The following is a 144,179-nucleotide window of genomic DNA, read 5'->3' as shown; positions in this document are numbered from 1 at the left end:
GGGTGCATATGCACCCAGACAAAGATATTTATGTGGTGGTCTACATCCAGAAAAAAAAAGGGGTGGGGATCCTGCACATGCAGAAAAAATGCTAGGAAGAAAAAAAATATGGTGGTCTACCAGAAGTGTAGGGAACAACATTGGCAGTGGACTGAGAATTTAGCTGGGAGGATTAATGAGCATCTGATGACAGCATGCAGCTAGCAAGTGCTGAAGAACATAGCATCTAGCCTAGCTTCCTCCAGCTGTTTGAGTTCTAACTTGCACAAACTTCAGTCAGCATAGCCAGTGACTAGAGATGATAGGAACTGTAATTTAAAATGTACCTGTGAACACCAGGTGCTGGGACAAATAAAAGGGCGTTTAATTTTCATTGCCATCTCTTAAGTTATTAGAAGCATCTGGCTGGCCTGTCATAGAAATACAGTATAAAGCTCTACTAAAATAATCTGAATTACTCTAGCAGCATCTTTTCTAACACATTTTATTAAAAGGCATAAGCTTTTGTAAGCTTCAGACCGCTTCATTAGATGCATAGAGTGGCATCTGCTAAAGTGAGCTATGGCTCACAAAAGCTTATGCTTTCAAATAAAATTTTAATCAGGAAAGATGCCACCAGACTCCTCCTGATTTTTGGTACCATAGACCAGTGTTTCTCAACCTTGGCAACTTTAAGATGTGTGGTCTATGGTTTCAAACTCCCAGCATGCTGGCTGGGGAATTCTGGGAGTTGAAGTCCACACATCTTAAAGTTGCCAAGGTTGAGAAACACTGCCATAGACTAACACAGCTCCCCTCCTACAAAGCTGAACTAAAGTGTTCTAATGTCCAACAAGGCTCTTTGATAGGCTGACAATATGTCCCATTTTGAACGGGACAGTCCCATTTTTTTAAACATTTCCAGACTGTCCCGTCATTTTAATATAAATGTCAATTTTGTCCCATTTTCTTAAAAACCTTACTTAAACATTTGAAAGTTCCCCTGAACCTGTCAGAATGCAGTCTGACTTTGAGTGGAAGGAGGGGAAGCTCAGCAGAAATGGCGGGAAAAAAGCCGCAGAACTCAACCCAGCGGGAAACCTAAAAAGAAAAAAACAGGATCAGCTGATAGGCAGTGATCAAAGGGTGAGCCCAATTGGCTCCTGCCTTGAAACAGCAGGAAGAAAAGAATGTAAAAGTACAGCCAGAGGAGGAATGGCTTGTCGGGGACAACCATTCACTAGACTCTCTAGCCCAGTCTTGCCTCTCACAAATGAAGGAATCCAAAGATTCCCAGTCTGAAAAAACCAGAGAAGTTCCTGCCTGCCGATCCAGCCCATCGCCCAGCCCTGCCCCGTTTTGCCATCCCAATGTCCCATTTTTAACCCCGTCCTGTTTTGCCATCCCAATGTCCCATTTTTGTCTCAAGGAAATATGGTCAGCCTACTCTTTGAGCATATGTAGTATATTGTAAATGACCTGGAGAACTACAATTTCTATTTTGTGTAGGCAATAAGAGAGGGTAGGTAGGCAAAAATATAGGCTTGTTTATTTGTTTGTTTGTTTGTTTTCCTCTCTGCAATCATCAGACAATCATTTGGGGCGACTAAATGGCTCTTCTCTCTACTAACACATACACAACCATATGTGTTTTGTTATTTCTTTCCATTTTTGCTTGTGGAACAATATATTCTTTTCCAGGCCTACAACTGAAGATTAGATACTCACATCACAACTTTTTGTGGATGGTTTTGTGTTTCATAATTAGCAATTCTTCTAATGCTTATTTTTTCTGTATGCAACTTTACACAGGAATTACTTGCCATAGCTTGAGTCCCCAAGGTTCCTAAAAAAGGACACATGCACACAAAAACATTGTTGAAAATCTTTTGTTGTTGTTAAATTAAAATTTCAGATCTTACACATGTACCACCCAATTCCTGAAGGTCTTTCCACTCTTTAGTTTCTTTTGCAATAAATCACAGTGACTACTTATACGCTAATCACATGGATTGTAGTATCTTTCCTCAAGGTTGCACATCTGCAACACAAATAAGACATTTCCCGGTTTTAAAATGCTCCAATCTACTTCTGAAGTACATACAGTAGCTGACTGGGGAATCATCAGCATATGTGTAGATCACTTAGTGTTAGTTCCTCCCATAGATCCAGTAGTTTTAGTCACAAAGTTCTTTGAAGGAGGTAAATTTTTATTTTCTTGCTCCTTCCTTCCTTCCCATTTTTAAAATCTAGTCACATAGGTACACATCCTACTCCTCCATGTATCAAGGTTACACCTGAAGGACATCTCAAAAATACCCTGGATATATATAACAAATATCCAGAGGGATTAGCTGCCTAGTCTTAAAGCTGTGAAGGCTGCCCTCTCTCCCCAGTAATCAGGGACCGTCTCTCCCCGGTTTCATCTGCCCACCCCACCAGATCCCATGTGTTACAGGTTCTGTTGTCTAGGGAACTACATTTTGCAGGCTGTAGGCAGCGGGCCTTTTCTGCTGTGGCACCCACATTGTGGAATATCCTGCCCCCTGAGGTAAGGTTGGTCTCATCACTTCTGAGCTTCCAAAGGTCCCTCATGACCTGGTTATGCCAGCAGGCCTGGGGACCCCAGGGGATGGGTGAACTAGTGAGGTGGTTCCATTATTATTAATATCGCTTCATCTACTCTTTTTTCATTTGTTTGTTTTTAGCTCTGTTTTATAGTTCTAATGTTTTTCAAGAACTAATAATGATAATGGTTTTAGGTATTTATTTGTTGTTTTAGCTTTGTTGTACACTGCCCAGAGTCATTTGTTTTGTGAGATGGGCAGCTATATAAATTGGATAAATAAATAAATAAATAAATAAATAAAATCATACCTTACCAGCATAGGAACATTTTTTAAAAATATAATACTCATTAACTGCAATTTCCACCACTTAGGTGCTCAGCATCATTTGGCGTCATTTTGCAAACTATTCCTTCCAATTTTCCAACAATGCAGGGCAAATATCTTTAATTTATTTAAAGTATAAACACAGAGAGACCATACCCCACACAGTAAGCAGATCTCCATGCTCATTGGTAAAAATAAATAATATCCAAGGTATTGAACTAGAGCTAGTGAACATAGAATTCTGAAAATAAAATGGAAGCTCTTCCAATTTAGGATATCTTTAAATTTAAAAGATCCATTATAGTTTGCCTAATGAATGCTTCAAAAAATTTAAGTCAGATTTGAAACCTAATAAAAATGGAAATACTTTATCCACAGTCTGTAAATATCTTTGTTACAGGACCAAAACCCTCCTCATATACAGACTAGTATGGATTTTTTAAAAAACACCATGATTCTTTCCCAAATGAATTAGAAAATTTGTACTCACAATATTTCATGCATATGGGGGCTGAATTCCAAGGTGTCTTTATTTAATGGAAGAAGGAAAAGGAAGCTTTGGATATAAAGATGGCAAAGAAATGAAGACCTATTGGTTGCCTGTACAGATTCATTTGGTATCCATTTGTAACCAAGAAATCAAGGACCTGCTTACAGACTGGAGTACCAAATCTTCATGGCTATCTCTATGCATTCAAGGGGTTGTGCGCCCAGTGATCTACCACAGCACACTGCCAGCGTGATTGGCAAGTTGATATTCACAAAAAGCTGCATTTATATCTTTTATACTTTAAAGTGGTTGCACAGCTAATTATCAGAACTATTTGGAGAACTTCCATGAGATCGTGCCATCTTGAGAGACAAAGGCTTCAAAGACACAGTGGAATCAGCTCTTTTATACAATAAAATCATCCATAAATAAAAATTTAATAAATAAATAAATAAATAGTTGACAAATAAATAAATAAATAGTTGGCAAATAAATAAATAAATAAATAAATAAAGTTTTTACATCTTAGACTGACAGAAAATGGACCAGAGATCCAGAGAGAAATTCAGACCCCCTTGAAGCTGATTTTACTCCTGGAAAAGCAAGTGTAATTATTATCCCAGGTAGGAATAGCAATTCAGATGCTACTCTTGAATTGGAAAGGAAAGGAAAAACTCAAAACATACCTCTGACAATATGGACCTTAAAGTTCTCCAGAAAAGAAATGGCCAGAATAACTGCCAAGTAAAGTCTCATGGTTGATCTTTTCCTTAGGTCAGTGGGAAGATGAATCATTGAAGGCTAATTTCAACACACTTATATACTTCTCTGGACACTTCCGGAGCAAGGAGTTGTAATGGTAAGGATGAGAGATGGAAAGTTTAAAAAACCCACCTGTTCATATTTTTAAGTTCAGAGAGAAAAAAAATCCCCCTCTTCTGCTCTAGCCCCCAATTGTGAGCTTTTTCCTGCCACAATGTGGTTACTTCTGTAGAATTTTGCAGTCAGTTTTATTCTAGGTCTAAAAGAAAGTTTTTTTCTGTCCACAGTGGAAACCAGCAGTGTGACTATGGTTTTATCACTAAGCTGTAGATTTACAACACACTACACAAATCAGGAAACTGAACTGTATGATCAGAAAAAGACCTGAGTATAGCAATACAAATTTGCTACCTATTACTAGTATGAAACAAGCTGGGTTTAGAAAAGGCAGAGGAACTAGGGACCAAATTGCCAATATCCGCTGGATAATGGAAAAAGCCAGGGAGTTTCAGAAAAACATCTATTTCTGTTTGATTGACTATTCTAAAGCCTTTGACTGTGTGGACCATAACAAATTGTGGCAAGTTCTTAGTGGTATGGGGATACCAAGTCATCTTGTCTGCCTCCTGAAGAATCTGTATAACGACCAAGTAGCAACAGTAAGAACAGACCACGGAACAACGGACTGGTTTAAGATTGGGAAAGGAGTACGGCAGGGCTGTATACTCTCACCCTACCTATTCAACTTGTATGCAGAACAAATCATGCGACGTGCTGGGCTTGAGGAATCCAAGGCTAAAATTGGATTAAATTGCTAGAAGAAACATTAACTATCTCAGATATGCAGATGATACCATGTTGATGGCTGAAAGCAAAGAGGAACTGAGGAGCCTTATGATGAAGGTGAAAGAAGAAAGTGCAAAAGCTGGCTTGCAGCTAAACCTCAAAAAAACCAAGGTTATGGCAACCAGCTTGATTGATAACTGGCAAATAGAGGGAGAAAATGTAGAAGCAGTGAAAGGCTTTGTATTTCTAGGTGCGAAGATTACTGCAGATGCTGACTGCAGTCAGGAAATCAGAAGACGCTTAATCCTTGGGAGAAGAGCAATGACAAATCTCGATCAAATAGTTAAGAGCAGAGACATCACACTGACAACAAAGGTCCGCATAGTTAAAGCAATGGTGTTCCCCATAGTAACATATGGCTGCAAGAGCTGGACCATAAGGAAGGCTGAGAGAAGGAAGATTGATGCTTTTGAACTGTGGTGTTGGAGGAAAATTCTGAGAGTGCCTTGGACTGCAAGAAGATCAAACCAGTCCAAATACTTTGGCCACATAATGAGAAGACAGGACACCCTGGAGAAGATGCTGATGCTAGGGAGAGTGGAAGGCAAAAGGAAGAGGGGCCGACCAAGGGCAAGGTGGATGGATGATATTCTAGAGGTGACAGACTCGTCCCTGGGGGAGCTGGGGGTGTTGACGATCAATAGGAAGCTCTGGCGTGGGCTGGTCCATGAAGTGACGGAGTTGGATGCGACTAAACGAATAAACAACAAAAACCAGTATGAAATTAAAATATATGTACATGTGTGTATATCTCACTCTCTGTATGGATACATCCATGGCCGCAACTAGGGTCTGTGTCACTCAGGGCAAACATGGATTCCACGCCCATTTTGGCAACCCCCCTAGCACTCATTTTGGTGCCCTCCCAGCGTGGCGCCAGGGGCACATGCCCCGCTTTCCCTCCCCTAGTTGAGGCCCTGGATACATCTTCAACATATATGCTGAGCTGTTGATAAATTAGATATAAATTTCATTTCATCATTACAAATGACTTCCATCATTACATACTGTACCAGCTGATACAGGGAGTAAGGACAGTTTGGTGATTTATGCTTACTCATAAGGCTTAGTAAGTAGCCTAAGGCTATGTCAGTCTAAATAATCTTTCAAGTTTATTTTGTAGATTAAATGACATAACTTCATGGATAGTGCTGTGAGCGTCTTCAAGGAAGGGTGATACAGGCATAATGTATATCATTAAAAGAATATTAATTGTTGGAGTAATTAACCCAGTATTTTACTTTCTGTAGGGTTAGCTAATCTAAAATGCATGGCATGGAGGGGAAAATGTAATGAAAATGACCAACCCTAAAATCCCACCAAAATGGCAGAGGTAGCCTAATTTTTCCTGGACCACAACCCTAACAGGATACCATTTTAAAGTATTGCCCTGGGAGCCATCTCTGCCACCTTCTGTATCATAAGTGTACTGCTAGATCTTCAGCTTGGCTGGGGAAGGGAGAAATAAAAACCTGGGTGTTGGAGGCAACTTCTCTGCAAATTCCTTCAGTCCTTTTGAAAATACATGGATCCTCTGTTGGATCTTGTGGGCTGGGCAGATATAACTGGAGATAGGCAGTGCCACAAATAACCTAGCCTGTGCTATGAAGGCCTTTATAGGTGATAACCAGCCCCTTGAATTGTATCCTGAAGCCTGTAGAAACCCACTGCAGCTTACAAAGTAATAGCATTACATAGGTGTACTGTGGTACACCCATAACTACCAGCACTGCCATATTCTGAACCAACTCTAGCTTCTGGGTGGTCTTCAAGAACAGCCTCAGGTAGACTGTGCTGCAATAGAGCAACTTGGAGGTGACCAAAGCATGAGTGACTGTGAGCAGGGCTTCCCAATCTAGGAGTTGTGCAAAGGCTCTCCTGGTCACAGCTGCCACCTGCTCTTCAAGCAAGAGCCATGAGTCCAAGAGGACCCCCAAATTGGGTACCAGTTCAGTCTGGAGAAGTGCAATTCCATCCAGAACTAAAGATGAAGAATTTCCAAATCTCACCCACATTCACATCATCAGTATGAGTCACTGATCTGTCATTTAATTACAACCTCAGCCGGATATGGGGCTAACAAGATGTGATTCTTCTGGGTAAAGGAGAAGCTGGAGTTGGGGAACAGGCAAAAGGTTCATATTTCCTTCAGTTTGAATACTAGAACTCTAGTTATCCTCATAGTGATGCTTGGCTTTGCTGGATATCTGTATGATGCACCACTGCAAAGTGAGGTGGAAGTTGCTCTCTATTCAAAGAGTTGAATTACCAGCTCCATATGCATACATGGTGCATGTGCAGAAACTACTATTTTTTAGGACAATCATCTGATTGATGCAGATCTCCCCACTTCAACTTGGCACCAAGGGAAAGCGAAGAATCTTCTGAGACCTTCTTCATGTTTAGGCAATGTGACACATCTCTGCGAGCCTCTCCAAAGATATGGCATTTTTGTGATATATCATTTATTTATAGACATGCACCTGTTAAGAATATATGGGGATTCCCATATTAAATATTCAATAAATGATGCTCCTACAGCATATTAGAATTTCTTTAAAAATGTTTTTATTATTTAATATTCAGAGTTTTTTTTTAAAAAAAGCAGCAAAGAAGACAAAAATAGAAACAAACGTGAGGCAAAAAGAAAAAAGTAGAAAAACATGTTATAATACTATACTTACAACAAATAATTCAGTTTTAAATTGAAGCCTCCATCCTACATTTTCTGATCACCAGCCAAATTTCAATTCACATTCAAACCACTTAAGGGATCATGTAGGCAAAGATTACTCAAAAGCTAGAGAGGGAAAAAAAAATTGCCTTTTTAAAACAGGACAGAAGCTGGGAATTGTGGCTGAGGAGGGAAATCAAGTTTTTCCAACTCACCTGCCCCCTCAGAATTAACTGACCAGAATCTCCAGGGATAATTATTCAGAGAGCAACCTGCTTAAGTTGGCAGCTTTGAAAAGATAGGATAAAAAACCCAATGTATTTAGGAATATTGCATAAAATTAATTTTTATTTCAACTCTGTGTGCACTTAAGCCTAATGTTTTGTCTCTGATATTAATTTTCTCTGTATACGCTCATTAATGGTGTAGAGCAAACTGCTCTAAATTAGGAGCAGATCAACATCATTATGTTGCAGTCTGCCCAGAGCATTATATTTTCCTATGGGAAATTATTTTAGATCATGATGTGTGATTTGAACAGATGTATATTTTTATCTGCATTTTCACTGAAAGTTTTTGCATGTGGCTACTCTTTATATTCTCTCTCTCTCTCTCTCTCTGCTCTTCTGAGACTTAAGAGGAGGGGGAAGGCCTGAAAAAATTATTTCATTTATTCTCTTTTTTTTCTTAATTTGCCAGAAAAGCAAGGCAGATATGGAAGCCCTATCTCCCTCACACATCAGGGTCAGGGGAGGTCACCAGGTAAGGTCCAATCCTGGAAGATCGGCAGCAGCAGCAGCAATAAATACCAAGTTGCTCCACAAGGCAGGAGGGGGAGCCAAGTGGTGTAGATCCACATAGAGCACTTCTGTCTAGCTCTGAGACCTCCAACCTTTCAGCCTACAAGCTCAGCCATGCTGCTACAGGAACATGAATCCTTGAGCAGATAGAATCATATGGATTCCATTTTGTTGATAGAGAATAAGCTCAAAAGTAGAGAGGCATCACATTGTGAATCTGCAGTGGTCCAGTATCATAACTGAATAATCTGTTTTGCTCCATGCTCATTGAATGTAGAGTTCTTCACAGTTTTTTTGACATGTTGTCAAAATCTCATTCATCCAATCCAGTAATTCCTATGTCCACTTACTGATATTATATTTCTGAATCAACTATTTTTTTATTTAAGATCACAGTTATATAAGCCTTATTAAAGCAATTTGAAAAACCTAATTCAAAAAAGTATCTTTATAAACCTCCAATAATACGCGAGCCAAATAAAGCAATATATGTCTGATACCATTCATAGGATAAACATCACGAGGTGTTTTTCCAGTTTTCATAGATTTAACTTTCCAAAAGAAGCTTTCAGTGCTTTCAGCCCCTCTGACTCACTGATTCAAGCTGCAACTCAATGAGGCTCTTGTTTACATGGCTGAATTAGCAAGTTCCTTAAGTAATGGGCAAGAATAGCATGTCTTTCAGACAGAAACAATGAATTTAACAATAAAAATCTGACAGAAGATTTGACTGACTTGAAACCACTCAGGTTTTCTTAGCCATAATAACAGAATTACAATTTAGAACAGACTCTGCAAGAGATCATCAACCTTTCCCAAACTGTTGCCCTCCAGATTTGTTAGATTGGCTCTGTTGGCTGAGAATGAGGAATCTCTAACGGTGAGCACAATTCCCTTCTTCCCCTTCTTATGAAACACATATAGAAAAAGAGTGCAGCAGTGTCAGGGATTAGGGGATGGTGACATGAATTGATTTTGTCACCCTGGTAGAAACCTGGATTCAGGAATGTGGTAAATCTCATAGCGGCGATACCACATATCTTCATCAACACCTATGTCCCTTAGTGCTGTTCTTGGGTGCCAGTGGTTTAAGATGTGACATCTTTTGGTAAGATATGTTTAGTGTCATGTATCATTTTTATCCAAGATAAATGCTAGCTTCGCCTTTGCAAGTCAGTAATGGGGGGGGGGAAGTAAACAGGAGAGGAATAGAAAGAAGAAATGAAAAGAACATTATAACAAATTGTGGCAAGTTCTTAGCAGTATGGGGATACCAAGTCATCTTGTATGCCTCCTGAAGAATCTGTATAACGACCAAGTAGCGACAGTAAGAACAGACCACGGAACAACGGACTGGTTTAAGATTGGGAAAGGAGTACGGCAGGGCTGTATACTCTCACCCTACCTATTCAACTTGTATGCAGAACACATCATGCAATGTGCTGGGCTTGAGGAATCCAAGGCTGGGGTTAAAATCGCTGGAGGAAACATTAACAATCTCAGATATGCAGATGATACCACGTTGATGGCTGAAAGCGAAGAGGAACTGAGGAGCCTTATGATGAAGGTGAAAGAAGAAAGTGCAAAAGCTGGCTTGCAGCTAAACCTCAAAAAAACCAAGTTTATGGCAACCAGTTTGATTGATAACTGGCAAATAGAGGGAGAAAATGTAGAAGCAGTGAAAGACTTCGTATTTCTAGGTGCGAAGATTACTGCAGTCGCTGACTGCAGTCAGGAAATCAGAAGACGCTTAATCCTTGGGAGAAGAGCAATGACAAATCTTGATCAAATAGTTAAGAGCAGAGACATCACACTGACAACAAAGGTCCGCATAGTTAAAGCAATGGTGTTCCCCATAGTAACATATGGCTGTGAGAGCTGGACCATAAGGAAGGCTGAGAGAAGGAAGATTGATGCTTTTGAACTGTGGTGTTGGAGGAAAATTCTGAAAGTGCCTTGGACTGCAAGAAGATCAAACCAGTCCATCCTCCAGGAAATAAAGGCAGACTGCTCATTTGAGGGAATGATATTAAAGGCCAAACTGAAATACTTTGGCCACATGATGAGAAGACAGGACAGCCTGGAGAAGATGCTGATGCTAGGGAGAGTGGAAGGCAAAAGGAAGAGGGGCTGACCAAGGGCAAGATGGATGGATGATATTCTAGAGGTGACAGACCCGTCCCTGGGGGAGCTGGGGGTGTCGACAACCAACAGAAAGCTCCAGCGTGGGCTGGTTCATGAAGTCATGAAGAGTCGGAAGCGACTAAATGAATAAACAACAATTGCCCAGCAATTGTGTCCTTAGATAACTTTAATATGAAGTGGAAGTATGTCTTCTAATTATTTCCACTTTCTGTATTACTGAAAGATAAATCTATGTAAGGTCAGCCTAATCTACCTTGAGGTTGAATCCTCAGCTTGGAATTTGGTGTGATCTGCCTTGTGTTGTCTTGGGGTGGTTGTTCTTTCCAGTTCATTCAAATTGTGGACAGCATGAATAAAATAGGGATACAATCTGAACTGTAAGAATCTGATTACCATTAGATGGCGATAGAGAGAAACTGCCAACTCTGCTGACATGTGGAGGTTGTCTGTATTTTTGCAGACCAGATCTGGTAGTCTTACAATTAAAAAGGAGAACTAATGTTTACCATGATAAATACAAACAAATGGCTATTTTTTTATCAGAATGGAATGAAGTTTGCAGGAATGTACACACATTTAACTGGAGAAAGCATGTCAGTTTTGATAGAAATTGACATAGGGGATTGCACAATACACCCTTCACACCTGTTTTTTAAAGTTCCCTTAACACTTTTGTTTTGAAACACAATGTAATGCAAAAATTATTCAGAAAATGTCTTCTGTACCTCCTGCAGGTGTGACCACACTTCCATTCTAATCATTAAAGAAGCCCATGAGCTTGAAAACATGATGACGATGCTTTAAGAAACCACTCATTAATGTAAAAGTAATTTACTTTACCTTTATCATTTACCAAAATGACATTTTGTTGTGGTTGACCAGATCTGCCATCTTGTTACTGGTATGTGCTCTATTTTTTTATTGCATATTTTTTTGTTTTGTCGTTTGATGTTGTGAACTGCCCAGAGTTGTTTGGAGTGCAGTTGCATCTAAGTCAAATAAAATTAAAAATTATAATTCTTAAAGCAGCAGCACTCTTTTCAGGCTCACATGGAAGTCAAAACAAGGTTGGGCTACTAAAATGAGAAGAAAAGGGGTATTGTGCTAATGGATAATGAAACTTGTAATGAAATGGCCCCTATAGTGAGGAATATCTCTGACAAATTTCAAGGAGGTATCTGGATGGGCTTCTGCAATGGAAAGGGAGGTGGCCAGGTATAATATTGTATTTTTGTCAGATCATTATTCCACAGAAGAAAATTAAGTTTTCAATTCAAATCTGGGAATTGAAAAAAGACAAAAGTCTCTTTTTACAACTTCTGAGTCGGAAGCGACTAAACGAATAAACAACAACAAAATCATTTTTATTCAGGATAAATGCTAGCTTCGCCTTTGCAAGTCAGTGATGGGGGGGAAAGTAAACAGGAGAGGAATAGAGAGAAGAAATGAAAAGAACATTATCAGAAGTACACTTTGCAAGGGGTTAGTTCCTTGGGCACTTTTTAGTTCTCTGTATAATCTTCCGTAGTTAAGAAACAACTTAATTTAATTTTCAGTTAAGGTCTTGGAATGCATTTCCTTCGTTTCCAGGCCATAGCAATGTAGCTTTCTTCATTTCTCTTGGCAAAGACTCAAGAACTACACATCTTAGCACCCCTCATGTCCTTTTACTTACCATGCTTGTTTGTTTCATTCATCTCTTGGTGAATTGTTAAAGGCGGTGACCAGGTTTTCTGATTTTTTTTTTTTGTTAGCAGAGAGAAGGAGAGAGGTTAAGCTCACTCCTGAGGACAGAAAAACATTTGCATAAAGCAGGCCCAATACTTGAGAGAGCAGGGAAAATTGACAAAGCAACCCAAGTTTTAGAAATTAATCTGCACTTCCTAGCTAAACTTAATCTGAAATGTGCTTTAAAATGAACTTCAACACATTCTAACCACATTGTACTACGATGCACCTCGCATTTTCCCCACGCTTGAATGTGCTGGGCATTTAACACCCACATCCTGCTTGGCCAGAGATATGTGTATTAAACCAGAGTAAGAAGTTCTTAGCTAGGAGTAAAGTTTAACTTGCTCAGTGTAGCAAACTGCATCTCAGAGAGGAAGATTTTTCTTTCTTTCAGTGGGCTTTTTTTCCCCCTGCACTGTCTGCACAGCAAGGAAAACATGATGTTACTTGTATGGAGAATCATTCACCCTGTGTGGTTAACACACAACTAGGGTCCTCAAACATTCCATTCTGAGAGCTTTCCAGTGACCATTTTGGACTCTTGCCTTTCAATAGCCTTGCCTTGCTCTATCATTTTAGGAACTATATCACTGGTTTTTTTTCCTTAAGCGGAGGAAATTATCTAACAAGAAGACAACTCTGTTTAATTGGACATAGCATGCCAGCAAAACAGCTTTACAGTATCTTTGAAAGAAGTGACTCTTTGACCATGAGGGGGGAAAAATATCCAAAATCCACTAAGGATGTTTTATTAGGCCAACTGGAGTTTTCTAATAGTTGCAAGCTTTCAAATTGATTAGATCCTCTCCTTCAGCAATAGGATTAAAAGCCAGAAAAGGGAGCGGGGAGGCTGATCATAAAGCCAAATGTGAACCACTGTGAATTATTAGCTGGAGTGAGATTCTCCAGATATGCAAAGTGAGGCTTATTAAGTATAAGTGAGGATCTCTCTGGAAAAAGGAATACGTATATTGTAGATTGATTTCATTTTTAATAGTATAAATCCCAGCTGTTAAAATCAAAATTAGTTCCATTTTATGGAAGTTACTTCATCTAAGGCAGTTACTTCATCTAAGGCAGCATGGCTGGCTGGGGAATTCTGGGAGTTGATGTCTACACATCTTAAAGTTGCCAAGTTTGAGAAACATTGATCTAAGGGCTTATCTGCACTGCCAGGTTACTGTCAGAGTAGGCCACCAACCATTTTTAAAGGCAGGAACAGACATCTCCTGTTTTTGCCCCACCCTCACCCCACCACCAGCCACTGCCAATGCAACCTCTAGGTATATTTTCCCACTCTGCTTTTAAAGTAGTATTTTCTGACTTGGCTGGTGGACTTTCATTTGTTCAAGGTTAACCCCAGAAGTTCATTGGTTGACGCACAGGGTTCCAGGAACACCCCCTCATCTAGATCCATGGTCAGCATGCTCCGCTGCCATTTGGTGTCTTGACATTTAACTTGCACTTTGCTGTTTGTGGAATTTTCTTTTTAAGAACTTCAGTGGTGGAGTGCTCAAATGCAGACCTTCACCTATCCATCATTTCAACAATGAATTGGTTCAGCAATATAAAGCCATGTATTAAAGAAGGTGTTACTTCTCCTTCTAGTCTTCCCTGTAGGTAAGATTTTGTGCCTCAAAGAACCTTTATTCCATTCATTTTTTTAATACCCTCAGCAAAATTAAAATTGTTTTACTGCCCACTTTAGTGAAGCAATATTCAGATCCATTTTGTTTTCAGCAGCCAGGAAACTTTTGATACGAGTCTCCTTTTCTCCTCACTCTGCTTCCAGGATTGCTCAAGTGACCCACAATTTTGTGAGATCACCAAGAAGTACTGGTGAAGAGGAAGACTCCTAGAGAAAGACTCTGTACCTTATAGGTAAAGGTAAAGGTAAAGGTTTCCCTTGACGTAAAGTCCAGTCGTGTCCGACTCTAGGGGGCGGTGCTCATCTCCGTTTCAAAGCCTTGGAGCCGGCGTTGTCCATAGGACACTTCCGGGTCATGTGGCCAGCATGACTCACGGAACGCCGTTACCTTCCCGCCGAAGCGGTACCAATTAATCTACTCACATTTGCATGTTTTCGAACTGCTTGGTGTGCAGAAGCTGGGACGAGCAACGGGAGCTCACCCCGCCGCGCGGTTTCGAACCGCCGACCTTCCGATCGACAGCTCAGCGGTTTAACCCGCAGCGCCACCGCGTCCCCTACCTTATACATGCAGATAAATAGAAAGATAGATAATCTCTGTCCATCCAACAAAAATGTAACATACATGGAAATTCTGTCCCACCCCACACTCTAGCCATATTTTGGTTAATTCTAGCATTCACCCTGTTACAAGATCTGGTAGTAGCAGAAAATCCAAACTAGCTCCCATGGGACTACAGTGGAATTTCCTAATTATGAGGATGACTGAGCCATTTTTAGTTTCATACAAGGGTGAAGTGAGTGTTGCTTCCTTGATGATGACCAATAACAAATAAAAATCACAATAAAAGGAACCCCTGCATGGGACTGAAAAACAAGATTAAGATTTATATATAAAACTGCTACAATGGAAGGGATGTGAAAAGTTCAAACACCATTTCTGCTATTGGCAGAGAAACAGAAGTTCAAGGTTTATTGCCAACTCTTTCATCTGCCTTTTATGGGTACGGCCTTGTCTTTAGAAGGTCAGATAAATGAAACAAGCCATAATTATGATGCTACATTTCTCAGATAAGCAATTGAAGTTGTCTGGTTAACAAAACATATCCAGGGAAACCATATGGAACTGACTGAAGAACTGTTGCTGGCAGGTCTTTCTTCCCCTTCCAGTTCCGGATACATATACACCTCCCATTTGTCATATTTCTTTTCAGAAAAAGGAACAATTGTGCAATGTTAAATCTGGTTCAATCCATCTGTGCCAATCTGTGGATATCCTGTGATAAAAAGCCAACTCGTAGAACTGGTAGGATCAGTTTTTCTCTATAGTCAGACTATTGTTTCTGAGATCACATTCGGATACTGGTTTAGTTAGATTTTTCTCTATAGCTGGGCTGTTGCCTCTGAATTCACACTCTGCTTTGTTTACTGCAATTTTAATTAAAACTAATTAAAAGACATTTTAGAGAATTAAAAGACACTCAAATCTGTAGTTTTGTTTTTTGTGTGGGGGGGCCTGGAACATTTTGTATTGCATCATGCTTTGCATAATATTCTTTGGTTTATTACTTTATGACTCTGGAGTGAAAACCTACATAAATCTTCTTCTTTTCTTAGCCATGCCCTCCCTCTAAAACCTTAGTGGCCTATTTAGTGTGCTAAAGAGCTTCGTTTTCCTTTCAAATTTCTCCTCCATGTCACAAAACATGCTCAGGCAAGGGGTAAGGATTAAGTTGTTCAGTAAAAAAAAAAAAGGTCAAAACTCCTACCAGGGGCATACTTGTTCGTGGGTGAGACCAAAGTAGCCATTGGCATACTTTAAGTGTTCAATTGATCAAAAACACAATTTGTTCACCAGAATAAATAAACAGGCAAAATCCATGCATGAAACAGTGAAAGGGGGTAATAAAAACTCAGGATGAAGTATAAATCACATTTTTAAAAAGCACAAACAATGGCAGAAATGCAGAATGTATCAACCAAGACTTTCATACACACACACATGCATCCAAAGGCACTACCACACGCCTGCACATATATTACTCTTATGCAGTATATCCATGTTGTCTTCAGATATTAACAAGTGTAGGCCTGGGCAGAGCTAGATTAGCTGTTAGGTTGAAAATTGGATATTGATCTCCAGAAAGATAAGAGAGCAGCTAGGTTAGGAAATGTACAAACAGGAAAGATTGAATATTGCCAAGCTAGTTATTAATTTCGCATCTACACTCTAAAGCAGAGCCTTAAACTTTAGCTTGTTCAATGCTTTACTCTTGACAGTGGCAAAGGGGAAATTTGGGCGCATCAACATACTTCATTTTGTGTTCTAGGAGAAGGCTCAGTGTGTCATGCATTTCTTCAATGTCCATTCTACATAATATTAGGACCAGTCTCAGAAAAATTAATACTTTGAGATCGTAGAGTTAGAATATGAAGCCAGATTGAATTAATTAGGTAATTATATGCTTCCTTGTACAAATATAGTATCACACATACATCAGATAGATAGATGGATGGATGGATGGATGGATGTAGCACCTTTAAGAAAAGACTTCCTTTTACTATGCCAGTTTGTGCCTATTAATGATTAATTTGTTACAGAGTTCACACCTTGAGGAGAGGCAGTAGCTTCAAGGATATATATTGCTACACTTCCTTATGTCTCAGCTTGTTAGAATTTATATACTACTAAAACTCTCATTGTGTTTATCTGTTTGTCTGTTTGTTCCCTCAAGTTAATCCAAACGGTACATTATACCACAAAAATTTTTGAATCAAGGTACCTAAAATCCACTAACTTAAAGAATGCATGGAAAATCTGGGACCCATTACTCCTATGGAATTGAAATTTCCACAATGTTCAGACCGGTTTTATTTGCAAAGTTGTGACCATTGCAGCGTCCCCATGGTCACATGATCGTGATTTCTGATGCTCCCTCCAGCTTCCCACAAGCAAAGTCAATGGGGAAGCCGGCAGGAAGTTGGAAATTGCTCTCGCTCCCACTCCTTTTCTGCATGCCCATGGTCATTCTGTTTATCTGTTTAGGTAATAAAATACCGACTTATTATTGAAGTTTGTTTGCCACTACAATTATTTTTCTATTTTCTATTTATGATATATACTGTTCTTAGATTATGATGATAGGACCATCCAGCATTGGGGTAAAATAAATATGTTCAGCCTAAAATTTAATGTTCATTCTGGTTGCATCAGACTGCACTACCTTCCTCTCAAAGGATGACCGAATGGGTTACAGGGTTGTCTAGTAACAGTTAAAGCCTTGGCACAACTTATTTATCAAAACTGTGTTGCTTTTCCAGGAATGTATCTGCAATGCTTTCGTACCACGAAGGATGCCCATGTCTCCCTTTGTAGTTTACCTTGTTTTCTTAGTTGTAAAGCAATCTTCTCTACTGGGGTTTCCTATTAACATGCATGCATATTCAAACTGTCTTTGATTAACATTCTATATAAGATCTATATAACCCCATGGCTTTTCCATTTCGCTCATCTGCCACAGACTAATATTACTGTAACCTGATAGCTTTGGAAAATAAAATGATGGTTTGGATCCTCTCCACTTGTTGGCATTTATTGTATGACTTTTCTACCATAGATAGATACTGTAGATAGATGATGATAGGTAGGTAGGTAGGTAGGTAGGTAGATAGATAGATAGATAGATAGGATCCTATTTTACATACTAATCATTCCCAGAAATATTCTTTAATGTTTCATTTTAATGTCATATTTCCTTGTCTGATTATTTATATTAAACAAAGCTACAGTGTAGCTTTTGTTTTCCAAGAACAGACACTACTGAGATTGCATGCAATCTTCTCTGACTACTGGTAACAATATAAAAAAATACAATATCTCATAAAGTTGCCAAAGTATACCTGGGGCTCAGTTATTCCACAGGTCAGCCTTCGCCAAGCTGGTTTCCTCCAGATCAGTTGAGCTTTAACTTCCATAACTCATCACTGAATCTGTAGAAATCCACTTCTCTGTGAGAAAGAGAAAGAGAGACAATGAAGTGCCATCTCTTCTGTTACCACTGTATTTAAATGAAAGGAAGAATGAAAATCAAAGACTACAAAACTTTATTATGGTACAACCAATCAGCAACTTTAAATAAAAGCCAAAAAAACAACAACCAAGGACAGTACTAAAAGAGTAATACATCACATGCAGGCAGATTCATTACTATTAAAAGACTATTACAAAGAGCCTGCTGCTTTGGACTGTGTATAATGTGGCTACAGTTTGAATAATCTCAGAGTAAGGAAACAGAAATCATTTGGGTGACCTTAAAGTTTTGATAAAAAAGGTGAAGTAAGCTTACTCCATATATCCCTATAATACTCACAATAAAGTAAGATATAGCTAGGTGTTTCAGTTGCACTTGACCCACACTGATTTATTTCTTCCTCATATGGAATTAGACTTCCGGTAAGGAGATTGAAGATTAAAGTGGGCCCACTATTTTGGCAATTCTAAAATAATGGGATTGTTAGCAGTTCTATTGCTAAAATTTCATCTGTGATATCTTAGCTCATTAGAAACTAAAACTTAGGTTGCTTTGTTTTTATCTGTAACTCATTATTCCAGAATTTCTCAAATTTGTTTGTATTGCACTGATAACAAGAACTGTGATAAACGTCCATATGATAGCAATTGGTCCACTGAGGCTTTCTTCCAGAACAACTAATATTTATCAAGAATTGTTAAAGGGACCAAGCTCAGTGGGAAAAGTTTAGCTTTAACTAGAAGCTGAAAACTGCCAGCTAAATTTGAGTCTCTATGCTAGGCAGCCCAGATTCCATATGCAAAGCTGCACTCAGCGCGTACTGGGACTGGGACACAGCTTTCGAAAATCTGAACTGACCAGATTCCAACAAAGCATAGTTGGACTCTGGGCCTAATTGAGTCCACAAAATAGTAAAGACAAGGGTGCAAATAATTTGATGGCAGCAGGAACAAGTCCTCTTCCATTTAAGAAGAATCTCAGATTTTTGTAGCAATTTTCTGCATTGACAACACAGTAAATTCAGTCTGAGCTTTACTATAAATGGAAAATTATGCATAGGTACTTTAAACACTTTAACTGTTTGATGCTATTATCCTGAATCTGCCAACTACTTAATCTAGATCTTGCTTTCTGTTTATATACAGTAGGTTGCCCTGCCTGTGTTAATCTAGACCAGTGGTTCCCAACCTTTTTGGCACCAGGGACCAGATTCATGGAAGACAATTTTTCCATGGAGTGGGTGGTGGTGGTGGTGGTGGTGGTGGTGGTGGTGGTTTCGGGATGATTCAAGTGCTTCCTCTTTTTCCTGACCTTTTATTCTTTTTTCTTTGTGCCGTTTGGAGATAGCAGCCAATGAGTTTGCTTTCTCTGACAGGAGGTGGAGTCAGGCGGGTAATGTGAGCGATGGGGAGTGACTGTAAATATTCGGGCTGTAAATTCGCTCGCTTGCCCACCTCTCACCTCCTGCTGTGCAGCCTGGTTCCTACAGGCCATGGACTGGTACCGGTCCACGGCCCAGGGGTCAGGGGTCAGGGACCCCTGGTCTAGACCTCTTGGCAAATACCATTATCTTTGTTTTCTGATAATCAATCTTACAGTGCTTATCAACACAATTTTGGGCAAGGGCCTTCAGTGTTCTTCTAAGACCAGTTTGATATTGAGACAAAACTACTACATCATCAGCCATTTAGAAAGGTTGGCAGCTTCATGTCCCCTATTTTGGGGAAAGATCCAGATTACATATATACATACATACACACAGACACATGTCAATCCAGTTGAAATCAATCCTGAAGTTCTCTTTTCTCCAATAAGTGTGTGTATGACAGATAGAGAGAGGTGTCTGTGGTTACTAGCCCTTCGAGGTAGTCCAGACAAGAAGCACAAACTATACATACTAATACTATCTTTATTGTAAGATTATCTTAACAGAATCCTGCAAGTCTGAAAGTATTTCTCCACTCCTTTACTATTACTCTCCAGAAAACTAGGTAGGATCCCTTCTGAAATGTTTTCCACGCCCCCTCTCCTTCTGTAGGCTGAGATATCTTTTGCATGACAGTTGTCTAGTCTGCAGCTCTTCTTCCTGTCTCCCAAGGTCATTCCCATATACGATTACAGCAATACCATAGGCTGCACTGCTAAAAAGAGCAGGGCTGCAATAATGATATTAATTTAATTAATAAATGTATTGTAATTAATTAATACTCCATCTGAATATTCATACAAAAACTATTTTGTTGCATATGTACACAACTCATACATATCTCCCTCTTTCCTTCCAGTAGAAATGGGGAAGAAAGAAAAGGGTGACAGTTAATAGATGAAGATGCTGTAAGGGTTAGGGTTAGGAATCAGACCATTTTTTTTTAGAAATCAGACTATTTTATTTTTAGGAATCAGACTACTTTTTTAGTGAGGTTAGGTTTAGGGTAGCTGAATGAGGAAAAAAATACAAAAACAGTGGAGAAGCAACATAGCACAGAGCTGAGATAATGTGAAGCTGCTATTTAAGTCTTTTAAAGAAAGCTAGTTTAACAGAGTGCCTAAAGTTCACTGGAAACCACAGTTTCCTTCTATGAACTGTAGCAAGTTTTGTACTCAAGCACTTTCTCTCCTCATTTTTCATCTTTCATGCTCATGTCAAAGAGATCAGAAGCTTTTATTTAACCTAGCCAAGCTAGCAATTTGCCAAGCTAGCATCTATTGCTGTGGCAATAAACCATGAATACAGACAGGTTTTGTATTACCATAGCAATGATTCTACAAATTGCTAGTGAGGACTGTGGTTTAATTAAACTACAGTTAAACTACAAAGCAAGGCCAGAATCTGTTGGTTCAGTCTGGATTATTCTCAAATAATATGAGGAAATCATAATTCCTCAAATAAGGACATCACTAAGAATTATTCAACACCTGATTTTCAAGGAGGAAAGTAATGATTTCCTGCTATTTCTCAGCCAAATCATTGTGTCAAAAGGTGTGTTGAAATCCTTATTACAAATAGTTTGGAAGAATTAGTAAAAGTTTAGGATGTCAGCACTAGACCATTCGAGCATTCACACAATGACAGTCAGGAGCCTGGGATCCTTTAACTGTTTAATGGAACGAAATGACTAGGACAGAGGTAAAGCTGCGAATGGGAATTCCCACTAAAACATACATTTAAAACTACATTCCCTTGTCTGCCTCCTTTCCCACGAAAGTATCTCACCCTCCTTCCCATTCAGGTGGTGTTCCTGGTGTATCTCTAACGACTATCCTTGATGTGAACCATCATAAATCTGTAGCCATAATAATGCAATTCACACTCCAACTTCACACCCCCTCCCATCCAGTGACAGAGAGTCTAATCCCTTGATAAGGAAGTGATGGAAGATGCTCCAATAAGGGGTTCTGTGAACGCTTTGATGGAGGAATCTGACATTGGAAAAATAGATTACAATAACATCAGACCTTTGTAGCACTTGTAATATTTTTATCATGATAGGATTTTACTGGTGAGATGAAGTTATTCATATATCTGCAACTAGAGTTGTGATGACTTCTTTCTTTTTGGACCCAGAATGCTTTCAAAAGGTATTTTACTAGCAGGCATTTAATAGATGAATGATAGGCAACATTTTTAGGCCAAAAGATACATTTAGAATTTTGAGAGCATGTTGTGGGCCAAAATGTTGTCATAAAGAGGGCTTCTGCATTCATTAAATGCTTGCCCTCCTGTTTGTAGTGCTCAAAAAATGTCAGTTCACCAGATGGAAAACTACAGTAGTAATAATGTTCTCTGTCACATTTTCTAAGCTTTCTCCCAGGATACTGTCAACCATCTTAAGCTTGCATTTACTTTTTTTCTGTGAACATACTTTCAAAGAAAGCATTGGGCTGCAATAACCCATCTCTTTACTTTTTCGTTAGAGGTCTCAGATGCATTTTTGTAAGTAAATATGATGCCTGGTATTGGTGCATTTAATTTACTGTGTGGGGCAATTAGGTTAGGTGTCCAAGGCACCATGTAGCCTATATCTGCCAAAGATGAAATTTTCCTCTAAACTAAGAACCATGGTTGGAAAAAGGGACTATTAGCTACATCATATAGCTGCTAAACATGTAGATGGCAATAAGATCAAACTGGTAGCTTTAATTATGGGACAAAAACACTTGCACTGGATATTCCAGATACAGCAACCTCCATTCCACCATTACAATTTCTTCTTAATAGAAATACTTGTGCTTAATATTGGGAGATGCATGTCAATATAAATTGCCTCATTGCACTTTCTCAACATCTGGTTACTAGGGACAACATATGTAGTCAAAGATGGTGTAGGATTCCTTTCTTTGACAGCTTGACATTGCTTCTTTGACATTACCTAATGTGCCTCTCATTGGCTTGACTAATATTCTCAGGGGTGTCATCACTCTCAGTTCCCATGATTTTCCTCCATCTGTCCTCTGGTAATGAAATAGATACTATGCCAGATTTCATGTGATCTAGCAGATTCCATGATCTTTCATTCACTGTAATCACATTAGTAGGCCACCGATACAGAACAACACTGGACAGCATAGAGATTAAAATAATAATGTCAAACAATAATCAAAACCATTAAAATGAAAAGATGCCAAACAGACAACAAGCACAATAACTAAGAGCTAGTTTGGTCTAGTGATGGATTAGTGATGACTGAAACCAGGATATTGTGAGTTTTGGTTTTCCCTGAGACATGAAAGCCAGTTGGGTGACTTTAAGCAAGTCACACTCAGCCCAGTCTACCTCACAGTATAGTTGTGTGGGGAAAATAGGAAAGGGAGCATTATGTATGCTGCCTTGATTATTATAAAATAAAAATGAGGTATAAATCTAGGAAATAAATAAATACCAACAAAACAATGACAGAAAGACCTCATACTATTCCTTAGCTCAATGCCTGGGGAAAGTTCATCTAAAAGAGAGCAGGAGGGATGTGATTCCAAAGGGCAAGCATCTTCCTGGTACCCATCAGATACTATTGCTTGATAGATGGATCTGAAGCATGTCAACTCTACTAGATCTTACAACATGTGCATGATAGGAGAAAGATGGTCCCCCACATAACCAGGCCAGGAAGGGCTTTCTATGTGACAACCAGTACCTTGAATTGCACCTAGAAGCCTACTTGTAACCAGTGCAATTCATGTAACAGAGGTGTTACATAGACATACTGTGGCATGCCCATAACTTTTTGCATGGATAAGAACCAATCTCCATAAATCCAGCTTTGTTATTGTTATTTCTGTCTGCATTGATTTTCTATGGTAGAAATGTACTCCCACATTTAACAGGGAAAGAGGAATTAGATATTGACAGCTATTGTCACGGTGGCACAAAAATGGGAGACATCTCAAGTGTTGGATTTATTGCCTTTAGGTCATCGCCTCTATTAGGAAATGTCTTATTAGATCAAAAGAATTGATCAGTGGAAGCAGAAGCCTTGCAACTCACATCAACAGTGCCCTAGGATTGCTGAAAACTGGAAAGCAAATAGAAACTTGATTTTTAAAGTTATACCACACCTGAACACATTTTTAGGCTCCTGGGAAATCTAAACGCTTATGTTTGTTTATCATTGGCCAGACACAGCAGAGGAAGAAAACATCTTTAGGTTTCTGAAAGTAGTTGCTATGAATCTGCTACTATGTTCTGTCTATATGCTTGTTTCCTGGACATCTTTACACTTAATCAAGTAATAAAATGCATTACAGGTCTCTAGTAAGTGTACTTGAAATGGAGTAAGACAAGCTATAGAGGCCATACCCCCTGTAAATTTGTCATAGAGACATGAAGGAAGCTCGAAGACCCAAAGAAACCTTTTTTTTTTTAGTGAGGAGATAAGTAGAACTTGAGAGCAGGAGTTAACTTAGTTTCTCACAGGAGATAGATAAGGGAGGCTGCTGAGCTGGCAAAGGAAGGCAGAGCCTTAAAAAACAGATTCCATGCATATATTACAGACACAGCAAGGACTGTTCAGTAAAGGTCAGAATATACCATGGTTGATGTACTTACAAATTGCTGGAATGATAAAATCTCCTCTTAAGAATGAGGAGGGCTGCTTAGAAAAATGACAGAATTTGAAACACTTATATAAAATCAACACAGCAGAGGAAGAGACACCATCTCTTAGGGCAATATGTAAATTCCTACTCAGATATGACAAGGAGACAGAACAAATTAAAAATTGTATGATAAAATGAATGCAAAACTTTAAAGAAACAGTCACAACACAACAGTGGGAAGAACTATGGACCAAATCTATAAAATTCACTTCAAGTTATAATCTAACAGAAAATTGGTATAAAATGTTTTACAAATGGTACACAACTCCGCCAATAATTTCCAAGATAGATAACTCGTACAGTAACAAATGTTGGAAATGCCATGAAATGGAAGGAACATTTTACCACCTCTGGTGGACATGTACAAAAATGTAAAAGTATTGGAAAGATATACATAGCCCTATCCAGAGAATTTTAGAAATTCAATTTGAAATGAAATCACATTTTTTTACTAGGTATAATTCCAGAATATATTACTATAACAAGAAACATCATAACTTACTGAGATACATGCTCTTGGCTGTGAGAATAATCTTTGCCCAATATTGGAGGAAAGATACAATGCCGATGATATCTGATTGGGAACTTAAACTTGGAGAACACACAGCAATGGCAAAACTATCAGCATATAACAGAAGTTTAACCAAATTCAAGTAAGAATGGTTTCCATATAGACAATGCATCATGCAGCAAGGTAAATACAAACATCGTATGGTTTCTAAGAGGATCTAAATGTTTATAAATACTGCAAATTGGTCGAATATAAAGAAGGGAGAAGTTAGAACTCAAATATTTATGTACTTTTCCAAGCAGCTTCTTTTCTTTTTCTTACTTTCTTTTTGTTTTTTTATTATTATAAACAACAATAAATAACGACACAGTGAAAACCTTCGTATTAATAATTAAGCTCAAAGCAAAACCTTTTTTATATTCTAAAACAATTTAATGCATTTTGCAATTGTCTGTTGATGGCATACTTAGCTTTAATTGTACAATTCAAGCAACCTTGTTTATTAACGTTTTAGAAATTATATTTAACATTGATATAAATTTTTTCTCCTTTAAAGGTTTAGCTTATATAAATCATTATAACATTAACAATTTCGAGTTTATCTTGCACAAATACCACATACTCAGCTAATATCTGTATTTTATAATGTGTTACTTGCATCTTATAATGCAGTAAAACAATTACTTAAAAAAAACAAGAGGAGTTCTGGTGAGAAATTTGATGGAGAAGGTATGATGGCTGGCAGTCTAAGATGTATCTAGACAGTGCTGGCTATTGGAAATTTGCTTTATGTGTTCATTTATTTATGGGATTTATAAACACAGAACAATATAGCCAATACACATAAAAGACTACACAAACATAGCATGAAACAACGCATAACGGAGGCCAAGCCACAACATTCCCTAATTCCAGAACTATTTACCCAAAAGACTTGTCCTACATTCCAGCCCAATGTGAGTGGAAAAAAACAGGTTTCTAAGACCTTATGGAGGGCTGGAACCATCTGAATCTCAGGGGGATACTATTCCAAAGGGCAGGGACAATGACAGAGAAGGCACATCTCCTGGGTCTCCTTAAACGCCATTGCCTCATAGAGGGAAATATGCCCACTCTATCAGATCTTGTGGGATGAACAGAAACAATTGATGATAGATCGTCCTTCATATAACTTCATGTGCCATGAATTGCTCTGTAGGTGATAACCAGCCTATAGAAATCCACTGCAAAGTAGTAGTATTACATGAGTGTATCTTGGTGCAACTATATAACTACTTGCATTGCTACATTCTGGATCCATTGTAATTTCTGGATGGTCTTCAAGGGGAATTCTATGTAAAATGTGTTCCAAGGTGAGAGATGACCAAGGCATGTAAGACAGTGAGCAGGGCCTTGCAATCCAAGAAAGGGACATAATTGACGTATAAGATATACCAGTTCTGTCCAGGGAAGTGCAACCTTATCCAGAACTAAAGACAGAGAGTCTCCAGATATGCAAGGCCCTAAAACCCACAGCCACTCTGCCTTGCTTGCATTGAGTCAAAGCCTCGTTTAGTAAAAGCAATGTTGGATGATGATCCTGAATTGGTCTGAGAAATTTTGATCACAGCAGGAGTGTTAGTTCAAGAGGACCCTGAAGACTCTTGGAATGTAGCAGGGCACAATACAGAGAAGTACACAAAAGAAATGTGGGGACCAGTATGGGATGGAATCTACTTGGCACAGGAGAGGCAGAAGACAAGATGGGAGAAACCAAATTCTACCAGTCAGAAATTGAACCAAGACCAGCCTGAGAAAGGGAGAATAGCGGTCAACGTTTTTAGCTCTTTTCATAACTCTAAACAGAGAGAGTCCTTAGAAATAGAGCAGTGGAGCATATCCATGCATATTAAACCAATGTGACAAGAATGCATATTAATTCTATTACAGAACATTGAGGTTGCATAATGTTCAGTAGACTGAAAAAGTTTCATTTACATTGTATTTTAAATCTAAAGCTATGGCTTCTTCCTTCCTTTCAAGTTAACTACAGAATCAGGCAGGAGAATGGGAGAGCCTAAGTTTAGCTTAGCTTAGCTTAGCTTAGCCATCGGTAAATAACTTTTATAAGGGATGTTGCTTAAACCAGAAGTAGATGCTATTTGTCTGAATAATAAAGAAAAAATTCTCAAGAAGTGTTTTATGCTGTGTTTTTCATCAAATCCTAAGAAATCAGACACACACACACCAAAAACACCTGTGACACTGTTCTTTAAAATCTGACTTCATACTTTACACTGTTCAAGAAGAACTAGCTTGAAGCATTGTTTCGAAAGATAATGAGAGTTCCATTTCATGATTGTAAATGTTCTCCACAAGTACAAATAATAGGACTGTTTGCGTTTTGAACATGATTCAAAAGTGCTTTGGATCTTGCACAAGCAGAACATCCTTCTGTTTATTAAAGTGGTGAAGGTGGAGGGTATGGCCAAGCTTTGGCCCTGCTTTGACTTCTAAGCCATTTGCAGCACTTTTTGAAGCAGCAGGCCAGACTGTGACTCACACCCTTATCATTGCAAGATTCCACTACTATAATGTGCTCCCTTTGAAAATGAAATTGAAATTGGTGCAGAATGAGGCAATGGGCATGCTGGCAGGTGAGAGCTACTTCAGCAGCATAACACCTATCCTTTGGGGGCTGCATTCATTACCACTAAGCGTCTATGTGCAATTCAGAGGATTGGTGTTAACCTATAATGTCTTAAGTGCATTTGGATGGATGGGTGGATGGATGGATATTTTAAAATGATATAATTTTCAATTTCATCATTATGATTCTATTTATAAAGAATAAATTAAATTCCCCTAATCAAAGAAATTCATATTGTTCAGTCTGCTTCTTCGTTACAAAGCTTATTTGAAGACTAGGACTTGACAAATTTCATTAAGATTGAAATATTCCAGCTCTGGGAGATATTAATTAACAAAACACTAACATCTTTAACCTTTAACTGCCTTCCAAGAACCTGCTTCACCACAGTAATAACGTCTAACCAACCCCATTATATTCCAGATAAGAAAACTGCATCTATTCAGTGTTTTTTATTGTAATGACTAAACTGTTGATGAAATACAAAAGTCCCTAGGGTTGTACAAGAACATAAAAAGTATAATAATTCATTTTTAAAAATATACCATTTAAAGAATAATCCATACCAACATCATCTATTTATTCCAAAAGTTAAATCAGACCTTAAGTAGATCAACTAAAACAATCATCTACTTTAAATGATTAAATGTTATAAAGCAGATGCAGGGGAATCTTCTGGTTTTGTAATGATTTCCAAATCATGGTTAATCTGTGTCAGCATTTATGAGTATAGAATCAAGTGCTAGTATTCTGGAGCAATTAGCAAATAACACAAAGGTGTTTGTAATATTGGTTGAGTTTCAGAGCCTTTGGGCGTGCCAATTACCTAATCAAAAGGTATATTCATCCCTTCTTACTCTGGTATTAATCAATGGTCAATAGTAGATCAATTCAGATGCCTGTTATTGGAAATGTCTTTTGTTTCACGCTAAACATAATGGCATTCTAGGAATTTTAGGCCAGCTATTGAGCTCCAGGTAATCTACCAAAGAAACGATCTGGTATATGGATATCTGCTCGGTTCACTTGACAGTTAGTCTAGTGATTGCATAAAAAGTATTTTATTGCTTGTCTCAAAATACCTGTTCAGGTGATCATCCTATTGCAAATGTGACCTCCATTTATCAGTCATCTGTAGTTTTTAATGAATACATTATTACAGTGCCAGTCCTGGCATTCACATTAAGTTAACTTGTTCTTTCTGGTTCTGAACTCTTTCTCAGTAGCTGCCATAAACACTTGCTCCTATAGGTTGTTGGTAACCCTCATATTCTTTCATTTAAAAGTGTGGTTTGTTTCAAAAACTGTTGCACACATCAACTATGCCAAGCTAGAGGACCATACTCTCAAAAAAGCTGAAGGCCCGAAAGCTGTGATGCATCCTCTAAGCCCCTTCAAAAGTGATCACTAAATTCTAATTGTTCATCTAACAAAAGAGAATTATGATTTGAAAGGGGAGTGATCCTATTAATTGTACGTAATGTGTTGTTTTTTAGTTTCAATCAATTTTAACTGCGTCACATTTGAAGTTTATCTTGGTGGCGCTTTCTCATGGCTCTTGCCCTTCTTTTGAAGAATGGTTCCCATGGCATCATTCAGAAACATCCAGGTGCCTGGATTCAACTCCTGCAAATAATAGTCTAGCAAAGCAAACCATGAAACCAATTAAACAGGGCTGTTCTTCTGAAAATCAAAAAGCAGGACTTTCTGATTTAAACAGGACTTAGTTGCAATTTCCTGAACTAAAGGATAATATATTTATTACATTAATAAATCAGGAACATTGTAATTATAGAGGACAATTATACAGTGATTTGGAACATCTATCTATCTGTGCAGTACACAACAGAAAGAGAAAGGATATAATTAAACATAAAACAAATTGTGGAATTTTGAAAGCAAAGCTATGGATTATATTTTCTGAAGGTTGTAGATTCTCTTTCATTCATTTATTTATGCTACTGCAATTACATGGAAACATTTTAAAGAGAGATGCATGTACTAACATTTATGTCCTACTTTTCTGAAATAAAATTTAAACAATGAAGGCAGTGTCCTTGGCATGTTTCTGCAACAATTCTAGAGGTCTGCCCATGAATCATAGCTTTTAATCACTTTTGCCCAAAAGTGGGATGGGAATGAAATATAGTTATAATAACTATTTTTGAAAACATGTTTAAACAATACCATTATTATAATCACAGGGAGATTTATATAAATATTCTTCTAAGCTGCATACTGAGTCAGTAGCAACATTTTTGTCAGATAGCTACACTATTAAATATGTAACAGGATTTACAATCTTGATGAAAATTATTCACTCTCTGCACATGAACTGGCTCTCTATCAATGTAATGGAAAGCCTGAGCAGTATCACTCTGTGTGGTCAAGGTTTAACACTGTACTTGAAAACTGAACTGTCCATATGTATGTCCCAAAGTTGCTGGCAGTCAGGTGGCATATGAATGTAAGTAACAATAAGAAAATAAATAAGAAAAAAGTCTGGATAGTGGACATTGCAGTACCTGGAGACAGCAGAATAGAAGAGGAAGAACTGGAGAAAATCCCAATATAAAGACCTGCAAATAGAAGTAGAACAATTGTGGCAAAAGAAAGCAAATATAGTACCAATAGCAGTAGGTGCCTTGAGTGCAATTCCAAAACATCTGGAGCACCACTTGAAAACTATCAGCATTGACAAAATCACCACCAGTCAGTTGCAAAAGGCAGCTTTACTTGGAACAGCTTACATCCTGCGTCAATACCTGTAATATTATTAAACAACATCTTTCTATCCCAGGTCCTTGGGAAGGACTTGATAAGTGGACAAAAATGCCAAATCCAGTCTAAACATCTGGCTGACTGTGCAACCAACCATTATTATTATTATTATTATTATTATTATTATTATTTGCCTTCTTTTGTTCCTTGTTTTTTACTTTTTTGTATCTTTTTTTCTTTAGTAATGTACATTAAAGCAAAAATTAAAAAATAGATCTGGAACAGTGTGGGAAAAGTAGGAAGAAATTTTTAAAAACATAAGGATGAATAAATCTCTCATTCACATTCTTATTTTTCCAACTTCATTCCATTCCATTGCACAACTGTTTTCTGTAATTCTGGGTTTTAAAAAAAATCCACTAAAAATGTGTTCATATTCTCCTAATTTATACCAGTTTGGATGCCTTTTCCCTTCATATTAAAATGTTTATGTGCTGTTCCTAATATACATAATTTTCAAGGCATTAGAAAAATATGGGGAAAATGTGTCTGCTAGAAAAAGTATATGTAAATTGCATGCAACTAGCATTTTATTAGCAGAATTGTAATGCTGACTTCAGTTTTGTCTAATATATGTATTTTGAATATGAATTATGGATGGATTTTTCAATTTGTCAATGATTCATAAGAGTATAGCTGCTGCCACATAACTGTTTCCATATGTTGGTTTAGGAGTGCTTGAGGAGATAAATTCATCTTCAGGGATGAACACCACAATTTCTCTCCCATCCTTAGAAAACTGTCAAGTAAAAGAGAAGCTAGATTTTATAAAGCAGATTCAGAAGAGTTCAAGAAGTCAAAGCATACTCCTAAGCTAAGGAAGATTGATTGATCGATTGAACTTATATTGCCGCCTATCTCATATAATGATCCTAGGCAGCTCACAACAATCAGTAAAAATAAGTATAAAAACAAAACAAGTCTTCCCTCCAGGCACCAGACCAAGCAGATGGTCAGCCTCCTGACTCAGCCCCCTTCCTAGCCAAACACTCTGAGGAAGATCCAAGTCTTCACGGCTTTCCATGAAGGGTGGGGACCCTTCAAATCTCATATGGGAGGCTCTTTCAAAGGCTGGAGCAGCTACAGAGAAGGAGCACCTCTGAGGTCCCATCAGATGACAGCATTTAAGGGAAGGGACCTGGAGCCTGCCCATCCTATCTGACCTAGTGGGACAGACAGATATGCTTGGGGGGAGGCAGCCCTGCAAATAATTTGGCCCTATGCCATATAGGGCTTTAAAGGTGATAACCAACACCTTGAATTCTACCCAGAAAGCAACTGGGAGCCATTGCGGCTCATGCAGCAGTAGTGTAACTTGGATGAACCATGGGGCATGTGGAATTGCATGTGCTGCTGCATTCTGGACCAGTTGCAGCTTCAGGGTAGCTCCATGTAGAGTGCATTGCAGTAATCCAATTGAGAGGCAACTAAAGCTTGAGTGACCATTCGCGAGGCCTCCTGTTCCAGGAATGGGCGCAATTGACACCCAAAATGAATTTGTGCAAAAGCTTACCTAGTCACAGCTGCCACCTGCTCTTCCAGCTGGAATCACAAGTCAAGAAGGACCCCCAAATTGCACACCAAATCTTTCTGGGGGAGTGTTACCCTGTCCAGAGTCAGAGATGTGAACTCTCCTGACTCTGGGGCGCCAAAGACCCACAACCACTCCATCTTGCTAGGTTGAGTAAGCCAGTTTCTCCCCATCCAGGCCTTTAGCCAGCACCTGAACAGCATCACTTACCTGGCATAGAGTAGAGATGTACAGTTGGGTATCATCAGCAATCTGATGATACTGAACCCCATCCTGCCAAATAATCTCACCTAGTGGTTTCATATGGATGTTAAATAAGAGGGGACATCTGTCAGGTTTTGAAACTATCATCAGCTTACCATAGTTGCTCTTCCTCAGCAGCAAAGCAGTAAAAGAAAAATAAATATTCTCTTAATTTATTAATTGATAATGTACTTGTAAACTGTCTCCCATGTAACCTGCATCTGCATAATCAATTTGTCTTTCTCTCCTTCCCTGCCACCCACTTCATCCCAACTGAAATCCGACATCAGTCAAGTACTCTGTGCATCTGATGAAATGAGTTGCAGCTCTCAGAAGCTTACGCTTTTTAATAAAAGTTGTTAGTCGTAAAGGGTGCTATCAGATGCCTTCTGATTTTTTGCTACCATAGAATACTGTAACATGGCTCTCTTCCTACAATGTGAACTCTACTTGATCAGTATCTATCAAGGGCTAGTGGGTAACTGTGGATAACTAGTGTTGCTTGCCTCACAACCCTTTCACCATTCTTTTGGAGGTAGAGGGGAATCTCTTCAGTAATGCTTCTGAAGAGGTTGGGACTTAAAATGGCATTAATTGGAATGAATAGATTTTGCTTTGGGGACTATGCCGGCTTGGAAAGACAGAAAAGTAGAGCTTTTGCTATGTAGACTTGGAAACAGAAAAATGACATCAGTGACCTTTATTTCTGAGTAGATAATCTCAGGAGCATGATTAAAGCTGAGTTACTGAAGCTGGCCAGCAAGATGCAGCATTCGGATCCTCAACTGAGTCTGATAAACTTATGTAAAAACCACACACCCGCATTTGGCCAGGATCTCTATCTTGGAGGAAAGGTAAATATAATCTCTCTTTCTCTTTCTCCCCAAATGTTGGTTCAGTATAGTAATCACCTTTCAAGAAATCCCTGATACATTTTGCTTCTTTTTCTCAAGAAAATTGATCCAGCAGTTATTTCAGCAGGAGTTATTTGCTCCTCCTAACAAATTTGCAGAGGAGTTGGGTTTCAGAGTAAGACATGCCTCATTAACTTTGTTCCTTTCTTCTCATTAGATTAAACGTGTTCCTTTCTTGAGCTGTTAGGGTCACAAGGCCAGACATGATCTGTATAGATTTCAGCATTTACCAGCTGGCATTTATACAATCACCTCAGCCTACAGTGTACAGCCAAGAACTAGCATGGGCTGAATACTACTGGCTGAGGTGACTTAGCAAAATGTACAGTACTTTATTTGTAAAAAAAATGTTAGGGTGTAGCAGTTGAAGTCCAATCCATCTGGAGGACACAAGATCAGAAAAGTCTGTTTTAGGAACAAAGTTTGGGTGGTGGAATTGACAATGCATTTCTTGAAGCCTTATCAATATCACAAGATAACCATCTTTGAAACAATGTAGCACTCAATCATCTTGTGAAAGCTGTTTATGGGCACACCTAAATGACTGCATTAAAGTGCAGTATATCAGTCCTTGAAGTGCCAGGAAAGGATGCTGGCATATCATTTACTATCTGATGGCTGGGCCCTTCAGGAATAAGGCCACTGAGAGTGCTGCCTGTACAAATTAAGGGAAGCAATTGGTGTGTTCCCCTGCCTTTGTTTCCCTCTCAATGAAATCATCTACAAGTTGGAAAAATAACAAATAATTACTTTACTTAGTGTGTGGAGAAGCAGGATCCAGGATAGTGTAGATGGGTGCTTTGAATAGTGAGCTTAGCCATCTATCAGATTGCAAAACTAACCAGTGCTGTAAGTCTAGGAATGCTAAACATTTTCCAAGGCCTTGTGGAATGGATAGCTAAGATTGATTCCTGGTTTTGTGGAATCACAAGCATAAAAGCTCATAATGTAGAATCCATGTTAAACATGTTGTATAATGCTGTGTTTGTCTATACACTTGTCCTCCAAATGTTTTAATTCATTTTTATGCTTTTTGTAAATATTATTGTCAGGCTACAATTGCCAATTTCATGCTTTCTGTCCTTGGCTCATAATAACCTTGAAAAACAGTGATTGGCTGAAGGTCAGATAATGATTGGTTTAATTCTGTATGCTATAGGATAAGCAGTAAACGATGGCCTTATTAAGAAACAGACACAAAACCTGAGGTTCACAAAGACAACAACATATCAATATAATGTAATCTCATGATGGGTCCCAACCATGAAAAAATCAATGTATTCTCAGTATTACAGATACTTCAAACAACATTGGTTTAAAAAATCAAGTTTTCATAGTTTATACATTGAATTCCTTGTCCTGTCAGTGAAGAAATATCTCTGTGAGCTTGATATTTGAAAATGCCCTTTGCCAACTGTGACCTTTCAGTTTTTCCCTTAGCAGGAGCTGTTATCCAAACACCAGGGGGAGCTCATATCAACTTGCTTATCAGACTGAAAAGCATAAAATAATTAAGTAGGAAACAATGCTTCTGAATGTGCTCATATTAAATTTAGAAATAAACCTTTCCAGCTCAGAACAATAAATTGCCAAGTGATGAACAGAGAAAGGATAAAAATAAAGTTCAATCAATACAAAGCAATCAAATGCAATTAATAGCAGCTGTGTAAGTGTTTTAGTAAGAAGAAACCTGCTATTACCAGACAGCATCTTATTTGGTCCTATAAGGCCAGAGTTTAGAGAAAAGTGGCACTTTTCTCTCAACCCAGCTTCATAAATCACCTAGACTCCATTTTGGTATTTTGTTTGCTTGAGGAGGTCTCTGATTCATACTGGAAGTGTATGCTTAAAGCAACATTTTAGACATTAGCTAAGTCATGAGGTTGGATATTGTTGCGGAATTCTCACTACAGTATATTAAATGTGCATATAACAGTAAGTCCCAGACTTAACTGAGGAAAGGAGAACAGGTCTGTGTCAGGACAACCTGGGTATGATAGGTACCCAAAGGAGAAGTGGAGTAGCTCCACAGTTTATTCAAGATCCTTAGAAGGTCTTTTTTTTCAATCAGCAGTACAGGGAGGGAGGGAGGGAGGATCCAAAGAAAGTGTGAGATGTATATCATTTATCCCCATGTTCATCTTTGCAGGAAAAAAATATTCCAAAAGATTGTTCCCCATTTGGTATTCCAGTTTAAAGCTTCTTGCTTGCTTTACTTTTTGTACAGTGGTATTTGTACTGCTTTGGTGAAAGATCTATTAATCTGAAAACAAGTGCTTGCTTGCTCAGAATCTTGACAATACTTGCTTACCTACCAAGGTTTCTCTTACTGGAATATCAATGTGTGGCTCAAAGAGACTGTAACTTCACCTTCTTGCTATTTGCATACAGGATCTTAAAACTAATTTTAAATGAAACAATTAGGTGTTTTGGTCTCATAAAATTCTTCTATGCCTCACTGTTGCCCCAGAATGGCCCCCCCACATCTAGTTTTCAGAAAGGTGGTAAAGACTTGATTATTCCATCAACCTGGCTTGTGGTGACCATCTCTCCAGACTAAAAATCAATTTATTGTACACCTCAGGTTAAGCCAAGGAAAGGACAACTTAAAGGCCAAGGCTACATGCTCCCTGGAGCTCCATCCAGTCACAGTTGCTGAAAACTAACAGAATAATTACCTTCCATTTTGAGGTAGGAAGCACATGAAAAATGTAGAGTAATCTTTCAACCATGGCACTTGAACTTCAGCTTCTAGAATCCTTAGCATTGGCCATGCTGGCTTGTGAATTTTGGAAACTGAAGTCCACACATTATAAGGATGCCCAGATTGGGAAACACTGTTGTAGATGAATCCTAAAATAAGTTTAACATGACCCCCTTCCCCCCAAAATTAGGAGAACATCTAAAATTCCTGAATGAATTATGAGGTTTGTTTAGTTTTGACTTAGCAACTTATGTGAACATAGCCCAACAAAGACATACTGATTGGGCTCATGCTGGGTTAACCATGCTGACCATGCTTTGATTGAAAAATGACCACTGACTAGATTCAATTTATAAACCATAAATTGTAATTTACAAACACAATTGCTTGATTCATATAATACAATAAACTAAGGTCAAGCAAACTACATTATGTCTTAGTGGAATGAATGAAACCAGCTGTCCTGGTTTTGCATAATGGATGAACCTAGTCTAGTTTAGATATCACACTAAGCTGTGGTTTGCTTAATCATGATTTATTGAATAAAGCTATGCAATATGTGATGTAATGTAATATATAGTATGATGTAGCACAATATGTGTGTCTGCTGCTATGTAATAGCTGAGACAGGGTATAATCATGAATCTTTTCATCACAAACACATGCCATATATTCTCAACAGACAGATGAATTTTCCCTGTCTGAAGTTGGTTGTTGTGGTGGTTGTTTTTAGTGATAGATAATTGGTGTAGGACTGTTATGGCATATATTGCTGACATTGGATAGCATCCTTGACTTAGCAAGCTCATTCAAGGAAATGGCAAAAGGAAAAAAGTCAGGATTATTTGGTTTAATACTGACAGGTTTCTTGGCCACAGAAATGGTATCTTAGCTCCACTGGCAATTCTTTGTTTCACTCAACTTAAATATCTGGCATAAAACCACAGAGGAGTGGTTTTCTTCAGTAAGTTTTGTACTGAAACAAATTCAATACAAAATGTGATGGCTTGATTTTCATTGCAATCTGCAAGAAAGGAAATTGTGGTAATGCAACAGCATTAGTACAATGGTGCCAGCCAAGAACTCAAGAGAGATACCTATCAAATGAATAAGAAAGCAACTAATATTTTGCCAGTGCTTTTCCTGGCAGAACTCTGCCTCTAACAACTGTATGCTAGGAAGGCATTCCATGTCTTTTAAAAACATTAGGATGAAATGTTATGGAGAACTTTCACAGGCTACATTTTAACTGTCATAGCATAGCACACGAGCCCTAACAGAAGCAACATATAGGCCATCCTATTGCCCAGCAATTGTGTCCTTAGATAACTTTACTATGAAGTGGAAGTATGTCTTCTAATTATTTCCACTTTCTGTATTACTGAAAGATAAATCTATGTAAGGTCAGCCTAATCTACCTTGAGGTTGAATCCTCAGCTTGGAATTTGGTGTGATCTGCCTTGTGTTGTCTTGGGGTGGTTGTTCTTTCCAGTTCATTCAAATTGTGGACAGCATGAATAAAATAGGGATACAATCTGAACTGTAAGAATCTGATTACCATTAGATGGCGATAGAAAGAAACTGCCAACTCTGCTGACATGTGGAGGTTGTCTGTATTTTTGCAGACCAGATCTGGTAGTCTTACAATTAAAAAGGAGAACTAATGTTTACCATGATAAATACAAACAAATGGCTATTTTTTTATCAGAATGGAATGAAGTTTGCAGGAATGTACACACATTTGACTGGAGAAAGCATGTCAGTTTTGATAGAAATTGACATAGGGGATTGCACAATACACCCTTCACACCTGTTTTTTAAAGTTCCCTTAACACTTTTGTTTTGAAACACAATGTAATGCAAAAATTATTCAGAAAATGTCTTCTGTACCTCCTGCAGGTGTGACCACACTTCCATTCTAATCATTAAAGAAGCCCATGAGCTTGAAAACATGATGACGATGCTTTAAGAAACCACTCATTAATGTAAAAGTAATTTACTTTACCTTTATCATTTACCAAAATGACATTTTGTTGTGGTTGACCAGATCTGCCATCTTGTTACTGGTATGTGCTCTATTTTTTTATTGCATATTTTTTTGTTTTGTCGTTTGATGTTGTGAACTGCCCAGAGTTGTTTGGAGTGCAGTTGCATCTAAGTCAAATAAAATTAAAAATTATAATTCTTAAAGCAGCAGCACTCTTTTCAGGCTCACATGGAAGTCAAAACAAGGTTGGGCTACTAAAATGAGAAGAAAAGGGGTATTGTGCTAATGGATAATGAAACTTGTAATGAAATGGCCCCTATAGTGAGGAATATCTCTGACAAATTTCAAGGAGGTATCTGGATGGGCTTCTGCAATGGAAAGGGAGGTGGCCAGGTATAATATTGTATTTTTGTCAGATCATTATTCCACAGAAGAAAATTAAGTTTTCAATTCAAATCTGGGAATTGAAAAAAGACAAAAGTCTCTTTTTACAACTTCTGAGGATGTTGGGTGGGAAATTCTTACATGTTCTAAGGAAGGATAACAAGTGAATAGATAAATGCCTTCAAGTTCTTTCCATCATCATCACTGCTGTGAAGCTGTGATTGGAGTAGCAAGGGATAAATCTGATTATTGCAATGGTCACTCTAATTTGAAGTCAAAGTAGCTGTAGATTTGGAGGTTACACTTTGTTGGGCACAATCCTATTTATGAGCATTACTCATAAAGTTAATGTGAACTTATGGTTATATAATTGGACTTAATTTTGGGCCCTCATATCCCAAGGTCCTATCCAAGGTCCTTAGCTCAGACTCCTGTTTTGAAAGCAGCACTGCTTCACAGTCTGTTTTCTAGCAGAGTAGTTATAATTCAGGATAATAAAAATTATAGAAAGAGCAAAGTTTAGGTCACAGATATGAGATTTTTTGCAGAGGGGTAGGGAGAATCAATTTGAGTAGAACCAAAGGACAATAAATCAAGCATTAAGATGACTGGTTTGTAATCTCAAAGAAATGTCAGATAACTACTGTTCTAATGTTCTAATGTTTCAACCTCATTTACTTAGAATCTGTTTAATAACAATTATGATAAAACATACTTGAGGGTTAAAACCGTGGTCAAAGATACTTCAACACTTACAAATTATAGATGCTCTCATTGATTAAAACTATTCTGACTAAGAGGTGGGTACACTGTAGCCCAAATCATAAGGAAAGCACCTAACTTGAAGAAGGTTATCTTAAATAAGACAGCAAAAGGAAAATAAATCAGGTTTTATAATACGTGATACTGATACAGCATCTGAGATGCTATAAAAATAATTCCTTGTATTCATCAAGTGTTGCTTCTGAGAAACAGAGATAAGCGAGGAGGCTATTCTTGACTTAGTTCTGAGCAGAACATAGTTGTTATAGCAGGAAGTACATTTGGTTAAGCTGCAAATTTCAACAAAAACAAATAAACCAACCATCATAGTACCAATAACTTTAAGAACCTTATAAGAACAGAAAATATGCAAATATCCAGTAGACAAGGTATTTGGATAACCCTGATCCAGTTTCCTGAAACAATTTTATAGCACTCAATGAAAATGTTGAACAGCACAGACAGGTTCAAGGTGATTCAAAATAATAAATTACCAAGAAGGCCTTATTTGTTCTGTTGTTTGGTTATTTTGTGGGAGGGGGTGGAGGAATGCTACATCAGATGTGTTGATTTAGTGCGTTCATTTAAACTCAATTGCTGATGATGCTGAACTCATGATGTTCCCCAGCTTGTCTTGTTCAGCTGACAAGGACTATACTGGGGCGAAATTGAGATCTATAATCTTCAACAGCCAAAGTGTGCAACTGGTGCACTTTTTTCGGTTGGCCATTTTTCTTGGAAACTTTTCTCAAACTGGAGAAAGCCCAGTGTTATTAACATTTTTATTCTCTGTTTGGAAAGGCTTCAGTGGACACCTTGTTGGCAGTAAATCAACAAATTTTAGTTGTAGCATCCACAATATTGGAGGCTTTTTTCTTCTACAAAGTGCTTGCAGTCAGGGTGAATCAAATGAAATGTTATGATGCTGCCATTGATACTGATCAAGGGTTTAGCAGTCATATTCTTTTAGGACCACTTGGCACAAGACAAATGTCCTGCCTTGATTTAAAAATGGCATTAAATCCCAAGCTTAGGTTGTTATTTTGTATGTGGTAGACTATAGGAAGAATCCTTGCACAACAAATGGTTCATGCATTGGGAATAGAATCTTATCTGAAAATGAAAAAAGCATGCAGAACCATTCTCTTTTTCCAGGTATCATTAGAAACGGTTTTGCCATTATTAATTGCAGTTGTAGCCCTCCCTGACCTGGGTATGGCCATGCAGTCTGGGAATTCTGGGAACTGTAATTACAATCTAACTGGTGGGTACCTAATTGAGAAGCACTATGCAATGATGTCAGAAAGGAACTGCAGAACCACATTTGCTTAATGCAAGTAGATGTGATTGACTAAATAGGGCACAGAGGCCTGGTAGGTTCATCTCTGTCCTTGTTTTTCTCTGCTGTTGTCATATATTTTCCTGCTGTAATCTGTGGCTGATTAACTAAAAAAAACCTACTGCTTCAGCATATGGGTTTATTTATTATTATTATTATTTATTTATTTAAATAATTTATATGGCCGCCCATCTCACAACAGTGACTCTGGGCTGCGTACAAAAATTAAAACCCAACAATTAAAACAAAGGGGTAACTGTCACTTTCCAATTATCGGAGCACAAGTGGGAGCCATAAGTCCAGGATGATTCCCAAGTTGTATATCAATCCTGACTGGGGAAGGGTATCTCCAGGAAGAATTAGAGATAGAAAATCTCCCAGACCAGGGGGCCTTAAAACACACAGCCACTCAGTCTTACCAGGGCTGAGCCAAAGCCTGTTCTCTCCCATCCCCCACACAGCCTCCAGACACCAGGGAAGGACTTGGCAGCATCACTTTATTGGCACAGGCTTGAGATGTAAACTGGATATCATCGGCATATTGATGATACTGCACCTCCTGCTGTTGATTACATCATCCCACAAAGGAGGGGCCTCAGGCTCGACCTCTCTCCCCAACCCCCCAACCAACACCAACTGGAACCAGCCTTGAAGAAAGGAAGGGAACCACTGTAATTCAGTACCTCCCATTTCCAATCCCTTAAGCTAAACCAGAAGGATACCATGATTGATGGTATCAAAGCCACTGAGAGATCAAGGAGGGCCAGGATGGATGAATTATCTTCATTCCAAGCCTGCACTTTCATATATTTAGAGTAGCACTCGTGTTGTATACAACATAATTCAGGAATTAAAAAGATTCCATCATTCTAGAAGCCCTTCCAAAAATATGGTAGTTTCACAGGGCCAATCATCTTTGGGCTGCCTTCTCTACTGTTCTTTGTTACTTCTCTTCCTGCAAATCTCTTTGGGACTGATGCACTTGAGCCTCCTTGAGGTGAATAGCAGTAATCAAGAAGTAGCTATTGCCCGGTGTGCAATTTAACCACCAATAGCACAGAAATGAAGCTGGGCAAGCATCAAATTGTGGAAAAGTTCTTCAAAAGACTCACTCTAAATTTGCTTTGTGTGGTATCACCCCATTAATTACAGCCGCTTGAAATGCTGAGTAATTTTTCATCTTTTCATTTATCTGAACCATGCATGTTTTCCCTTGTTTCATCTTTCCTCTCAAATGGGTCTTTAGGAAAAACCTACATCTGAGCCTCCATCATACTTCTTTTGCACAATGTGACTGCAAAGGCTGCAGCTTGAGGACAACTTCAACATTTAGATATATAGAGATTTCACATACCTCTAACTATCTCTAATAAGTACCAGAACATTTTACTCCACCCATGAAAATTTCCATGAAATTTTCTTCTCATTTAATAGCAAATTCCTTTTTATCAAACTGAATTAAAGTTGGTAGCAGGAAATAATGCTGCAGAATTTCTATTTATGGTTAACAGTCAACACTATTAGCTATTCTGCATGACTCAGTGCTCCCCTCTTATCTGTGAGCCAGCAGAAAAATTAAATTGGCATAGACATTTGCTGATCCACTGCCAAACTCAATTGTCAGGCTTCATTCCTTATTTCCCTTGTAGGGAAATCTGCCTTCCTTACAGCTTTTCAACATCACCAGCCAGCAGGAAAACCACCCATCAATCACACCACTGCTGAGATGATTTTGAGACACTGCTAAACCTTCAGGTTTAGACATTTGTTAGAAATTGTTCTCTCTTCACTGCTACTTCTCCCTGTTTGTGGATTGGGTGATCAAGATGGTAGGGCATCAGGCAAAGGAGAGAAAGGGCTCTTTACCCACCACATCTATGAACTGATCTCCATCCTGGAAAGCTGGATCAGTCTGAATAGTTGACAGTCTCAACAAGAATTTACAGCTATTTGGAGGAGCTGCACATGGTCTCTTCCTCTCTTCTGCTTCACTGCACACCCCAACCTAAAGTGCCCAATAGTTGCTGGGTTGATCCCACTCCGTAAGGGTGACCTGACAGCCCTACCAATAAAATAGCTGGTGATACATGTTAGATTGCCCTCATAGTAATGCTATTCAACACCTGAGCAGCTAAGGAAATCTTAAGGTTCTGTGGAATAGGGCCAGCTTAGAGACCAGATGAAGGCAATATTATGGGGACATGAAGGATAAATGTGGTTCACAAGGCATGTTCATACTATGGTTAGATGCAAGTGGGGAAAGGCCCCATATATCAAGCCCATACCCTGGGAATTTAAATATTTATTTAATTAATTAATTTTAATCCCACCTTTATTATTTTTATAAATAACTCAAGGTGGCAAACATACCTAATACTCCTTCCTCCTCCTATTTTTCCCACAACAACAAACCTGTGAGGTGGGTTGGACTGAGAGAGAGTGACTGGCCCAAGGTCACCCAGCAAACTTTCATGCCTCAGGCTGGACTAGAACTCACAGACTCCTGTTCTCTAGCCCAGCACCTTAACCATTAGACCAAACTGATTCCAGAAAGCCAGCTCATGCCATATTGTGAGAGTCTGTAGGATGCCTCAGTCTGGACAGTTTGCACAGAGGGAAGGTATTTAGCTACTGTATCTTCCTATCTGCAGATTTCCGCATTCATTTCTTAGCAATTCTTCTCACTGCTTTTAATTTTCCCAGGACATTACAAAGGTTGCTTTTAATTCAAAAAAGTCAAGGTTGAAAACCAATTAAACAAGACATTTGTATATTGCTGTCATTGCCCAAGCTGCAATTTATTACATCACCATAAAACATAACTCCATTTCATTTTATGTGCCCCAAGCATAAAATGGGAATTAGAATGAGTTGTCTCCTCGTCTTGCTAGAAGGATGAATAAAGTAAGAACTGGAAAATCATATGGTACCATCAGTTGTTGCATAAATTTTCTGACTCATTCTGCAGGCAGTGTTAGTACATAACGGTTAAAAGTGATAGCAATAAAGGCATGCCTAAAGCCACCCCCTACTTTTCCATATGCCCAAAATCTTTGCAGGTCTTTACTGCAACTTGCTGGTCATAGGGATTTTGGATCTCTTTGGGGCCAGCAGGACTGGTAATCATGACTCTCCTACCATGTCTGCATTTTGATGGTATGCATATTTTATGTCCCTTCCTCAGTCCATTCATGCATAGCAGTGATGAAGTGGCTTTCATTCTACAGTATTTTGCTTCCTCTTAGTTGCTTTCTCTGGAAAGAAAAAGGCAGTGTCCTTGCTGCTGATAGAGATCACAGTTTTCCCTTGATTTCAGCCTGTCTGTAGTGAGTTATGCCAGCAAAGATAGCAGTTAAAAATGTTAAGTATGTCCAAAGAAAACTGACAGTAGCTTGGAAGTCAAAATGTAGGCTCATTGATAAAGTTGAAAGGGGAAAGTTGAAGCTCCCATCATCATATGATAACAATCATTTATATAAAGAAAATGTAGGAGATTTTCCTTTCCATAAAACAATCTTTTAACGTATTATCAATCTGCTTGAGATAACTTAGTCATTAACATAAAATAGCTCTAATTACATACATCATTTGTCAAGTAATGCTCATGTTTACTATAATTATCTTTCCATGTAAGCTCAATGGGATTTTTAACCATTTAAATCAATTTCATTTGGGATAAAATCTTTGATATATTTATAGCCACAAGTGAAGAAAGTTTCCTTAGAATAACTATTCTAAATATTTTAAGTAATTCAACCAACAATTAAAATCCCAATTATTACAAATGCCCATAAAAACATTTAAGCCTGTAAGATCTTTATGGGACTTATTTTAGTTAACTGAGTAACCTGATAAATTACAAAAACCGCTGCATGATATCAGTGTTTGGGTATAGAAAATACATAGCTATGAATGGGATTTAATATATTATCAGGAGGCAAGGACTTCTATGACCTAAAAGTGTTAGAAATATGCAAATTTTTATGACCTTAAAACCATTTAAATATGACCAATTAAACCAAAAAAATGACTTTTAAAGCAAAAATATGACTTTACAATTTTTTTGAAATTAGCACCCAATTTTTAAAAATCTGGGCTTACACACACACAGAAATTAAAAGGTTTATTCTTCTTCACTTCCAGTGTAGAAGTGCTAGTACTGAAGGAATCAAATGAACATTTTGAGAGTAAAATGGTCATCCCAGGATTAGTTTTCATTAACAGCAGAATTGGATGACCACGTACATCTTGAGGTTATCAAACTCAAAACTCCTTCTGTTGTCCACCAGTATGTTCTTGTATCTGGAGAAACTCCGTTTGACATCACAAGAGATTATGGGAACAAATTTGAAAAAAGCAAACTCATATGGAGAAAATTCTTGCTCCAAGTCTTCAAATTTTGCTTCAAGTCCACTTAGAATGTTACTGTCATGATGGTGAGCAGGAGGGGGCCTCTATCCAGGGGGGAAAATGCATGCATAGTACTGAGGAATTAAGCAGCCATTCAAAGAGACACAGATCAGACCCGCCTTAACTTTTGGGGTTTATCTGTCTGGGTTTTCCCACGCTTCTTCAGTTTGTTAGGATTTTCTGTCTTATGTAGCAGTGATAAACACTAGAGACCTATTCCTCATCTCAGCGTGATTCCTGACTGTTAGGACAGTTACTTCTTTTGCAAAGTGTTGAATAACCCAGGTTAGATTGCGGCACTCTTTGCAGTTTATCACTAATTTTTTAAGCCACTTTCCCCTATGCTTGCTTTAAATCATTCTCAGTTTGTTTTACAATGTTCAGTGCATCACAAAGTTCCATTCCTACAGTTTCAACGTGGGTGATTGCTCTTGATAATCCACTGAAGTTAGATCTTATATATACAGTATGTTAAGTTTCCAGCCAAGGTTTCAGGAAAGGAATCTTGCACAATCTTGATGGAGGAAGATTCACAAAAGTCAAATTCTTTAACTATCCACTGCAAGGAAGCATAATTTATGAAATAGCCTCATCCAACCAAGTCCCCCAACGTGTCATGACAGGTTGGGGAGGGAGAGCCAAAGTAGGAGCAATTTATTTGAACTTTTGTACTCGAAGTGGAGCTTTAATGAACATTTTTTTCCCATTCATAGTTATCTTATCTATATCAGGATAGTTGCTTCGAATCTCTTCGGTCACTCTGTCTAAACCATGTGCAAGGCATGTGACATGGATCATTTTTGGAAAAAGAAGTTTAAGTCCCTTGGCTGCTTTAGTCATGTATGGAGTGGCATCTGTTACAAAGAGAATATTTCCCCTTTTTACACCATCTGGACAGAGTAGTTTCATAGGATCATCAAAGAGCATAGCAATAGTGGAATTGTTTACTTTTTGTAGAGTTTCACATGTTAGAAGAAATATTTCACCAGGCTTGTCACATTTCAGAGTGCCAATAATAACATTGGCTACATATCTTCCATTTACATCACTTGTTTCATCTACTGAAACCCATATCTTATTGTTGTCAACAGCAGATCTTATCTTTTCTAACACATCTTCATAGCAGACAGAGATGTAATTTTTCCTTACAGTTGATTCATTTGGAATTGGGTGACTAGTATACTTCTCAAAAAAAATGCCTGAGGCTACCACTATTTAATTTCCTTAAGGGAATATTTGAAGTAACCATCATTGTACAGAGATCCTTACAAAATTCTGACTGGGTATTTGATGAACCTGCAGTTGAAGAAGAAGCTCTCTCGAAAAGGAGACGTTGCCTGTTCTCAGTGAAGGTAAATCTTGCTAAACAACTCTTGCATTTTGTGGTGTCACAATATTGTTGAATATTAAAACACTTTTGGGCCAATACCTTAACTTCACACAATTTACAAAAAATATCACGATCGCTACTGAAAATCTGCTCCCCAGATTCTTGAACAAGACGCTGTAATTTCACACTCACTAAACATCTACTTTTAGGCATGTTGAAATCAGATTGCAGTTCTCACATGACTCCACCACCTCAAACACACACACACCTGAATTGGGGAGCAAATGAGAAAAAGAAGAAAAAAAAAAGCAAATTCTCACTCTTTTTTTCAGGCCTGGTCAGGGAAGAAGCCTATGCCTGCTGAAGTCATTTTTTAAAAGGTTGCTCTCCCTCTCTTACACACACACACACACAAACACAGAGGCCTGAGTTGGGGAGCAAATAAGAAAAATTAAAAACAGGCAAATTCTCACCTTTTTTTCAGGCCTGGTCAGGGGAGAAGCTTTTCACTTTCCCTCCGTCCCTCACACACACCCCTGAGTTGGGGAGCAACTAAGAAAAAGAAAATAAAACAGGCAAATTCTCACCTTTTTTTTTCAGGCCTGGTCAGGGGAGAAGCCTTTGTTCCCACCTCTCTCTCTCTCACACACACACACACACACCTCCTTGAGTTGGGGAGCGAATAAGAAAAAGAGAAAAAACAGGCAAATTCTCACTTTCTTTGCTGGCTCAAACTTGCTGGCTTATCAGGAAGGTTGCCAATGACCAAAATATGACCAAAATATGACATTCGTTACAAAATTAAGCAGAAATACTGTATGACATAACACCTTTAAAAAGTCAAAATACGACTTTTCAGGCAAAATAAAAAGCATCTAATTCTCACCAGCTTACTCTAAAACATGTTTTAACTTACTTATAAATTCAAATAAATCCAGAAAAAAAAATTACATGTCACAGAAATCCTTGCCCTAATTATCAGTATATAATAACAGTTTATATTCAACTCAGACACTATTATAGCCAAAATGCTCTTGATTGGTCTAATAAGATAGGTCAGTGGTTTCGGTACTAGAACAGATGAGGGACATCCTTGATGAGTTCCATGAGACTTCTTAAAAAATAAGGAAATAATTCAATTTGTGAAAACTGTAGTTGAGGAAGTAGAGTTCCAAACAGTGATCTAATTGAGGAAATTCAAATTTTGTTTCAGAAATTTCCACTGTACATTTCAAAGACTTTTGTGTATTGAATGAAACCACTACACTGATTTCAATTTTTCTGAATGTGTCCAGAATATTAGTTAATAATCTAGTATTGGTCCATGTTTACTGACCTTTTATTAAACAATACTGTACAAGATAGACAACCAAAGATAATACCACCAGGGGCACTGTCAATGTTTTTATGTCAGTGTTTAACAAAAAAATGAGACAATAGCTTGCACAGTCAGAAGGATCTTCACCAGCCTTCAAAATCAGTTATATATGCCTCAGTTAAAGAGGTCAGAAAACCCTTTTTTAATTATTATTGATCTCGTATCACACTGGGGCAAAGAGCTAAATACATTTTTATACCATTCAATAACATAGCCATCCAGACTGGTATCTTTTCCAGTATTTATGAATTTATTATTTCTTGGAGAAAAAAAGCAGCTTAATAGGCAGATTGTGCATAATTTTAGGAAGAAGTGAGTTATATTTAAAAATCATTAATTTCTTCCTCTGGTCTGTTTGACTTATTATTTTATAGTTGAGAGTATTTTTTTTTAAAAAATGATTTATTGAGTTAAATCATTTAATATTTTACCTTGGGCATTCTTACCAGTAAAATACTATTACTGCAACTGTTTTAGGAAAGACAAGCTGACAACTATGCCTTATATCTTGGTCCCAAAATGAACTGAATTCCTGATTAGTACTCATAAAAACATTACATAATTCTGGTGATGAATTATATAATGTCAGACCTTTGGTGTAGGTTGTCTTGCAGATGTGCTCTAAAGTTACTTAATTTTTCCCACAGATGTTCTTGGGTTTTTTTTTCATGAAGTTTAAGCAATAATATAACCCAAAGAACTATACATTTACAAAATGTCTGTAAGAAAAAAGTTTTTCAAATATTTGTTGCATCTGTTTTGCAAAAAGTGAATCCTTTAATAAAAATATATGCCATCTGGAAAATATGGGTGACAATTTCTGCTAGTAATTGATAGTGTTATGGGGGTATGATTTAATATGGGTATAGTACTGATATTATATCTATTAATCTAATCAACTAAGAAGCAAGATACCAAAAAAATTATACAATCAGGAACATAGAATGGAAAGAAGTACAGGTGGTCCTCGTTTAAAGACCACTTGTTCAGCAACTGTTCGAACTTGTGATGGCGCTGAACAAGTGGTACTTATGACTGGTCCTTGAAGTTCCAGCCATCACAGTCCTCTCACAGTCATGTGATTGTGATCCGGGTGCTCAGTAACCAGCCTGGATTTCTGATCGTCAGTTTCCCGGAAAAACACCAGAATTGGATGGATTCCCTATACAGTGGTATAAAACATTTATAGACCTTTTAGTGCCAAAACTTTGTCAATTGTATGATGAGATACTTGATCAGGGAATTTTATCTGCAGCATTCAATCAGGCTTATATTATACCAAAAGCAGGTAAATATCATATTCTGTGTGCTAATTTTCATCAAATCTCATTGATTAATGTTGATACAAAGATCTTAACAGCAGTCCAAGCAAATAAATTATAGCAAGTGATATCATTTGTTATTAAGAATGATCAAGCAGAGTTTATAAAAACTAGGCAAGCAACAGATAACATTAGGTTAGTTGTAGATGTAATAGATTTGAATAAAAACAAAGATCAATTTGTAATTTTGTCATTAGATGCTGAAAAAGCCTTTGATAAAATATATAAACAGTACATGTTTGCTGTATTAAACAGGTTTGGATTTCCTCTGGAATTCATAAAATGGATCAAGATGTCTCCTGCATCTAAGGTGAAAGTTAATGTTATATTCGCTGCTACTTTCCCGCTATTTAGGGGAACTAGACAAGAATGTCCACTTTTACCCTTGCTTTTTAATATCTGTGTGGAACCCTTGGCTTGTGCTATTAGACAACATAGAGAGATCTACAGAGTAGTACGTAACTCAGTTGAACACAAATTGGTTTTATTTGCAGATGACATTCTTTTGTTTATTTCTAAACCTCACTCTACTATTCCAGTGTTGATTCAAATGATAGATGCCTTTCGTAAAATAGCAGGATACTCTATTAATTAGTCCAAATTGGAATTGATGCCAACAGGTGAAAATGTGGTTACCCACCCATTTAAGGAGTATCGATTCCATATTTATACTGAATCCATTAAATATCTAGGCATGTGCATACCAAAAGATATAACTCAGTTAGTAGCATGCAATATAAATAAAATATATAAAGAGGTTTCTTCAAATATTGATAGATGGGAATAATTAAACCTCACTCTTTGGGGAAAGGTGAATGTTTATTTATTTATTTATACAATTTATATAGCTGCCCATCTCAGACCAGTGAGACTGGGCAGCTAACAATAATAAAAACAATCAACAATTAATACAAAAAATTAAATATAAATACAGCCAAGAGATCATAAAAACCATCGGTGTCAGCACAGCCATGAAACGGGGCTCTTCGCACTCTCGGGGCCACAGGCCTGGGGACAAAGCCAGGTCTTCAAGGCCTTCCAAAAAGCCAGAAGGGTCAGGGCCATCCTAACCTCAGGAGGGAGGATGTTCCAGAGGGCAGGCACCACAGCAGAAAAGGCACGTCTCCTGGTCCCTGCCAGCTGACATTCCTTGGCTGATGGGACCCAGAGCATGCCCATCCTGCCAGACCGGATTGGACAGGTAGAAACAACTGAGAAAAGATGGTCCCTAAAGTAACCCAGCCCCAAAGCCACGAAGGGCTTTGAAGATGACAACCAGCACCTTGAATTGCACCCGGAAACACACCAGCAACCAATGCAGCTCACGTAGCAGTGGTGTTACATGTGTAGCCGACACAAATTACAACCCAGGCAGCTGCATTCTGTACCAGCTGAAGCTTCCAAATGCTCTTCAAGGGCAGCCCCATGTAGAGCACATTGCAATAGTCCAAACAGGAGGTCATGAGGGGATGAGTGACAGTGAGTAGAGCCTCCCTGTCCAGGAATGGGCACAACTGGCACACAACTCAAAGGTATGCAAAGGCCCTCTTAGTCACGGCTGCCACCTGCTCTTCTAGCAGGAGCTGTGAGCCCAAGAGGACCCCCAAATTGCGCTCTGGTCCATCTGGGGCAGTGCCACCCCATCCAGGACCAAAGATGGAAAAACCTTGGAACTGGGAGGCCCAAACACCCAAAGCCACTCAGTCTTGCTTGGGTTGAGCCAGAGTCCATTGTACCCCATCCAGGCACTGAGATAGGACATCCACAGCATCATTCAGACAGCCCAGGGAGGAGATATAAAGCTGGGTATCATCAGCATACTGATGATACCTCACCTCAAATTGTCGGATCACCTTACCCAGTGTCCTCATGTAGATGTTAAATAAGAGGGGCGAGAAGACCGAGCCCTGTGGCACCCCACACAGTAGGGACTGTGAACTGGACCTCTCAGCTCCTACCAACACTGACTAGAACCGACCCCGGAGGAAGGAAGAGAACCAGCGCAACAGAGTGCCGCCCACTCACAACTCCCGAAGCCGGTCCAGAAGGATATTTCTATTTGTATAAAAAAGGGACTATGACAGCATTCTGTTGGAGATGTAATAAGGATAAATGCTTCTTTAAAACACATGTTTTTACAAAGTCCTATACTTACTGAGTTTTGGGAGAAAGAGTAGACTATATAAATATGACTGTAGGACAAAAGCTAAAGTTTTCAGAGGATAATATTCTCTTGAATTACATACCTATTAATGGAATTTGACAACTGGACAATGTAAATGGATTCTTTGTGCCCTTGCTATGACCAAAAGACTGATATTGCAGCTTTGGAAAGATAAATGTATGGTTCCATTTACTCAGTGGATTGAAAACCTGATTATACACATTTTATAATTAGACCTGTATCAATAAGTGGAACTAAGTGGTAGAGCCAGGAGGACAAAGTTGGTAACACAGAGGAAGGATTGAGATTGAGGAAGCACACCTTCTGCTGGAAGTACAGCCTTTGGCCCCAGAAGGAGTTTGTTTTTATCTAACAAGGCTGTATGTGGGAGTTGTTAGCTAATAAAGACATTTAGGATAAATGAACCTCCAACTCATTATTATTAGAAGAGACTTTGAAACAAGACCAACTGACTTTTTTGGACTTTTTCATCATAATATCATGAATTGTTTCCCAAAGAGTAACTTTCTAGCAAAACCACATTGACTAAAATAGAACGACTGTGCCTAAGTATTGTGCTGTGCACTAATAGGCAGTTTCCCATGATTACATATTTCTACAAGAGAATTAGCTGAGTCTTTTCCATCATAATAACACTCATTCTTTTTAATAAAAACTTCTGCATATTTAGGGAAGGAGAAGGAGAAGGAGATGATTTTGGTGTAGCAGATGTTCAAATATTCATCTTTATTTTCTGCAACCAAGAAAGTAAAATTAAAAATAGAAAACAAAATGTGCAAATAAAATATTTTTGTAATCCAAGAAGGAAGGAAGGATGCTTTTTAAAAAATCTTGCAGATTGTTCATTTCCAACTTCAAAACAATGTTGATAGAATTTTATAACAACTTTTTAGAGGCTAAAATATTGTTTTTATGAGTATTGATTTGGGAAGAAATACTATCACAATCATTGTACCCTTATAAATGAGGACCATTTACGGCTGATTGATGAACTGGTTTGGAACGTGGGTACTTGCTTATTTTATGTTATCCTTGAACATTTTGTTCCCAGGGAATAAATGGATGTCTGTTTTATCTGCAAAGCAATATCTGTGACTTTTTCATGAAGTAAAAAACAGCTATTATATAAGATTCCTATTTTTTTTCAAAAGGTAAAATCTTTGTTATGGCATGACAAGTAATACATGACAAACCATTAACAAAAGTATAAAATTTTGAGCAGGAGTGGAGCCAGCTAAACTCCATCTATATATGACATGATATAATGAAGAAATGTTTTGCACATATGCAAAACAGAACAAGCTATTCCTTCATTTCTAATGAGTCTTCACCATATGATTTCCAGGTTCCTTGGCATATCATTAGTGCATCAACCCACTCAGGAAGAAACTCAGTATGAAAAGAAAAAAGATTATTCCAAAAGCATATTGCTAATTCTGATTTTTTTAAAAAAATTCCATGTATGTATCTGCAGACAGGAAGTACTAAGCAGTATATAAGAAATACATGTTAATTGTGTTATTCTTCATTATACAGCCCATCATTGGCTTAAATTATCCATCATTTTTTGGAAGAGCTGGTGATCCTATGAGAGATGCATTAAAAATACACAGTTTGTTTGTTTGTTTGTTTGGTCCTTATCTGTCCCAGATTATGCCTCATATATGCATATTTTAGGTCTTCCACTTGTGGATTGGACTCTTGCCCCACCTGGCTAGCCAAAGCAGTCAGGGAGGGGGCTGGAAGATGAGCTACAGTCAATGCTTCTCTGAGTGAAGGGGAGATGCCTGAGCTCCTTAAAGAGCCACTGTTTCTCTGATTCCTTAAGAAGTCAGAACTGGATCCTCCAACAAAATGGAACAACTATCATCCTATCTCTAGGAGAGGACAACTATCATCCTAATCTTTAACAAGAAGCCAGACTGAGCCTCAGTCACCTCCATGAGAGCTGTTTCCAACTTGGGGGACTTTATCCAACAGATGCCTAGCATATTCCTTATAGCAACCCAGCAGGTAACTCTCTGAGCCCCCTCCCAGGAGGGAATGGGTGACCGTAAACAGTAGGACTTCTCTCTTAGCTTCTTTATCTAAGAATGATCACTTTGCAGTGATGAATGCTCTATACTCTGTTGCATAAAATTTCAAGAGGGGGGAGAGCCTGTGAATTCTGAAAAAAAATTACAGGCACTCATTTCTCCTAGTTCCCCTACAGTTTTCTCCTACCTACTTTCATAAACAGCATGAAAGAGGAGAACAGCTCAGCACACATCTAATCATTAAGCACAATTATTAAATTGTGCTTAATTTAAAACATTTCATTTCATGGAAGAAATGCATCAGTTCAGCTTTCCTCAGGAAAAGAAAGAGATTGAGAACATTGCAGTGTCAAGGACAACTAAAAATTATGTTCATCATAATCTCCAAAATGCTTTGTTAGCTCCCTTCTTTCACACTAGAGCAAAACCAGCCAACTCTGAAAAATGTAACCTCTGCTAGTATCTACAATAAAACATATCTTCACACATCCTTACATATTATACAGGCTGCTGTGATACTTACTATTACAGGCATGATATTCAGTATACATACCCATAAACAGTGAACTGGTAGAAAAAAACATTTTTAAGGTGTGGGCCTACATCTTTTTTTGTTTAAAATAGTTTAAGCAATAGTTTAAAAAAGCCTACAATAAATGTAAACAGGGAGAAACAATGACAATGAATGTAAAGGGAAAATAAAAATAATGCAAGAGATAAATTATTCCAAACTTGGATATACAATGTCAAAATTATATGAAAAGTGTTAGATCTGAAAGGAAGAAAGGGATTCCATAGCAATTTGGAACCTGTGACTTACAGATGCTGCTGAACTAAAACTCTTAGTATAACCCCCTCCATTATCCATACTGCCTGAACATTCACAAGATCTGGAGATTCACAGATTCCCCATTCCTGGTTTACAGTTAACTTATCTCCTGTTCAAACAGGAAAAGAAGCTGTGAGGCAGAAAACAGAAAGAGTGATAAGTAGGCTGACCATACATCCCATTTTGAACAGGATAGTCCTGTTTTTTTAACATTTCCTTACTGTCCTGTCATTTTAATATAAATGTCAATTTTCTCCTGTTTTTTAAAAACGTTGCAGCCATTATTGGGAAAAGCGGGAAAAAACTGAACTTGAAATTGAAAAGGAGCCTGACTTGGCAGTAGTTCTCAATCTGGCGGGAAACCTAGAGCAGAACCGCAGGAACTGATTGGCGGTGAGCAAAAGGAATAGTCACTGCCACCAATCAGTGCAGTGAAAGATGGTCAGAAAAGCACTCCTAGCAGAAAAGAAGCCGATTGGCTCTCAGGCCAAAACAGTGGGAAGAAAATAAAATAAAAGGGCACGCCAGAGAGGAACAGGTTGTCAGGGACAACCGTTCACTAGACTCCTCCGTTCCTGTTCTCCTGCCCCAGCTTGCCGCTGCCCTCAGCCCTCCGCTTCTCCAGCCTCCTGCCACCTCGCTTCTGTCCCAGTTCGCCTCAGCCCACCGCTGCCCTCGGCCCTCCACTTCTCCAGCCTCCTGCCACCTCGTTCCTGTCCTCCAGTCCCGTTCGCCTCAGCCCGCCGCTGCCCTCAGCCCTACGCTGCCCTCAGCCCTCCACTTCTCCAGCCTCCTGCCACCTCGCTTCTGTCCCAGTTCGCCTCAGCCCGCCGCTGCCCTCAGCCCACCGCTGCCCTCAGCCCTCCACTTCTCCAGCCTCCTGCCTCCTCATTCCTGTCCTCCAGTCCCAGCTCGCCTCAGCCCGCTGCTGCCCTCAGCCCACCGCTACCCTCTGCTCTCCACTTCTCCAGCCTCCTGCCACTTCATTCCTGTTCTCCCATCCCAGCTCACCACTGCCCTCAGCCCGCCACCACCCTCAGCCCTCCTACAACCTCTCCGCCCAACGCCACCATTGCACCAGCCTCTCCGGACCCAACCATTGCCACACCTCCCCCTCCTGCACCTTCACAGCTTACTGTTGATAACTTTTTTAATCATCTTTTTCATGAATACGGAATATTACATAAGTTTAACCCCATCCCCTTTTGCCATCCCAATGTCCCATTTTTGTCTCAAGGAAATATGGTCAGCCTAGTGATAAGGCAATTAGTTTTTACAAATCAGGGATGCCATAGCACACAGTTTCACCAATGCAAAATTGCTTAATTGGGCAGAGAATAAATAATGTGATTTAGATGTCTCATAAATTGCAAAAAAAAAAATGCAGCTAATTGGTGGCATTATTTGTTGTGTTGGGTTATGTTTTGTGTAAATAGCAGTTTTCAGGGTAGTTTAAGTATGGGTTTACAAAACAGAAATACCCATCTTTCTTTCCCTGGAAAAGCCCCAACAAAAATACCCTCTCTGAAATTCTTACCTGTTACAAGAAAAATCTCCACTGGCACCAGTAGGTTTTTCCCTTTAAATGCCAACAGCACCTTTAGAGAAATTAATTTGGTTAGGACTATACCAGGGAGAGAAAGGGTAAATTTCCCTTTTATTGCTGCAAGACAGCTGCAACAAGTCTTCAGTGAAATATTGTACAATCAACAATGAATGTCTCTGCATTTGAGTATTAATACATAGAAAGTCTTTGAACAGACAACCTAAATAGGGAAGTCTGACATTATTACAGATAATGAAGTTTCCATCTATCAACCCAGTAGCTGAATCATTGGATATTGTAATGGTCTTTTCTCTTCTCCTATGGAAGTAGTTGTTTGGTTTCTGTTTCTTCTTCTGTTTCGCTCTCTCTTCCTTTTATCTTTTCACTCTTTGAATCACTTGCTAAATCTTTACCAATAATACAATTAAACTATATCTAAAGGTCTATCTGTAGGCTTTTCACTCCTAATTCTTGTAAACCCCATCCCTTTCATTTCAATCAATCTGGTTGAAAAAAGCTTTGAGAAAATATTGCTTTGGCAGAGTGGGGAGAGATTTAGTTTAAGGCAGCTGCCAAAGAGTCTAAGATTAATTTCAGCAACTGAACTATTTCTTATTTAATACTGTTTCTTCCTGAATGTTAGGCAATACAGAATTGTTTAGTTTCTTTCTAACCCTGTGATCCAGCTAGTCTTTTCACTTATAACAGAATAGTTTGCAGCTGACTCTTTGTATAACTTTCTCCTTAATCCTAATTAGTCTGGAACATTATAAATAGGAGTGTCAAATCAGCCAAGATCCAGTAAAAATTGTATTCAATTTAAAGAGTTGATTCAGACAATCATTTTAAATCCAAAATTCAATTCAATTTGGTAAAAGTCCATTGAATCTTTGAATTGATTTGATGTGATTTAATATGTTGAACTGACTGAGTGGTCAGTTCCAAGATTTGATTTAAAGAGGTAAGTCAATCATACTACTTTTGAATCAAAGCCTTGAATCTAAGGTTCACCACAGACCTAGTTAATAAACAACATTTAAAAATGAAATGTAATTTCCATCTGAATCTCACTTCAGTACATGAAGTGAGACAGGACCACCATTTCACTTCAAGGCAACAGGGTAGCTTAAGGGATTTAGGGTAGGCCACCTAGTTGTCAGCCATCGCAGATAGGAAAAACAACCAGATGAGCTACTCCTACTCCATTGTAAGGCTACATTAACAGAATCTTGCAAGTCTGAAAGTACAAATCTCTCGCCGTCCCTTTGTACAGCCTCCCAAGATAGGGTGGATCCTTTCTAAGTTTCTTTCCCTGTCTGTTACTCAGTTGCAGGCTCCTCCCCCTTTTATCTCTACAGTATGATTCCCTAGGCAGCATCTCTCCCCCAACCCCTTTCTCCCAAGGTCATTCTCACATTTCATTACACTAGTCTAGACACCTACTCCCTGCCTCCAAGCTTCTGCCACCTGAGACAATTTCTTCATTGTGTATTAGCATCGCAAATTTGTAAGAGGTGGATTGGTCTGATCTTCTGTCAGGAACATTACACTAGTGGCCTGGAGAGAACTGTGCAGCTCCTGGGCATTTTCAAATTCTATTGAGATTATCATGTTATTCAGCTTTTCTTTGTGACCTTGTGGCTAGGTGAGCTCCATGAAGGACTGCATGCTGCATCACATAAGAATGCAGAGTATGCCGATTTATGGGAAGGGGAAGTGGAAAAGAGATGCCTACCTTCTAGAAAAAGAGAAAATGCAGCAAGCAAAAGAAGAAACGCTGAATTAAGCATCTGGAAAATTACTGCAGCCTCTCAGCTTCAACTGCTTGCTACCTAGGATGAGTCATCTGCTGGTTGCTGAGGCAACAGCAATTTTCCTCTTGCTGCTGATCAATTTTGTCTGCCCAAAGGTCCTATAAAACTGTGAGCTGTATAGATAATGCAGCCAAGTCAGAGAAACTCCTACCAAGCATTTAAAACATGCCAGGCAGGCTGTGGGCTCCTTCAAATGCTTCACCAGGATTTCTTTTTTCTCTTCTTTTGATTAAGACTGCAACAGCCTATCCAGCATGATGACATCACTACTGGGTATAACAACTCCTGGGATGCCACCCCCTTAAATACAGATTAGCATCTCATCCTGGAAAGTAAAATAAACAAACAAACAAGGAAGGAAGGAAGTTGCTATAGAAGTGTGAGATTTCGAAACTGAATGCAATATAACACAAGTTGCATTGAATACTCATGCTACAAACACCTGAGGGTTCCAGCTTTTTCTTGGGTTACATTCTGGCATTCATTTTTCTGCCCATTGTGAGATTTTGGCTGAAATCTCTTAGTAGCAGCAGTATAATTAAGTTCTCAGTTCTCAATCATCTTTGAAGGGCTTTATGTAGCCATTGCAGATAGCTCTAATGTTGTACAGTAGATATGATGAGACAGTGTCTCTCTAGACCTGGAGTCCATCCCTGCTTGTCTACTGCTGCACCTTAACAGTAGAGCACAAATGGGGCATATACCATATGGACCAATCCAGGAATGCATTTTAACATAAGCATATAAACTGATATGAGGAGAAAGAAATCAATAGAAGATGTGAGAAGGAGCAGCAAAACCTAGACCTCTTTTGCACATATCCCTTCCACCCTTTTTTTAAAAATTATATTACCTTCAGATTAAAAGTCAATTTCAAAAACATATTTTTAAAATAATTAATGTCTAAATTCATGCTCCAATGTTCACTCAGAAACTTTGGTGAGTACAACAGACATTCATTCTTTCCAGAGTAATTCCAGAAATGCAACAGACATGAAGAGGAAATGGAAACATGGAAATGGAAACAACTCTCAGAAGTCCTTTTCCTTCCTTTTCCTCCCTGGTAGCATCTCTGAACGTTTTAATATACGCAGGTGCTATTCTTAGAGGTTGCTCAAGAATGTGTCTACACAATGGAATACATTATCTTCTTTCTAAAGAACTGTCACTTTTAAAAAGCACATTTCTTAGCATTATATACATTAAGTCCTGAAGTGTCATGTCAGACATATTCAATTATTATCTTCTTCTCCATCAATTACTGGCCATACTCATTCATTAAAAGCTTATTCTTGCTTTCAGACATGTGGGGGATAACAGAAAATTCAAATGTATGTCTGCATTATATTGTGACATTTCTCAGTTGCACACAGTGGATGGTAAGGAACCATTCCTCATGGCATAATCCCATGGCACTGAATAGTGGTGATATTTCCCATCTGAGCATCACCAGGCTAAGATGAAGTGTAGTAATCAAATAGAAAAGTGATGTCAATGTATTTACTTCATCTGTATGCATTCCTCAGCATCACTGTAATTTACTCCCCAGCATCTTATAATTTACTCTAGTTTGGAGGTATTATCTAGCCTGTTCACTCTGGTTCACACAAACCAGACAACTCAGTGGTGTCAGATTGAGGCCAGCAGCCACCTGGCAGCCATGTTGAAGCTTCATGTGCTGCCTGTCATGTCACCCCATCCATGTGCCCCAGAGCCACCTCCCCGAAGAGAACGCAACACAGATCACAGGTCACATTTCCTCCAGCTCCCATCCTGGGCTCAGCTCTTTGAATTTGTAAGCCATTCACTGCATGGAATAGCAAAGCTCAGTCAAGAGAAAGGAAGCATTCATCCAACAGGAAAAAAAGATTCTGACTTGCTCAACTGCTGGGCAGATTAGAAAATTCACAGGGGAAAAGAAGGTAAATGGATAACAAAATGAGAAGGACTTTGTATGATTTGTGAATCAAATTATCAGATGCATTTCCACAAAAACTTAAACTTGGTAGGTTTTAATTTAGGTTTCCTTGAATTGATCAAATCTGTCCATTCACACAACACTTTAAACAATAAGCTAACCCAAACTGGATTTTCAGAACATACTGAGCTACAAAAAAATACTAATAAAGGTTAAAACTGGTAAGAGCAGACACCTGATTACTATGAGCAGGAGAATAAACCCAGCAAATTATGAGGCCAACCACTCTTCATAATTATAGGAGTAAATAATATAACTATGACTATGCTGATATTGGAACAACAACAATAACAATATCATCCTCAACAACCACCCTATTGACTCCTTCTAGACCCCTCTCTTTATCTTTACTTTTCTTCCTTTTTGGTCCGCATATTGTGTGCATGTGAATGGAGGGGAGGATGTGCTTCTAGAACATGTTCAATTAAGGTTATTAGAAAACAATAGCACTCCTGGCTTGTTTGGTAGGACTCAGATAACTATGTTCAAACACTGCATAAAAATTTCCTAGAGGTTTTGTAACATTCTCCAAAATAAAAAGGAGAGGATATTTGCTTGGGCTTTAAAACAGAGCAAAAGCCCAACTCAGTTTCAATATCAAGTGCCAAGTGCATGAATTTATATTTTAAAATGAATACTATCCTTCAGTTTGCCTGCTTTTACAAATTAGGAATGAAAATGATATATCCTTGAAAAATTACCTTTCTAGTTCTCATAGAATTTAATTATGGAATACTGGAAGGTTGGCATAGGATTATGTTGCTCACTGCTTTTTATTAAAGAAGGATCCTAGGAAGAATGGGTTACTTGGGGCCAAACTAACAGGTAGTAACATTTTCCTAAGCATTTTATTTAATGAACATCAGCCACAGAAGGTTACCAGTTTGAATGGAGGAACTGTGAGGGCAAGGTGCTACATTTTTTTCTTTTTCGCTGTTTTTCCACTCTGTCCCCCTAAATGGGTACCATGAGAACCAAACTACTAAGTGCAGATTCAGGGACTTGCATCCAGAACAGCACTCTCTCTCTCTCACACAGAGAAAGAGAGAGAGAGAGAGAGAAACAGAGGTTCTGTTCTCATCCCTTTCTATCTTATCCTCTCTGGAAGTCCTCTGAAGATACAGAAGAGGCAAAAATAAGATGTTAAGAAGTCACTACTGCTGCCTGATGAAGAGGAAAATAAGAGAAGAGAGAAGATAGCTTTAAGAGGCAGAGGGGCTCCTGAAGGCACCTTGTCAAGGGTTTCCTCATCCCTGGCAGTCTTGAGGTGCAGGGGGATAAGATCATGATACAATTGATCTGCAAGTGTTCCACAACACGTCACCTCCACAATATCACCATGCACATTACCTACCTTAGGTGAGCACTGACAAGGGTATCCATGAACAATGGGTAGGTGAGTGGAGGTGGATATTTTGCTCCATTCTATGCATTTTGAATTGATGCCCCCCTCCCCTGTTCTAGGCTGAGCATGCATGGTCTATGCTGAACACAGTATATCTAGAAAGGCAACATTTTCACCCATCTCTTTGCAGGACCACAACCTGCTAAAATGATAATTGAGTTTGTGTGACCCACCCTCCAGTGACTAAAAATAATTGTTTTATTGGTGTCAGACTAGGCAAGAAATAAATATACCACTTTTTCTAATCCGGTTTTAATCTATGTGTCATGGGGGTTCTCAAACTATGCAATACAAGAACTGCCCATTGCAGGCTTCTGCAGGCAAAACGAAGCCCAGAGACAGTTTTCATGTAATACTTTCCATTTGCTTGAGTAAATGGGATTCCCCTCCCCAAATCCTGCAAATCCTGACTTCATGGGGATGATCCTGATCCACAGTGTACAGGATTGCTCTTGTAGACCAAATATTTCATTTTTGACACATGTGAAACTTCATCAGAAAAAAATATGCTTTCATAAATCAGATAATCTATTATATGAATATGAACAAGCATTAAGAATTCATATAATGTGTGTATATGAATTGAGAAAATGGTGGCATTACAGCTCCAGAGGGTTCTGGAGGAAATGGATTATCTAGACCCCTTTCAGTAAGGTTTCAGGCCCAGATATGGGATGGATACGGCTTTGATCGCACTTATGGATGATCTTTGGCAGGAGCAGGAAGGGGGTAGTGCATCCATCCTTGCTCTTCTTGACCTCTCAGCGGCTTTCGATACCATCGACCATAGTATCCTTTTGGGTCAGCTCAGGGAGTTGGGGGTAGGTGGCGTGGTGCTGCGCTGGTTCACCTCCTTCCTCCAGGACCGGTCCCAATCGGTGGTGATAGGGAGTGAGAGATCCAACCCTCGATCCCTCCTTTGTGGGTGCCGCAGGGTTCAGTTCTCTCTCCTCTCCTATTTAACATCTACATGAAACCGCTAGGTGAGATCATCTGTCACCATGGGATGAGGTATCATCAGTATGCTGATGATACTCAACTGTATATCTCCATCCTGGGTGAAGTCACTTCTGTGACCACCCTCTCTGAGTGTCTGGGGGCTGTGGGGGTCTGGATGGGGAACAACAGGCTTCGGCTGAACCCTGGTAAGACAGAGTGGCTGTGGGTTAAGGGGACTGCCATATCCGGGATTTTGTCATCTTTGGTTCTGGATGGGGTTGCACTGCCCCAGACAGACCTGGTGCGTAACTTGGGGGTCCTCGTGGACTCACGACTCCTGTTTGAAGAGCAGGTGGCAGCCATGGCCAGAAGGGCCTTTGTACAACTGCGGGTTGTGCACCAGTTACTCCCTTTCCCGGATCAAGAGGCCCTTTGGACAGTCACTCATGCCCTTGTTATCTCCCATATAGACTACTGCAATGCACTCTACATGGGGCTACCCTTGAAGAGTATCTGGAAGCTTCAGTTGGTCCAGAATGTGGCCGCGTGGGCTATTTTTGGTGCCCCTAGAAGTGTGCAGATAATACCTTTGCTTCACGAGCTGCACTGGATACCAGTTTGCTTCCAGGTCCAATTCAAGGTGTTGGTTATCACCTTTAAAGCCCTACATGGCATGGGACCGGGTTACCTGAGGGACCACCTCTTCCCCGCTTCATCAGCCCTCCCCACCCGGTAATGCAGAGAGGGCATGCTGCAGACCCTGTCTGTTAGAGAATTCCATCTGGCGGGGTCCAGGAGGCGGGCCTTCTCTGCAGTGGCGCCTGCCCTTTGAAACATCTTGCCCCCGGAGGTGAGATTAGCCCCATCACTCCTAGCCTTCTGGAGGGAATTGAAGACCTGGCTCTGCCATTGGGCTTGGGGCAGGGAGGAGAATAATCATACTTGGGGTTGGCTAGTGCCTTGAAGTAACCCTCCTATGCAAGGACAGAATGAGACCATAGCCATCAGGATTTTATTACACTTGGTAGTTTTTAAAATTGTTTTTAGTCTATATTTTATATTGGAATTTTATTGTATAGTTATTGCCTTAAACCGCCCAGAGTCCCTCCATTCGGAGGAGATGGGCGGTGACAAATTTGATAAATAAATAAATAAATAAATAAATGTGTGTGTGTGTGTGTACTGATATTTCAATTTTTAATCGTTTGCATTATTTCAACATTATAAACATTAAAATGTTGATATTCTAAATGACATTTTAATCCTTTAATGGGAAACCAACTCTGTGCTCTCCCATGTTCTATACTGTGTAACTATGGAGTAGTGGGCAATATACAGAATGACTATGTAAGTATCCATAAGACTACAAAACCCTCAATGCAGTGTGAAAGTGAATAAAACTTGTACAAAATCTAGGTTTTCTTTCATAGTGACCGAACTTAAAGCAACTGAATAATAGTGTTTGAGGACTTTTCATAATTCATTTCATATTTAATGTATAGCCTAAATCTTTTAGACAAAGATGTACTATAATCATAGTGTCTTAAGAAGTCAAGTTAAGGAAGAAGCTGATGGCAAAGGAATTGCCCAGTCTAGCTTGCTTTCTTAATGAGCAGGATTTAAAACTGGCTGAAATTCCTCAAAAATAATTTGTCTTATTTTGAGGAATTTTTCTTTCTTGTGGTCTCCTTCACACCATTCGGGAGAATATTAGCAAACTACCTTCCAAACATTCCATTGCAAACATATGAAATCTGAGCTGAATTGTACAACCAGTCTTAATGTGTTTTGTTTAACTATTGTTAAACAACAGTTTTTTCTAGTCTGCTTCTTCTTGGACAGTATGTCCTTCATCCACCAATATAAATTCACAGTAGCAATTCAATCACAAGAATGCTTTTGTTTTCCAACCATCTGCAAATATGAAAGCAATTTTAGGTGGCTGTTTCCACTCAGTTCCAAATTAGAGGGTACTACATGCACCAAAGCAGCCTCTCCTACTGCAGATGTGTTGGACTTTAACTCCAATAATCCTCAATTACTGGAGTTTATGAAGTTTGAATTCCAACACATTTGAAAGATATCAGGGAGGGAAAGTTGCACAATAGCATGTTAATGCAACTAATTATATTTGTTGTGGGAGGGGTTTGTTGGCATTTGATTGTTTTTGCAAGGACCAAGCCACTATGTTACTATGGTAACAAATCACTCTCTTTCCAGCAATCTCTGACAGGGTTCACCCCATTGAATCAAATCAAAGATCTATGCAGTTCCAAATCCTGCTTTTTGCAGTAGTCATCCAGATGCCTTCAAAAAAAACCCAAGATAAGCTACAGTCTCCTCACTCCACCACTGTTTCCCTGCATTTAGTAATATCAGTGGCCCATGCTGTCTTTGAGCATGGAAGTTCCATACAGGTGTCTTGACTACAAACTTAATATCAGGTAGATATATCATGAACAAAGTCAACTAAAATTAAATACCAGGAATTGGTATGCCTGCTGCTAAACATCTAAGCTTATTGCAGTGTGATGGAACTAACTTTCAAGCCCACATAAATCTGTCTCAGATATACAGTACATGCTTGCACACATACGTACACACACACACACATACATACACCATGCTAACCTATGTTTAGTGCTCTGGGATTTTATAACATTCTTTTGCAGGCCAGCCTGATTTTAATTTTATAATATAAAACTATGGTTGTCAGCATACATATACACATGATGCTTAAGTCCACATATACAGTATATATTGGATTAAGAAAATGATGGAACTAAACTGCCTGCATCATCTTCTACATTTCACATCTATTCTTGCCAAACCAACAGGCTTACACGAATGTCTTTCAATTCTGTTGTTGCCAGAAAGATCCCTTTTCCTCATCAACCAGCATGTGAGTCATTAAACTGCCACCTGTCACCATCTGCTGGAGTGTAAAAAGGAAAAAATGCATGAAAACAACCGAAGTGTGGTGGAAATTTCAAGAAGCAAAGACTAAAGGTTTTATTTTGGAAGAAGGGGGGATTGTCTTTTAAACTGTACATTTAGTTTCTGCTGCTAAATCAGTGTTGAAAATGAAGGACTTGAAATCAGGGAAACTGTATCGGTTGCCAATATGTTTCCCGGTTTAATTCAAGGTGCTGGTAATGACCTATAAAGCCCTATATGACATGGGATCAGGTTATTTGAAGAACTGCCTCTCCCCAGTTACATCAGGACGAGCAGGAGAAGCATGTTACGGACCTTGTCTATGAAAGCGTGTCATCTGGCAGGACCCAGGAAGAGAGTCTTTTCTGCTGTGGCACCTGCCCAGTGTAACATCATCCCCACAGAATGTAGACTGGCCCCCAACCTCCCAGACTTGAGGAAGGCCCTGCAGGCATGGCTTTGCTGCCGTGCTTGGGCGTCTGGCAATGGTAAGGAGCTTTTACGGTGACTGTATTGAGATAATGTAAGGATAGATTCTGCCTCTGACCATGATTATTTTTGTTTTAAAATGATTATTAATGGTTTTATGTCTGTATATTGGTTTTTTAACTCTCCTTTATTGGATTGTTGTTTTTACCTGTTGTGAGCCACCCAAAGTCGCTTAGATGAGATGGGCAGCCATAAAAATTGAATTAATAATTATAATGAATATGCATGGCTAGATATTTATTATGGAAGAGAAAAAATAGTTTCATCCAGGCTGCTGTAACAAGAAATCTGTAAGGGAAAAGCTATAGCTACTGTGCCTAATGGTACCTTTCATCTGCATGATATAGCTCATTTTTTGTTTTAATCCAAAGGCCCTTGCAGCGCATCTTTGCACACACACTTTTAAATGCTGGTTTGAACTATTAATTTTAATTATTAACCCTAGTTATTTTACTTGTTTTAATTGCTATCTGAACTGTGTTAAAGTCATGCTTTATTGTAAAGCACTGAGAGGAATCAGTGGTCAGCAGTATGTCATGGTAAATAAACAAAATAACCTGTATAGAATTGAACCAGTCTTAATTATGAATACTCCTGATTAATTACATGCTCATCTTTTATTAGTTGGGTCCACATGCATAAAAGGAAGACAGCTGGTGGTAGATTGGCATTTTTCACCAAGCTGGATGTTTTTTCCCCCCCTTTATGTCATCACATTGATATCATTTCTGTATGGAAATTTAAGTCTAAACTTTAGAACAATGTGGTGTAATCATAGTAAGGGGCATTGGATGCAATGGTTTTCCAGTTGTGATACAATAATTCTTTAGTATCAGGACTGGTTTGTTTTTGCTGGATATCCTCCTCCTCCAGCCAGTCCTTCTCAGCTAATGCACTCACAAGTAATAGCCCCTTTATCCACCTACTAGCTGTTCATGCCAGTTTTACCCCTTTTTCCCCTAAAAACACACAAGGAAATAGGGGTGCTTAAAGTGAGCCTTGTGAAGGTGATCAGGTTGCAATTCTCAGTTGTTCCATTTGTTTGCTGCAGGAATCTCTGTGGGCAGTGATGAGTCATACATTAGCAGTGCAGACTGCGCAAGCAAAGCAGCAGCCATTATTCTCTCCAGATATTTTTAAAACAAACTATCCAACCCAGTTTTGTTGGAAGCACTGCAAATATATTGCAAGACCATTTCTCTCACCTGCCCTTCCAAAGGTGATTTATTTAAAGAAGCAAGCTTTCCTCCAAATCCCTTGTTTTTGCACACAGAGTTACATATTGAGAGGGGAAAACTGCAGGAAACCGACAACAATTCAGAAGTATTAAGTAGACCATTCATGGCTGGCAGGCATCCAAGCTAAATGTATGTATGTGCATAAGAGATTGGGTTTGATATAATTAGCCAAAGGGACTTTTGATCAACATTAGGAATCAATTGCGGATGAATCATGACTGGCTTGCTGATGGACATCAGCTGTCAGACATTTGAGATGCATTTGAGATTATCAAGTACAGCATGGGCAAACTCACAGTCAGCAGTTTCATATTCCCATCTTGGGAACCTTCTTCCCCCCAAAATCAAATTATTTCTTTCTTTCTGGCAAGTTTATTGTTTTTTAAAATAATAAAACAATAAACAAAAACTGTGAGGAAAACAGAAAATAAGTCATAATATTTTCTAGGTTGTTTTGTCTTTAGCACATGAATGGAGATTCACTGAAAAAATAGTTGAAAATCTATGGTGCAGCAGGAAATGAATGGGGTTAGGCAGTGTTAAACTGTGGGCTTTTTCTCCATATTGGTGTATGGGAGATTTGGAGGAGGAGGACCAGCCTCCCCCTGGGTCTTTTTTTAACCTGAAAGAAAGGCTAGCAAAATTTTTGATGTCATTGCTTTTTAACACCCTCAGAATACCCACTCCTGTCGGCTTTCCATCCCCTTCTTCTTCCCCTTCAGTCTTCTTTCAAGTCCTTTCGCCCTGAGAAGTTCCTCTATTCATCTGTCATCTTTCCAGATTGTGGGTGATCTCATCTTACGGTCTCATAAGTAATCTGTCACATTTCCGTTAGGTCACTCAGATTAGTTAGCATGAAAGAAAACAGCTCATTCTGTAGATAGCAAGTTACATACCATAAACCTCAATAAAGGCACTAAAACAAGTGTGGTTTAAACATGCTTTCTAATCAGAGCTTAGTGAATCTGTCAGTACCAGTATCTTTCAATTTCTCATTTTTGCGAATATGTTGTTTGTTCTTTTTAACTTTGAAGTGCTGTTTTAATATTGCACTAAAATTTGCATGCATTCTGGTACAGGTTTCTCCAAAGTTAAGCATTTTTGTTTGCAATTTTGTCTATAGTAAACAATAACAGGTAGTCCTTGGGTTACAATGGCAATTGGGATTAGAATTGCTGCCGCTAAGTGACGCAGTTGTAAAACATGGCATCATGTGACCGCATCGCTTAGCAATGGCAGTTCCAGCAACCCCGGTTGCCATTGTTAAGTGCCATTGTTAAATGAGAGGGTCATTAAGCAAGGACCCCATGTGACTATGACTTCTGATTTCCTGCCGGCTTCCCCATTGACTTTGCTTGTGGGAAGCCTGCATTCATCACAACATTGGAAATCGTAATCATGTGACTGTGGCGTGCTGCAACATCATAATCATGAGCCAGGCATCGAGCACCAGATTGTAATCACATGATGGTGGGGATGCTGCAACAGCCGGAAGTCTGAGGACCTGTCATAAGTCCCCCTCATTCAGCGCCGTCACAAGTTTGAACAGTCGCTGAACAAGTGGTTATAACCCAAGGACCACCTGTATAGCAAACTAATTCCCCCAGATGGACTTTTTACATTATCTTCAAGAGTACCTGTATTTTGTATAGGCTTTCCCCCTTAAGCACGTGTGCACCCACACACTATTACAGGTGAACTGCATTGAACAAGTCACCAAATTGTAAATTTTGAATGATAGCTATGTTCTATATTCTTCAAATACATGAAATTAAATAGGTTTGAATTCTAATTTAAAGTAACACCCTCACTCCACTCTCCTGTATTATGTTATTTAAAAGAACTGATCAAATCAAACCTTTATTACAGCCACAAGACCAGCAGATAAAAGTCATTATGCCAGAGAATTTCTTCAGGACAAGATGGATAAAAGTCATCTGGGATTCCTTGTAGAGAGAGCAATGGAAAAGCACATGTCCCTATAAGGACATATACATTGATGTAGAGGAATACTTTTGCTAACAGCCCAACAGAATAGCACAAAGCAATGCATCGATCTGGGCCAAAAGGAAAGCCCAGCAAAATTTCGGTACTGTGGTAGAAGAGAGTCTAGCACATATGCACTTGAAAAGACCCAAGGAGTTATGAAGCTGGGAAGATCAGTGTGTCCCAAATATGCTCGTTAAGAACACTTCTGGTGTTTTCAAAGCCTAATGCACAAAGGTTTTCTAAAAAGAGTCCTAGGGAAGGAAACTTCAGGCATATATTTTCTACTCTGTGAATGCCTAGTATTCCAAAATACTTTAAAGCCATTTTTTTTTCTTAGGATGTTTCAGAGATAGTTATATATATCTGTATTCTGTAGAGTACAAGTGGGATATATATATATATATGTATGTATGTATGTATGTATGTATGTATATATATCCCACTTGTACTCTACAGAATACAAGATAGCTCTGGGTATATATAGCTTTTTCTTGTCCTGAGCAGAGTCCAAAATCATTTCTGCAATAAAGATTTTTAATCCTGCTGATAGTTGTTCATCAGCACGTACCCAGAACAGATGCTTAATTCTATCTTCTCATGGAGTGTCAAATATGGTGCTTTATTCCCCATAAATATCACACAACACACATGTTAAGAAACCAAGAAATGTTTATCCAGAAGTAAATTCCACTTGAATTAAACCACCGGAGCTCTTTGATTTGGAATTGGCCTGTATTAAACCATTTCCTGTTATTCCATGGCCCAGAGTTAGGGTAATTTTGTTTTCTCTGCCAGCCACAACCCCTTTGATAGTATATTCCCTCCTTGAATTCAGAGTTATCCTACAGGTCGATTATACAGTTCTTTTACTTTTATTATTACAAATAAAAGCCAGCAAGGGATGGAGGTATATTCTCTTGTTATTTATCTACCTATCTATCATCTGTCTGTCTGTCCGTCTATCTATCGGTCTGTCTAGCTATCTATATCTCACAGTTAAGGACCTTATTAGCTTATTGGATGGAGTTGCGAAATATATTTTCCTATAACTGTAGAGTATGGTAAGAACAAATGTGTACTTGGAAACACTATCAGATTTGGTTTGCAGTATTCCAGATGACCAATAGATGGCAGCCAGAAGATGGAGTATCTCTGGTTCAATTTAGTGGTCCTTTTCTAGCTCTTTCAGCTCTGGTCTGTTGGCCAGAGATTAGATTGCTATGTGCTCAGTTTGCTGGTGCATGGCTCATACAATGGTTTCCTCCTTTCTGACTACATCTTAGAATTAATGGTGTGTGAACCTAAGGATATACTGTATGCTTTCTTTGGTATATCAAGGCTTTGGGGAAAAGGGTAAAGTTTTAGATTTAATTATTTTGTTTGTGATGCTAAACTATTCTCAATGCATTGTTTATTAACCTGAATTTCCCTCATGTTGTGGAGGTGGGGGGAGAGAAGATTGATCTCCAGACATGTTGTCCTAATGTTCATAATGTGTCTTCAAGCTAAATTTTAATCTAAAAGAGATATCCCACACTAGAAGCTACATTATTTGGAGTCTCCAAGAAGAGATGGAGAGGGAAGAAGAATGAAACAAACTGCAGAGAAAATGGGCCTTCTGCGGACTCAGATTTCGTTTTACAGACTGTTGTTTAGTCTGCGGCTCTTCCACCTGTCTCCCAAGGTCACTCCCACACACCATTACAGGCTGCTACTCTGGCCTAGCCATTCCTACACCTGGAACAAATGACATCCAAGGATCAACCAGTGAAGTTATGGCCCTAAGTTAAAGAAAATCATTTTCAAAGAAGCCTGCTGTTAAATGTGATAGCCGCAGAAATTATTTCAAAAGACAGCAAACATTAGGGCCAATCCAAAAGATAACTAATCTGTTTCCCTGACTGAGGAGAAGCTAGATAATATATGGCTACTGGCTTATATAGACTTATAATACTAATTATTAATTCTCCAAAGAAACCTACCTACAAGGCATGGATGGGAGAATTGCATTCTCAGCCCTAAACGTAGTATTGTTGTTAGTTTGTAGACCAAGGCTGCCACCTAATGGCTAAACTATTGTAATAAAATGTGAAAACATCACAACAGCATGATAGATTCATTGAACCTAATAAGAATTGGATTAATTACAGATTCAAAGAGACAACAAGTCTTGGATACTGACTGCTTTTCATTTTATTTCTCTCTAGAGTAAGGGAAAATTATATTACGCAGAATAAAAAAATCTTTTATGAATAAAATTGTATACTTCTGCCTATTCTACTAACCTATATTTGCTTCTAACAAAAAATGAATCTTATTTTTTATTTATGGATCCCTATAATCAAAATCTATGCAAATCTTGTTCAGCAGCTGAGTATACATATTATATTTCAATAAGCTTCTCATACACACACACACACACACACACATACACCAGTGTTTCTCAACCTCAGCAACTTTAAGATGGGTAGACTTCAACTCCCAGAATTCACCCAGCCAGCATGCTGGTTGGGGGAATTCTGGGAGTTGAATTCCACCCATCTTAAAGTGCTGAGGTTGAGAAACACTGATGTACATAGTTATCTTATATTCCCATGTTGTATTACTGTAGCAGTTATCCTACTTTTATGCCTGTTTTCTTAGATCATTTCAGTAATTCTATTATTTCTATCTTCCATCTCAGTATCTATATTTTTCCCATGTTTATTATGGTCTTCTCCAAAAGATTTGTGTCTGTCTCTCTTTGCTTCTTTTTCTTCCAGTTCTTCTGACTTCTCCATTTTAATGTCTTCCCTCATGGCCGCCAGTAGGTTCTGCTCTTATACTTGTTTACCTCTGACTTCGCTTCTTTTAAGCAGAGAAAAATGCCTGATGAAGTTTTTCCCAGATGCTGCTACCTGGTGTGTTTTGCCCTCACTGTGGCTTCAGCTGTTGTTCTTTTTTTATTATGACGAAGGTGTCTACATACTCGATTCATACTCTAGAGAAGACACATGAAACAATCAACAACATCTTCAAAGGAATAAAATTCACAGGAGAAGAAGAAAACAACACACTAGCCTTCCTGGATATCCTTATCAGCAGAGGAAACAACAGCAAATTAGAAACACAAGTCTATTGAAATACAATCCATACTAGCCTAGTGCTCCATTACCAAAGCAACAACCCAACTTCCCACAAGAGTTGCTGTGTAAGAACTTTATTCAGATGAGCACAAACACACTGCAGCAACCCAGAACGCCATAAAAAGAAAACAGACTGCCTGTCTTCCAACAAAATGGTTTCTATTCTGGTTCTGCTGTAGCTTATTTGAAACCAGAGCAAAGCCGGTATTCTCTGTTAAATGCTCCAGCTTTGCAGAAGTTGTGGGTGATTCATGTTCCCATTGGTGGGAATTCTAGTCTCAGTCTATCACCCAGTTCCTGATCCCTGGAGTCTGTCTGCATTTCTTAGGGTTTATCATATGCACATATCCAAGTGCCTGGCTGCAAATCTGCTGCTCAACTATCATTTTAGTTTCAGAAGCTTTAAACGAAGCAAACGGATGGTAGTAAACTGGGTGGATGTTTCTATTCTAATGATCTCCTTCACATAGCATCCCATCATAGCAACATGGGGGGTGGGGTGGTACTATTCATTTCCTTTTGTGTGGACTAGTGTGAAGGGATTTTTATTACACCAGGATCTGTGATGGCTCAGGGAAAAGAGCATTGATTGAATGATGTTTTCACACTCTCCTATTAATCAGTTGGAGGATAAACATGATTGGCTCATGATGTTCTCTCTATGTTCTCAGCATTTTGGGGGCCTGGAGTGTAGACATGATGATGGAATGCAAGAGCTTTATGAAGACCCTTTGGATGCAGCTTCTTGAGAGGAACTTGAGAATAAGTAAAAGAAAACTCACTCTCCTGACAAAAGGAAGCCCAGTAAAATATTTACTTAAATAAAATGAAAACATATACAAGCTAAGTAACACCAACCTTTGCCCACTGCTGTTCTTCTTTCTTTCATCTGCTGCCATCTGATCTCTCTTTCATGATCCTCCAGTTATCTGGCACTCAGTGGCAGCTGTAGTCCCAGACTCTCCATGAGGACTTTTATCTATGCCTGTTTTCCTTCTGCTTAACCAAAGCCTGCTAATTTTTCTCTAATCTTTGCCTAGCAAGTCATCATTCTGTTCTTCTGGAGTGTTGCCAATATTCCAGTACTAAAATCTGATTACTTTATCCCTTCCATTATCTGACCATCCTGCAGTAAGTAAATGTTCCTCCCCCCGCCACTTCCTATATTCTTCAGTTACTTCTTTGCCCACTCAATGGGAAATCTGTCCACCACACTGCTGTCTACCTTAGAAAATGTACTCACATACTCCTGTATTATATTTTAACCCCTCTCTCTAAAGTCACATCATGACTCTCTTCTTTCTAGAATCTATCCTGTCTAATCATCAAACCAAAAATCACAAGTTCATTTTTTTTCTTTTTTACCCAAAAAGTCCATAAGGGATTCCCAGCCATGAATAAATGTAGATATTGTCTTTTCTCTAATCAAACAAGTCAGTTTAACCATTTCAGGAAGTTCTGTCATCTTCACCAACTGTCATTCCTCCACTGCAGGTATTGCCAAATCTTTCCATCTTTGGGCATACAATAATCTCTCTGCAGTTATCATCTCTAAAAACAGTGTTCCATGGCTCTTTTCCAACTGTTTATCCATCAATCCCAGAAAGAAACATTCTGGTTTCAACTGAATATGAATCTTTAAAATCTTCTGAATAACTTTATGTATTTGAGCCCAAAATATTCTTGCTTTTTTACATGGTCACCAAGCATGATAAAATAACCCTTCTTGTTCACATTTCCAACATAAATTTGAAGTACCTTTATGCATTGTAGACAATTTCTCTGGTGACATATACCAATGGTATATCATTTTATGAAAATTCTCTTTAAGATATAACATAATGTGAATTTCAATCCTTTCACACCACATATTTTCACATTGTTCCATTTGTATATTATAACTAAAGTTTTAGCCCACTTTATCATACATTCTTTGACCTGTTCTTCTTCTGTTTCAAATTTCAATAGAAGTGTATATGTTTTAGCAATTACATGTTCATCATTTGTACACAATGCCATCTCAAAGTCTGTCTTACATTGTTCAATACCATGAATTCTTTTATCTACTTTAAATCTTTCTGATAACTGTAAGAAAGAAAACCATTGACAATTATGTTCCTCTGTCATCAGTTGTTCTCTTGATTTTATTTTATAACATACTCCTGTATATTTCCAACTGCCCCACTGTGGAAGACAGTGGAATTTATCCTGGGTGCTGTAGCTCCCTGCTTCCTTCAAGAAGGTGTGGACAATCCACCCTCATTGTTGTTGCATCTTGTTAGAAACAGAGACTGTTGTTGGGACCTTGTGGCAATTCTACCTGGATAAGAAAAACTGGCTAGTTTGATCCCAGATGGTTGTGGCTCACCTAAAGGAAAAGACTGGCTATTTGACCTTACGAAGCTGAAGCTGATGATTATTGTGACTCTCCACTGATATTGCTTGGAGCAGAAAGAGGGATAATTGTGAAAAACCCCAGCCCTTTCCATTATGAATATTGCCTGGAAAAAAGAAACTATGTGCTGATGCTGCTAATTGCTTGACTTAGAGACAGAGACTGGCCATTGCTGATGCTGCCCATCTGAAGAACAATGATTGCCTATATGAGGCCAACCATTTTTACTTTCACAAGAAAGGGCTCTTTTCCTCCTGGACCAGACCGGGTTTTTTAAATTTCCTTCTTTACTGGTGAGTTTTCTGAAATACAACTTTCATTGCTCTTCACAGATCCTTCCACCCACTGCCACCAGACTTGCCAGCAATAGTGGCTGTCTACCAACAGTGTCTCCCTGTTCAGCTACTACCTCCCAAACATTTCCCTAATGAAAGGGATCCACTATCTGCAAACACACCAAAGAGCTGCCTGAAGTCACATTGTAATTATACTCTCTGCAACCCCATTGTTGCAAGAAAGTTGAAAAACAAGTAAAAGGACTAAAGTTGGTGCAAATTGGTAAAGAAGTAAAAAAATAACTGGGGTACTAAGGATTTGGTTGCAGAGATCTGTAGATGGAAGAAGTCAAAAGGAGAGGAAATAAGGTCCTCAGAAAAACTGAGGATCTTAAGAAATTACTGGCAGTAAAACGGCTGTTAATAGACTGCATGGAATTGGTATAAAAAAATCAAAACTGGGATCCTGGGGTGAGGGTGGGGGTCTGTCCCAAAGAAGGTTGGAGGAACTGAGAGCAGAGGAGACAACTTAGATTCGTTCGGCCAGATGGGAAGAGATCCAACCCAGAATGAGGAATTAAGCAGCTGCAAAAGAAAAAAAAAAGGGAAATTGCAGAGATAGCTGTTGCTGTGAGCATTTTTGCAAGAGAGGGAGGAGAGTTGGATTACTTAAATACATACTGTGCCTTAGAAATGAGCTGCACATTTAATGAAGTTACTCAGACTGTTGTGTACCAATCGCTAGCTTTGACCCCCTCTGCAAGATGCAAGGAGATTCTTCTCATTGAGTTCAGTAGCTTACTGTTATTTATAGTTACTCTGTGTGATACTCTCTGTATATAAGTATGGTTATTGGTCTTCTTTCACAAGTAGCAAAGGAGTTCTTACCTGTTCAGATTAGCGACTGGACATTTTTCTTATTATTTCCCCCAAGAGGGAGGGGAGAAATACCCCCTAGAGTCCCCAGCTAGTTGGACCCTTTGCTGCAAGTTTGTTTACAGGAAATATTAAAGGAGATGGGAGATATCCTGCATGGAGATCTCTGAGTTTGTCAGCTAGAACAGTTCCTGTATTAAAAATAGGGTTGAACTATACTTCTAAACAATGGAAAATTAAAATGAATAATTGTTCATGTTAAAATTAATTGACTGTAATTAATCATTCTTATTTTTCCTTCAAGGAACTGAGATAGCATTCAAGATTGCCCATTTACCCTCACAGTGATTGTTCTTCCTTTCCATTGCTGAAATCATTTGTGAATGAACAGAATCAAAATTATGTCGGCCTATGTATTTTTAATGAACCTTTCTACATTCATGATTTCTAAGATAATTTACATACATAAAGCTAAAAGTTGTTTTCTCAGCAATCCAACAATGTTGTTACACAGAGGAATATTCAGAATACAAATTAAAGGAAAAAAGCAAAAAAAAAAACCTGGTCATAACTAGAAAACACAGTACTAGAGGGCTTCTTTTATTTCAGCAACAACCAGAGAAAAATAAACACAATAGTCCTCCAAACTGATTTTAAGAATAATTTCTTCCAATCAAGATGTGTTTATTCTCAGGACCACCAAAGCAGATAAAATTTCTTGGAATGTGGTCATGTTTGATGTTGAAGTGTACTCCATATAGTGGTGCTGTAATTTTATGGATGGTTTTTTTAATGAACAAACATTACACAGAAGACAAAGTAACACTGAAGAGGAATATAATTCACACTTTTTTGCCGTGCAAGAGTTTATTTTCCCCATGTATGAAGGCATATTTTTAAAAAGCACACCTGTAACCCATATGATCAATTTTATTTATTCATTCATCATTAATTCACAGTTACATGGTTGCTGACTTTTTCTGTTTATTTTTCTCTAAAATGATTCAGTCACAGAAATATCAATTGTCAGTCTGTGGTCACACATACAGGTGTCTATATGAGCAATGTTCAGGAAAGCCAAAATGGCACAGAAAAACTACAGTACTGAGAATTAGAATAAATTGTATTCTATACTGGAAAACAGCATAAAACATTTACCAAAAATGTGAAACACTAAAAACCTCCAGCCAGCAGAACAGATCAAATGAACTTCCATTGGATGTCAGCGAAAATGCAACAAAAATATTCCTTTTCTTTTTAAAATGACTTTTCCTATACATTTATCTAATGCCGGTAGGCATGCTGGGTAGAGTTTAGAGTTATAGTCACTACTAAAGGATTGACAGTCTACAATAGAAAGGCGAAAAAAGAAGATTAAGATGGGTTGGGTAAATTTTCACCAGTGAGTTCAAAGAAAAATATTGTTACAACCTTGGACACTCTTATACTTTATCATCAACATTCTGAAGAAAGCTAGTCAACTTCCTTTTATGGAGATTCAAGAAAACTACTGAGATGTAATATCTTCTCTGTCCTGAGCAATTACCCAATTAAGCAGAATTGCCATATTCTGCAATAAGTTGAAATCAAGAGCAGCCCTGTCTCTTTCCCTCTTTCCCCCTCTTTTCCTTGAAATGACCAATTGAAAGGGTACAGGAACATGCAACCTTTTGGGGACTGAGGTCCTTTGTCTTTTGGTATCTGGTTAGAGACTTCACCTCTAGAGGAAAAAAAGGGGGGGCAGGTCAAAGGTATGTAGAGACAGAAGTGACTGGGTCAGAATCAGGGAGATGGCTGTACTTGCTTCTCTTTGGTTACTCTTAGTATATCTGCTGAAACAAATAAGGTTACCAGCCTCAGATGATTCTCCAACTTTATCAATGAGTCTTGCACTGAGATGATCTTTTGCTACTCCAATCTCAAGGCAACATGTTGTGCTACAAAGCACATAATTTTCTATACAGAATTATCAAAGGGGGCAGGAGGGAATGAACTTGAAAAGTTTACCAATTTATGTTTCCTTTATCTACTACTATGCACTTTTCTGGGGAGTGAGGAATAATTTTATAATACTTGACTATTTCCTTCATTATAAAAAACCAGATTTTAAAGTTGTGCAAAATCTGAATTTCTCATTAGATGTGGCTTCTTCCTATGCTATGGCAGCCTTCAGTTCTGTTGCTGGGAGATCATGTGCTCTTTCCCACCGCCCACTAGAAAGAACGAGCGGTTACAGGTGTCCAAGTCGAATCAGTTAATCTGGAGAAAGCAGGCTCCATCTGTGCTTCCATGCTGCTGGCAACTGTGCCTGATAAACCAGATGAGGATGTGGTGGGCAATGCAATACTGCTTCGCAGGAATGGGGAGCTGCTGCTCACATCACTTGTCAGGTTGGCAACGTTGACAGCATTGTTGCTGACAGTCCAGAGGCAAGGGTAGTGACTGCAACCAAACAACACAAAAAACACAACAACTGAAATTTGCAACAGCACTAGTCATTGTCAGATGTACAACAGAGGCAGACAATCATTTTGCAGCTGGGAAACGTACAGTATTTCTTCATTCACTGCATTATTTTTAGTTGCCAGGGTTGCAGAGAAATGGGGCTCTAGAATCATGATTTTATGCAAGTATATAACACCCATTTTTCACATTTCTTTCTAACTGAGGGTGAGGTTGGGGGAGAGTTTCTTGCAGCATTAGGTGCTCTAACCTATAGTGTCTCTATGTGAGTGGAACAATTTAGTGAAGCTTTGAAGTTCGAGAGAAAAGAGTTTTACAAAAAAGAGTTTTAGGGGCCACTTGAAGCCCTTAACCATGGTTGTCTGTGCTTGGTATAAAGGAGTATAGCTTTTAAAACTTCAACTTGTTTATTTTGTTTAATCCATATCTCTTATTATCTGAGAACTGCACCAAAACTCTCCCTTTGTTGTGACCGGAGAATAGATCATGCAATTGAGCTGAAAGTTTTCAGTACAGCTTTATGATAAATCAGTCCTTTCAGTGAAACACTTCTTGTGGTAATTAAAGTGTCTTTTGAATCAAGCTCAACTCCTGGTGACTTCATAGACAGTTATCTTGGCAACAGTATGGAAGTCTCTGCCATCATCTTCTTTTGCAATGTCTTTTCTTCCCAATTTCCCAGGCAAGCCTACAGCACTTCTATTTTTTGTGGTATCTCATCCAAGTACTAACCAGGTCAGACCCTGCTTTGCTTTTGAGCCCAGACCAAGTTTTTAATTGCATTATCTCCTTCAGAGACTAATCAGTCCTAAATATTTAGCCCTTTCAACCAATATTTGTAAGCAAAATATAATTATTCTTTCTAATTAAAGCTGCCTCTTGTCATATAGAAAATATGGTTAAAATAACAGTTTTATTGTATTTCTCTGTTGAAGGAGGGAAGGCAGTGTGTTCCATGTATAGTAAAATCTGACCTATTTTTCTTCCTCTTTCTACATGAAGAGGGCTGTTGAGGAATTGCTGCTGAGACAACATACACACTGAAGAGATGCTTGCTTACCTAGGGCCTGGAGTGGTAGTACCATTATTATGTGGCACTGGGAGCAGGTTGTTATGGTGACTGGAAGGTCCTGTAGGCCAGCCTTCATGGCCTGGGGACACTTGGAAATCACTGTTGGCATTTTCTGTCAAATTCACTTTAGAATAGGAAACACAAAGCATTCAGAACCATAGCAAGATTATGTTTACATTACCAAATCAGGCTGGGTGTATTTTTTTAAAAATAGGAAAAGGCAGAACCTTAGGCTGAATGGACAGCCTTTATTTATTCAATCAGTTTTGCTCTCCTTGGTATGTTCACAAGGTGCAGTTTGACTTTTCAATTAGCTGAGAACATGATGATAATCTTTTCAATGGTTGCTGAACTATCCTGCAAAAATGGTTTGGGGGCCCTAATAAAATAAATAAAACATTAAAACACCCAGGCTCTTGTGAGATACCAGCAATCTCACCTATGACATTTCATACAAGAATAATGAACAACAAAGATTTCAGATATTTAGATTTTTGATGAAACTATAATTCTAATTAATGTTGTGGTCCTATGAGTGGCATTTTGGAATATTGTGTGTGCCAAGGCCCCACAGCCTGTGCATTGCCAGTTCCTGATTTATTCTATATCCTTACTGCTCACTGGGACACAAGAAGGCAGCTTTAAAGTGGAGCACCACTTGGAGAAGGCAGTTGGACTACTATATTCCTGTGCTCCAATAATATGCAAGTATTTCTTGAGAGGAAGAAATTATAGTTATGTTTTAGTGTACATACTTTGCTTGCATCAAGTTCTAGATGAGGCTTACACTATGCCTTTCCCTCTTCATGTAATTTTATGGGGTTCCTGATGTTATCAAACCTTGACTCATGTTTTTCTACTGCTTTTTTCTATTTTTTATCTTTTTTCCAAAAAAGAAAATCATAATAATCTGTCAAAGAAAAAAAACCTGTCCATTCTTTTGTTTCCTGGCATTAAGAGCTGCCTTTCTGGAAGCCTCATGGGGAAGCACTAAGAAATGAATTTCCAAGAAATGTGTGCTATCTTTCCAAGCAGAAGCCTCACAGACTCATTTTGCCTAAAAATGAAGTCTCCTTGGAGTCTGGTTTGACACCTGGGGATATCATGAATTCGTCGGTGTAATTTTCTTGGCAACCATACAGACATAGTCTCCATTCTCTCTCTCGCTCTGTGTGTGTGTGTGTTTTTTTAACTTTAAAGCTTAGTTTACAGCCCTGGTATTTCTTGGTGGTACTTTCCCATCAAAGTACTAATCAAGTCCAATCCTTAGTTTCTTTAAGATCAACCAAGATCCACTACTATTTCTTTCTCAGGTATGAAAGAAAATATTACAGAAAAGAAGGGCATTCTAGGTACTCATAATTTTCCTTTTGTGGGTATTCAATATTTTTGTTTTTATTTTTTAAAAATAGGACATTTATTGACTGATATCTGGAATAGTTATGGACCTTAATTTACCCTTTTAGAAATCTTTGTACTGTGACATACCTGCTAATCATTTCATGTGATGTAATTTGGTATTGTGGATACCAAATATTGAAATATTGTATGTTGTATAGCTTTTAAAATTAATTTAAATGCTTTATGATTTTTCAGTCATTCAAATCTTATCAAAGCATGAAAACATAAGTCATCAAATGCAATAACCAAATGTATGTTTGATAAAATGCATCAAATGTTTATAATAACTACAAATCATAAAAAATGCTGTCATCTATCCCAGACACATTCTAAAACTAATTCTTTAGTCTTCAAATGCTCTCTGAAAAAGTCAAGTTTTCAAAGGCTTTTCAAATGTCAGGCATGAGGGCCCAGATCTTGACTGGTGGGAGGTCATTCTACAGGATGGGAGCCCTGGCAGAGAATGCTTGGTTCTGAGTCCCTCCTCCCTCACCTCCTGGAGACTCTCAGTATGCCATCTGCCAGCATTCCTCAGATGAGCAGATTCTATCTGGAGTAAGTCATCTCATATAGGACCTTCATGACCTATCATTATCATCACCAATATTTCAAATTGCACCTAGAAATACACTGAAAGCCAGAGCAGTTCCTGCAGTATTGGTGTAACGTGGCAGTATTGGGAGGTTCCTATTAGTACACAGGTCAATGAAGCTTCTGGGCAGTCCCATCTACAGCCAAATGCAATAGTCCAACATAAGGTGGTGGGCATTAATGACTACTCAGTGCCTCTTGTTCCAAAAACTGGCAAAGCTGGGACAGTCAAAGCCTCTCCTGACCATAGCTAAAAGTCTAAGAAAACTCATAGATTCTGAACCATCTCTTTCTGGGAAAGCACAACTCCATTTAGAACTAAAGTTAGTATGGTCTCAGAATCAGTCTGCTTCTGAATCAGCAGCCACTTTGTCTTCCTAGAGTTGAGTTCTAACCTGTTCTTCTCCATCCAGATCCTGTCCTCCCTCACACCACCCCATATCCAGATTTAGACCACCCACTCGGAAAAAGTAAAATCACTGCAGAATGGTTTTCCCCCAACTCTTGCAGGCAGTCCAGAAGGATACCATGTTTGATGTTATCAAGGGCTGCTAGAAGATCTAGCAGGACTACTGCAGTCACATCCCTCTGTCAAACTTCTGCCACTAGATAATGACAAGATTGATGAATGTGGTTTTATCCCATGTCTGGATTGGAAGCCAGACTGAAAAGATATGTTTCTTCCAGAGCCCTCTGTGGTTGCAGCCCACCATCTTCTCATCAGATATCAGTAAGAAGAGAAAGGTAGAGACTGAACAATATCTGTACAGTTTTGCTAGATCCAAGGCTGGCTCCTTAAGGAGTGGAGGCACTATTTCTTCAAGAACATTGTACTTTCCTTGTACAATGATGCATTAATGATACTAGACTCAGCCTCCATTCCTCTCTCTGGTAGCTCAAGTCAGGTGGGGTTCCAGCTCACAAGTAGCAGAACCTATTTCATCAAGGACTTTGTCTACTTCCTTGGGATCAATAGGTTCATATTACTCTCATCTAACATCACAAGATGTCATCCTCAACATCTCTTCAGATCTGACCAATTGGCTTCTAATTCCAAGCAAATATGCACAGCTATCTGCACAATGCTCAGCTTACATATCACAACAGCCTACCAAGTGTTCTTGTGGCCCATCCTTCCCTAAAAGTAAGTCATTAAAAAAAAAAAAGCTGCTAGCTATCACTCTGTAGATTCAATAAGGTCAGAGAAGTAAGTCCATTTCTCTACATTTTCCTCCATGGTATAGGCCCAAAATTGGGCTTATACTCACATCCAATAAAATTCACTCTTCCTCTTCTACTAATATCACTTCTGATGTTTCCTCTCCCAGAGCTCCTCACAGAACCAAGAAGTCCCCAGGACTGGAACAGAAGGAGAGGATGCTCAGGAAAGATCCTATCAGTGCTTCCTTGCCTCCATGCCTCAGAGTATGACAAGGTTTACAACAGAACTATCTTCCAGTTTGCTGGGAAACTCCCCAAGGCACTTTGGTTATGTGCCATCAAGTCAGTGTCACTGAGCAGCCTCAAGTGCCTTCTAGAAACCAAGTGGATTATCAGACATTGGGTAGACTGTTCAAATTGGCCTTACCTCCCTGGAGAAATTAATGGTGACAGTCAACCCCCTGGTCACAAGAAAGTGATCTGCCCCTGACAAGGGAGTAGTTCTTATATCCTCCACCACCAGATCATCTCTTAACTGCTCAAAATCATAGACAAGATCTAGTGTATGCCCTTCCCCTGAGCCCATAATGACTTGACTTGGGACAAGTCCATGGTTGTCATGATGGCCATGAAATCCCAAGCCATCTCCAATCCCCTCCACTGTGCACCCCCAGAAACATCAGATTAAAATCACCTAGTACAATCAGCCTAGATGTCTCAAGCACCAACTGAGAGGTGAAAATGAGAAGCTTCGGCACAGATACCACTGCACAACTAGGAGGCTGGTATAACAGACTCATCCTTAGATTGTCACTTTGGCACAACTGCATATAAAGGGCTTCACATCCAGTCATCTGTGGAGCAAACTACTAGTAACCATTAGGATCTATTAATGGACAAGCACTACTCCTTTCCTCTACTTTGGGGTCAAGGCCAATGCAGTACCTGAAACTCAGATAGATAAACATTGGTTAGGAGCACCCACTCATTGCCCACCCAGGTTTCAGTCATGCCAATTTCTTACAGATTGCTTTCCATAAACAAATTAAAAGCAAAACATGACAAGAACTTGCCTGGATAATTATTTTTTTGCATGTACGAAGCAGGATATGGAACGGCTCTGTGTCCTCGAAGAGCTGAATAGTGTTCACAGCCATGATGAGAATGTGGAGCAGGCAGAGAAAAACTCCCTGTGTATGGATAATTGGAAGTTCCTGCTGCACAGACAGCATCAGGATTGGAAATCAACCAACCACCCACTATGGAAATATTGAGAAGAAAAAAAAAAGGCTGAAGTAGGGAAACAACAGGGGGGAAAAAACATCTCTCTCTCTCTTTTAGTCTGTCATGCAAACACATACTCAAAAAACATAGGATAACTAAATAATCTTTTATTCTCAAAGGAAAAGGATGGAAATAAGAACTATCTAATCTAAGCCATTCTTACTGGAGGTTGTCCTCCTTGTGCAATTAGACACAGCAGTGAGGAGCTGAAGTACTTCAACTCTCTTCCAGTATCTTGAGCAAGCATTTTACCAACTGGGGCTCCATCTGGAGGACTATTAGACAGTTGCAAACCATAATTTATATGTTTAATTTCCCTTTTTTTTCCTACTGGTAAATAGGCTAATTTAAATGTTACTTTAATTGTGTAACATGGCATGAATGTATGTAAGATTAGTTTTGATTAGTATGTGAAAGATGTAAGTTTTGAGCTTTTTTCTTTTTTTTAATATAGATTTTTTTTAAAAAGCATCTTATCAACTATAAATGTTTTATTATGCAATTATCATATAACACAATTCTTTCAGGAAGAATTGTCAATTCTTTCATACGAACTATCATAACTATCAAATTCAATGAAAGGAAAAGAATGTTAACTTTTGAGCAACTACTAACTGCTGGGATGTCAATAACAGCCAGGTCAACTTTACATTAGGACTAAAATGGATTAATTGCCACATCATGTATGTTCATGAGGGGAGCAGAAAAGGAAGGGTTGGTTTTAAGGGAGTTTTTTGCTTTTAGACAAAAATATATATATTTCATAATGAAAGGTCCTCTCACACAGCTCTCTCAAAGAAGTTCTTTCAATCCAGCTCCATTTAGTTGTAAACTAAAACAATCTCCTCCTATGTAACCTACTGTATGTTGGTTATTGTTTGGTTATGTGCCATCAAGTCAGTGTCATCTCTTAGTGATCACATGGATAGATTTTCTCCATGATGGAGAAATCCTTAACCTATGTAACGATTCAGAATTAGGTAAAGAGATTTTCCTTCTAAATCTGACTTTTCTCCAAGCACAGGTAGATGCCATCAATAAGCACACTACGTTGCCCACACAAAGACATAGTCTAATTTATAGTACCAGCAAATAGATTGGGAAGGATACTGTGGTCTCTTTAGGTACTATTGTGCCTGCAGATGTATCCTTAGTGCCTACCAGACTGCCTGCCTGACCATTTTTTATTTTAATTTACACAAAATTAAACAGCATCACCCTTATTTCCAATAATGTACCTGGGTTGCCACAAGCCTTTTGATACAAATAAGTCATACTCAAACACAATTTAACAATTAATTTTAAATGTCCCAAGACACAAACAATTTTGAGGATTGCAGAAACCATACTTAGATTAAGTTTAGACAAGGTGCAGTCGATCCCCTTGTCTTCAACCTTCTGGAAAATGAAAGATTGCTGAGGAATTACTGTGAAACCTTTGGCTAAGCTGGTTCTCCAATAGATGTCTATGTAGTTGAGATCTCTCATTATTACTATCTCTCTCCTCCTTGAGAAGGTAATGGATAAAGAACTACTTGAGAGTTCTTTAATCTGGTCCATGAGGATAATATCCAAATCTTCTTCTTGGCTTGATGATGTATATCACACTTGCACAATGTCTTTGCTATTTCTCCTTCCTTGTATTCTTACCCTAATAATTTAGACTGAACCGTCATGCTCAGATTCCTGAATCTAAATACATGTGTACAATTCCTTAAATACTTTGCCACTCTTCTTCTCCTTTTGTCTAGCCTATTCCTCCTGAATAAATTATATCCTTCAATCTAGATGTATCTATTAGGCTTCACTAATGCCTACAGTATTCACCTTCTTGCATTAAGGGTTCTAATTCTTCTTGTTTATTCCCATATGCTGCATTTGTAGGAATTCACAGGTCATATAACCTGACTGATTATCTTCTATATATAAATGCTCTTCCATGTTCTTCTCATGATGTTTTAAACAGTTCACCAGATATTTCATCTGCAGCTGTTGCTTACCTGTTACATCTGGTCAACTTTCTCTCATATGGTACATTAGTTTCTAGTGGAATTAGTTTCTCAATATATTATCTCTACAGATGTTTCTGTCCTTCCATAGTATTACCTGTTTGAATTTTTTCCCCATAATGTCTCTTATCTAGGCTGACCATACGTTCCATTTTGAATGGGACAGTCCTATTTTTTTAACATTTCCCAACTGTCCCATCGTTTTAATATAAATGTCAATTTTAAAAACATTGGAGCTGTTATTGGGAAAAGCGGGAAAAAACTGAAATTGAAATTGAAAAGGAGGCTGACTTGGCAGTAGTTCTCAATCCGGCAGGAAACCTAGAGCAGAACCGCAGCAGCAGCTGATTGGCGGTGAGCAAGAGGAATAGTCGCTGCCACCAATCAGTGCAGTGGGAGATGGTCAGAAAAGTATGCCCAGCTGAAAAGAAGCCAATTGGCTCTCGGGCCAAAATGGTGGGAAGAAAATAAAATAAAAGGGCATGCCAGAGAGGAACAGGTTGTCAAGGACAACCGTTCACTAGACTCCTCCGTTCCTGTTCTTCTGCCCAAGCTCACCACTGTCTTCAGCCCTCCGCTTCTCCAGCCTCCTGCCGCCTCGTTCCTATCCTCCCACCCCAGCTCGCCTCAGCCCACCGCTGCCCTCAGCCCACCGCTGCCCTCAGCCCGCTTCTCCGGCCTCCTGCCACCTCATTCCTGTCCTCCTGTCCCAGCTCGCCACTACCCCCAGCCCACCGCCACCCTCAGCCCTCCTGCAACCTCTCTGCCCAACGCCACTCCTGCACCAGCCTCTCCGGACCCAACCATTGCCACATCTCCCCCTCCTGCACCTTCACAGCTTACTGTCGATAACTTTTTTAATCGTCTTTTTCGTGAATACGGAATATTACGTAAGTTTAACCCCGTCCCATTTTGCCATCCCAATGTCCCATTTTTGTCTCAAGGAAATATGGTCAGCCTACTCTTATCTCTTCTGATACCTTTCAGGTTTGCTTCCACATAAGTTTTAAATATACTGAATCTCTTCCTTACGCTTATCTTATATTCTGGCTGCATGTCCTCCAGGTCACATCTTGCTGGCACACCTACTCTCTTAAAATTAAACGCATATACAGTATTTGACACCAATAATCCACAGAAAGTTCCATAATCTGCATCTGGAAGCATTCTGGCTGATTAGTTTGCTCTTCTCCAATGTCTGTTTTCTATTATGTCGTCAGTTTGATTCCAGTGTTGTCTATCCAGTCATGTCCAGGTGTAGAGTTTGTGTTTATGTTGCTTGAAGCAGGTGTTAACAATCAACACATTCTCTTTGCAAAACCCTATTAACCTATTTTCTGTACTGTATCGTGTTTAATCCCAATCTTTATGTAATTCTGTTTCTCCAATTTCTGCATTCCAGACACTCATTAGTAGTACTGTGTCAGGGGGTGGGTGCTGTTACATATTCCCTTTGTAATTAGGTGGTTTTTTTTAAGTAAGTCAGTTGCCAATGTGATATATAGTGTACAGACCTGGGTTTACAAGGACCTCTAGGAAGCAACTCAATTAAGCACTTGAAGGCTACCTATATCAGCCCTGCAATCTTTTGGTTTCTCCAAAGCTAAAGAAGTTATTAGAGCATTAGTAATGGATATCAACTCACAGAGATGATAATATTAACAGGTCCTTGTGTTTTGAGAAATAAAACCTAAGCAAAGCTTTCACACTGGCTAAATATCTGTATAACCTTGATTTTGCAAAATATGGGGTTTCACAAAATATCATAAGGGTTTCATCTTTGTTCAATTTAACATACTGCCTTCAGGAAGATATCAATGCATTCTCTTTGAGAATGGCTTTGCACCTGTCATTTGGGAGCAGTTGAAACTGGGTTCATGACTATTACATTGCCAATTTCACCTTTAAATATATCACTTGTATTTCACTCCAATTTAAAGTAGACTCCCTGGCAAATTAGACAACTACCTCATTTCTTCCTGCAGATCATAATGATTATGTTACCTTTAACATTGTCAAATTCCGTTTTACAGCTTGTGTTTTATGAGATAATGTATGGTGAAATGTGACAATGTTTACTCAATCCAGATTACAGATTAAGTGGTATAAATTGATCGGGGGATGGGATTGTGGGGGGGGGTTGTTTGTTTTTTGTTTTCATTTTCTGGTCATGGACTGTACTAAAGAAACTACTATGTCCTTTACAGAGGTTATATTTAAGATTATTTGCAATTAGCCAGAGAATTCTTTAAGGACTTCCACCACCACATCTGTACTAGTGTAATTGTATGTGGGAATTGCCTTGGGAGACAGGATGAAGAGCCACAGCCTAGACAACAGTCTGATAAACAAAGTTTGAGCCCAAAGGAGGAGGGGTGGCAAAAGTGTCTCAGAAGGGCCCCTCCCTAGTTTTGGGGAGAGTAAAAGTGAGGGACAGGATGGGTACTTTCAGACTTGCAAGATTCTGTTAATGCAACCTTACAGTAAAGATACTCCTGGGTGTCCTTGTCTGGACTACCTCACTAGGTTGACCAGTAGGGGCATATACGTATGCAGTATGACTTTGATGTTCATGGATATCCACTAATTCTAACAAATATTTATTGGCTTATAGTCAAACACATATTTAGCCAAATCTCTTTTGAGTATCATTGTCTCTACAATCCTTTGTATAGTGCCATGCCCTGAAAGATATATCATGTAAGAACAGTATTAAAATGGCCCATCCCAGTTCACCTACATTCACTTTTCTAAAGATCCCATTTAGAATGCTTCATTTCCACTTAGACAATTTCAAGTTTTCCTTGGTTCAGACTTCTCACATTCCATATTCCAATGGTATGTATCCTAAGGAATTTATTTTCCAATACTGGCAGCATCAGTGATCAAGCTTCCTTGAGGCTTTGGTCTGTCTATTGTATCACTTCAGAATCTATTCATAAAAATTAAAAATTAAATGTTTTTTCCCCAGTAACTAAAGGAGTGCCTCTAAGTTGGTGTATGTGCCACATTATCCAGTACTCAGACTTGTCCAAACGTTTCAGCCATGTCCATAGTTTTCTTGGCAACAATGCTGAAGTTGTTTGCCATTTGCCTTCTTCTGGGTTTGAGTTTGGAAATTCTTCTCCTAGGTGGATTGGCTTTCCTCATGCCTATAGAACCCTACACCTGTTGTGAGTTGACCTTTGCTTGCCTCTCTCCTTTTGATCTTACTAGCAAAGGTGACCCTTCTAGGAGTGCTACTTCTGATGACATCACTATCAGGATCATTTAAATGATTGAGTCCTCTTACCACATTAAATTAGCAATCCCTTGGAAGGGCACTGAAGGTTCATGTACGGTAATGCTATTTCTAAGTATACAAAGAATGCTCACTTTTTTGAGTAGAAAACCTGGCCCATAACCACTAATATATTACTCAATGTGTAAAACAGAGTACAGTATCTTAGCAGGTGACAGCATCTGGATGACCGCATTTAGGCCCAAAGTTAAGCAGGGTGAGGCTTGGTTAGTATCTGAATGGGAAACTACCAAGGAATACTAGAGCTAAATCATGGAAGAAGACAATGATACACTACTCTCATAGTGTTGCCAAGAAAACTAATGGACAATCACAAAGTTACCAGAAGTTGAGTTAGATTCAAAAGAAACCATACCTTTTAGCAGTAAGAATAACTGAACTTTGTGTAACAGAAATTGAACATTTCTGCTTTTCAGAAATACTTGTTATTGCTATACAGTATTCCCTGTAACTGAATTATTGGTATTGAACTGATGTAAATTTTGTAATAACTTTATCTTTGGGTAAAAGTCAATATTGACAATTACACCTGCTTTCTTTTTTTAATTAAGCATCTATACTGCACATGTATAAAACTTCAAAAGGCATTTTAAAGAGGAACAAGTTTTTCCCATACAGATTTGTATGCCTAGTCACTTCATAACTGGAAACTGGTGGTATCATAGCCAAATACTAAGCAGACAAACACCAGCTAGATGCTTTGGTCAGGGATTTTAAAATGTCACAATTCCTAAAAATAAAAATGATGGCTTGGTATAAGCCAATGCATTATCTGGAAGTAAGCCTATCTTGCCAGAAAAAAAAGATAAATGTGAGATGATGTGGGAGAAGGTATAAAAGGAGGACATAGGAGGAGGAATAATAAGGCAATGTCACTACAGTTTGTCTTCTCTAAATAGGTGTTTTATTATTGGCCATGACCATGATGGCAGCGGTTTGGACACAGGCAAGCTCATCATGGCAGGAATGTTGTAAGAATACTCATAACAACATGCCTACTAGTTCTAAAATTTGCCTTCCCTGTGAAATATGATGATACCCAGAATTCTATGCCAAAGGGGAGAAAACAGGTGATAATAAGGACATCAGAGTAAAGCCCTAATCGCAGCTGCTGGAAACTGGGGGAAAAAAACACGATTTTCTCCTATTATTGCCCATTATACAAAACACTTTTAATCTGTGAACCATCCAGTACTGAACTCTGACAGATATTGTAATAGATAGGTCACTGGTAACCTTATATTATCAATTTAGAGCAATCAAATGACATTACAAAACTTACAGTGAGAATAGGTCATGTGCTGACTTTCAGAGACAATATCTGGAGCATCCTTGGAGTGGTTTCTGAGGGATAATGAGATTAAAGTTACATTCATTCTGGTAAAATTATTCTTACACTGATCTTTCTTTATTCAGGCATGAAGTTCATGGACTGTGGGCTATTTACTATTTTTCAGCCAAATCAACTTCACAAACCTGTCTTAAACTCCTTGGAATTAAACTCCCCCAAATAAGCATTATGATCCCTAGTCATGGTACATATTACATTAGTGTTTATTATACTTCTAATGCAGATTACAAAGCTAAGAATGAAGAACAGTAGCCTAGCTGATAACCCTCTATCACCAAAAAGTTCCATACGTTTGATGAAGAACTGAGCTTACCTTTCTTTTGCATCCAGAAATGCCTTGGCAAAAGGGTTGTATTTGATTTTGAGAGCTGTTATCTTGAGTTTCAAAAAAGAGGAAAGTTTCTGTTAAAAAGTCTTTTGAAGGTGACTGTTGATCATTTTCCCACATAAGGTTCAATAGGTTTTAACTTAGCCACAGCCAATTCACATTCAAATATATTACACCATGAAATTATACAAAGGCAAGGCACAAAATGTGAAAGACAGAAAGGTTTCTTCATACCATGTGTAATTTAATACATCTCTGAGATTTATTAAACCATGCATGGTGTGGACAGGAAGAAATCTTTCTATCTTTCATGGAACCTAAGAGAAAGGTTTAAAACAACTTCATAGTTGAACAGTACAATTTACTACTATCAGATGTAACAGTGAACATTAATTTGGACAGCTTTATAAGAATATTATACAGACTGATGGAAGAGAAGGCGATCAATGACTATTAATCATAATGATTTTATATTGCTCTCCACTATCAGAAGCAATATATTAAGGAACACAACTTGGTGGGGGTTATTGCATATGTTTTGTTCCACTTGCTAGCTTGCTATGGGCATCCAGCTGTCCACTGTGGCAACACGATATTGAACTAGTAGATTGGCCTAGCCAATAGCTCTCTCTTAAGCAGGACCATTGGCTTTGCAGCTGGAAGAAACTGACTTTCTAATCCAGCACAGCTACTTATGGTGTCCTATGAATACCTCTTCCATGGCTATTGAAGAGCAGATATGTAAGAAACACATCCCTGCTGATGAGATCAAACAATACTTGCCTTGAAGAAAGGAAGTGGATCACAAGTTTACCTATGCTCATATGGAGGCTTTGAAGTGATTCCCACAACTAATAAACAAATTGCTTTTATATAATAGCCACTCACCTCTTCATTCTGGTAGGCAGTCACAGCAATAAATTGAGTTTCAGGAAAAGAACAATTCATTACCATCCTGTGTGGGCCTCCTACTCGAACAATATGAACTTGAGGCTCATATTTATGTAGGGAATTCAACATAATCTAGAATGAGAAAAAGGAAGAGAAATTAATCAGAGAGATAATATTTTGTATTCTACAAAAACTAGTGACATATGAAAGTTACTACACAAAGGTGAAGTCCTGACTTTAATGCAGGATGAGACCCCTGGTGATCAACTGACTTTGTGACCCAGCTGTTGGAGTTACACAAAATCTCAATATACCTCCATTGTTTCCAAAATCAGAGAACTTCCATTTTGAGGCTTGTTGCTATTTATGGAACTGACAAGCCTTCCTTCTGCATCAGCACCACCCTCAAAAAGGGGGAGAGGGAAAATAAGTAGCTAATAAGACTAATAGCTGGTTTATTGCTAATGAACCCTGATTGACTATATGTGCACAAATAGCTACAAGGAAGGGAAGACAGAAAATAGATTTGCAAACAGTAGCCTGAGTCAATTTTGAATACATTTTATATTAGGGTTAAGAGATGGAAACCAGGTTGTCTAGAGATGGACTATGACCAATAAGGAGGTTTCCAGATTAGGTTTTTAATGCATGATTTCCCACTCTTATTCTTAGGATTTTATGAAGGCTCCAGAGATCAACATTCTTCAGTTGTAATCCTCCTAGTCCACCCTTTTTTTTTCCTAGAGAAAACCTGTTAAGGAAGAAAAGAAGGAATAGCTGGTGCCTTTTGAATGGTAGAATAAATGTCCCTCCATCTGAATGCATCTATGAAACAATGAGATCTTGCATTTCATTAATTTCATTGAACTTAAAAGGTTTTCTTTTTTCTTGTAGTATTCCTTGTTTCATTTTTTTTAGTTTTTATGTACATGTTGAAAAATTTAATAAACTTTTAATATACACTAATTTCATTGAACTTAATCGTGGCTGAAGCACTGAGATTTAATAGCTTTTTTTTTTCAGATCATGGATCTGGTCAGTACAAAAAGATAGCTCAGTTCCTGTACAGATTTTTAGGCTTCCTACAGCAGAAGCAGTATGCATATGAACTGAAAAAATGGACAAATTATGGTCACAATTACTCCCTACTCCTTTGCTGGGTACCAAACATGTTAACAACTCAGGTGGTTGGTTGAGGATATTTCTACAATGTAAACTAATGGTTAAGCAATAATTAGAAGTCTTCAACATTCTCTTGAATGTTCTAAACCGAAAGGGCCTTAAAACTCAGGGAAGATAGGTATTGTTTTTGTAGAAAAAATGCAGTGTTCCAGTTTGGGAAAAAACAGAAATCTAGGAGCTATCTGAATGCTTTTTCTGCGCTGCAGCATCTTTCTCTGAAAATCCATATAAAACAATTGCTGCATATAAAAACTAAAGTTCCTACTGTCTGTGTTTTCCCAGCTTTCTTCTTCATGTAGATTCTGGAGGACCCCAGATAAGTATAGAAATGGCCACAAACAGGCCAGAATAGACGTAAATCGTATGAAAAGCTGTAAGTTCATTCTTTGCTTGCTAATGGATTTGCTTTCAGATTTATTCCTGTGTTCCAAAATAAATCAAAGAAAATGTTCATCACTGGAGTCCTAGATGCATATTAAACAAACCAGCCAACAAAGCCAACTTTCCTCTTCGCATTTTTAAGGGCCTTGGGAGAGAATGCCACTTATTTTCTCATACAGGTACATACTTTGTATTATTATTCCAAAGGCCAAAGATGATTCAATAGAATATTGATAATTATCATGAGGCAAAAGCAAGCACAGTAATTATTTCATTTAGACGAAGCCTTTTATTTGAGTACCTGACTATTGCCAACATCCCACTTATGCACCAAATGGCATAGGAAAGAAAACAAAACCTCAATACCCCCAATCATTTTCCCCCTTCTCTGAAGCCCTATGTAAAAACTCAGCATACAAGGCACACTATGGAGGTAAAAATCCCTGATGGTTAAACCACAGCACACTCGGGCTCTCTTGACATCAAGGAGTCCATTAAAATCTGAAAGCTCCAATTAAAGCCTGTTTATTCCTGTTTACATTTGGACTCCATGGAATAATTGGCATCTGTGGGTGAAGAGGCCTCTAAGGGCCCTTCTAATTGCATAAATGCACCCTTGATCATTCTTGATTGGTAGAAGCCAATGCCTGACGCCAAGAGGCCTACAAAAAACATGGTACCATACCTGCCCATTGCCATTCAGCTTATTGGTAAGTTTCACTTTGCCAAAAGATACTGTAGCCTTCATCCAGTGTGCTCCAAAGTTGGGTGAGTCCGGATGGATATAGACACAGCTGTGGTTGGATGGCTCTGGCTTTCCCGCAGGAACCCATTCCCCATTCACATACTTCCAGCGGTGGCTGTCAGTCGGAGCAAAATCCAGCAGAAAAGAATACATGGCATTTGGATCCAACCCTGAAACACTGATCTTTAAAACTGGAAACATCCGCCTGTATGAAAAACAATTATATGGGAAATGAGGGTTTTTTTAGAAAAATTAGGGAATAACTGGTTTTAATTACTTGTTTTCTAAATCACCATATTAATGGAGCTGCTTAATGCCATAAAATCTTTTCACTAAGATAGGCAGGTAACACTCATTCCTCTTCTGTTTTGCACAGATGATGCTATGAAGTATCATGTCTTGCAATCAAGACAGCATGTTCTGTTCCTAAATCAACTGATTAGGGTATGTAGACATCACAACTGTTTGGCTCATTATTCAACAGTCTTTCCTTTTATACATATAGAAGAAGGAAATGGAAAGAAGCTTCCAATTTCCTTTGCAGCAAATACAAGTATGATTACATAATTATCTCTTACTCTACAGTTACAAAAAAAAGCTCTTTTTCTATTATCTAATATTTTCTAATCATCAAAACCACAAATCAAAAATTCATTTTTTTCCGTTTCATGCAACAAGTCAGTCATGGGTTTCCAGTCAGCAATTAATGTAGAAGTTGTCTTTTCTCTAATCAAGGAAGTCAATTTAGCCATCTCTGCAATTTCATCACCTTCACCAACCATTCCTCTATTGTGGGTAGTGCCAAAACTTTCCACTTTTGAGCATATAATAATCTCACTGCAGTTACCATATTTAAAAACAAAGTTCCATGACTTTTTTCTAGCTGTTTATCCATTAGTCCCAAAAGAAAGATCTCTGGTTATTCAACAGTCTTTCCAAAGAAAACTACACTGAAGGATTTGCTGCATAATGATGATTGTTCTGAAGACCAGGTGTGTTTTTGTAATGCATTTAATTCCTGCAATCTATTTGCCAATGGAGGAAGAAGAGAACCCACAATGAAGCACTGAAACCTAACTTTTCGGGGAGGATGTGAACTACCTTTTCACAGCTTTCCTCAAGCAGTGCTTTCTCTAGGGCAGAAAGAGAGGGCAACTTTAACCATATTCAAAATATTTAACTGGAGATGTTAATATTTTGGAAAAGGAAAAGTACACACATTTATTTGTTTAAAGTTTGCTCATGCCCTAAAATATGGCACCCAGGGCAAATAATTAATTTAAGTTTCAATTTAAATTTTAAAAGTACAAAAGATATAATGAAAAGCGAAATCACTAAGAGAGAATAACAACTCAAGAAAACATTAGGATCAGCATAAAAATATAGAACTCTACACTACTTGCCTCAAGAATGGGAACCTGTGACTATCTAGATGTTGAAATACTATAACTCCCAGTTTTCCTCACCATTAGCCATCGTGACTAGGGTTGATGGGGAGTTATAATCCAACAACATATGGAGGGTTAAAGAAGTATGTTTTTCATATTGATTTGTGTTTATTCACCCAGGTGTACATTTTTTAAGACCCATTCAGACTATAGTTGATCTCAACTTATTTCACTTTTCAATTTTATGTAACCATATTCCCAATTATAGAACCTGCTTTGCACTCATACCTCCCTTTAACCTCATGACTTCTGAAGGAAAAATAATCTTCCTCCTCCTCCTCCTCCTCCTCCTCATCTCACTGATGCATATGAATAATCACCAGCCACCCAGTGTTGAGAGTCCTGGCCAACTTGTTACATTTTGATCTTGTTGATTATGCTCTTATTTATGTATTTTGATGTTCTGTGCAAGCATCTTGAAGATGAAATATTATACATAATTTCCAATATATGTGCTATTTATATGCTCTTTTATTAGCATCATTTAGATAATAAGACTATAAGAGCAGTTTAGAGGAATCTTGATGGGAAAAGATCTGGAAAAAGAAATGGATGTCTTATTCATTATATAATTAATATGTGTATTACCTAAAAATAGAAATGGACCAGGAAGGTCCAGGTTCAAGTCCACCATGAGACATGAAAACTCACTGGTTATCTTTGGTTCAGCTATTCTCTCCTAGTTCAATCTATTCCACAGGATTGTTGTTTGGGGGGGAAATTTGAAGAGGGCTATGTATGTGGACTTTTGCTCATAGAGAAAAATGGGATATACATCTAAAAAGTAAATAAAAAGTACTCAGTCCCAGAAGATTTGAGATCCTTTAGGCCATTTTCCCTAGCCTTGTGCCATCTTGTTAAAATGAGACTAAATCTTCCATCATAGTAGTCACAGGTGGTTGGAGTTGTAGTCTAGCACTTCTAGAGAGCTCCAAGTTGGGGAAGGCTGCTATATATATATATATATATATATATGCACCAAATCTATCTTTCCTGGTTTGATTTGGTTGAGTTGGGTTGGGTTGCTATTATTTTTTAATAATAAAACATAACATTCTTGGGGCAACTTGGTTGAGTTCATATGCATTCTACATACTGGCTGGAATTCAAGTTCCATTTCTGTATTTTATCTTGATGTAAAAAATGCTACCTTTTCCAACACCATTCTATATAATTCTTGGCAAGAGATTGTGATGACTTTGGCTGCTATGCATGGATTAATGTAGTGTTCATAAGCTGATCTTTACATTCTTTTTTGCCAATGTGCCAAATCAACAGAAAGCAAAAGTGGTGACTCAGAAAAGAAGCAAACTTACAGAAAGAAAATGTTGAGCAACGGCGCAAGCCAAATCAAAGCTACCTACTTTCGTATCTGTAGGCTATGAGAACAACAGGATTTTGTTGTGACTTCTGTACTGCTTGAGCCCTCCTCTTCTTTTTACCAATTATATCCCCAATACTTGCTCAGGCATAGTATTTCAAAAACTCTTTAGTCAACTGAACTGTTCTTAGAGGAAGAGACTTATTGGCTGGGGGGAAATCTGAATGAATTTTCACTTTAAAATGTGTATTAATGTTTAATCCTTTACTTTGGAAGTTGATTGCTTGATTCTACTGAAGTGCAACTCCCAGCAAATCTAGCCAGCATTTTCCATAGTGATAATACAACAAGTTGTAATTTAGCAGAAATTCTCAGGCCTCCCACACAGACACACATCATTCCTTAAGCATCCTTTGCATAATTATGTTCCTTTTAGCATCCTTTCAGATATATAACACATTCTACCCAATTTTCCCCTTAAAATCTGACAATACAAAAATATAGACCTTTTCTATATGATCTATCTTGCAGTATACTGTCTCTGGATTTTCTACACGAGCCCCCAATTGTGCATTGCCCTGTCTCCATCTCCCAACATATAGACCACAGCAGATCCTCTGAAGAAATTTGATCCTCAACAGAAAAGACTTAAGAATCAGGCTTGGGAATGGGTAAACTGAGGAATCAAACTAAAGACAGCACTGAATTTGGTGATCCAGTATTTATGTCTGTTGAAAAAAGATCATCCCTGAGAAACAATGAGGGACAGAACAGAAGACAGTTTTCACTTTCATGCTCAGCTTATGATTGTGCACCATGGGAGAGAGAGTTTTTTTTATATCTGTGGCCAGAAAAGAATCAAAAGGGTTTTTTTCTCCTGTTCTCTTATTCCTGAAACTATATAGGCCGTCCTGGGCTTACTGTTTACATAATAAAAATATACACATATTGAATTGGCTGGTTGATTATGTGCCATCAAGTCATTTTCAACTCCTAGTGACCACATAGATTGATTTTCTCTATGACGATACACATTAATACTATCACACAATTAATGTTTGGCCTACATATGATACTAACCACTGGAACTGAGATCTGTAGATATGTTCTGTCTTATTGTAACCACTGGAAGAGCATAGCTCATGGATCCTTTCAGATAGGTAGCTCCTAGCCCTATTTAGCATTTCCTCACTAGTGGCTTATAGCATCTTCTAGCCTTATCCATTCATTCTGATGCCAACGTAACAATAATGAGCACAGGCATTATATTATTTCAGTGATGACTGACTCTGTTGTGAAAATGCTTTAAGTCACTAGTGGAAAAATGCACAAAATCGATTGTGAAGTAGTTTCATCTTTTCACCCCAAACAGCTTTTCTATAGAAAGAAAAGTGATGGAACAAATAATGGGAAAGATAGGGTTAGAAGAGAAGCCAATCAAGGACGAAAGTTCTTCCAACAGAAATGGCTTGCAACCAGACCAATAGGGCACAGTGTAATGCTCTTAAGTATGCTTGGACAAAACCATGCACAACTATTTCATCATGTGTAGGTGTTGTAAGAACTCATTATTAACTAATCAGGGCTTTTCATGATGTGCATGTGTGTTGAGTGTGTTTGGTAAAATTATATTAATTGGTTTATATTATGTCATTTATATATTTATGTTGGTTTTGCATTTTGAAGTTAATAATGCTTTAAGTCTCCTTGTGAGTATTGTTACACATTGAGATTGTAGAGCAAGATATACATTAAATAAGAACTAGTGCAAATATGTATTTACCATATACAACACAAATCTCTTATGTATATGGAGATATGTACAGGAAACGTATCATGTCTGATGGGGCCCTTTCATAAGAGACAGTCTTTCAGAAAAAACTGCACATTTAGCTCAGAAGAAGATGAAGTCTTACTTCTTTTATTGAGACGCCTGCATGGATACATATATTGCATCAGCATCCTTTGGATGCACATAAGAGTTGAAGATATATCTCTTGTTTCTAAACTGCCAGAAATAGCAGCTCTCAACAGTCTCTTAATATCTAAAAGGGCTCACTATTTACACATACAAATTTACATAAAATGCTCAGCATACAGTCCAACCGCAAGATATCCAAGCCCACTGAAAGAATTGGAATCATGGTGACACTATAACCCTACCCTTATGCAGCTTTTCTTTATTTCTACAGGTCTTGTCAAGGAGCACATCTCCAGTGAACTGCAGATCGATCTAGAATCACAGCTAGCAGCTGTTTTGTGTAGAGAGCTCACTTCACCATTCACCATTGCAAAGGAGAAGGTAACACTCACCTGCCATTCTTCGTGACAATCATCTCATTGGTAACTTCTCTGAACCTCTGCCACAGGGCAGAATCTTCCAAGATAACCTGGAGCTGTTTCTCAGTAGGGTCCCCTTTGTCTCTGCCAGCCAGGAGTTCATTTTCCACGACATTGAGCAGCCTGGAGATGGTGCAATCATTGTGTTTCTTGCAGCCCAAATCAGTCATGGTGAGTCTAATGTCAGAAACTTCTCAGGTTATTTAAAAAAAGAAAGAAGGAAAGAGGAAAGCCTCAACAATCCCCTCCAAACCTAAGCCCAAACCAATTAATTAGCCACAGTGGAACAAAAGTGCTCACCTCAGCCTTTTGCCACAGACCTGTTCTTTCCCCCACTACATCCCAACACGATGATGACACCTGCGTGTTAAGGTTTTAACATGAACACACAACCATTTCCTAATTACCAACTGTCAGGTGGGAGGCAGTCTGATTAGGCAATTGGCCGCCTCTGAAGACGAATCTTCCATTCAATTCGCTAAGCTTTTATCTTTCTGAGGAGGGTCTAATTATTCTGCTCAAGAACTATATTTCCATTAATGAAAATGATTTAATGTCTCAAATGAAGCAATGAATGGAAAGCAAATCTGTGTAGATTTGCAAAATCAAGGTGAAAAGGGAGACATGAATGGCACTGAAAAGCAAACTGTGGGATATATTAGCCTTTCTTGAGGCAAGTATATTTCCCTGTGTTTCATTATATCATTGTCAACAGAAAACTTCTGTTCCTCATCAAACTACACTCCTATATGGGAGAACAATTCATATGAGTTTCCTATTTGCAAGTGAGATTAGCAAATTCTAGGGCAGCAATGACCAATCTACAAACTTTGGAGAAAGTAAGGGACACTGTGGACATTATTTTGGTGCAAAGTGCACAGGGTGTTGTCATACAGTAGGCCACAATATTGTTTTTTTCCTGGGTTTAGCAGGAATTCCAGCTTGTTGCAGTTGTTTCTGAAAACGTAAAATCTGTTTTATTGGTGTATACTGCAGTTTTCATTTATTTCCCACCTTAAAATGGTGGGAAATTTACCAGTTTTTGCAAAGTTATTTGTTTATTTATTCAATGTATATGACTGATCACTCACCAAGTGATTCTGGGTTGCTAACAAGGGTTAAAGTTAGTCAGAGAGGAATCACATGGTAGGGTCAGAAAAAGGTGCTCATAGACCACATATGGCCTTGAGCATTAGGATTCCCACCCTGAAATGAAATGGGTGGAGAAGGGATGATTTGTTTTCTCAAACATATTCTAATGCTTCTTGTTCACTCCAGCATTCAAAATTGATAATCAGTTTACTTCACCATCTTACTAGTTGCTAGATGTTGTTTTTCCTCCTTCAGTGTGCAGTTTAAATTTGTAAATATTATAATTCAGTTTGTTCACTGAGTCCCCAGAACCTCTGATAAAAGACAATGAAACTTTTTAACCTAGAAAGAAGACTTGTAAAGATAACAACAACAGAGTATATGCAGAGAAGTGTAGAAAAAGTGGATGGAGAGAAGTTCTTTCCTCTGTATGAGTGGCTTTAAAGCATGAGTAGCTTTAAAACAAATTAATGGCAAACAAGCAAAGATGATTGACTCTGACAGCTATCTGCTACTGAATACTAACCACTAAGGAATAACTATAGAGGAAGGCATTGACTAAATACCCTGCTTCTGGCTGCTCACTGTAGTAGCAAGACTGTGAAATAGATGAATCTAATCTGGGAGGTGAATGTGATAAACTACTTCAAACCAGTGGGTGTTAGGGAAAAGAAATGAACAGATCAGTAGATCAACAGATCAATGTAGAGTCAAGAATCTTTGGTTCATGGACTGGATGCTATTTGCAAAGTATTTTTATCTACCTCATGGAAACTACTTCTATTCCTAAAACTTCACCTAATTCTCACAAAGGCATTGTATGGAAATTATTTCTCCATTTAAGAGAAATAATTTTGTTGATAAATTAGTAGCAGTACCTAACACTGCTCTGATAATTAGGCCCTGAACTAAACCAATATAAAAATACTAAGACAGCCAATTAATTATGATTTTAATGAGTAAGATATCCTACTTATCTCTGAAGAGGCATCAAATGCTGCTATTACTAATAGGATTTACTGCTTCTTCATAAGTTTTATGGAGGGTAGATTTAGCATCAGTATTTACTGAACCTAGCTAGAAGTAAATTCTCCTGAGAGTAGCAATAGACTCCTAGTGATGCTATAGACATCAACATGTAGTTTTCTTGGAACAATGTGGAAATAGTTTGCTACATCCTTCTTCCAAGATGTTTCTTCAATTTTCTGATCAAGCCTACTGCCCTCATGTTCCTGATAGTTTACCATCCAAGTACTAAATCAGTTGTAATCCTGCTTAGCTTCTTGAAATCAGCCAAGGCTGGCAAGATGCTGCCACTAGCTCGACTCTGAGCATCTGTCATTATTAATGGGATGTCTTAAATTAGGGTTGTCAGTATTATACCTAATAGCCTTTAATTTCCAGAACTCCATGGATTAGGTATCTCCTAACAACAGAATGGATCAAAAGTATTTGGCCCAAGCAAGACTCAAACTTTCCAGACTTAAGAAAAATGAAGAGATTGATGATTCATCCATACCTCTCTCAGCTTCTCTGAAATTTAAGAAAATAGAATTTTCTGTATGCTAATAACAAGTACTTGCCTATACATTACTGCTGTACATAAGTCCTGTTGTCTGTGAATCTCAGCCACTAGCAGAAGTTAATTGGCCCTTTTTCTGAACATGTCTGCTAAGTAATGAAAAGACTAATCTTTTCTAAATCACTTCAAGTCCAATAATTACTGATGGTGTCAAACCTTGATTAAAGAACACCAGCAAGCCTGCTGTCTTTTTGTCCTTTGTAATTATGACTAGGCATTGGATGTCATGGCTAGAAAGATATTTAGTTTCCCTAGCTTCTGGAACTGAATGTTCAGGGAAGAAAGTCCATTCAAATGGGACAGGAGATGGAAAGAACGAGTTAGCTTCACATGGATTTCATTTGATCAAGAATTTTCTATTATATTATTATAGTCAGTAGAAAAGTCTGTAGGAAAATACAACTATTAAGTATCAGTTAAAGAGGAAAAATATATTTTTATTTTTTTCCTGCTATATGTAAGCAGCTGTTAGCTTCAAGGATTTTCAGGTTGATTCGTTATTTCTTGATTCTATAAAAGCACTATTGTGACATTCAGAAAATGCTTCTCTACCTCAATCTATTTATAAGACTCCATATATAGAGTTTGTGTCCTAACTGGATGGATGACGAATAGTTCAACAAATCTAATAGGGAAAAAAACCTCTGCAAATTATGAAGAATTTCCTGTGAAGATTCAATTTGCCACCTAAATTTAGGTGGCATTATTATTATGCTTAGATGTTATTAGATGCATGTATCAGATGACACATATATCAGATGACTAAGACAGGATATATCCTAGGCATATAGTTGTATTCTCATCCCATTGTGATAATCAAGAAGTTATAGAGCATTGGGGTAATCTGATGAGTAAGCAGGATAAAACTTTGTTAGCACTTGGCTGGGAGACTAGCAGAGAATATCAATGCTCCAGACCAGACTAGGAAATTGAAAAACATCCCAGAATAAAGCAGTGGCAAACCACTTCTGTATGGTTGCCCCCCCCCCACAAAAACCCTACATGGCCATGTGTAAAACAACCAGAAATGGGGTTTGACTCTCCAGCATTTCATATAAGCCTCACTCACTTTTGCCTAGGATGAACTTCTACACGGCCTTTCTTTATTCAAAGTATGAACTATTAAGAAACCTATTTGTTCAATGCATGTTCATATAGAGTAACAATTATGTAGGAGCAGAACTGAAGGAACTTCAAGTTAAATTTCAGAAAATTTTAAAAAGCCACCCATTTTAGTTATTGGTCACACGTTTTTAATGATTGCTACTGGTAGTTAACAAGTATCTTAATTAGTAAGTTAACTAAGGATAATGTAGAAATTAAACTGCCTTCACAGAAATATTATACATTTTTATTTACTGACAAATTTGCTTTATGACCATCAACTGCTGTCCAATTATTTTTAGTCTAATTTTACATAGCAACAATTTCGATTTCAGTTTAGTTCACTGTTTAATAATTCCTTTATCTGTACCAATTTTATGTGATCAAAATTAGTAAAGTTGATTTGAAATAATGTTAAATTATGCAAGTTTTGTTTTGAAGTTTTTAACTGAAGCTTTAATTTAATGCTATACCAGTATCTATTGTACCTGTTTATCAATTTTTTTTACCTAATCAAAATCCAGAGCTTCAATGAAAATATTTTCCCACATAATCATCTTCACAAACAAGGAATTTCAGGATAGTTTCAACTACATAGTGTCATGTTTAGATGTCAGTGAAGGACAAAATGTTGACTTAATTCATTTCATATTCTAACTCATAAACAAGCAAACCAATAGGAGGCTGGAGCAGATCTGATAAACATGCATAATCAGTAAGCAGATTTCTTGACAAGTCCCTTCTTTCTCTAGGGACAAGAGAAGAATGTTCATAAAAGATATCCCTATTTTCAAGAGATTCTAAAAAGTTTACCTCAATTTTCACAATAGCAAGATTTTATGTTGTTACTTTAAATAATGCACTAAAGTATGCAGTGATGCCAATAGATAATTTTGAACCTGTTTACCATCTGTCCTAGTACTTAGCATTTTTTTCCTTGCTGCTACATTCTACAACATTTCATTTTCTAGCTTGAAATTCAAGAGATAAATTCAAAGTTTCAGCTTCAAAATATATGCTGAGTTCAAAGAATGTTTCCTAATCTCTATTACAATATATCATTAACACTAATGTGTTCTCAGAAGATACAGCTTCAGTAGCAAGTTTTACTATTCTGAAAATTTTCAGCAGTGTTGACATTATTGAAAACACAGTATGCACATGTGTTGTGAAAAGAGTTTTATTACAGAAGATAGAGTGCTGAAAAAGAGTTCTTTCCAAAAGGTATTTTCTTCTAAGGTAGACAAAACTTCCAGCTCACAGGAAAAGGTACAAAAGCCAGTGCACAAAAATGGAATGTTTTTTTTCATATTAGAGAATCAATAGCTTATTACGAGGGTTCTGCAAAGCATTCAACAAAGGTGCTTTCTTTCTGCTATTACACAAAAAAGCACCTCTCCCTGACTTAGCTGTGTCTTTTACAAGCCTTGTATGACTGCTTCAAAAGCAGTTCAGCCAAAGACAGTTTCTGAAGCTCTGTCTTTGAGCTTTGCACAAAATATAACTGTTTTAATAGTTCAAAGAGGGCTGCTTCATTTGCACTGTGTACTCTTCAAAAGTATCTCTTTTGAATGCTTTGCACAACTCTACTTATTATGGAAATCCCTGCTAGCATGATTGGGTCACACTGCAGAGGTAGGCACTTCACTTCCCATGCCCCCTCAAAGATATATCTCAAACAGACAGTATTACTTACATTTAGTGGTTGAAATACTTTAGATTATGAAACTAGCATATTTTCAATTAAGGCAGAGTTTGTGATAAGAGTACAGTAATAATGCACAAAGATAGGTGATTTAACAAACTGGCAGTATGAGGGGGTGGGGAAAATCAGAAAACAAACTATCTTTTTCTATGTTTGCTAGGACATAAAGGCTGAACATTGGCTCAGAGACAAAGTTACTGAGAATTTAGGCCATACAACCATATCAAGATAGTAGTGCCTTGCTCCCTTAATGCATATTTAGCACAACTTCATATTCCAGGGAAAAGAAATAACTCAAAAATGATTTTCTTGCAGACATTCAATACCATTAATAATATATTAAACATAGTTAAAAAATATACCCAACAAGAATTCAGCAAGGTCAAAAATGGGAAGTTACTCAAATTGAATTTAAAGGTTCAATTACTATTGGATATGTACTGTAATAATTTAAGAGTTAGACAGGACAGAGCATTTGGGGCTTGTCTTAAAGTGCAAGATCTTACTATTGGCCTAACAACATTCTGCAAGCAAGGACATTATTGCAACTGGAATTTGTGAGAATTCTCTTATCCTCTCCCCAAAGTAAACATATTACTTCAGACAGGCATACTGGACAAAAGATTATTTCTTCAAAGACTGAAAAAGCCTAGCAAAATATACTTAAAGGGCTTTGTTTTTCATTAGCTACCACAGTATTCTTAAGCAGTGTTTCCCAATTTGATGACTCCATGAGGACTTCATTTCCACTTGGAGAGCATCAAGTTGGGGAAGGCTAACACGAAGCAAGATGCAAAGGCAGAAATTGGTATCTGTATGACCCAGTGGGATCCGATCTAATAGTTGGTAGGAAATTATAAATTTCTTTATGTGGATATCTGCACTTTCCAGCATTTCTATTACTACCCTTCTGTTACTCAAAGGTAACAGAAATAGATGTAAGATGCATTGCACATCAGAAGCAGCAGTGCACGTTATATTAAATTCAACTCTCTGAAGACATTAACAGGGAAAATGGTAAGATGATCTCAGCTGGTATTCAAAAGAAAGGACTTACATAGCTAGGAAATCCCTAAGGGGAAAAAAATCAAGCAAGCTTCACCAAACCCCTCAAGTTTGCACATAATTTCTTACCACTTTATATTCAAGTAACCCTAAAAGCCAAGACAGGAATATATGAAGCTTAGAAGTATCCTGTCCCACCACAACAATTTACCTCTGAAACAAATAAGGAACCTATATTTTTTATTACGTTGTCCCCAACCTTTTTCAGTGCTGCAGTAATGCATCAGGAAGAGGCACCACAATCTACTATAAGAGAGAGTTCACAATTATCACTATCACTAATACCTATGCATTGCCTCACTATGAAAACATGATATTAAATATACATATTTATATATCTATACAATATCTTAAAAATTTATAATGTACAGATCTGGGTAGTTGCATATTTAAAGCAGTGATAATTTTAAATGCTCCCAAAGACAGCAGATATAGGAAAGAATCATATATGGAACATTTACATATTCAAATCTTAAGACAGAGGCCTGGCACACCCAATTCTAATACATTACTTAGAACTGTCTTGCCTCTATTCATTTATAACCAGTGTATACATTTTGTACTTCAATGATAATTAGATTTGTAATAAAAATGAATTATTTCATGAATGTCAAACTTACAGATCTATAAATGGCTTGGTAAAGCAGCACAATGCAATGAACCTTCCAAGATCTCTGGAGTAAAATGATCAACAATATTTATCAAAGGAGCTATACTTAGCTAATTAGACAAATACAAACATTGGTCCACTGAGTACAAAAGCAATGTGGCTACTTCTTACTGGGAAATTTCTGTGCTCTGATACCCTGTATTAGTCTCCTTTAAAGGATGAGGGGGAACAAAACTTGCAGTATAATGAACATAGATAATAAATCATTATTCTTCTGGCAGCAATTGCTTACAGTTCATAAATTTCACCAAAGGCAAAATTGGTGATTGTTTTTAAAAAAAGCATAGTTCAGCATCAAGATAAACAATTGCAAATACTCTCAAATAACTCTTAACATGCACACACACTAGCTTTCCTTCTTATGAGACAGAACCAAGGATAAACGGGAGAAAAGGAATGCAGCAAAAATTGCCAATATGCCAGCAGCGTCTGCCAGTTTAAATAATCCCAGTATACTGGGATTATTGGGAAACCGGAACATGAAACATAAGATGAACTTCTTTAATGTATTTCCACAGTTGCAGAAATTGTGCAACCAGAAATAAAATATTGAAAGATAAGGTAGGATGAGAAAAGAGGGCATTCAAAATCTGAGATGTTTGTCTCCCTACTTAGATTACGGTCCACTTTTGAGTTGTACAAAGTCCTATCTGGCCAACATGAAGATGAAAGTGGTAGGGGGCATGACAGTGGCATCAAAGAGAGGAGAAATCTTTCATAAAGTAAGTTAGCAGTAAAGGCAGAAATCTTGATGTCATTTCATGTCAAGGCAACATGTGTAAAAGACCATAAATAGAAATGCTTCCAGAAATGGAAGGGCTCTTATCTATTTTTATGACTCCTACTTTTCTGTACTAACCACTGATTCTGTTGCTTGTTATGCTTCATGTAACTTAAAGAATTATACTTGCTATCCTGTTAGGAGACAACAAATTAACTCCACTTAGTTCCCTCATACAATTTGCAATCATGAATTTTAGAAGATAAAGGACTGGGAGCATTTAGAAATGGTCTCTTGATGTCAAGAAACTAAAAGAACTTCATGGAGAGCCCCCCCAAAATGCATTACATGCTTAATGTTTTCCAATATGTAATCTGTCCTTTGGACTTTTTAAATCAAACGTGTTAATAGAAAGTAGTAAAATCTCATCCCATCTCCTTCAGAATTACTAGAATATCCACTTTATTTCCAAAATAAAATCATCTGAAAAAAAGATTGTGTTGTGCTACACATTTAGTATTAGTTTTGCAAGTGAAAATGAGGCATAGTTTATCTTGAGATTTTTCATAAAATTCATCGACCTCTGGAGAATAATATTTGATAGCTTTGTCCTCTGATTCACAAGTTTAGTTAACAACTTAATGCTTTGTTCTTAGGAAGGTGTATGCTGTTTCAAGAGTCATTTGGTTGTACAGGTGTTCTAGTCCTCAGTGTAAGAAGATACGCAACTTGACCTGCCGAAAGGAAGCAAAAACAAAACTTTCATAGACAATTTCTCCATTAATTCATCTGATTTATCTTATGAAAGGCAGAAAAGGCTGCTCTTCTAACACAGTGTCTTGCAGTTTCAATGGGAATGCACTGTTGGTAATAGAATGTATTAACTGCAGTAACAGAAGGCATTCTTTTGGGGAACAAACAGAAATGAATATTCCTGTTTTAAAAAAATCCTACCCCTCTCACTGTCTGTTCTTTGGTTTGCAATTCAGCTGCTGATACATGTCTTCAGACTGGAACCCACATACAGAAAAGCTCACTAACCAGAAAGATCACAGCCTTTGCTGCCCATAACAATATGAGTGTCTAAAATATCCACATCACATCTACAATTGCTTATTCCATAGCATTAAATGAAAAAAATGGGAACATTTAGGTAGGTATTATAACATCCTTAAAACTGCCTTATTTCATGTAGAGGTTATATTGAACTAATGGGGATCTCCACCTTAGTAAGCCTGTTTTGGTTTTGGCTACTATTTAAATACTCACAGTGAACTGTGGAATATTCCCCAAATAATATTCCATTTTTTTTTCATTACTTTAAGCATATCCCCAAAGATGATTGAGCATTATAGAAGCATAATGAGACTTAACGTATTAATTACTAAGCTGTGCAAAATGTTTTCTGTAGTGGAGAAAATAAATCTAACAAACAAAATGGAGGCTGCACCCTTTTTCTCCCTGTCTTTTGGACATTACCAGGGTTACCAGGGTCAAATCCAGTTCCTCTCTTTGCCTAATCCCATCAAACCCAAATTGACCCTCTCTGCCTCCAGACAAAGCTCCCATCTAAATCAAACAATAGAAGCCTCACCAGTTAACAGTACAGCTCAGGGGATAAAGGAACTGTAACATAGTAAGAAGCTGAAAAATCTCAACCTACCATCTTCTTACCAGCTGATGACCTCAACATTCCATCTCCTTCACAATGGACTTCCCTCACTCTGCTGCCCTCCTGAAAGGACCATCTTGCCTAACAATAGAGCTAACCCCAGGCACACTGACAAGGACCTGCCCATCTTCCCCAACCTGGCCAGCAAATCAGATACCTAGGATTTCCTGCCTTGTTGCTCTCAACTTCTATAAAAAACCTTTGCTTTTTGTTTGGGGTCCCTCTTTCTTGCAAAGCAGGCACCCAATAATTGTTGCAATAAATATGGTTTCTTCTCCTCCATATTGTGTTCTGAATTTTCAAACCACCACAAAAAAGCCTGCTGCTTGGAATGTCAAGGCATCTGTATCTCCAAGGCCCTTCCAAATGGTTTGTGGAGCCCTATTCTTTGCTATAAATTAAGATGAGCATGGCTTAAAAAGGAGGATATAACCATTTTACTGTAACCTACAGTCACTGTATTTTCTGGAACTTATGAGTTTGCTTGCTTACCTGTTATGTGAGACACGCAGCAAAACATTTTTTCACAGCATCCCTGTGGAAATAAATGATGATGAAGCTACGGCTGTGACTAGGTTTACACAACACCATGATGTTTAGGCACAGTTCATTAAGAAAGCCACAGTTGATGAGGTTTCGCTAAGCCAAAATCAAATTATCCATATTGTGACTTAAGGCAGAATATGAACCCAGCTGCTGCATTATTTAAACTAACCACACTAAACAAACTCTTTCTTATTTCCTTTTAATCCTATCTCAAAACTCCTATCTCCCATGAAATCCCGACAGGGAGAAATCTTGATATTTATTACATAGAAAGTCCTCATTACCCTAACTCTATTTTTGCCAATCCTTTTCTTCTCCAAACTAGTTAGAGCTGTCCAAGGCTACTATGTCATTCTGAATTAATCACATAACCATAAGCCTCCATATCCTTTCCCTTCTTCATCTTCGTTTATCATGACATAGATTATAATTTTTCAGCACTCTGATTTGCCCAGTGGTAAAGCAACTCTCCGCACTGATGGCAGTATTTCACCAAAGCAACCATGTACCTGTCATTCCTGCCAGGAAGTATATAGTTTTTATAAGTAATTCTTGGATCTCTGGCACACAGAAAAACATTTCATTAAGGTTCGTTTGATTTTCCAACCCATACAAATCACGGAAGAAATGTGTTTGTCCCACGAACTAAATGCTGGCAATCAAGATTACCTTGCAAATGGTATGTAGGAAATGCTGTACCTAGAAAAGGAATCGCACAAATACCTCCATTAGCAAGAACAAAGAAAAACACCTTCCTCTCACAACCCAGTATCATTAACAGGCCTGCACTGCACATGACTGAAGGCAGGTGCTGTGCAGCAGGTATGCAGTGCAGTCTGCCAACTTATGCTATGCTGGAATACATGTCTTGTGAGTTATAATCAACACTAAACACTGATTTAGTATTCAAATCAGAGTTAATTTGTGTAAGGCTGACTTCTGGGGCAGCAATGAATGATCTCAGGGATAGGGGAAATGAAGTTCTAGGGAACGCTTGGCAAAGGACTCTCTCTGTGTCTCTCTAGTCATGGCTGATCATTGAGATAAATGCTCTGCATCCAAGAAATAGACCTTCTCAGAACCTCTCTAATATATTTCACTCCAAGTGAAAGGGTACAACGTAAGCAGAAACATACGTATTATATGCTTCAAACCATATCTTCCATAGATTTTCATTTTATACAGATTATGTGAATTTTTCATTATATGATATTAAGAGAATTACTGGGAATGAGAACTTTGACAAGAAAGTAATTCCTCTCCTCTCATATAAAATTTGATAGTGGAACTATTGGCCTATTTTATTAGATAATCAAAGAAGATCTGGGGTATCAATGTGATTGGAATTGAACATAGATTGCTATTACATACTTTATCTAGCAGTTTGCTAAATTAGTAGGTCATTCAACCAACTGGAGTAATAATTTTTCATTCATACCCAGATTATCTGAAGGAATTTGTAAAAATTGGTTTATTGTTCAAATATCCTTAAGTATCTTCAAATAATTATTCTAAGAAAAACTCCCTTGTTGAGTTGAACACTATAAAATGTTTAACTCATCATATTTATATTTATTTATATGGATGGCTGAAAATTCCAGTGAGTTTACAGGGAAGAAAAAATGTTGTTAAAATTAATATTACATCTAGACTGATTTTCATACATGCATATGTATGTGTATGAACATTAATCCAATGTTAATTCCTCTTCAGTATTTTAAGCAACTTGCTAAGTGATTGAGAATGTAATTATGGGATTGGCAGACCCTCTGTTTTCTTGCCACCTTCATATGAAGGGAATTTTAATCCCCTGGATTTTCAGTGATATAACTGGGCCTATTTCTGCTTCTTTTTGGCATTAAGTGATTTTTTTTTTTTTAAAAAAGGATGAGTATAACTGAAAAATTATTTGACCCTCTTAATATCTTTGCTAGAGTTTGGTTTCTCTTTTAGCTGAGATTTGGTTGTTGTTTTCTCAGATTAAAGTCTGCTAAACACATTTTGAAGATGTAGATGTAATTCTGATTCCTGTTTACAAGAAAAACTGATACTTTGGAAAGGTACAACTTAAAGATTGCAGGTAAATAGTGTTTTTTTTAAGAACCTGGGCACAAAAGGCTGTTAGTACCTTAACCAGCTTATTATCATTTCAGGTATTGCAAGAAGAATTTGGGGGGTATAAATCTGCAAAATTGTGATGTATTCATTTGAAATATGCTTTACTGTTCAGTTTGGCCCTGTTCACTTTCTGAAATCCCCAATGTTTGTTTTACTGGAAAACATTATAGAAGGTTTTAAATTAACAAGGACAGAGAGAGAGACAGATATCTGAAAAGTATTATTAAGATGTGTGTTAGTGTGTGTGTATGCCTTCAAGTTAGCGTTTACTCCTAACAACAATACCTAAGGCTGGACTAGAACCTAGTCTCCTGGTTTCTAGCCTGTTGCCTTTAAACATTACACCAAACTGACTCTTTGCTAGAACTTTAGAACTAAGATTCATATGCCAGGAATAACCAGGAGTTCAAATGTGGAATAAGTCAAATCTGTTTCCAGGTAGAAGATCAAATGTTCACACAAGCCTGCAAATCACTGCCACTGCATTATATGCAAATAAGGCCGAGGGTTCTCATGTGAAATCCAATAAAAACGGGTACTTAGATCAATGCATTCCAAATTCCTAGGGGATTAAGAAAAAATATTTTGGCTTCATTATGGTAGACTTTATGTAAAAAGGATTCAAGGTCTGTGATGGAACAAGAAAAGCTTTCCTTCCTAGATGCACAAGAACTTCCAGCTATTGCCAAAGATCTAAGTTCAAAAGAAAATGAGGTGATACATACCATGCCAAGGCAAAGAACTGTAAAATGCAGAAAAGGATAGTAAGCCCCTTATTATGCCACTGAAAAGAAAAAGATAATTACAACTCAATTAAAAAATAGGTATTTTGTTAAGTCACATTACTCATAGTAAATTTGATTACTTACCCAGAAAGCTGCACACAGAGTTAATATCAGGCATAGCTAAAAAAAGATACACAGCGAGAAAGTTTTTGAATAAGAAAGACACATGACTACTATATAACCAAATAGCTTTTGTGTGTGTGCTAGAAACAGGATATTGGACTAAATAAAATAAATATCCCTCCTCCTTCCCAGAGTTCTGAAGTGTCTTGATATAGCTGTTGCCCCGGGTGAAAGGTTTCCACCTAGGCAGGTACTGATGCTGCCACCACCTGTACTTGAAATAACCTTTTCATCTGAAATCTAGGTGGAACCAACCAGAAGACTGCTTTTCCCAAACTCAGCTTCTAAATAAAAAACTCCAGTTTTTCCTATTAACTGGGTTCAGGTGGTTTGGGGCATGTGGTGCTAAGTACAAAGCCCACAGTGGAGTATCAGGAATAACAGATTCATTTTAACAAAAGCAATGAACTGGGTCATTTGAAAATAAAATAGCTAGGCCAAATTATAGGAACCATAGGTCTGGATACAAAAGCTAACAAGAGTTAACAAGAGATTGAGGATTAAACGAACAGAGAATATGAGCAAGAGTAAAGATAGCCAACTGATCAAGGCAGCACTGAAAGTAAATACACACTTCTAATGCTTCTGCATATACTTGCCCTCCTAATTTTACCTTACTGGGACCAGTTCTCCCACAATTGTCAGCCACTGGGCCTGAATTCCAGGTCCAGTCAGGAAACCAGGTCCTAAAATCCTTGCTTCTCTGAGGTCGTTTGTCTAACAACTCCCAGGAGACAAATAAATGTCTAAGTCCCTCTCCCCTTAAATCCCACTTCCTGTATTTCACTGGAAGACCATGGCTTTAGAGTTATAGCACACTTAGAGTTGCCAGCGAGCCAGCAGACCCCTTGCTCGCCTAGTCTTGCACATTTCCTCCTCACAAAAAATGCATGCTCCAATGCTAAGCCTCACTCATTATACAACCCTTAGGAACCACAGAGAATTACAGCAATCTGTGGATATTTATGTAATGAGTAAAAGCAATTTTTAAAAAGCAAAATGGTGTTGAATAAAACCTCTTTAAAAGAATGAGGGAGAACTTTTTTGGCCAAGAAGTGGACTTAAAAAAAAAATCAGTCTCCAAGAGCCATGGTGCTAACATCAAAGAGGGTGATGGGACTTTCAGTCATATTAAGGAGAGGTTATTCCAGATATATAAACCTCTTACAAGCTGAATACTACAATTTTATTTCTGCCAAAAGCTCTTGAAAAATCTCACTATTGGATTTCTGCAGTGCAGTTGGACAGGGAGGTTTTCAGAGACCACAAAAAAGTAGCTTCGAAGCCACATGTGCTTGTAGCGTATCCCTCTGTGTTTTAAAACAGTACTGAACTGAACATTTTCATCAGTCATTAAGAAACCAAAAAGTGAATTACTTACAAGCATAATAATTGTAGCTATCAAACGAGTAGGTTCAAACATTCTTTTTAATTGCTTCATAGGTCCCATAAGAAATATGGTACTGCAAAAGAAAAAGATCACTACATCTGGCTGCAGAAAACAATTTTAAAACCTGTGGAACAGCCTTCTCCGGAGATCTGGATGGCTCCGTCCCTGTTGGCTTTCACAAGGCTGTAAAACCACAGGCACTAGGGTCAGGTTATTAGCGAGGCTGATGTAGGTGAATCTGTGATTAGGGATAACGTGTGAGATGCATCAGCTTTTGTATTTTGCATTTTGCGTTTATTATGTTTGTATTTGTATTTATGCTGTTTGCAACTTTTTGTATTGTGAGCCATTCAGAGTTAAGATGGGCACCGTACAAACATTTCCTAAATAAACAAACAAATAAAATCTTACATATATATGTGTTTAAACAGCCACTACAACCATAAAATGCAAGAAAAACTAATTCCTTGCTGCCATTTAGCTGCGGCCAAATCTTGCAGCCCAATACAGTAACCCTAGATTAAATTTAATCTCATCAAATAAAATTAGGGAATATTACTCCTTGCCAAGTAAGAACTTAGTTGAACATTAATAACACATATTAAGCAAGTTATTATAATTGTATTATTTCCCAAATGGACTAATTGCAATAAAAATGAGAACTTAACATTTATCATATATTATATCCAGTCAAAATATTTTGACTTAACCATACAGCAAAAAAAATTAACAGAGCTATGAATTTCAAGAATTACTAATGCTCATCTCATTTATATATTTGATAGTCTTCTATCATCTACAAGTTCAAAATAAGAATAATTTACCTTCCAAGGGATGAGATATTCCCCAGGGTGTAAAATACTCCAAACAAGATAGGTCCTTTCCTGGGAATCCATAGCAGGCCTGTACCCTAGAAAAGAAGAGAAAAAGAAATAACAAGTCTGTAAGAAATGTACATATTGCTCTGTAGATAAGAGTATTCGGGGCTATTAGATTCAGATTCTCTTCTTAATTCTCAGAGGTCTGTTTGTTAATGCACTAAGTGTTCTAACAAAACAGTTTAAAAGCAACATTACTGTGTACAATAGTAAATCCTGATTTATGCAATGTCCTGTTTTCAGAGGGACCAATTATCATATAATAACACAGACTTCTTGAATGTTAATACTTACTTAGCCAACATAGCATTATCCATGTAAAAGTGGGTGGAGAGGGGACTCAGCCGAGTGAGCACACCCAGTGGGCACAGAAGCTGGCCTGATCAGCAGTCACAAACAGGGAGGAAATGGAATAGAGTCTCTAGAATGCTGAACAGAAGTATTCTGCACTGCACTGCAGTATTTTGTTGCATACCTTACTGTTAATTATTTGGTAACTGATGTAGTTTTCTTCAAGAAGCAAAGAGATATGGTTTAGCTAGAAAAAAATTGCTGAAATGGTAATGCAGAGTATACTTACTTACGTAACTCTACTGAACTACAATTTTTAAAATAATTTTTCTTCTTTTTGGCCCTGCAATATACAACAAGTAAGCATAGCATGTACATTATCACTCCTTCAGTATATCATAATTCCAAGGCAGTGAAAATATACACAGTCTTTTAACTTCCAATAAACAAGATTTTCTTTGACTGGTAAATTGCAGCTTAGAATGTAGAAAATAGTAAAAACATGTATTAGCAAGTGAAATGAAAGAATGAAAAAAGATACATTATTTGTCTTTGAAACTAAGAAAAACTTGAAGGATATAATTGATGTGAAGATGTGTGTGTGTGTGATATTCATTCCAATCCCTTATTTTTCCCTAATCCCTTATTTTTCCTAGTCAGCAGATTAAACTGATTTCACAGCAACTTTTGGATGGATTCTGACTTTAGGAGATTGCACATTGTCCTAAACCTGGAAGTTGTGCTACACTGATTTAAATTATAAAGGCTGAAATTGTATGTGTTCTTATATCACAATGCACAGGCGTAGGATCACACCCTTTTAATTGGTATCAAATTATATGGGGAATAAATCAAAATCCACTCAGCCAAATCACATGTATTTCTTCAGTTAGGGTATATCCATGTACAATAGCAAGCAATTGAAAATAAGGGTCAGCATCAGTAACTATTTTGCACTGCAGGTGGTATTGTCCAAAAAAAACAGTTTTATGATAAGGATACAAAAAATGAAAGCCTTACCAGAATAGAACACACAGCTCCTATTACAAAACAAGCTATGAAGGCTTTCAGTCTGGTACTCCAGCTTAAGGAAGATGTATCAGCTATCTGGAAATATTAAAAGGTAAAGTAAGGATGCTGTCAAATCAACTCAGTTTCTGGTGACTGCATCTATGAAGTTTTCTTGGCAGTGTTCTGCAGAATTTTGCCACTGTTTTCTTCCAAGATGGTTTTTCAATTTCCCAGTTTAGCCAACAGTGCCCAGTCTTCCTACCTAATGTATGTATTAACAAGGGGGATCCTGCTTGGCTTTAAGATCAGCCAAGATCAGCTGAGACAGAATTATTAAAAAGACGCTTCTAAAAATAATTGTGTCACAATTTTAACAGGCATACATCAGTGTCAAGCAACACAGTACCTGTTGCTTTCTATTTTTTTCTAGCAGCTTAACAATAGCAGGAAGTATCCAATAACTTCTTTAAAAAAAATTAAAAACAAAATTGTTCCATTTCAAGTTCCCTTCATGCTAAGGAAGTGGGTGGTAGAACTGGAATGACTTTTTCTAGTAGTGGCTTTCTCAGTTCTAAGACACTCTCTACTGTTGCCTGGGTTTTCTTTCCAGCTTTCTCATGCACTACTAGTCTAACATTTTAACATTTATACTGTACCAAGGTTCATTAAATTATTTTCTTTCTGCTATTTTACTGCTTATATGTTATTCACAGCTTCTGGTTTTCGTTTTATTTAGCCTAAGTTTAAAATTGTGTTTTGATAATACTGGAAGCTGCCTGCTAAATGATTTTTTGGAGTTAATAATTTTAACTGAAAAAAAATTAAAATAAATAACTCATCTTTCACACAGAGTTGTTGTGAGGAAAACAGGAGGCAACAGTATTATGTACACCACCATGAGTTCTACAAATAACGGTGGGATATAAACCAAATAAACAAACAAACAAACAAACAATAAAAATAGTCCAAAGCACGGTTATTGTTTTTTAAAACATATATTAATCATTCCTAATTCTTGGCATGAAGAGATCTGTGGCCCTTCAGATAAGACTGTCCAAAGCCATCTACTATGCTTCCGAGGCTGAAGGTTGATGCAAAACTGGGTTTCCCAGATGCCAGTCAAACTGGTTAATCACGACTCCATACTGGCTCTGTATTTCTGAACAATTCCACTGAGTGGTTTATTAATCTAACCACACATTTAGCCATAACTTTTATAATAGATTGAAGTTGCAAAGCAATATAATGAAGAGCCATATGCTTTTGTTGTTTGTTCTTCATCTCCTTATACTTTGCAAATACTGTTCAGAGAGCCTTCACTTGTTACTATTACAAGCTGCCTTTCGTAATTTCTTCCCCTGAGATCCTATCCTGTTTTCCATACTTCAGATACTTCTTTAGTACATCAGAGACATATTTTAAATTTTGTAAAATGTCATGAAAATAATCAGTTAAAATTCTGACTGAAAATACCTTCATCTTTGACAATGTTCCTATTTAAACTCTTTAATTCTCCAGCCATAACAACTACCGAAGTGGGATTTTGCACCTTTTCAGTGCCTATTAAACCAGAGAGACATCCATTTTTCCAAAATAAAGTACCAAAGGAGTAATGGCAATTTTTTTAAGGCTAAGGAACAATAATTGCTGTCTTCCATTTAAAAAAAAACTATGCCTATTAATGTCAAAGGCTAAAAATTCTGGAAGTGTAAAAAAAACAAATACTCAAGCACTGACAGAGGTGTGGTTATATGGCTCACCCATGCTTACCGTAACCATGATTTGTTCACATAACCCAATTTTCAAGATTCACACAATATAGTACCATAAACTAACCACAGGAACTGAGTTTGCTCAACATGCTAGGCTAAAATGTGACTGTCAATGGCTCAAATATATCCTGCTAATAAAGCCATGATGTGTTGGAAGGAGCACGGCGCAATACTCTAGATTAGGATTATCACAGTACAGTTAAAAGCACAAGAGCTTTGCAGGATAAAGGGAATGAACTATTTTTTTAAATAGTTTTAAAAAAACCCAGCCAGTGCGTTTTCAGATTACAGCGTTCACCAATCTCGGACAGAATAACCATAGCCGCTGGGATGATGGAAGTTGTATCTATTGCCAGCCAGGCTGGAAAGGCAGTCTAACTGGGCAGTTTAAGGAAGTAATAAACAGACTCCGAAACATCTCTGGGGGGAAAAAAGGAGGACGGGGGTAGACAAAAAGAGCTCGCTTGGGAGACTACACGAAGCACCGGCGGTGGACAGAAGCAGCAAAACACGATGAAACAGACGAAGGACAAAATCCAAAACAAAACACAACCCAAACGGGGGAAGAAGACGCGGGTGAGAATAAGCGTCGCCTTCCTTCGGCTTCATCTGTTGAAATAAAGAGAAGCTTACCTCCGTCAAAGGTCCCGGGTCCTCCCCGTCCTGCCCACTGAGAACCCGCTTTAATTTATCCATTCCGCCTGGCCCAGGCGCTCCCGAATTTCGCCAACTCCGATGTCGTCTCTACCCACACCAACCAACCACCTTTAGCTTCCCAAGACTACAACTCCCAGCAGACAGGACATTCAGACGCTCATTAAGCTTCCGTCTTCCGCCCGGAGCCTTTCAGAGCCACCCATCCTGTCCCGGCGATGCAATGCAGGTTGGGAAATGTAGTTGGGATGTTTCCCACTTCTGCGCTAAGAAGAAATTCTAGTACTGATGACAATGCTTTTCTTCACAGGTTTCTCTCAGTGTTTCTCAACCTCAGCAACTTTAAGATATGTGGACTTCAACTCCCAGCATGCTGGCTGGGGAATTCTGGGAACTAGAGCCCACATCTTAAAGTTGCTGAAGTTGAGAAACGCTGGTTTAGCTGATGCTGCGTTGCCCATAGCTAGGAAATGGGAATACTGTATATGTTCTGGACTACAATTGACTACATTTGACTGCTATAGCTAGACAAAGCTTATGATAAAGTGAATAAGCTTGAAATATTTTACATGAATTGAAGGTTAATTGCAGAATGCTGTGAGCGCTATATATGGAAGTAAAGCATGCAGGAGAATAAATTGAATGGTTCAGCCTGGGAGGGAATAAGACAAGTATGTGTGACATCCCCTTGGGAAGCTGGTGGTGATGTTAAAGGTACGTTGGTTGGGGGTGGGAATGTACATTGCAGAAAACCAAAAACCTGAATATTTTCAGTGAACATTAGATTGAATGATGCAACAAAGAACATCGATCTGAAAATTAATGTATCAAAGACCAAGGTAGTGGCATTTGATAGAGAAAATGGAGTGAATGCTTGTAAGATATATATGAATATTTAAAAAAAACCTTGATCAATTAGATTAATTTGTGTAGTTTAGTAGAATATGTATTAAACATAAGAAAAAGTATGGAGAAATTTTAAGACACTCAAATACCAATAGAAAGGTGGTGGGTATAATATGATCTGTTATCAGAAATGTTTGTCAAAAACTAACATGAATATGCGTAAGAACATGCTTCTGCCCATTTTGTTTGATGGAAATATGAGTTCTGTACGAGTTATGAAACACAAAAGTTGAATGTGGTGAGACTGGAATACCTAAGGGGTGTGCCTGATAAAATAAGAACTGAAAGGGTAAACGATGAATGGGTTTCCATGAATGAGATTTAATATAAAAGTGAATGACCAGTATAAAAGAACTATATTGAAGTAGTTTAGAAAGAATGAATGAGGATCAAATTGTAAAAAGAAAGGCTGAGAAAGTTGTGGTTTAATGCTGAGTTGTTTAAAGAGAGAGATGTGAAATTTAAAGAACAAGGTTGGGAAAGCATGCAAACCATAATTTTTGGAATTCTTTCCAAACCCTTTACCAGCAGTGGCTATAGAAGCATCTGTATTTTATTCTGTGCAATTAAGTAACATGTTGCATCTATTTCTGTTTACCCTGGAAAGCACAGGGTGGGCTTAGTACACTCTTGGTCATGTGATCAGGAGGGGGGCTTACAATGATGCAGTCATCCATGTTCTAAGATGCTACCCAACTGCTTCTCCTGTAGGAACTTATTGGGAGATATATTCAAATTCGGGCTTTGTTTTGCCAGATTCTCCCCCTGCACCAAATTTGCTCCCATTCTGTTCTGGGAGAGTTACCCTGCTGACTCAGTTCCAATGCCCTTTACTGTATATCATTTCTTTTCAGCATTCCGTTGGATTGGAAAGAATAAGCAACATATGTAAGAAAGCTAAGAAACATTGGGACCAGATATGTACCTCAATTCAAAGGATCCTTAAGGTGAATGTACAGTTGAAGCTAGAAGTTATTCTTTTAGGCTTGATGGATAAAGAGTTTGAAAGGAGGTTTGGGACTTCCTTTTTATATATAACAGCAAGACTTTTATATGCACAAAGGTGGAAGGACTTACAAATTCCTACAGTGGAAGAATGGATAGTGAAATGTATGGAATTGGCAGAGATGGTGAAACTGATTAAAGAAAATAATTTGTCTAACTTTGTTTCTACTTGGAAACCACTGTTGGACTTTTTGCTTGAAACTGAAAAAAAATGAAGTTTTGATTTTGGGATTTGATGATTAGGACTGTATAAGGATACAGAAATAATGTGTACTATAACTTTTAATTACTCTAAAAGTTTTAGTAACTTTCTCTATAGTTAAAAATAGAGTAAGAAGTTAATATATTTTTATGTTTTTATCTGTACTGAAGAAAGTTGGAAGTCATGTTTTTTTATGTCTCTTTTTATTTCTGCACTTTTAAGTTTGTCCTTTTTTCATTTCTTCTTTTTCCAATCTCTATCTTTATATATTTTACTTGCATTTTGAAATTTAATAAAGTTTATTTTTAAAAAATTATAAAACTAAAAAAAGAATAAGCAATATATGAAGTCATGTACAGTCATGGTAGAAGCAATGAGGGTAAAATAAGCAATTTGTAAAGATAGAAATGTATGAAGAGACATATTTATGAATTTATAAACCCCTTCAGTCAAGATAACTATGCAAGATACCAAACTGTCACAGCCACTGGTATGAACTAGTTTTCTTTTTGTTCTTATTGCATTGTGGAAGGACGAACTGCCATGATTGTTCCGTGCAAATTTCAAGGATGTTTTTTCTCCTTGATGGTCTGACTGTAGGTGCCCAGCTTAGGCAAGTAGTCAATTACAGTAAAAACGTCTGAACTTCTTAAGAGAATTACACACAAGGTGTTACATAGATTTCGGGGGGAACTAAAGCACAGTACTGAAAGATGTTAGAGCAAGTATATAGAAAAGGGGCTTTCTTCTAGGTTTGGCAGGAGATACCGCCGGAGAAGCAATGGGATGGGACATGGAACACAGGAAGCAGCGGCTGAGAGAACCAGGAAAGAGACGGATCATGGCCAGGGAGAGGAAGGAACTGGGAAGAAGCCAGTGGCAGCCGAAGACAGAGGAGAAATCTACAGAGAAATCTACAGAGGCGGCAGAAAGGCCAACGCAGCCCTGGGCTGTAGATGGTGGCAAAGCAAAAAGCAAGTGGTTCAGATGTTGGAAAACTGGGCATCAGATAAGAATATTGTAGTAACAGCCTGATATGGTAACAGCCTGGTGGGTCAGGAAAAGCTGTGGCTGATTCCTAAGCCCTGTTGAAGATAAGTGTGGGAGGAGTGGGAAGGTAACAGCTAAGTGTTTTGAATCATAAAAGAAAGTGCAGGATCAGAGGTTTCAAATTTCATTTTCTTAATAAAGCTTTAGAATTGTTAGTATACGTACTTCATAGATACTTGGTTCACTACGTACATAAACACAACCACTAGAACTGTAATACACATCACTGTAATTCAGTTGTTCCTCTCTATGTGAGCATCTTTGTTCCTATCTGAAGACACCCTCTGACATGTATGCTTTTTTTTCTGTGCTTTGCATACTACTACTTACTCTGAAGGGGAATGTGATGGGCATGTATATATTAGTGAGCCAAGCCACATCAAAAATTTATGGCATCACCGTTCCAATGTAAAACTTCTCTGCATTAGTGACAATCACCACAGCAATGGCTGGATTATCCTATAAATTACCAGTAAGATTAGACTCTAAGGCAAATTATTGTTCCTATTTTACATATTCATGATTTAATTAGTATGGCATGTTGAAGGGAAGTAAGAACACAGGAGACTTTGGTCACTAAACCATGCTGACTTTTGACATATTTAATATGCTTTCCCCATTACAGAATGGATTTTTCTTATGGGGTTCCTTCATATTTTTATCTTTGAGTTTATTACTGAAAATTGAAACAGAGACCCAAGGATAATCTTTGCAATACTTTCAGTGTTCAAATGCAATGATGCAGCTAAAATATCAGAGTCCTTTTGCCACCAAGTTTTTGAATCAATGATATAGGTGAGTTTTCCTCTTGATGTAAATAATAGTTCTAGAGTAATTATATTTTCATTCTGTGTATAGAAGAAACGATTATGGTGGTTTTCCATACCTAGTGCAACCTACCATCACATATAAACTCTTAGCCTAGCCAGCGTGGTGAAAGATTGCCTAACCAGAGAATGGAATACCATACTAGAATCTAAGGTGCAGACTGGCAGTACTGTATGTCCTTCCCCATCACTATGCTGTCTAGGCTTGATGAGAATATCCAGTGAGCAAAATAATATTGACTGTTGTCCTTAGAAGTTCATGAGTTAAGAACTTCTTCTCCAGGAACAGGCCAAGGAAGCAAGATGACTGAAGACAATTAAGTTTAAAGCTCAATCTCCTCTATTACAGGAATTACATGCCAACAAATCTGAAGAAAATCAAGTTGAAGAAAAAAGTGTTTTTAAGTAAAAAAAAAAAAAAAAAGTCCTTTCTTATTGTATCTAAAATGAAAGTGAGATGCTAAATGTGACTTTTTTATTTTGTGACAGAACACAAACCATTACATGTTTCTGACTAAACATTACAAAAGGTCTTTTTCATGCTGATAAGAGTACCTTAGTAAGTAATTCTGCACAAGTACTATTGAAATGAGGAGGTGCACAATGTAGCTTCCATTAATTTCAAGATTGGAAATATTGACAGTATAGTGTACCTTTTTAAGGTCTGAACTTGCTTAATTTCACAAGGAAATGCTTACAAGAACAAATCCCACATAGATTTCACTACTGTTAAATGTCAAGTACAACATGCATGATACAGGAATAAGGATCCAGTTTTCTCTCCCTCTCTGGTCTGATTTTGACATAGCTATACAACTATGTTGTAGGACAGAATAAATAGGATAAATTTAGCTGCTTCACATATTTATTGAAACAAATTTTAAAAATGAAGTATGACTAATTTTATAGCTGTAGGTGTTGTTTGCCCTTTCTTTTGGGATCTTTTTCACTGAATGACTGCTGCTGCTTCTACTTCACCCTAATTACTTCTATAGTCTAATCATCAGCTCTGTTCTATTTTGCTATATAACTAGCAATCATGACTAGATACACAGTATAAACAGTTGAAGCTCTCTCAAGATACAGGATTGACATATCTTCCTTAGAAAATTCTGGAGTCAACATGTGTATTTTTCCAAGAGCCATTGTTCAAAGCAAGACAAATCCCTGCCTGGCTGAATGATTTCCTATGTATGTTAAGTAGTGAACTTCCAATGTTGCTTCAGAACAAGGCTTAATATGGTTTAAAACCTAGCAACAAACCTACACATGTTTACTCTTAACACATTCCATAATGCCCAATGCAATTTGTTACTGATCCAATGGATACTGAATTAGACTGCCTTATCTTAGTACTTCCAAAGGTGTTTGTTATTTTACTTTTTCAAGTAAGAAAACTAAAACGCAGAATAATAATCATAAAAAAAAGACGAAACAAGAAACCTTGTTCCTGATTCTCAAACTCTTCTCCCTTGAGGCAATAGATAAGAAAAGCCGTATCAGCAGAAATCTATATATTTATACTAGAATATTTTAAGAATCTATTGCCATAATATATAAAAACAAACCTAAGATTTATTATTCTCTTATTACCAAAATCTCAAAAAGTTTTTTGTCTGCTCCCAAATGGCAGGGTGGAGAGATACGCCAAAATCTAAGGGCTGAAAATGAGTTTTGGAAATAACTGATAAAACAATTTCTCCCCAACAGTTCAGTTGATCTTCTATAAGAAATATATGAATGGTGCAGTTTGGTAACTATTTTATGAACATATGTGCAATCATTTTTATCAAAAATACTGATAAAGTATGCATGTCTGTCATACTTGCAGTAGCCAACTACTAATACTTTATATTCTGTTACAAATATTATAAGAATTTAGTTGTGTTAACAATCTAATCAATATAAACAAACTTGTAATATTTTTAAAAGGAGGTAACTTCTTCAGGTTGACAAGAAGCACTAACAATTTCATCTAATCTGATTTATGACAAAAATGGTAGGAATCAGGCAAAAGTGGATCCTATTGTTACCTGTACTTGGTCAAACTTATTATGGAACTTATTTAACTGCTTTTTAAAATTAGTGAAAGATTTAGCTTTGTTTTAAATTTAACAAAGCTCACATCTGATAAGACAGGCAGCAAGCAAGTGTTGAATATTAAGAATACCATTCAACATACATTAAATTTCATGAACTGATCAAGCATCAATGATCCCTCAACAAGGTAATCAAATTTAACCTATAGAACAAACATAATTAATGTACTCTTACACATCATATGAAACACTATAGAAGTCCTTCTATAACAAAAGACTATGTTAAAACAATGTCCCTAAAAGTTACTGCGCTTGTGAAGAGGTCTTATTTGTTTTCCAACATCTGTCCAGACTTTTTTGAAATGTTGCATACTTCAAAATAATCAATCCTGATTTGGGGACTTACTCTCCAATATCAGTAACCGCAGTTTCCTGTTAGATCAGAGCATATTCAAAATAGAGACACAATGAAAGTACAGGAAAAACTTCCAAGTTAGCTTCACCCACCCAAGGCTACAGAAATTTTAGCCAGGCATCCAGACAGATCTATATCCAGCATTTTCAGTGGTAATGGCCAAGAAGATAAAAACAGGGTCTATATCAAGTCCACCAGATTATGTAGATCTCATTAAGTGCCTTCTGGTGCAGCTGCAGATTCAGGGTGTGAGTTCTCAGGAAATTCCAGCTTCTCACAAATATTTTCTTTAACAGGTAAATACTGAGCAATCTCATTAGGATCCGTAAACAGTGTTGGGGGAACATGCTTAAAAAAGAAAGAGAGAATTATTTAGAAAACAACAAAAGAGAATGAAAGTATATCTAGGTATAAACGTAAGTTAGCATTACATTTATTAAAATGTTTTGCGAGTATTACTTCTTTTAACTTTATATCGTTTTCCAGTGTTTCCTCTTTGACTATGAAAACTGGACAGCTAGAGAAAAGTGAAATGGAATTGTTTTTTTATTTATATGGTCTACCAGGTTGCATTTGCAACTCTGAATGCAACTATATTACATAACAAGTTATTACATTAGAGACAGGGATGGGCTGGAGGCAGCTTGCATTTTTCTGGAATTTTGTGAGCTAGTTGACAGCAGAGGTGAGCTGCAATGCCTATGTGCCATCAGCTGTCCCACAGCTAGTGGAGCAGAGCAGCAGTGGCTGCAATAAAGCTGGCAGAGCTGGCTCTTATACATTTAGTAGAACTACACCACTGACTAAAACCAAAACCATATGAATTGTAAGACCTTGTTTACCAAGTCTTTTCCTATGTTACAGAATTTAAGAGGCTCAGATATGCGCCTGAGATCATTTATGGAATAAATAATTACAACAGGAAATGAAGTTCAGTCTTTTGAATATATAGAACTTTTGTCATTAAAAATATGTCTTAATAGTTAACAGAAAAATCTGATTTTAATGTGATATGGTTTTTACTTACTAACCCTGCACAAACAACACACCTGAGCGATCACAAGAGTGGAAAGCTACTATGCTATGTGAGCACATGCTAATCCAATCAGTTGGACTGCAATGGATTAAAGTTGGACTGCATGGATTAAATTAACTTCCCATGGGGTAAAGTCAGTCAGTTCTGCTATGCAAACTGCAATTCAGGGACGCTAATGGTTTAACTCTTTCAAAAATGACATTTTATCTGAGAGGGGCCTTGCAAAAATTGGCCTTCTCTAGGAACATCAGGTATGATGCCATTCCAATTTCCACCTCTCCAAACCACATAGGAAAGGTGGTATTGGAAGGTTATGGTGGTCAGTATTGAACAGAAAGAAGAAAGGAAGCAGCAACAAAAGAGAAGGGAAAAAAACTCAAAGGAAAGCAGTATAGGAAGTAGCAGGCTCTCTTGTGCTAGCTGGGAGATTAAAAAAATAGCCAGCACACAAAAGACCTAGCCATGTTGTCCACTGTCATTCCAAAAAAGTAAGTAAGAGCAAACTGGAAGAGGAGATGGCTGGATTGTTCATGTCATGCAAATGGGGCCACTGAGTAATCTGGACAGAAGATAAAAGTTCTAGGATATCAGGTAGAATACCATCACATTTGTATTTTTCCAAAAGGAAAAATGCATTTTAGAACTAGTGAAAACATTTTAAACAAAGGCTTCTAAGAACAAAATATGGCTGAGAGAGAGTGATTGGCCCAAGGTCACCCAGCTGGCTTAGTGTCTAAGGCAGGTCTAGAACTCATGGTCTCCCAATTTCTAGCCTGGTGGCTTAACAACCACACCAAACTGGCTCAAAAATAGACTATTGCTAATTTTATATCTCTGGCATAAATTTAATAAATCTTATAAAATAGTAGCATTTCCCAGTATCCACAAAGTAACCTGCACCAGAAAACTACTAATTCTGACAGAAAAAAAAAGATAATGGTTAAAATATTAATACCTTTAGATTTGATATTTTGCTTTCCCTAGAGGTATATTCCCGCAACATGTAGGATTTGTTGGCCTAGTAAAAAGAAAGCAGCTAAAATGTATTTTTATAACATAGAGACAGATTTCATATGCGTGTATAGTTTCAAATGAAATTTCTTCTGTAGTCCAAAACTAATCTATTGCAACAGAAACACAGAATCCTGCTGTGATATCCAATGAAGATGCTGATAATCTAGTATTATGTACAAATGGTAATAAACCAACTACATTCCTGCTGGAAGTGCTGGATACAACACAGGATATGTGGATCCAAATGCCATCTTAAATCTGGCAAGTTCCATACAGGAAGTACTTGGGTAGTATATCTACATGGCTGAATATTTTTAATTTGTTCAAAATATACTATTCTAATGCAGTACAGATAGAATGTGCATAGTATTACAATAATTGTACTATGGACTGTCTATAAATTAAAATACTGATGGCTGCACATCTCATTCCTAATATGTTTAGGTCTAGAGGGCAAAAACCATGTGTAGAGAACCAGGTGGAAGAATCTTCTTTGAATTATTTGATGTCTATTTGACTAGTTACACAAAGAAACAGCTAACAGTCCTGCAACTATTGAATTACTAAAATCAGAGCCAAAAGCAGACAAGTATTAGCAAATAGAATGTCACTTCTAAACACTACAGCATATCCTGCTTTTTATGGCTTTTGGAGCTAAATGTTCATATTAAGACTTTCTTACCTCATGATAAAGCCTTGTATCATTCATCCTGATAAGCACTCCATCAACTCGCAAGAAAAACCTCAACAGCACAAAAAAGCTGGATGGCATTACTCTCTGTCAAACACAGCAAGAATAATTTGCACTCACATACATCTAAAATAGTTTTATGTAACGGGTAATTAGAAACATGGTATATGTCTTAGAGCCTTCATTAGTCAGTAATAGTACCTTGCCAGTAACATCTAGGAAGGCAATCTTAATAGGTCTTAATTTCCTGTAGGCACAAACACATGATCAGCTAGATCAGGAAAATCTGTAAGCTAATCAGTTTTGCGATTTTTTTAAAGTCTGGAAAAATCCTCTTTTCAGCAATAAAGACTCTCTTAATTATTTTCAGTATGGTGTATAAAACACACAAAATCTTGCTCTATTGTACAAGGAAACACTTTTCTTACAAAGGAAATGTTCACAAAATTAAAAACTGTCCAATGCTCAGTCTGAATACAAAGCCTTATAAAATAAAGTGTAAACTGATCACCATGAAAGAAATGTGTGTGTGTGTGTACACAGTAATGATGTACATTTTTGTACAGAAATGGTGATTACTGCATCAATTTTAGACTTACAGATAGTCTATTTGCATAGAATTAATACAATGCACTCTTGCAACTACTAGTTGATATCAATATTAGATAAGTCTCACAAAATAAAAAATTGGTTTATTAAAACCATTATGTTATCTTTTTTCTGAAGAATCTCATGAGTAAAATTTCTTAACAGTGTTTTAATCAAAGCAAGAGCCAGGATGAAAACTGATAAATTTATAAGCCTTGAAATTTAAACAGGAAAAACAAAAAGAAATAAATCAACGGGGATATTACTAACACATCTTTGATTCTCTCAGTCTGTCTTTATCTGCATTTTCTATCAATTATTGAAGAAGCATACAAAAGATTACTGGACTCACAATTTTGACACTCAGGCTTGAAACCCCATGATCGTGAAGTTCATCTTCAAACAAAAGAACTTCCTCAAAAAACATTATCTGTTCCCTGGCTTTTAGTTTCTCTGTATCTATATGTTCTGTTGTAGAAGAAACCTAGAACAAGCACAGAAGTTAAATGTTCTTTCTTATAAAATTGGTTCCCCAAATGTTTAACAAATTTCTCCTCACAAGTTGCTGACCATCAAAATCATACTTTTAACTTTAGTGTTTCACCCAGCAGAGTTCCTTTGTAGTCTGTTGTGTAAGTCCAATCATATGGTTTAACAACTTCCTTTGTGTGCTCAGGCTCAGACCTACAGGAAAAGACAGAGAGCTATACAGCATGTCAGGTACACAACCAGGCAAAAAGTATTTCTACAGATTCATTTTACAAAATTACATCAATGTTGCCTCTATAAATCAATATGCATCTGTAAACTAATAGATTTAATCTGCTGAGACAGAAGACGTGACATAGCATTACAGGTAGTCCTTGCTTAATGATCACAATTGAGAATTTTGGTTGCTAAGCAAAGTAGTCATTAAGTGAATCCAACTCGATTTTACGACCTTTTGTGCAGTGGTAATTAAGTGAATCACCATGGTTGTTAAGCGAATCATGCGGTTTCCCATTGACTTTGCTTGCCAGAAGCCAGCCAGGAAGGTCAACAATGGCAATCACATGGCCATAGGATGCTGTGACAGTCATAAATGCAAACCAGTTGCCAAGCGCCCAAATCATGATCACGTGACCACAGAGACGCTGTGACGGTTGTCAACGTGAGCACCAGTTGTAAGTCGGTTTTTCAGCACTGTCTTAAGTCTGAACCATCACTAAACAAGTGGTCATTAAGTGAGGACTACCTGCACAGTATTTTCTTAAGGGATTTTTTTTCCCCTCAGAGCTGTTGGCTATAGAAAGCAATGTACAAGATTAGCACTCTGTCATTTCTTCCTGCACAAGCTTAGCATTCTGTCATTTCTTCCTGCTTTTATGCTTACATTTATAATTCTATGCATAGTGATCTTGGAGTAAATTCTGTTTAAACCAGCTAGAAGTAATAGGTGTAGGATCAGATTGTTGCTGTTCAAAGATTAAGCAAAGCTATCTAACAAATGTGTCATCTCCACACAGAAGATTCTTCATCAGAGACAGTTTGATATATCTGGAAAATTAATTTTCTGTAAGACCACATGTGCTCCAGAGTGAATACATAAGCTTGTATCATGATTTCAAAAATCTTAATTTGGATGAAAAAAATGTACAACTATCATTCATACCAGAGGAAAAATCAGAAGGCTAAATAACTGTCAAGATCACATATCAAGTGAACATAAATAAATACAGATTGTAACTATTAAGGAAGTGCAACCCTTCAGATTTGACTCCACAAAGATGCTTCAGAGCACACTAGTGCAAATGTAGGACCTGTCTGCAACTCTTTAACCCAGCGGTTTTATAAGGATGATGTGGCTTATCTGTTTTAAAGAGCTGAGACAACTATTAAAATAAGAAGCTGCTTTAAAGAATTTCAGACAAGTGAAAGGTCTGCAGCATTTTCTGGAATCAAATCTGAAGCACTACGCAGCTCCCAAAACTATTCCTTAGGGCCCACCAAGCTATATTAATTTTTTAAAAACAAATAAATGTACTATTACCTGCTTTCTTGCCATTCTTCTGCACAAGCAACTTTAACCATTCCTTGCAAGTTGTTTACACATCTTAAAGCATCAGTTGCATTGAACTCTATGCCAAATAGCAGTTCATGCTGAATTCTTAGGACATTGTCACCAAACATCATTTCTGGAACACATGGCATGTGCAGTTCTTCAGCTAATCTACACAGATGCAAGATTAGATTACTTTGGAGCTACCTGCTGATTTCATAATTTAAAATAAAGATCTATTTTTCACGACAGATTACTCTAGTATACAACATTTATTATATAATATGTGGAAAGAAGGTCCAATCCCTTTATTTAAAATGAAATTAACAGTTGGAAAGCTTCCCTCTTTCCTCCCCAAACCCTAGGCAGTTGTGATTCACTTTTAGGACTGATGGAAGGTAAGACTGCTACAGTATATGGAAGGTAATTCCAATACTGAATACGAAACCAGAACAACAATCCAACATGGTCTGTCAGATGCAAGCCAATCACAGCTTTACAAGGAACAAACACAAAAACATGTATGGAAAGTTATTCATATATTTGAAGCACTCCTTAGAAAGCATTGTTAAACTGAATGAAAAGTATACTGAAAATAGATTGATATGGGAATATCAATAAGATAAACTGATTCTGTAGAAGCTCTGTAATAAAACAGCTTAATTTTAAAAGTCTGAAAAGTAGTCTGCACAGGAATCACTGCTCAGAACAAATACTCTACTGCTAAACTTGTAGATGAGAAGCCAGAGGAAATCAGAATCTTGATAATAGACAACACTCTGCAATCACCATGCCTCATCTTTCTCCCTGCTTCAAATTATCTCAAATCTTTGGTAGAATTAGGATTGGAAGAAAAAGGATTGTCATACACAAGGTGTATCTTGCATCTATAACAGGGGTTCCTAAGCTTTTTGCCATCACACCTCCTTTTAATGTAATCTTAACGGTACACACCTCCCCTGAATCCAAACACCAAAATGAACAAAAATAAACAATGAAAACAATACAATGGCTCTTTGGGAAAGGTGGATTTATTGTAACATTGAAACTAAAAGGTTCTTCACACCTCCCCTGGACTCTGTCTGCACCTCCCCAAGAGAGGTACACCTCATAGTTTGGGAAATCCTAATCTGTAGGCTTCAGCAATCCAAACTATTCCTGCAGCTATGACTACAAACCTGGACTGCACAAATGCGAACTACAGCACCCTCGAGAGCCGAGAGCCAGAAAACGCGATTCTCTGTTGCCATTTGGCGATTGCCCGAATTTCTGAAGCCCAGATATGGAAGGCTTAAGTGGCCCCGATACCCTCTAATGTATTGGCCTATAAAACCTAGATTACACATCTCAGGGCCATCAGGAACGAAAGACTGGGCCAGGCTACTACGGAAAGAAAAGTAGCGAGCGGTTCCGTTGTGACTGAGCCCTCACCGACGCCTGCCGAGCGCAACCCAGCGTCCAGCCCAGTCCTTTCGACCGCCTGCCTCTTAGCAAAAGTCCCCCAACCCTCCCACCAGCCACGCTCAGTCACACCTCTCGGCGTCGGCCGACTTGATGATGTGGGTCCGAGCGGCCGTTAACTTCCACGGCCCGAAAGTAAAGTCGCGGCGGCTGCTTTTGAAGACAGGCATCATAATGGCGGCGTCAACCCCAACCGAGCAAGCATAGAGACGAGAAAGCTTCCTTCGGCGATGACAGGAATAAACTCCCAAATAGGAGTCTTGTAAGGCAACGACCTCCGACTTCCCTTCCTCGCGCAGCAATGTCAGCAGCAGCGCCCCGAAACACTCTACTTCCGTTTCCGGGTTTCATGCCTCCTTAAAGAGAAAAGGCTTTATAGACTCGCTTTCCGGTTCCTGGACCTGGTAGGCGGCGTCCTTCATGACCCGAGCACGTGTTCAAGACTTAACGCAAAAAACTCCCGTCAGTGTTATCGGGTCTTTTGCTGCAGGGCGTCGAAATAATTGAGATCCTTCCACAGCAAAAACTGCAAGCAAATACTTGGAAGCATCGAAGCAGGGAAAGGGTGATTAGGTTGTTTCTCCAGCAAGGCGTACACGTTTTCTTTTAGACATAGTAAGAGGAAAGCCGAGCTAGTCTTTGGTCACCAAAACGCTGAAAAAATCGTAAAACTTCAGAAAGGACAAATGTCTATACCGTGCGTTATCTAGTTCTGAAATCAGAGTGCAGTCCGTATGCTTTCCTGCCTTCTATTGGCTTAATGGTACCCTCCCAGATAACAAACTATGCAAGGATTTGAAAAGGTTTTTTTTTTTTCTTTTTTGTGAAGACGAAAAACCTGGTCTCCGTATCGTTAAAAAAAGGATGGGACATATCTTCTCAACTTTCTGCAGCATCGAGTTGGCCATCCATGGCTTAAAAGCTATACAGTACAACAGCAGGAATGCAACTGAGACAGTCCTATTCCATGTAAATAATTGGAAAAACAGCACATACCTGATTTCCTCCTTTTATAAAGGTGGACTTGGAATCCTTGTCTTTTTTTTTTAGCTTTCATTTTTTTCTCCCGCCTTTATTATTTTTATAAATAACTCAAGGAGTGGAACATACCTAATGCTCCCTCTGCCTCCTCTTTTCCCCACAACAACAACCCTGTGAGGTGAGCTGGGCTGAGAGAGAGTGACTGGCCCAAGGTCACCCAGCCAGCTTTCATGGCTAAGGCGGGACTAGAACTCTTAGTCTCCTGGATTCTAGCCTGGTGCCTTAACCACCTATGTAATCAATTGCTTGCTTAAGAAATAAAGCCTCTGGGTACTCTGTTTAGGACAAGAAGGAAAAACACTGAGAAAGCACTACCCTAGTTATAGGGAACCTCCAGATTTTGCTAAATGAGAATACTTACTTAATGTTAACTGATGCTGCTAGGAATTGTTCAGCAGCATCTGGAAACCCACTTGTTCTGTATCGTTGCACTAGGCTCATATTTTTATATTAGTTAATGTTTAATACAAGTAATTTTAAAGTTGGCTTGTTAGGTAACTTGACCTGTTTCAGAGAGAGGAATCGTGGATAACTGACCAATTGCTGCTCTTCCTTTTTTCATTATAGCTTGCAGACTACCCTATTCCTCTGACCCAGTGAGAAGCAGCACCTAAGACTAATACTGCACAGTCATACAAATCTTGGATTTAGTTTGCCTAATTTGCTGATTGTCTTTGTGCTCATGTCCAACTTTCAACTGTTTCTGCAATACATTAAGAAAAAGCTCATTAAAAAGCACCATAAGATGCCATTTTACACCCACCCTCATTATATATTGCTCTTTAACCAGACTTTTGGCTTCCTGTTTTTCTGAGCTACTACTGGGGGGAGGGGTCTGTTTTCTTGAAATGCAGCACATTTGCCATCCTGGGTTTGGGTGATAAAGCTACACCACAAAGAGATGCTCATGATAGGAGTAAGTTTTAGCAGTTGTTACCTTAATTTTTTAAATTACCATGAAATGTAAACACAAGATGTTTGCTCTTCCTTGAGTAAATGCATTTTCTATGTTTATAATTAATCATATAATCTAAAGAGGAATAAAATGTGTTTATTTCTGTCACATAAATAGCATTACTTGGATTGAGAAGAAGAAATAAAATGAACTTTTTCTTTTTTATTTTCTTTTGTTTTTTACATACTGTCCTGTATATTAGTTTTCCTTTCTTTTCATATACTAGCACAATAAATATAAAATATTTAAAATGGAAAGAAATTGAATTTCAGAGTTGTTTATTCATTATAAGTGTTATCTATAAATAAAGCCAAGCAAACTGACAACCTGTCTAATTATTTTTCTATCTCTTTACATTTGCTGGAAATGTAACTACTTCTTACTAAAAAAAAAAAAATTATAACCAGTAACAGCAAGCTCAAGCAGGGCCAACAGTACCATGTTCATATTCTTCAATATTTCATAAATTACAAGAACATTCTTAAATACAAAGGCAAGCTGAGCAGATATATAGTATATACTTTTTACACATCCCTAATATATGGTGCAGTTATTAAAAAAAAAAAATCAAATTTTGTACCACGTATATCTTGGATTTTTTGTCATATATTTACTGCAGTTCACCCACATTCTGCAATAATTAGGCATGTTCACTCATTCTGTCAACTTAGTGTAGTTCGTCTGATTTTAGCTTGACATGTTACATGTTACTGGCCAGGTTTGTAAAGCATTTTTTATGACTCAGCATGATGTGTGAATCTGGCTGATTGTGGCTTATTCAAGAAACCATGGTCAAACAATATGGCTGAATCTGAAGTATGAACCAAAGTTGGCAATGGTGGAAAGCAGTGCAATTTTTAAAAACTGGTGGTTTTTCTGTGCAGTAATAAAGACTTTCTGGGGGGGAAAGCAGAAAATAGGCTGTTAGAGCATGTGCTTAATCTCAAAGTAACTGGATGAAAAAAATATACTAACCCTGAAAAATAAAAACTCAGCAAATATATCCCTGTAGCCAGATACTTTCCTACCAGCCATGTTATCTGAGGTCCCTGGGTGTTTAAGGTCACTATCATAAACTGCCAACAAAGGGAGCTGAAATCAGTTCAGATTTCATTAATTTCTCACAAGCCCAAATACTCTCCCCAAGGAAAAAAGGTTCTAATTTAGCTTTCTCCATGATACAGAGAAAGAAAAATCTGTATGTGCAGGATTGTATAACCCCTTTTATTTATTGGGCCTAAGATTTATTAAATCACTGCTCTTGTTCCTCACATGGGGGTTTTAATAGGAACCAGAAATTAAGAGTTATGCATAATTTGTGAGTTGTGGAAATCTTAGAGTGCTGCTGTTGCTTAGCTTTATACAAACTTTTCCATTCATTCTGCCAGTTGCCAGACCCAGTCAGTAAGAAATATGTCAAGAAAAGTTGCCACCAAGCTATCCTGACCATGTGTTAATGAAAACAGCAAGGAAGCTGACATTATTTTATAGCCTACCTATCTCCTTCATTCTTGTTCTTTAATTATTTTGCGTTCTCCACAGAAGTTAAAACGTTTTTATTTTCTTTATAGTGTTTTTGGAGTGTTCAGCGTGACCAATACTGTTCTATCCCAAAGTGATGAAAAGACTTTACTTACTTTATAGCTGAAATGGTAGCAGCTATAATTTCCTATAAAATCAAAATTTAGAGAGGGGAGAGAGGATGGTAGTTGACTTTTTTTAGATTGGCAGGCAATTCTGACATCTCCAAGTTGCACTGGAAAATAACTGTTTCTGAAATCCTGAAAGGCTGATGTTGACCTAGAGGTAAATGGACAAATAGTTTGACTCAAGACTGAGTACTCAAATTGTGCTAAGGCATGGTTTACTTGACCATGATTTGTTAAATAAACTACAATCAGTGGGCTCAAATGATGTAGTAAACCACTAATTGTTTATAAACCTCTGATTTATGTCTGCTTGTATAACAGTATATGACTGCTTTCTGTGTTCTGTGAAATTTTGCTTGAAAGAATTACAGGTTTAAATGTAATGTACAGCACATTTTAACATATAATGCAGTAGTTTAAGTTACAATCTCTCAACCACTTAATTGAAAGTAAATTCTACTGATTTCTAAACATGTAGAATTTCAGTGTAAAACAAACAGATTTATTATTCATTTGAAGCCATATAATGCCCAAACAAGCCAATATAGATACAAACTTCTGGAAAGAAAGATTGCACTCATGATTCATTTAAAGAATGATCCTTTATTAAAAATATGGTGACTTCTTTCATTTACAGAACTTCCCATTCTACTGAACTTGTCCGCTATAGAAGTTGTATCTAAATTAAACCACCTCTTCATTTTTGTTTTGCCTTTGTGCAAGAGATGCTCTTTGGCGGAGGAAACAGACGACAGCATGAAAGTTTTCCGGAGAGTGAAGGAAAGGAATGTTGTTGGGGTGGACTAACTAATATAAATTATTTACTTAGTATTGGTGGAGAGCACTGCCTTCCAAAACTTCATCCTACTGTCTCTATAAACCAGCTTTCTCTCCATAAAGACAGCATTTTAAAGCTGTTTTCTAACTGTAATGGAATTGCAAAAAGAAGTCGATGATGATTACTAAGGAAATTTGAAGGTGGGGGGGAACTACTAAAGAACAAAAGCGCAGCGGAGCAGAAAGGACAGGGTGGAGGAGTGGGAGGAGTGAAATGGGGGTGGAGGGAGTGCTTCAAGGAAGGAGGGATGTGAAAAAGTAGATGGGGGGATGGAGGAGAAAGAAGGGGGGTCGGACTATTTTTCTGGGCCTCGGCTGGCGGCGACTGTGGGGGGCCTGGGGGGCTGTAACCTGACACCACCCGCCCGTATCGGTAACGAGGTGGCAGGGCTACGCGGGAGCAGCTTGGTCCAAAGGTGAGTGGGGTCGTCTCACCCCGGTGGAAGGTCTCCGAGACTTTCTGGTGCAGAACAGAGCGCAATGGACCCCGTGCCGTAAGAGCAGGGTCCTCGCTTCCTCGGAGGGATCCCGTAGAGCCCCCGCTTCGCGGCTGCAAAAGGAAATCTTGCTTTGCCTCTCGGCGACGATGGGACTGGTACGTTGGGCGAGGGTGGTGCCCGGGATGGGAGACGCCTGGCTACTCAGCCACGATTGATAAAGGCTGGCTGAGCGTTCTGGCGCTGAGCCGGGCTAAGCTTTCTTTCAACCCCGCGAGGAGGAAAATCGGTCTTCTTACTTCGCTGTATTATACAGCCGACCGAGGGCGCCAAAGCAGGCGAGAGTAAGCGGGTGTTTTTTCCCCACTTTTCAGGGTTGTGTCTGGAGCATCCAGGCTGGGGTCTTGTTGAATGGGGACCACCTCTGCTGGAGTCACTGCGCACCGGGAATAAAATTCTGGTTAAACCTTGCATCCAAATCCCACTGTGCAGGCCCGTCGTAGTATCAAAGCAAAACAAAAACAAAAACCAACGGAAAGAGAAAGGAAAACTTAGTCGTCTGGATCCATCGTTCGATACGAGCAATTCTAGGCCTGCTTACCTAGTTTTTTCCAGATACCTTCATTTTCCGTCTTCCAGTCACATGTCTGTGCCCAAAAAACTATAGTATTGTAATTCAGTAGCCCTGGCGAATGTGTTAAGGGGTCAGGTCACACGGGGGAAAAAAAGTATTAATTCCAGCTTTAAAAATACTAGATTTATGGAATAAAGAGGATATGAAATAAAAAGGTTAAGAAAAGAGAATATTGAAAGTAACCTAATATAATTTAAATCACACAGAGACCCTGAAAAAGAAGTTTAACGGACAAAGAACAAATGTATAAATCAATGTGTGGAGGTGGTGGAAGCAAGGATGAGTTGCAAGGATAGAAAGGTATGGAGATAAATAGTGAATGATGCTGATAAAAGGTAGATTTAGCTATGTTTCTTTTTTATCTTGTGCCTTAATTTCTTTGGTTTATTTATTCTTTTTCTCTTCTTTGCATAATGTTGCTTACCCTGAAAGGGAATAGCATAATGGGTCTAGATGCATTCAGATTTTGTCCTTGTGTTGCTGTTTTATTTGTTGTTTTGTTAAGGAACACATTTGCCTTTGTTGCATGTTAGGTTTAAACTCTACAAAATAAGTCCCTGCAGGCAGCATTTACATCTGTCCAATGCCAGTAGCTGTGCTACCTAGGGATCATAGGAAATGGAAGGTACCAAGTTCAGATCCTATGCATGTGACACTAATTTGTGTCAGTGGATTGACCCTTAGCAACCACACAGATAGATTTTCTCCATAATAATCTGTTCCTAATGTGGTCTTTTAGGTCTTCTAATGGTGTACCAATTCCCATTGTAACCGAGCCCATGAACCTTGCTACTGGTCGTCCTTTTCTTCTCTTTCCTTCCACCTTTCCCAGCATTAGATCCTTCTCCAGAAAGCTAGGTCTTCACATAATGTGTCCAAAATAGGATAATTTGAGCCTAGTCATTTGTGCCTCTAGCGAGAACTCTGTTTGATTTGTTCAATGATCCATTGGTTTGTTTTCTTGGCTGTCCACAGTGTTCTCAGGAGTCTTCTCCAACACCAAAGAGGCCAATACTCTTCCTATCCTGCTTCTTCAAGATCCAACTTTTGCTTCCTTAGAGTGTCACAGGGAATACCATGGCTTACACTGTTCTGATCATCTGAATATCTTTTCCAAGGCCTTCATGGCTGCTCTACCAAGTGCTAGTCTATGGCATATTTCTGCTTGTGAAATTTGTATCAAACAGCATGGCAAAGATATCCTACTTTAAGGGTATCCCCCACCTCATCCCAAAAATATTTTATGCTTATCATAAAATAATAATTTGTATTCTGGAGATTTCTAAGAATGGAGTATCCCATTGTGCACTTTCAGGTTAATGTGGGATGCTCTAGAGGTTTTAGTTAAGGTTTGTATAAACATCTAGTTTCTCTATATATTATTATAACTGATGGAAATTCTTGAAGTGTAATAGACAGAAGTATCATGAGAATTAATTCATTCGGAATTATTGATGTTCATTGAATATCCCATAAATACATGGGATAAATAACCTTAAGGTGACATAGGTAGTAATGTGGATATGTTGCTAAGCCTTAGGGGGATCCAGTGCACAAAGAGAGCTCTGCTTACATAGGAGTTACTTATGCTGTCTGCCTTTAGAAAATGCCTTGCATATCATTGCACATATCCATGATATTCATGTAGTATTTTCCAACTTGGTTATGCCTTATGCATGTAGTATTTGGGATTTCATTCATAGGGTAGGGAAACATGTTTTAACTAACATAATGTAGCCAAGTCCATATGCTGAGAATTGTGGAACTAATAACTTTGTTTACGAATATATAAGCAGCATTCAATGGTGCAATATGCGTATCAACTGTTTCTATGTTTCTTTAGCAGATGCTCAGCATGTCTTGGCTGCTCCATTACAGTAGGCTCTGACAATGAGCATCAACTTGTCCCTCAGTAAGGAGAATGCCTCGGAAAACCTCACACTGCTGGAAGAGGGAGCAGGCAGAATCACCGAGTCAATTGCTATCATCGTTATTGCTATTTTCATCTGTTTAGGAAATCTGGTGATCGTCCTCACTCTTTACAAGAAGTCATACCTGCTCACCTTAAGCAACAAGTTTGTTTTCAGCCTGACCCTGTCCAACTTCCTTCTTTCAGTGCTGGTGCTTCCTTTCGTTGTTACCAGCTCCATCCAGCGGGAATGGATCTTTGGAGTAGTTTGGTGCAACTTCTCTGCCTTGCTTTACATGCTCATCAGCTCTGCCAGTATGCTCACACTCGGACTCATTGCTATCGACCGGTATGCTATCCTTTCTTTATGAGCTAGATAAGGCTGTGTGCCAAAAAAAAGTCTTTAACATGTACCAGCATTAAATGTGCAGTGGCAGAGAAATATGTTTTAACTAACAGTGCCACCAAGTCCATACATTGAGAATTGTGGAGCTAATAACTTCGTTTATTTATATGTAAGTAGCATCTAAATATTTAAGCAGTAAAGAGGAAGTGTTTTTCCATGAGACAACCCAAGTCCTCCAATCAATCTGATCCAATTTTCAAAAGAAAAACTCATTCCTCTACTCTTTTCATGTTTGGTATTATTCAAGTTCCTATGTATTGCATGTATCCTAATATTACTGAATGCTCCTTTTATGTTTTTCAGGTATTATGCTGTCTTGTACCCAATGGTTTACCCTATGAAGATTACGGGTAACAGAGCTGTAGTTGCCATTGTGTATGTGTGGCTTCATTCTCTAATTGGATGCCTTCCACCCCTCTTTGGTTGGTCATCCTTAGAATTTGATCAGTTCAAATGGATGTGTGTAGCTGCGTGGTATAAGCAGGCAGGTTACACCGCCTTTTGGCAGATATGGTGTGCTTTGCTACCATTTGTAGTCATGATGATTTGCTATGGTTTCATATTTCGTGTGGCCAGGATTAAGGCACGGAAGATTCACTGTGGGAGCGTGGTCATTGCAGAGGAAGATACACAAAGGAATGGGAGAAAGAACTCAAGTACTTCAACGTCCTCATCAGGCAGCCGAAGGAATGCTTTTCAAGGGGTTGTTTATTCTGCCAATCAGTGCAAAGCTTTGATCACAATTGTAGTTGTGATTGGGGCATTTGTCATCACATGGGGGCCTTATATGGTGGTTATCACATCTGAGGCACTTTGGGGGAAAAACAGCATTTCCCCTGCTTTAGAGACATTAGCAACATGGTTATCTTTTACAAGTGCTATTTGCCACCCTTTGATTTACGGACTCTGGAATAAAACTGTACGCAAAGAGTTACTGGGAATGTGTTTTGGAGATCGGTACTACAGAGAATCATTTGTTCAAAGGCAAAGGACATCCAGATTATTTAGTATTTCTAATAGGATCACAGGTAATTTTTTTTTTAATTCCTAAAGTGTTTCAAGGGCAATTTCTTACCCTTGCTTATCCTTCTGTCTGGCATATGCCCCAGCAAGATATCTTTATTACTGTGTTTTAGTCTGCAACTCAGAGGTCATTCCCATATTGGTGACTTACAGCGTCTTCACTCAGCCATTGCTGAAGTGAGGTGAAGCCTCTTTGTGTTACTGCAACAATGGTTGGATGACTCTAGAACAGGGTTTCTCAACCAGGGTTCCGTGGAACCCTAGGGTTCCGTGAGAGGTCACTGGGGTTCCCTGGGAGATCAGGATTTATTTAAAAAATTATTTCAATTTGGGCAACTTGACATTAAAGAGGTAAGTTTCATTCTTTATTTTTAGTCTAAGAACGCTGTTAATGCATTCTGTATATGTATACAGGCCTACACATGAAATGAATATAATAATTTTGTAACTTCTGGCCTATATTTCTCCTGAATGTGCAAGGATTCCCCAAGGCCTGAAAAATGTTTCAAGGGTTCCTCCAGGGTCAAAAGGTTGAGAAAGGCTACTCTAGAAGATACTGTGAATTGCTACAGCAGAATGGCCAGAATTTAATTAAGTCTGGTATAGCCACAAGAGTTCTCCACCCTTTACCATGTGGTTTCTTTGTCTGCTTCATGATTGTCAGCTTTTTCCAAAATTGTGGACATGGCCACAATTCCATTCTTTCATACACTCAAGATAGGCAGGACACCTTGGAGATTCATTGTGCCCAATTCTTCCATTTTATTCAGATAGGCTTCACTGAACTGATAGGAAGAAGCTGGAAAATTAGGCTGAGTGTTCTTCAAGTTGCTGTTCCTTGGCCAACTGTAGTTTGGAGCAGAGTCAAGGCAGATGAGTCAAGCGAGAAAGATTTAGCATTAATATAGAGAAAGAGCAGCGCAGCCTGGATCAGTCAGTCAAATAATTTTATTCTCTTATTTTTTTAACTGGCAGCCAAGGGAGGAGACATCCTTCGCATACATACTTTTTTGTGGTGTCCTAGAACCAACCGTTCTGAATTTGCAATTCTTTTTTCTCTTTTTCTTCCTTTCTTTCATTCGTTCTTTCTGGTGTAAAAAAAATCTTAGCCTCAGTTTAACTTTTCTGTGTAATGGTCTGCTACTAAAGCTGAAAAAAGGAGCTCAGCCTGCTGTATAGATTAGTTCCCCCCCTTCTACCACAATTCCACTATTCTTTCTCTGTCTGTGATTGGCTCCCTTTACAGTTAGCTTCCTTGGCCTTTCACTTCAATGGGCTCAAGCATTATCACATGTTATAATCAAGATAAATATAAATGCTCAAAGCATTTCTTTAAAAGTTATGCAATTGTTATTTTTAGATATTCAAACTCAATACTAAGCCAAAAAGGAGTATAAAGGTTTTTTTCATTGACTTCATTAGATACAGGCTCCCAGTGATACGAAATTTAATTCTGAATTATTCACGGGTAATGTGTAATTAATTCAGATGTTACAAACATAGCTGTTACTAAATCAAGCAGTATGATAAAAAGCAGTGAGGATTTTTGAAGATGTTTGGTTAAAACTCCAGAGGGTAATGTGTTTTGATGCTGAAATACTTTTACAGATCTAGGATTATCTCCACACTTGACAGCTCTCATGGCAGGAGAACGGACTTTAGGACACAGCAGCAGCACAGGAGATACAGGCTTCAGTTGCTCTCAGGATTCAGGTAACTGTTTCTGTGAGTTATGCCGCAATGAACAAGAGCCAGCAGTGTGATAGAGCTGCTTAAAAAAAGGTTGCAATAAACTTGAAATGCAACTTAGCAGAAGTATCCTAGTGCTATCCATAAAAAACTATTGTGCAGCTATTGTAGGATTTTCCCCACCCCCCTCATAGATTTTTTTGTGTCAATGAAAAATAATGGAAGAAGCATTGGGAAAAAGACCAGCAGGCTATAAATGGAGAACAGTGTCTGGATTGCCCTGTAAAATTCCATGAATGTAGGAAAGATAGAGATAACTAACTGTTCGTGTAACCTCTGATTCTCACCTCTAATGCTTCCGGTGCCTGTCCCCACAAATAAGTTTAGTGACTAGTTAAGTCAAATACAATTTAAAAGAAAAATCATAAATGAAGATGGCTTGGTTACAAGAAAAAATATGCAAAACAAAGTTGAAGCATTCTTTCCATTCACTTGTTTCCTACCTCTAGAATTAGCATTACAAGCAAAAGACAGGCTTGAGACCTCACATTTTCTGCATTGTCAAGTGTGATTCCAGCTATAGATGTGCTGTTTTGACTACAGCTCCAGTCATCTGCCCACATCACAAAGATACTATTTTGCATGTGTCCATGACAGGAGTTCTCCCATACGTTTACTGTCTAAGCCATGATCTCCTTTTAGGGACGGATGTTATGCTGCTTGAAGATTATAGTTCTGATGGAGTTCATCACCCGCATTGTGTTTACCCTCATAGACGGAGTTCTGTAACTTTCGAAGATGAAGTGGAACAAATTAAAGGTGTGTTGAGGCTAGGTACTTCAATACTGATCTGTGTATAAGAGGAAGGGACTGCTTGGACCAAGAATTCAGTCCTAAGCTGCTATTTGATTTTTGCTGCTTATTTTAATTAATTTAATTTAGTTGGTTACTTAATATAAAATTAGAAGTTATGAAAGACTTGAAAACAAAAGAAATGCACTGGAAAGTCTTATAGTTCAAAGACATACTTTATATGATCCAGAAGGGAAGAAGGGGAGGGGGACATAAATTCATTTTACGTAACAAGTGGATGCTGAATGAAGAAACTGATTTTGCTTCAATTATTATATATATATATATATATTTTAACCATTCAGGCATTTTAAGAAGTTTTTAATACTGGGGATGGAGACACACTTCTCTGAAAATCTCTTGAATATTTCACATAATCAGCTACCAAACAATTGAACTTTGAGTATTATACCTTCTTGCAAACTTTCATCTGGAGAGTATAAAGGAGAATGTTGCTTTTTTCTGAGAATCAGCAGTCTAAAGTGTAAGGCACACATGAGATAGTTGGCCGAACTAGTTAGCTATAAGGAAACTGACATAATCAACGTAGTACTGTGTATTTAGTATGCCCAAGAGATCTTTAATGTGGAAATTCCTGAAAATTTAGGTATTGCCAAAATATCTGTTTGGTTATCTGTTAAATCCCATATTTCTGCTAAATATGGCAAACAAATCTTTTTTTTTTAATGTTAACTCCAAAATAATTCCCTAGTGATAATTGCAGATAGCTTAATTTTATTCTTTAGGGGGAAAATAGAACAAGCAAATATTTTGTGGAACATGAATTTATTAGACATTTTCAGAGGGTATAGCTTTGGTCTCTGCAATAGGAACTTTTAAGTTTTTTGCCTGTAAATAAATTCAGTAAGAGTAATGACCGTGCATTATTTGTACTTATAGATACACGGTACAGATCTATATCAGCAATTGTATCCTCACTGGCCAAAGTCTGTTGATCTGGCATGCAGTGATCTGTCTGTATGTCTAAAAAAGTAGGAGGAAAATTAATTATACTGGATTCAGGAAGGATAAAGTAAACACTCATTATAAAAAGATTCCTTAAAGAGAAAGAGCAAGCAAGGGAGAGTTTTCCACATGAAACAAATTACAGAGGGAAGGGAAAGTGAAAAAGATGGAAGGGAAAAAAACCAAAGATTTGTAAGGAAAAGGAGGAATGGGGAACTAAACTAGGATATAGAAAAATTCAGTTCTCCCTCTTAGCTTACTTAGGTACTAGTATTCACTGCTAAGAAATCATACACAAAAAGTGCAGAGGACCTACAGAAGAGAAATCAGAACATTTTCAGAAAAAACAAAATGAAACCATATATTGTATGATTGCAAGTTCAAAATTAGAACTGTAGGTGGAGGATTTAATCTAAATTACTGAAGAGCTACTTCTAGAAGTGCTGCTGCGAATGTTGGAATAATAATGGTTTGCAGTAGTTTTGAATGATCTCTAGGCTGCCTGTTGTAGTGGCAGAGGTGGGGACAGAAGCACAGCATTTAATAAAGGGAGTTTTAGTCTCCGTTGTAATTGGAGAAACATATTTCCTTTAGAGCCTCACTTAATTATAATTTGCTGATGGCTAGGATCCACATATTTTAGTTTTAAGTTTATGGATAGATGTCATCCTTATCAGATTAAATTATCATACATAGGCTTGACTTAACCCCCCATTTTGTTAGATTTATAAATCCACTATGCTACGTATAGAATGAATCTTCTTTGAATTTATTCCACTTACAGAAGAGTTGTCTACAATGTCCAACTTAACCCTTATGTATGAGGCATTCATAAGGCATTATTGTACTAATCTCTCTCTCTCTTCTTTGTTCAGAAGCAGCGAAGAATTCTATTCTTCACGTAAAGGCTGAAGTTCACAAATCTCTGGATAGTTACGCATCTAGCTTGGCCAAAGCTATTGAAGCAGATGTGAGGATTACCTTGTTTGGAGGAGATGCCCTATCTGGCTCTTTGTTCCCAGCACGAACTGTGGCAGGCAGCAGTGCAGGTGCACGGCGTGGTGGCAGGGTCCATACTGGCCAAAAAATACAGCTACAAAGCATTGAAGAAGGGAACACTTAAAATTGCTTCAATAAAACACCCTCACCCCCACTAAAACTGATGCAAAGCCATGATTCTTTGCAAGGAAAGCAAAACTGGTCCCAGTGTTTTAATCAAAGATTTAAAAATTCCTGAAGACACAATATTAGAAAATGAACTAACTCAAAATAATCAGGAAATCAAAAGTGTAAAAGGGTTCACTGATATCTACATGATAAAGCAGAAGTTGCTTCCCTATTTCTGTTACATACAGCAGCCTTTCCCAAGTTGGGCACTATCCAGAGGTGTAGACTTTAGCTGCCAGTTCTGCAGCCAGCATGGCCGTGACTAAGAATTCTAAAAGTTGAAGCTGTACACAACAGGAACACTCAGGTTGGGGACAGCAGGCATGGTGTTTCTGGCCGGATCCTTTTCCTGCTTTTAAAAAACTTTATGAACCCAGTTCGTTGTTTAATAAATGCTACAATTTTGTCCTTATACTTATGGGAAAAAATACAATGAAATGCAGCAGTGATCCTAATAGACCAACTGAGGCCTATCAAATCTAGTGTTGGTAGTGGCTGAGAACTAGGGTGCTTTAACACT

The 144,179-nt window shown here is 38.0% G+C and overlaps 5 protein-coding genes across 6 annotated transcripts in view; 1 reads left to right on the top strand and 4 right to left on the bottom strand.

Annotated features, from left to right (window-relative positions):
* LOC134498361 (lymphotactin-like) overlaps positions 1-4,240 on the bottom strand; it is a 6,138-nt gene extending 1,898 nt beyond the window's left edge. The window contains exons 1-2 of the mRNA XM_063304435.1: positions 4,050-4,240; positions 1,708-1,825 (exon numbers count right to left, since the gene is read on the bottom strand). Coding sequence (XP_063160505.1) covers positions 1,708-1,825; positions 4,050-4,158 — 227 coding nt within the window. The 5' untranslated portion in view covers positions 4,159-4,240. The remainder of the gene's footprint in view (positions 1-1,707; positions 1,826-4,049) is intronic.
* A 72,285-nt stretch (positions 4,241-76,525) lies between these two features.
* On the bottom strand, positions 76,526-97,813 carry TBX19 (T-box transcription factor 19). The gene is made up of 8 exons (XM_063305650.1): positions 97,617-97,813; positions 92,475-92,739; positions 90,224-90,358; positions 89,321-89,382; positions 88,939-89,000; positions 82,121-82,321; positions 77,898-78,033; positions 76,526-76,816 (listed from the first exon to the last, which is right to left on the bottom strand). Exons 1-8 carry the CDS (start codon positions 97,811-97,813, stop codon positions 76,588-76,590), a joined length of 1,287 nt encoding a protein of 428 aa, XP_063161720.1. The 3' UTR covers positions 76,526-76,587.
* A 4,774-nt stretch (positions 97,814-102,587) lies between these two features.
* SFT2D2 (SFT2 domain containing 2) lies at positions 102,588-117,015 on the bottom strand. Its single transcript, XM_063305635.1, has 9 exons — positions 116,802-117,015; positions 114,406-114,492; positions 113,041-113,126; positions 112,208-112,289; positions 110,788-110,823; positions 110,644-110,702; positions 108,470-108,499; positions 107,747-107,789; positions 102,588-106,316 (listed from the first exon to the last, which is right to left on the bottom strand). The coding sequence occupies exons 1-8, from the start codon at positions 116,862-116,864 to the stop codon at positions 107,750-107,752; spliced, it is 483 nt and encodes a 160-aa protein (XP_063161705.1). The 5' UTR covers positions 116,865-117,015; the 3' UTR covers positions 102,588-106,316; positions 107,747-107,749.
* Positions 117,016-121,273: 4,258 nt separating this feature from the next.
* On the bottom strand, positions 121,274-130,388 carry TIPRL (TOR signaling pathway regulator). The gene is made up of 7 exons (XM_063305655.1): positions 130,167-130,388; positions 128,625-128,804; positions 127,180-127,279; positions 126,948-127,079; positions 125,999-126,094; positions 125,258-125,320; positions 121,274-123,614 (listed from the first exon to the last, which is right to left on the bottom strand). Exons 1-7 carry the CDS (start codon positions 130,265-130,267, stop codon positions 123,480-123,482), a joined length of 807 nt encoding a protein of 268 aa, XP_063161725.1. The 5' UTR covers positions 130,268-130,388; the 3' UTR covers positions 121,274-123,479.
* Positions 130,389-135,881: 5,493 nt separating this feature from the next.
* Positions 135,882-143,633, top strand: GPR161 (G protein-coupled receptor 161). Of its 2 annotated transcripts, none has more exons than XM_063305634.1 (6): positions 135,882-135,947; positions 137,494-137,905; positions 138,266-138,990; positions 140,594-140,698; positions 141,377-141,493; positions 143,368-143,633. In XM_063305634.1, the coding sequence occupies exons 2-6, from the start codon at positions 137,538-137,540 to the stop codon at positions 143,613-143,615; spliced, it is 1,563 nt and encodes a 520-aa protein (XP_063161704.1). In that variant the 5' UTR covers positions 135,882-135,947; positions 137,494-137,537; the 3' UTR covers positions 143,616-143,633. The 2 variants fall into 2 exon arrangements, with proteins under 2 accessions (XP_063161704.1, XP_063161703.1); XM_063305633.1 differs by having other exon boundaries at positions 137,491-137,905.
* The last annotated feature ends 546 nt before the right edge of the window (positions 143,634-144,179 follow it).

Source organism: Candoia aspera, chromosome 5 (genome assembly GCF_035149785.1).
Source record: "Candoia aspera isolate rCanAsp1 chromosome 5, rCanAsp1.hap2, whole genome shotgun sequence".
NCBI lineage: Eukaryota > Metazoa > Chordata > Lepidosauria > Squamata > Boidae > Candoia > Candoia aspera.
This window is presented reverse-complemented; position numbering and strand designations above follow the sequence as displayed.

What these genes read in the sequence shown, in the direction of transcription:
- TBX19 (XM_063305650.1), bottom strand. Translation starts at nt 97,813, where the DNA reads ATGACTGATTTGGGCTGCAAGAAACACAATGATTGCACCATCTCCAGG. An exon ending in TTTCTGGATGCAAAAGAAAG is followed by an intron (nt 89,001 to 89,320) that starts GTAAGCTCAGTT and finishes ATTATCCCTCAG; the next exon opens with AAACCACTCCAAGGATGCTC. An exon ending in ACTACCACTCCAGGCCCTAG is followed by an intron (nt 76,817 to 77,897) that starts GTAAGCAAGCAT and finishes GTTTGGTTGCAG; the next exon opens with TCACTACCCTTGCCTCTGGA.
- SFT2D2 (XM_063305635.1), bottom strand. Translation starts at nt 116,864, where the DNA reads ATGGATAAATTAAAGCGGGTTCTCAGTGGGCAGGACGGGGAGGACCCG. An exon ending in GAGCTGTGTGTTCTATTCTG is followed by an intron (nt 113,127 to 114,405) that starts GTAAGGCTTTCA and finishes CTTCTTTTCTAG; the next exon opens with GGTACAGGCCTGCTATGGAT. An exon ending in TAGCTACAATTATTATGCTT is followed by an intron (nt 110,824 to 112,207) that starts GTAAGTAATTCA and finishes ATCTTTTTTTAG; the next exon opens with CTATGCCTGATATTAACTCT.
- TIPRL (XM_063305655.1), bottom strand. Translation starts at nt 130,267, where the DNA reads ATGATGCCTGTCTTCAAAAGCAGCCGCCGCGACTTTACTTTCGGGCCG. An exon ending in GAAGAATGGCAAGAAAGCAG is followed by an intron (nt 127,280 to 128,624) that starts GTAATAGTACAT and finishes CTTTTCCTGTAG; the next exon opens with GTCTGAGCCTGAGCACACAA. An exon ending in GTGAAACACTAAAGTTAAAA is followed by an intron (nt 127,080 to 127,179) that starts GTATGATTTTGA and finishes TGCTTGTTCTAG; the next exon opens with GTTTCTTCTACAACAGAACA.
- GPR161 (XM_063305634.1), top strand. Translation starts at nt 137,538, where the DNA reads ATGAGCATCAACTTGTCCCTCAGTAAGGAGAATGCCTCGGAAAACCTC. An exon ending in GGACTCATTGCTATCGACCG is followed by an intron (nt 137,906 to 138,265) that starts GTATGCTATCCT and finishes TATGTTTTTCAG; the next exon opens with GTATTATGCTGTCTTGTACC. An exon ending in TATTTCTAATAGGATCACAG is followed by an intron (nt 138,991 to 140,593) that starts GTAATTTTTTTT and finishes ATACTTTTACAG; the next exon opens with ATCTAGGATTATCTCCACAC.